General features: G+C 36.0%; 5 protein-coding genes and 1 long non-coding RNA gene across 6 annotated transcripts; 3 read left to right on the plus strand and 3 right to left on the minus strand.

Moving 5' to 3' along the window:
- Positions 1–16388: 16388 nt before the first annotated feature.
- LOC145306801 (uncharacterized) lies at positions 16389–21977 on the minus strand. The gene is made up of 3 exons (XM_080149097.1): positions 21920–21977; positions 21491–21558; positions 16389–20830 (listed from the first exon to the last, which is right to left on the minus strand). Exons 2-3 carry the CDS (start codon positions 21496–21498, stop codon positions 18937–18939), a joined length of 1902 nt encoding a protein of 633 aa, XP_080005223.1. The 5' UTR covers positions 21499–21558; positions 21920–21977; the 3' UTR covers positions 16389–18936.
- Positions 21978–27566: 5589 nt separating this feature from the next.
- LOC145307245 (uncharacterized) lies at positions 27567–29554 on the minus strand. The gene is made up of 2 exons (XM_080149618.1): positions 28467–29554; positions 27567–27790 (listed from the first exon to the last, which is right to left on the minus strand). Exons 1-2 carry the CDS (start codon positions 29220–29222, stop codon positions 27704–27706), a joined length of 843 nt encoding a protein of 280 aa, XP_080005744.1. The 5' UTR covers positions 29223–29554; the 3' UTR covers positions 27567–27703.
- Positions 29555–36189: 6635 nt separating this feature from the next.
- On the minus strand, positions 36190–64348 carry LOC145307099 (zinc finger matrin-type protein 3-like). The gene is made up of 11 exons (XM_080149434.1): positions 64275–64348; positions 62116–62202; positions 61053–61156; positions 60460–60505; positions 54772–54860; positions 54203–54286; positions 53243–53301; positions 52366–52438; positions 50276–50366; positions 38565–38650; positions 36190–36715 (listed from the first exon to the last, which is right to left on the minus strand). The coding sequence occupies exons 1-11, from the start codon at positions 64282–64284 to the stop codon at positions 36686–36688; spliced, it is 759 nt and encodes a 252-aa protein (XP_080005560.1). The 5' UTR covers positions 64285–64348; the 3' UTR covers positions 36190–36685.
- Positions 64349–65481: 1133 nt separating this feature from the next.
- LOC145306876 (uncharacterized) lies at positions 65482–91818 on the plus strand. The gene is made up of 8 exons (XM_080149219.1): positions 65482–65492; positions 67959–68072; positions 68423–68565; positions 89226–89396; positions 89989–90039; positions 90270–90412; positions 90999–91157; positions 91534–91818. Exons 1-8 carry the CDS (start codon positions 65482–65484, stop codon positions 91816–91818), a joined length of 1077 nt encoding a protein of 358 aa, XP_080005345.1.
- On the plus strand, positions 73858–75454 carry LOC145307678 (uncharacterized). The gene is made up of 3 exons (XR_013875564.1): positions 73858–74078; positions 74293–74409; positions 74705–75454. It is a non-coding gene; the product is annotated as an uncharacterized LOC145307678 (long non-coding RNA).
- Positions 91819–92320: 502 nt separating the features above from the next.
- On the plus strand, positions 92321–101817 carry LOC145306877 (uncharacterized). The gene is made up of 12 exons (XM_080149220.1): positions 92321–92464; positions 95705–95777; positions 96583–96621; positions 96991–97047; positions 97427–98196; positions 98587–98784; positions 99101–99225; positions 99441–99510; positions 99722–99791; positions 99908–100052; positions 100241–100355; positions 100491–101817. The coding sequence occupies exons 1-12, from the start codon at positions 92321–92323 to the stop codon at positions 101034–101036; spliced, it is 2352 nt and encodes a 783-aa protein (XP_080005346.1). The 3' UTR covers positions 101037–101817.
- Positions 101818–144179: the final 42362 nt, after the last annotated feature.

A 144179-nucleotide genomic window follows, 5' to 3' on the forward strand; every position in this document is an offset into this window, starting at 1 on the left:
ATAGCCCTTTTTATCAGAGAAAATTGTATTTTAAATTTAAAATATGTTTTTATAAGCTTCGCAGATATAAAAACAAAAATCATTATTTTTGAAGATAGTGACGTCATGTAAGGTTTCGTGATTTTTCAAAAAAATATTAAATATATGTATTTATTTCTGTTTAGCTACTAAACGGTTAAATTTACATAAAAAATTAACCCATTTTTGAATTAGTCAACCCTAAAAACCCCCATTTCGATATATAATACTTATTACTTCACACATAGATTTACGGAAATATTAGAAGTTGCTCATAAACTGACTATTAAGAATAAGGTAGGTTAAGATACAACAATTAGTATATAATACATAAGGGATTCAGCACTAATAAAATGTTTTTTTAAGCTGGTTAATATAACAATAAACCCCCAACCACCCCCTCTTTCCCTCCCCTCCTAATGTAGGAATGACCTGACCAATAAATTAAATAAATATTAGCAACCTTAATTGACAAAAAACTTTCCCTTCTGATAAAATCCACGTAATCTATATCCATTAATTGTTTTCAGCGAAGATACTCTATAATTTACTTTGTATGTCTGTCAGTCAGTCTGCCAAAAACTTTAAGTGCTATTATCGTATTTTAATTCAGAGTTTACCAAATAATATCTATCCACAGAAAGGTAATTTTGTTTTTCAAATTATTGTTCATTGTCAAATCCCTTAAGAAGATAGCTGGTATAATGGAACTTGTTCCTTATTTTAATGGTTGTTATGATTTTTTTAATGGTTTTTATGATTATTAATTCATTACAGGTACCGAAAGTTTTATAACCTCGTTGGTTCTGAAACTATGGGTAACTCGTAATTTATCAAATTTTGATTAGTTTGTTTATAATCATTGGAATGTATAACTTTTTATTGTCCATTGTCATATCCCTTAAGATCCCTTTTATTGTAGCTTAAAATATTTTTTCTCTTTAATAATTATGACAGGGATGGAGGGGACATTGGAATATTATTTATACTGGTCCCCAATATTTCATAAAATAATATCATTTGTTGGCTTTACAAATCTACAATGTTTAACTTTTCCACCAATGATTTTAACTTACATTGGGCAATTTAAATTTATTAATCATCCATTGTCTTATCCCTTAACATCCCTTATGTTAAACTCTTGGTAAACTAATTATTTTAATAACCTATGTCTCTCAGGGATAAAAGGAGATTAAGACTATGGATGATAAATTGATATACATTATACATTCCCAATGATGATAAACGAAATTATTGGCTAAAAAGTTTGAACACTACTATTTTGGAAACAATGAATCAAAATTTAATAAAAATACTCAAAATAATTCTTAAGCTGAATCTATCATGATACACAATTGCATCCATGAAAATAAGTGGAATAGAATATTTATCAGTTCCCACTTCCCTAAAAATCATAGTAAGGGGGGATGGAGGTTTGTTAAAACTTGATGCAATACAAAAATAAAACGAAAAAACATGACTTTATAATTATAATTAAATAAAATACAGCCATCTTTAAAAAAACGAAAATATTATGATATTTGATAAAAAAAATGTGTTGTATCTTTTTAGATATCCTTTCCGAATAGTTTATTTTTAGGTTATCGTTTTTGTGGTTAAATTTACGTGCATTTTGATAGGTTTACCATTATTGTGGCTTAAAAAATAAGAAAGTTAGGATTTTGAGCTTCTACACCAAAACAGCGAATTTTGGATTAGCTGCATGAAAATTGTTATTTGAGTTAAAATGATTTTTTAAGTTTCAGGGCCTTTGAAATACACATTTACAGCTTGGCCAACTTGAAAAAATGTGAAAATCAAAAAAAAGGGTGAAATCAACCCGCCTTATTGGTCGTACCATAAACTCACTAGAATGGGCTATAGACAGGATTCCTATCTATACCAGCCAGAATTCACGACACTTGAACCTTGTGGCGGCGGATGAGCACTCCAAAGCCATAAATAGAAAATTATTCTGGAATGAGATGAATAACCTCAATAGGTTAAGTGCTACCATGTTTCTATCAAAGCTTGTTTGCGAAATGTTGCCTAGTCTGGTGCTTGTAGCAAAGATTGAGTTCCAAGATGGAGATGAAAGAAAAAGCTGCCAGACTCTGGGAGAACTGTTGCCTATAATCAAGCACATGGGGGAGCTGGACAACTTGCACTAGCTGTCCAAAGTTTCTGTAATACCTGCGGATGGACGTATGAGCTTACAGTCTGTGCTGCGACAAGTGGACAATAGTATTGATGCTCGTTTGGAGACACAGGTTGTATCAGCTATTCGGCTTCTGGCGCATTGGCGTGACGTTGTTAATAAGATATCCTTTATCTTAAAACAGATGCCGTCTACAACTTTATCCGAGTTACAGAAGGAGTGGATTGAGGGTAAGACTGAGCAGGATTTGACCACTAAAGCTTTTATTGACGCTATTCATGTGAATGAATATGCATACCTGTTGGTATATATACCGCGGATTTTCAACGTAAATTCAGTGAGCTTGATTACCAGTGGTGAGATGCCAGCTGAGATACGCTATGTTCGAATGAATGCACAAAGAGAAATAATTGAGAAGCTTGTAAGTTCGACATATGCAGGTGGTTTAGTCAACAGTGGAGTTGATGGGAGTCTGTTTGCATGGGAGATGCAAATGAGATGCAAACGTTTGCGTCCCACTCTTGCTAAACAGACGTTGCTTTGTGAGCCAGATACTACCCTAGAGGACGTGAAAAAGGAGCTTAGTTTGGAGTTAGATGGAAAGTTCTATACAAGTTTGTTGTTTACAAATCTCGAATGGAAGTTTAATCCTGAACACAGAGTGAATGATTTGTTCGATGGCGATTTTAAGTTGATCTCTCGGTTTGGGTTTCCTGTTTGTGCTCAGCAAGAACGTCCTCTGGATCAGAATATTCCTGTTTGCTTAGATCTTGAGTTATCAGGCTAACAATGGAGAGTTGATGAACATGCGATGGAAGAAATGAGGATGGAAGAAACGCCTGGGATATTAATGATGATTAGTAAATTCGAGGAGGAGGTGAGTCATAAGAATCAGAAGATTTTGGATAGCTTGGATGAGGCTGACAACACTTCGACCTCGATATCGATAGCGATAAATAATGGCTTTGAGAGATGTCTACATATGCTTGGAGATCCGATGGCAAAGCTACCTCAAGATGGCCTTTGTGATGAGACGGCTCGACTTGGAATCGATAATGAGGCTAATGTTCCTATGGATACTAATGAAGATTCTGGCAAGAAGGGAAGTAAAGCTGGAAAAAGAAAATAATTATTATAGTTTTTTTTTTATGTGTGTTAATTCATAGTTTTATTTATGTGTATTATGTGTAAATTTTTAAGTTAATTTGTAGAGGCATTAGTAGTCTCTGCTGACTCTATGTTGGTTAGAGATTTACATTTTTATTTATCAATGTATGAAAAAATAAAAAAAATATAAAAAAAAACATAAAGAATGAAAAGAAGAAAAAAAACATAAAGAGTTAAAAAATAAAAAAAATCAATATGACATATAGGTGTCAAACAGATCTGAACAATATATATATAAAAAAAATTATTATGACAGGTGTCATACAGATCGATCATTATTTAGTTGATAAGCATTCAATGCTACATATAAAATATTTTGTGAAATAAAATGTAATAACATATTTGTTTATATTCAATATGTAATGTTACAATTTCAAAATTTATGTTTTATTATTAAGTCGGGGAAAAATGTAATATAAAGTACATTTCTCTCTGCCTTGAGAGAACTATATGTACTTGATAAATATAGCTTTAGTCTTGTGTTGTCTTTCTCGAAGCAAGGTTATTTGCTCTGCGATCTGACACATACCTAAAGTGATTAAAGTGTTGTAATAAATATTATACCTATTTTATATAATTATATGTAATTGGCTTAATACACATTATTAGTAGATTTAACTGTTTGTTCTATTATACTACACGTCACTAGGATGGACCAGTCTTATGTCTGCAACACGTCAAGGACATACAGATACATTGAGGATACTTTTAGACATGGAGCTAATGTCAACTATAAAGATGATAAGTTTGGTTAGTTACATAATATTATTATACTATATTTACATCTATAATGTAAATATATCAATAAATGTCCTTTTTTTAATATCTAGATATCTATCTATCTATTCAAATCATCTTTATATAATTATCTATACATTTATCTCATTGTCTTTCTTTTGATTAATATATCTAACTAACTATTTTTCCATCTAACTAACTCTCTATCTGTCTCTGTCTGTCATTACATTATGACTACATAACTATATTGGTGGTATAATACAAAATATTTTGACAGGGTAATTATTTGTATATCAAATAATGATAAATATCATAGGTTGGACAGCTCTAGATTGGGCTCTATTAAAAAAAGTTGAAGAAGAACTAACAAAAGAAAAGAAAAAATTAGCAGAAATACTTAAAGAACATGGTAAGCTAATTCAATAATTTTACATTTTAAAAAATTTCTATCCTAACCTTTTATTTCTCTTTATATGTTATACTTTATAGTTTGTGGGGGTTGTATCTTTCTTTATTGAAAAATTTGTGGATACCTAATAAAGACAAACAATTAGTAATAAACACTCTTGAGTAATAAATTTCACTTTGAATGTTGTTAAAGATTATTTTTGTCATCCACTTTTTTTTTACTTTTACATACCATTATATTTTAAACGATTCAAAATGAAAAGACACATATTCTTTTAACTATTATTTTTTAACATCTTAATGGGAACTGTTAGAACTATTTAATAGAAAAACAATTATATTCCATAAATAAAATCAGAAAAAAGTTGTGTTTATATGTTTAGTATTATATAAAGTAGTAAGGTTTTTTGTTTTGTCCTTTCAGATGGGGTGCTGCCACTTTTAGCACTAGCAAAAATACAGCCACTGTGTTTTTGACAAAAAGTGGGTGTGTTTTTGTCAATTTCGATTTTAGCTGTATTTTTGGCAATATTTTTTTATTAACTGTCAAAATTACACCTTCACTGCTGTCATAAACACAGTTTTACTGCCATTTTCACACCCATGAAATTCAATGAGGCTGTCAAATTCACAGTTTTGATGACAAAAATACACCTATTTTCATATTACTATTAAGTAATTTAACCAAACTGTTATAACTTAAAACTATTAATGTTAATAGTCAAATTAATCTACACAACAATTATTCTAAACTCAGCAAAAGGAGGTAACAGACGAATATTGGATTATAGAGTAGTTTCACTAATTTATTCATTAACATATTTATTAAAAAGGGGTAGTGAACGGCATATATTTTCCTATTCAATAGTTCAACTATATTATAATTTGTTTTTTATTGTAATATAAAATTATATATTTTATGATATACTTGTAACTTATGCTTTGTATCATTTTTCTGAAATGCACTATGCCTTTATTTTTTTTGTCATCATGTAAATTAATCTACACAACAATAATTCTAAACTTATCAAAAGAAGGTAACAGACGAATATTGGATATTATAGAGTAGTTAAACTAATTTTTAAAAAAAATTGTTGTTAATCAACATATTTATAAAAAAATTCCTGGGCGCACCTTATTATAAATTTTTTTAGTAAGCTATTGTTCAAATCCAATAATTAAAGCATTAGGATTAACTTGTAGAGTTGCTAAGATTTTTAAAATAATTAAATTATTAAAATACTTGTAGAGTTGCTACGATTTTTAAAATAATTAAAGATTTAATATATATTTTGAGAGTTGCTACGATTTTCAATTAAATTAATAAATTAGATAAAATGCATTTAATTATGTACAATATGGGTATAAGTGAAGTGAATAAAAAATTTAAAAGATGTATTTTTGTCAATATGTAGTTATATAATTGACAAATTATAAATTTAACTAGCGGCTGCGTCCCTAGTATCTAGGGATATTCGAAGGGCAGAAAAATAACTTAAAACCATACACAACTTTCTTTATAAGAATAAAACAGCCTAAAACCTTCCCGGAACCTATAAGAAGCTTTCTTCTAAAGATGAACCATATTGTTTCAGCAGTTAGCAAGATCTTTTGCTACAGACAAAAAAGCTTACTACTTTATAAAAAGGGATAGATGTATTTTTGTCAATACGTAGGTGTATATTTGACAAATTGTAAATTTAACTAGCGGCTTCGCCCCTAGCCTTTATGAATATAGTTTTGGAAAATCGACCCTCCTTAATAGAAATATTCAAAAAATTATTCTTTGTTTAATTACTCTGTGGTAAAATTAAACCCAGATTGTGCGCTTTATGCACAAAAATTTTAATTTGTACAAATTAAACCCAGGTTGTTTGCTGTATATGTGGTATGCGGCAGCTCTGGACCATGCAGAAACCAAGACATTATAGTGATGCTACGCACCTAGCTAAATCCTGTTATTCTACAATTGTAAAGCCACCTGAAAATATGTCAGATAACGGTACTGATTTCATCTCTCAGTTGTCCTGCAAATGGAGGGAGGGGTGTTACCCCTCCCTCTCCCATCTTAAGCACCGGAACCTTCCCCTTCAACCACCAAGTTATCAGCACCACCTCAACCCTGAGGATAAAGGATCTAAACCTGCCCTCACCTGATATAATCACCCCCACACAGACTGTTGTTGTCACAAGTAATCATCAAACCTTCCCTCTTTAGTACCCAGACCTACCACTCAACCCCTCTATGCTTATCTACCTATTGTGCTGCTCCATGGGCTATCCTGCCTGCCCCAGACAGGGATAGCCATCTACCTAACCATTGCAATTATCTATGTTTTACTGTATGATTTATCTTTAACTATCTTTATTCCTAATCCATATGTATTTATATTATGGTTAACTGTATTCTTAATTCCCCCCACCCTTTCCAGGGATGGGGGACCATGATTGCCCAAACTGACTATTGTATATGTATTACAATGCTTTTATGTTATGATTATTTATTCCTATCCATGTAGTTAATGTTTGTTGTATATAGCTTTAGTATCCTTTAAACCTTCAATAAAGTGACAACTGAAATAGATGTTGATTATTATCTAGTGAATGCTAGAGAAGCGTAGCTTCTCTATAGTAAGGTGTCCACGTCTGTCACACTGCCGTAATCTAATTGAACTCCGGTGTCTGCCATTTATCCTCGGCGGATACCACAACTTTTGGTGACAGCTGTGTGAGATTACGGCGAACCACAAGTGTAAAGCAGACGCGCAGCTGAGGCTAAGGTACTCCCAGCAGTGAAACTGGCAAAACTGACACAAGCAACCTGAATTACCCACCCTGGACAGCAAGTCTAACTCTGCATCCGGCAGTTGTGGAAGTGAAACTTGACGAAGAATCGCGAGAAGCGCCGACATCTAACGGAGAATTGAGCGCTCAAAAGGCTGAAACAGGCCTGCGGACCGGCTGAAACAAGCCAAATAAGTGTAAACGGCTGAAAATAGGCCAATTTTACTGCAAGAGATAGCAGGATCCGAACCAGTGGCGCTAGCAGGACGGGACATTCCCTGCCGCCATCAGCTGGATTTGGATAAGCGGCGCTAGCAGGACGGGACATTCCCTGCCGCCGATAGGCTGAAACACGCCACATAGCTGCAAGCGGCGCTAGCAGGACGGGACATTCCCTGCTGCCGATAGGCTGAAACACGCCACATAGCTGCGAGCTGCGAGCCAACATACGAGTGTAGTGCACCAGAACAGAGAAAAACTACGTCAACTCCAAGTATCCTGAGAGGCTACAATGCAGCCACCCATCTAGAAAAACAGATATTATGTCACATTGCAGGGATTACCACCCTGGTGTGATGGCTAAACAATAGATTTATGAGCAAAGCTTGGCAAACAAATTGTTGTGTTGTGTTAAAACTAAAAATAGAACAGGCTTGGATTTATTGTGTATTGTGATAACAGCTAAAAATAGAACAGGGTTAGTAAACAAATCTGTTATGTAATTGTGATAAGGACAAAAATAGAAGCTAGATGTAATATAATAAAGACCCTGATATACAATCAAATCACCTCAAGCCTACAGTACAACAACAATACACCCCTTGTTCCAGAGGAAAGGGAGGAGCCCCTCTCCATTGAAGGGAAATACAATCAGGGTGATATAATAGATAAGCCTAGGATTAAGAAGAAAAGGCACTATTACACCAGCACACAGTTACCCTCAAACCTATAACACTCCCCCCTCCCTCACAGGGGGAACGGACGGAGTTACCCCCGTCCCCTCACGCGCTTCCCCCTTCCTACCCACAATAGACTAAGTCCGTCCGTAGTGTGGGGCTAGCGACCGGGAACACAGAGCGCCATTCACGGGTAGCGCCACAGAGTGCGGAAATATCATAAATTCAACGGACAAAGCGGACCAACGAGAGAGCAAGTTGAGGGATAAGTGCGCGTTTTATCTGTGTGCGCGGATTGACGGCGCGTAAGCGCGCTGCATGGAAAGGAGATTTCACGCACACACACACACACACACACACAGGAGAGGGGCCACTCTATAGCATACAACAGAGATATTTTTTTAGGAGAAAAACTTGCAAGCTCCTCCCTCCCTGTCTACAGTGTGATAAGGAAAACTAAACCAGTTCCTTAAACCCGCTCAGACCCTCAACATCTTCCTAGCCCTGTCAACCCTACTTCAAAGCTGAGTGGTTAGTGAAACAAATATATGTATATATAAATACCCAAGTGATAAATAATGTTTTTTTTTTTGTATCATGGGTGCAAGTAAGTGAATACTAACCTCACCAAACAACACTGGAAACTGATATGGTAACTGAACGAAAGTACGCCCACCCTGTGGACATAGCCTGACTTGCTGCCCCACACTGGGCAGTGGTGGTGTGTACCTGGACCATCGACCCTTATAGTTGTGAACTATATACAGAGGAAGCGTGATTTTTTTTGGAGCAAGAAGGGAAAGCTAGCTAGCTCTGGGGATATTCTTATACACGTATATATATATATGGGAGTGTAGCCATATATATATATATATATAGTTAGCCTACCTATCCATATATCTACCAGCGGATACGCTCCTAGAGACATCTGTGGATACCTAACATATTCCTTTTACCTTTAAGCTAAGATCCGCTGGTTATCACAGAAATCAAGAGCTATACTGGAAAGGAGAACAACTCAGGCTCAACAGTTAAACAAGACGCTGGCACCAACAGACCAACCCCCCGCTACTTATCATGGGGACGCGCCAGCCACAGAAACTCTTGAGCCAGGAGGACCGAGCCTACGGCTACGTGGACTACCACCCTAATTACACAGCTATAGTATTTATACTAGGGGTGAGCCGGCTCGAACCTCCTTGCGGCGCGGCTACTCTACTCTGCTCCTACATCTACAAGATAAGAACTTGGCAGCCCCTAGCCCGACGTGCGGAAATAGAAGACATTCATGATTGGGCATTAACTGTGTGCCTAGGCCTGCTGCTGACACTGTGGTGGACAGAAGTCTTCATTTGGACCAGAACCACCAACATCTGTACCCCACCACTCTCTGCTTCTTCATACACGATACTGCTTCTATTATTACTTTGGCCTACTGTGTTGAGTACAGTGAACATCAAACACATGCCAGGTCACAGACCCCTGGTCCCTAAGATGCCCTTGTCTGGAAGGGTGACTGAATGTCCGCTGCACAGCTCCTGTTCAGTTGGTGCTCAACGTACGAGAAATAGCAATACTGGACTGGGGATTGCTGAACCTGTAGGTGTCCTCCTGGGGGTGTTGAACGATGCAACTGAGCCTAATGAGAAGGTGACAAGCTTCAGAGACTTAGTGGCCAGCCCCAAGATGGACACTACTACCAGAACTGAGACTCCAAAGGGGCCCAGCCCTAGGGCCAGTACCACCTGTTTCTGGGGTGGAAAGGTCCTCCCTGGCACTGGCCTCACCAATCTGGAGGATGGGGAGCTGTCCCAGGGGAATAGGCCCTTCACCCAGATGCCCGACGCGTACCTGGGGGTGGGGGAGCCGCCACCCAAGCCTCCCTGGGAGCCCCCAGGCATGGAACGACTGGGGACCGGCCTAAGGATGGGGACTGGTGACCTGCTGCAGTGGAAGACTTTACCCAGCACGGAGGGAGCAGGATTGACCAGCAGCAGTGAGGCTGTTCCCCCACACTCCAAGACCAGATGCCGCTACTCTGTTGAACCACTGCACATGTCCCAGCAAAGTTCCCCCATGCTGCTGAAGATGGAGGCCCACCAGGATGCAGGGCTCCAACTAGGGAAGTCAATAAGAAGGCCACCCCCTGCCAAAACCAGAACCACCGCAGGGGCTCCCCACCAGCAGCTGACGGAGCCTGGCAGGGACGCAATACCAGCTGGCAACTCTGGCCCAACTCAGGTGGCTACCAACAGTCTGCTGACAGTCCGGAATACAGTTCAGGCTACCATCAGTATGGCATCTTCTGGGCCTTGCTGGTCCACCTGTGGGTACCTGTCCACACACTGGCCACAGGTACCCCCCAGAGATCATAGCCCCCTTTCCGACTGGCACCATCAACGGCCTTTGCTACCAACTACCTGGCATACCCAGAGGCAGGATCCCTCATGTGGAGAAGCACCTGCAGAAGCTAAGGCCGAGGCTGGCCTCGCCACCCAGGGGAGGAGAGCCCCTGTTGGATGGAAGGAACCTGTGTGTATGGGGAGGAGGCTGAATGTAACCAAGGAGCCACCACAAGCAGCCCAGCACCGCCTGACCCCTAGTAGGGGAGACCCTGTTTGTCAGCTGGTGCCCCAACTGGAGGAGGAGAGACCTGGCAGGTTGATACACCCTGGGGAAGCCGGCCTGATGGGACCCAGCAGGACGAAGGGGCGCTGCCGCTTCAATGGCCACACAGCCGCCAAGTGTAGAACCAGTTGGGACCAGGCAATGAAGAAACACCAGGCCGCCCAACAACCTGCATGCAACCAGTCTGCCACCCAGGTCCACCTGGAGGGAGATGCCCAGCCGTCACCCCAACTAGCTGCCGCCGCTGGGGCCGCGGCTACCCAGGAGTCTGTGTCTCAGATTGGGACCATAGTGGCCAGGATCAACGTGCTGGGAGGAGCGGCTGAACCCAACCGGGTTGGCCTGGACCTCAGCCTCAATCACAGGGGACCGGTGTCCGTAACCCCTGTCACCCCCAGCAAGAGCCGAGGGGCGCTACCCAGCGCCACCGGGACGGTGTACGGGGAGGCCCTGGCGGCCGCCGAGTGGGAGAGGCAAGAGGCGCTAGCCAGCGAGTCTGAGTCGATGTATGGGACGCCAACCGGCGTCGCCACCTGGAAGGAACGAGAGGTGCTTCCCTGCACCACCAAGCTGATGTCTGGGGCGACAACCGTCGCCGCCACCTGTGAAGACTGGGGGGTGCTATCCAGCGCCCCACGCTGTTGCCTGGGGCGACAACCGTCGCCGCCACCGAGAGACCTGGACCCCTGTGAAGACTGGGGGGTGCTATCCAGCGCCCCCACACTGGTGCCTGGGGCGACAACCGTCGCCGCCTCCGAGATACCTGGACCCCGGAATGAGCCCGCAGCCCCAGAGGAAGGGGTGACACCCGTCACCCCCAGCCAGCCAGAGCCCCCAGCCAGCAGGGAGAGTCCAGCTGTCCCTCACCCTCAACTGCATCCAGCTGTCTACCTCCCTCAACCAAGCTAGGGTAATTGTATTGCACTGGTGTACCAGGAAGTTTAAGCTGGGCCAAACTTGCCTGCGCCCCCTGCATCTGCCCCAGGAGCCAGGATATCAGCCATTACCAGCCAAACTGAAGAAGCTTTGACCGCTGCCTGGGGAGTAACACAACTAGATGCGCCAAGTGCCGAGCCTAACCATAGAAGTAGAGGATCCCCAACAATTATGTCTACCCAAGATGGAGACAATGTGCCTGGACCCCTTCAGGCTAGGGGAGGAAATCCGGAGCCTTGTGCCTCCAGTCTACCAGCAGCAGTGGCCGTGGATGGGCCTGTCTCCCAGCCAACTAGAGCGGAGCCACCCTTGCAGATCCAAGACAGCCTCCGGCATAAGGGATGGACTGTTACCGTCCCCTACCCCGCAGGTCTGACTGCCATGCACCCCCCTGCCAATGTCCAGGATGAGCCTGAGGAAGGCAACGCTCCTACAGTATGGCAACCACCACCTGCCCGCGTTGACAGAGACCCTGGAAGCCGAATGAACCTGACCAGCCCCGAGGGCGAAGAGACTGCGCCTGCATCCAGTAGCCAGCCTGCCAGCAGCAAGGTGACCAACACGATGGAGACCACCAGCCCAGTGGAGAAACCTGAAGGGGTGTATACCAGGCGGCTGTTGGTCCAAGCCCCCTCATGTGCTGTGCCACCCCTGGAGGTTGCCAGGGTGGCCTCAGAGGTACACATCCAACGGCCAGAACATCCAACAGGACCAGCTACTCCAGCAGATATAGTAGATTCCGTTCGACCTGGGGAGGGCTGGAGTCCACCACCAGTCAGCAGCTGGTATCCTGGCGGACCCATTCCACAAGGACAACACACTGAAGGCCGCAACCACTGTCGGAAGTCTGGCGGTGCAGACAACCCCCTCCAGCCTTCCGAGGGGAGAGTTGTGGTATGCGGCAGCTCTGGACCATGCAGAAACCAAGACATTATAGTGATGCTACGCACCTAGCTAAATCCTGTTATTCTACAATTGTAAAGCCACCTGAAAATATGTCAGATAACGGTACTGATTTCATCTCTCAGTTGTCCTGCAAATGGAGGGAGGGGTGTTACCCCTCCCTCTCCCATCTTAAGCACCGGAACCTTCCCCTTCAACCACCAAGTTATCAGCACCACCTCAACCCTGAGGATAAAGGATCTAAACCTGCCCTCACCTGATATAATCACCCCCACACAGACTGTTGTTGTCACAAGTAATCATCAAACCTTCCCTCTTTAGTACCCAGACCTACCACTCAACCCCTCTATGCTTATCTACCTATTGTGCTGCTCCATGGGCTATCCTGCCTGCCCCAGACAGGGATAGCCATCTACCTAACCATTGCAATTATCTATGTTTTACTGTATGATTTATCTTTAACTATCTTTATTCCTAATCCATATGTATTTATATTATGGTTAACTGTATTCTTAATTCCCCCCACCCTTTCCAGGGATGGGGGACCATGATTGCCCAAACTGACTATTGTATATGTATTACAATGCTTTTATGTTATGATTATTTATTCCTATCCATGTAGTTAATGTTTGTTGTATATAGCTTTAGTATCCTTTAAACCTTCAATAAAGTGACAACTGAAATAGATGTTGATTATTATCTAGTGAATGCTAGAGAAGCGTAGCTTCTCTATAGTAAGGTGTCCACGTCTGTCACACTGCCGTAATCTAATTGAACTCCGGTGTCTGCCATTTATCCTCGGCGGATACCACATATACACAAAAATTTCAATTCGTAAAAATTAGACCTAGGTTGTTCGCATACACAAAAATTAAAATTAAAAAAAAATATTTTGATTTTTTTTTTTGGGGGGGGGTATTCATGGGGGCTTCGCCCCATGTTGCAGTGGGGTTCCCCCACCCCAATTACTGGTTTTTGTTTTAAAAAAATTTTAAAAAAAAATTTTGGAAGTGGAGAATTTTTTTATTTTTGGGGGGGTTGGGGTGTCCCACCCCCCAAGAAAATAGCTTAAAACCACCAGAGGACCAGTAGGTATATTCCTAGAAGGGTAGAGCCCAATTTGATCAGCAGTTACTGAGATTTTACAAAAAATGTAAAAAAAAAATTTTTTGGGGGTTGGATTTTTTTTTTTTTTTTGGGGGGGGGGGGGGTTGGGGGTGTCCCACCCCCCTTAAAATAGCCTAAAACCACCACAGGACCAGTAGGTATATTCCCTGAAGAGAAGAATCCGATCGGTTCAGTGGTTACCGAGATCTTAAGGGACAGACAGACAGACGGACAGACATCAAGCTACTTTGTATTATAGATAGATGTATTTTTGTCAATATGTAGGTGAATAATTGACAGCAAAACTGTGAATATGACAGTGCAATAACTGTATTTTTGTCATACTCACTAAAAGTGCGGGTGTGAATTTGACAGTAAAACTGTGTTTCTGACAGCAAATCACTGTGTTTATGACAGTACTATCACTGTATTTTTGCTAGTGTTAAATGTGCCATGTACCCTTTCAGATCTTGATAGCTACTGTTTAAGTAAATATCTAAAATGTTAAGTTGGTTTAGGGCTATTTCATGTTATTTTTTAGGACTTTGGACGTTTTTGATAATTTTTCAGCCTCCTACCCTCCATTCTTTAAAAACAATCCCTGTAGATGAAAGGGGCTGCTCCTAACTGAAGATTAGATAAAAAATCATTCATTTTATAGGGTAAAACTAATATAATTTTTCAGGAGCTAAGAAAGGAAGTTGGATTAGTGATTAATTTCAAGGTAAAACACATAATTAATCCAGTGTGAAAAGTTTAAAATTTGAAGTTTGCTATGTACATTTATACATAATATATTTGTATTAGCATGATAAATGTTATTCTAGAAGAAATAATTTTGTTTATTTGTCTAAATATTTTTTTAAAATTATAAAAAATCATCTATCTATATAAATAAAAGGATTTTACTTAGTCAATTTTAAAAAAACTTTAGCTCAAAAAATCTCTGTTGTTAATGTAAGTAAATTTTGAATTTTTATTTATTCTTATGTGGAAATATATAAAACAAGGACATATACTACTTTAGGTGTATACCATAGTATATTTATAATATTTTGTACTACTGTTACACTTTAATTAATTGTTTTTATTTATTCTAAAATCTGTGACCTAGGTCCTGAGTATGATGAGTATGATTGGTATTCTATTTATGATTGGTGAGTACAAATTTTCTTTTATTATATTTAAAATTTATAATCTACTCTCATGTATCCCATTGAAACCGATTAATATCTTGTGGATTCGAAAAATTATGTCTAGCATCATAATATATCCAGTTTTCTACAATCATAAGATTAAAAACCAGTTTTTTTTAGCTATGCCTTCAGTATTTCAGGGCGAAAAATAATTTTATAATTGTATACTTTATATCTGCAGAAAGTTGTCTATGATACAATGCAAGAAATAATAAGGTGCACTAACCTAGCATGAAGCTGAAGGATATCTTAACCCTTTATTAAAATATATAATCTATCCTACAATATTGATTTAAAATAATCAATAAAATACTTTTTGTTATTTTGTATTTTTTGCAATAAACATAAACATATTTATTTGGGCATAAAAATTAAACATAGTCATAAAATCAAAAAAAAATATAAAACACAATTCAAATTACTAAAACAATAAACAACCTAAATCCTTATCAGTTCTGCCCGGGTAACCATGAATAGATCACTAAGGATCTGTCTACTTTGCCCAAAATATATTAAACAAAGGTATCCTGGATCCCTTTAAACTTATAAAACCTAGGTAGTATCGCCAAAATAAAAATAACATAAAAAATTTACAAAATTTACAGAGCTGGAGCTTTAGATTATTAGATAAAAATAGCTATTGCAAGGCATTAATTAGTTTAGACTTGGTAGATTTAGCAAAAAGGTTTCTATCTTCAATAGATTTAAGCTCATCACTTAGATTATTCCAAAGGATGCCAAAGTTGAAAATTGGATGTTTTTTAAGATATTCATATCTATGAGGCCTTATATGAATATCATTACCATTTCTAAGATTGTAGTTACCATTTAGGTGATTATTTCTAATACAGGTGGGATAAAAAGAAGGAGAAAGAGTTTCATTTAAATAGTCATGCATAGTCATAAGATATGAATATTCTATTTGTTGCATTGTTGGAAGGATATTATGTTCCTTAAATAGAGGTGTAGTGCTTTCATTATATTTTACTTTTGAGACTAATCTTATAGCTTTCTTCAGCATTTTAATATTAGGATCAAGTGTAGTTTTAGTACACATAGACAGAATATTTGAACAATATTTGATATGAGATTGGAAATTAGCATTATATACCAGTTTTAATATTGGTGTAGGAAATAGATTATCATAGAAATACAAATCTTTAAATCTCAGATACATATATTTTCATAGGCTACTTATTTTATTCAAACTACTTAAACTTCCCTTAAAATTCCCTGAAAACCCTGACAAAACTTTTTGGATCTACTGCAGTTCACGGTAAAATATTGCTGGTAACGAATATTGCCAAAAATCTATGAATTTTAAAGGCTGCTAGCGGCCAAACGGCTGAACATACAGATCATGCCCGCACATTGTTTTAAGCGGTATATGAGGCCTACAAATAATCTGGAATAGCTGACGTATAGTAATAGCAAGAACAAACAGCTAAATATTCTTATAAAGTGTATTAATTCAATACAAGGTTAACATACAATAATAACATTAATATTAAGACAACTGTTCACTTTATGTTCGTATCCTGTTGCAGAGCAATGACTTGCTCCGAAACCGTGGATACCAGAACTAAAAGCTAAACTATAAAATACATGTATTGCTCTTAAACTCAGGAAGAAAGGGACTATACATCACATTTCTCCCTGGCTTAAACATGAACCTCGGGTTCAAACTGTAATATTTCAGATTAAATATAACAATAGATTTTTACATGTTAATTATCATAGATATTATAAGTAGCGTTGAACGCTTATAAAATAGATAATAGTGGATCTGGTATGACACCTGTCATATTTTTTTTATATATTTTTTTTATTTTTAGTCCAGATCTTTAAACACTTTTTTTTTCATTTATTTTGGTTCCTTAGAACTCTTTTGTGTTTTTTTATATTTTCCTTTTTTCTTTATGTGTTTTTTTTCTTTTTTTAATATTTTTTTTAAGAAAAAACATTGATTAACATATAATCATTTAAGAATGCATTGATTTACACCTAATGCATTAATTACATAGTTATCATAAATACATGATATAAAAATAACATTGGTTAACATATAACCATCAGATTTAAGCATGGTATTATAGAGCATTAATATGAAACATGAATTTTAAACTTTTGAGACTACTACTGCCTCAACAAATATTAAAAACATAAAATAAAATAAAATATGAATTAATACACATAACTATAATTATTACTTTCTTTTCCCAGATGTTCTCTTCTTGCCAGGTTCTTCAATATCCATGGGCATAATAGCTTCCTCATCATTCACTCCAAGTTTTGCGGTCTCATCACACAAGCCGTCTTGAGACATCCTTGCCTCAGTATCACCAAGCATATGAAGACATCTTTCAAATCCGCTATTAACCGCAACCGAAATCGAGGTTGCAACGTTATCAACCTCCTCCTGATTATCCAAAATCTTTTGATGCTTACGACTAACCTCTTCTCCAAATTTATCAAGCATCATCAATATTCCAGGCGTGTGTTCCAACCTCATTTCCTCCCTCACTTGTTCATCAACACGCCATTGCTGATTTGACAATTCAAGGTCCAGACAAACAGGAATGTTCGGATTTAAGGGCTGATCCATCTGAACACAAACAGGATCCCCAAACCGAGTAACCAATTTGAAATCACCCTCGAACCACTCATTTACTTTGTGTTCAGGATTAAACTTCCACTCAATATTGGTTGTCAGCAAACTTGTATAAACGTTTCCATCCAACTCCACTTTGATTTCCTTCACTACATTCTCCAAAGTGGTATTTGGATCACATAACAATATCTGCTTGGCTAGAGTCGGACGAAGACGCTTGCAGCGCATCTGCATTTGCCAGGTCAAAATTCTTGCGTCTACTTTCTCATTCATCAGACTACCTGCATATGTGGCACTCACCAGGTTATCAATTATGTCTCTTTGACCATCCAATCTAACATAACGTATCTCAGCAGGCATCTCTCCACTGGTGATTAGACTCACCGAATTCACGTTTATAATACGTGGAATGTAGACTGATAAGTTCATGTATTCATTCACCTGAATGGAGTCAATAAACACTTTAGCACTCAAATCCTGTTCAGACTTTCCATCAAGCCAATCTTTCTGTAACTCTAACAGAGATGTGGATGGCATTTGCTTCAGAATAAAGCTTACTTTATTCACGACATCTTTCCAATGTGCCAGGAGCCGGACAGCTGACACAACCTGCGTCTTCAACCTCGGATCAACGCTATTACCCACCACCGTCCTCAACACCGTCTGAAGGCTCATTTTACCATCTGCAGGTATGACGTCAATTTTTGAAAGTTGAAGCCAATCCTCAAGTTCCCCCATATGTTTGATTATGGGTAACAATTCGCCCAACGTTTGACAGCTTTTTCTCTCATCTCCATCCAGGTATTCAATCTTAGCAAGCAATACCAAACTTGGTAAATTTTCGCAAACAAGCTTAGAGAGAAATATGGTCGCACTCAACTTATTCAAACTAGTTGTCTCGTTCCATGCCAACTTTTTATTTATAGCTTTAGAATGCTCACCAGCCGCCATCAGGTTGAGGTATCTCGAATTCTGGCTGGTAAAGACAGGAATCCTGTCCACAGGCCAGTCTATGGAGTGGATGCATCTTCCCATCTCCAACTGCACTGATAACATGTTTATCAAATTCAACTTAAACCTTGGTTCATTATCAATAAGACGAGCTAAATCTGCCAGTGGCATGTCCTCACTGCTCAAAAATATGTTCCTTGTCGCCCTGCCCACACTCAACGTGGGCAGCTCAACGCGCGACATTACCAACACCAGCCGGGATGCAGAATTGCTGATCAATGCAGATACTGGTAGACCAGGTTTGACTTGATTTCCTTCATTGGCAGATTGTTTGTGGCGACCATCTTCTTCATTGCTCAATAACTTTTGATTCATTGTTGCCGCCGTAACCAAACTGCAAAAATACAATATAATTAGATTTCAGCATAAAAAAATTTAAGATCTAGCATTAAATTCTTCCTCAGTAAATCTTTTTTTATGACACCATGAACAACAACAATACAACAATACCAACATAGGAATTATACCTAACAACAACATTAACACAATCAAAACAAACTTGGCAAACAATGGTAATATATCTTTGAACAAATGTTCTAGACCAAACCAAGGACCTGTAACCTGTTCGAAAAATGACAACTTATGATCAACAAAATCCAATTTAGAAGCTTGTCCATTAAAATCCTCAAAATCCTCTAATCCCTGATATTTAATAGTCTTATTAAAATCAGCAATAAACACCTTTTCATCGTTCAGAAAAATCTTTTGTCCCACGTGTTCTGATTTTTCATTGGCAATATGCAGAAGTTCGAGTCCCTGCCCCTGATTCCCAAGGAACAAATTAGCTGTCAACTTCAAAAATACCGGACTTTGCGAACAATTTAACAATTTTATATCCTCTACTGCTACAATCATTCTACTATATTCTTGTATTCCAACTGTTTCACCTTTATAATCTACCATTAAGTGTCCTACTGCACATCCATAATCCACACCTAACTTTACTGGAATTTCAACCGCTGTACACTTTTCATACTTAGCAATTTCTCCCAGGTATATAATTCTGAACCCATGATGCATCTGTACATTTGACCTAACTTCTGTTTGAGCACATCTAGAAATACTAAAAAGTTCCATCATCCTCTCGTTTCTTTCTCTACTAGCCAAAAACATAGCATTCAAATCAAATCTAGCCTCCTGTTTTAACAAATCCCCAAAATAACTTCTAACAGCCGCCTTCGGTTCCTCTAAAAACTTGATACCCTCTAATTCTGTCACAAAAATGTTGAAATCCAGATGTTGCAAAGTAAGTTTCTCTGTTCCCATAATTTTAACCAAAATATTCCTTTCCAAGTTAGAAACAAAAAGTTGTTCATTCCAAGTAGTTAAATTGAATGTGTCTTGAAAAACTACCTTAAAATTACTGGCCGGTTTTCGTACTACATACGGAAAATATGGAGAAGTTGATGTTGCCCACAAATGATTATCTTCAAAATTCGCCACAATCGTCTTTTTATCATAATCCATAACAACATTTCCCTTGATCAAAACGGGTGTATTTTTTACTAAAATATGCAAAGTCCCAACAGCAAAACCTAAATTGAACCACATATTGTGCGCGTATATTCCCAGTGTCTTGCATTGAATATTTTCACCACCAACATCCCAGAAAGGTGACAATGTTCCATTAACTGTGAAACTGTGAACAGTTGGCAAATCTATATTTACTTTAAAACTAATTCCATCATGCTGATACTTGCCAGAATGAAAAACCCTTCTACATTCGTCCATACTCAACTCTACCTGTTTTTCATGTGGCACGTCTAGTACGTGCACATGACTCGCGGTACCGCAAAACCAGCGCTCCAATTTTAGTCTAACCTCACAACTAATGGCTTCTGACAATATAAAATCGGTTTCTGCTAACCCCAACAATTCCACAGATCTGACCGGTTCCATCCTATCATGCAAACAGGCAGCTGATCTAAGTTCAACATTACTTATTTGAGAACAATCATAAGCTGCTAACCGTGGATCCTGTGACGTATACATACCACCAACAACAATCAAACAATAAACCTGCATCACAACAACAAATATCAAAATATCCAAGTACCTGACTCCTCTTTCATCCTTGGATTTCTTCACAGGTACTGGTCCAACACGTCCACTCTTTGAACTACAAGCGTCCGGTGACCTCTTGCGCATACCACGATCTCCACGATCTCCACGATCTCCACGATCTCCACGATCTCCACGATGTCTATCACCACCGCCGCTTCCTCTCTTGTCATCACGCTCTCTACGGTTCTCGTGGTAATCTCTTCTCCTGCAAATATTATACAAATTATTACAAATATTATTTTTTAATCAATTTTGCTAGGTTCCTAGTTACTACATCAGCTACTGAATAACGTTCTAATCTGTCCTTTTCTCTGTTTTGTCTATCCTCTTCTAATTTTTGTAATTGCATTTCATTTGTAGAACCTTTAGGACGACCCTTAACAGGAATAGTCTCAGACATTTTTTGCAATTTTGCATTATCTAACGATCTATCTAATTCATCCTCCTCAACATCTCTACCTCGTTTAACACTTCCCCTTCGTTGTTCCAAGTTTACAATTTTACTTTGCAATTTTGGGAAAGTGTCCTCTAAAATACTCATCCGAGACTCTAACTCTCTAGCAGATTCCATGTTAACATCCTCTACACCCAAACTGTTATCTACTAAGCTATTATCAGAGGCATAATCCCCATGAAAAACACTATCCTTGCTAATAGTAGAATATGTAGAGTCTAACTTAGTTTTGTCAGTCATATCATTTGAATCTACACTATCAGAAATATGAGTACTTTCCAAAGTATCACTAAGATCCTCAACTAAATCATCTAAATTTTCATTATTCTGAGATACATTCTGAGATACATTTGACCTTTGCTGTGACAACCCAACACCCAAAAAAGATTTCTCCAAAAATTCTGGTGTTACCTGTCCATCCTTCCGCCTTCCAACCACCTCTGGACTAGCGCCACAACTATTCTCCTCTTCAGAAACGCCTGAACAAGTTAAATTTCTCAAAGTATTGGGAAAGTCATAGTTTACTTTCAAGGTATTATCCACAGAGAAACATTCATCTGTAATCACTAAGTCAATCCTTTCATCTGGAGTCAAGTCTAAAGTACTCTCAATAACATATATTTTATCTCTTGGCACAATTCTCACCCCTTTATCTTTCAATCTACACTTTTCAAGGGGCTGAACCTCGAATAAACTATCAGAAATTGCCTTTGTCACTAAACACGGACCCACCCATAACGAGCAGAGTTTACGAGCTACACCAATCGTTGTGACGTCATAAAAAATGTAACAATAGGAATTTATAGCTACCGGCCTACCTATCCTTTCTGTATTTTCTACCTGCAAATACTTCTCAGTTCTTTCTTGTCCAGTCCTCCAATTCTTGTCAAGGCACTCCAATAACTCTGAAAAATTCATATGTTTAATTTTCGAGCGTGTTAACGGGTCAAATGAATCAAGTGGAAGCTTAGGGTTTCTTAGGAACATCTTAAAATATGGGGAACATCCTAACCTCCGATTGAAAGAAGTGTTCATACAAAATTGTGTAGCTTTAAGTTTATAAGCCCAATCTCCATCTTGAAAACGTAAATCAGTCTTAAGAAACGAATACACCGATTGGTTGTATCTTTCACTGTAATTCGAATTTGCTGATCTTGGAGGGATAAAAATTTGTTCAATTCCCAACCTTAAACAAACTTCCTTAAAAACTTTTGATTTGAAGCTTTGTGCATTGTCAGTCCTAATTCGCTCGCAGAGTCCCCAAACAGAAAATAAATTAAATTTCAAACATTCAATAATTGTTTCAGCTTTAACATCCTCAATAGCAAACAACCACACATATCTAGTACAACTGTCAACTACTATTAAAATGTGCTTACAAATGACTCCATTATATTCACACTCATTCAAAGGACCTAAAGCATCTATGGCCAACTCTGCCATAGCTTCCCCAGCCAAAGGAGAAAATTCTATATTATGATTATGTTTAGGTTTTTTACGTCTATTCAAACAAATGACACAATTTGCAACTGCCGCCGCTACATATTTAGATACATAGGGAAAAATGAAGTGACGATTAATCCTGCTCAAAGTTTCCAAATAACCCCTATGCCCCGCTGTAACATCTGCATGAGCTAACAAAAAAACTTTATTGTACATTCCAATAGGTACCACTACCCGTTCAATAAATTGAAATTCTTTCTGAAGCCGCATAGGTGAAGTCAGGATAATTAAACCATCCTTATAACTCAGATGTTCAAAAAATCTTAATATTTGTTTACCACGATAAGGCATTTGAGACAATTCTCTGGACGTAGGTTTGACATTATTTACAATAAATTTCCTCACCTCAACTAAAACAGGATCCTTCTCCAGGCTACGACTAAATTCTCTCGCCTTCAATCTGGATGATATTTGACTGGCCGTCTCTGCTCCAATTCCTGCAATAAGACATAATTTAGGATCTTCCAATTGATATACAGTATCCAATATTAACTCTCCTTGTTCGTCTGTCGATAATTTAGATATCCTATCTTTACTATCCTTTAATGCAGTACGTGACAATATATCAACATTAGTATGCATCTTGCCCTGCCTATGTACAACCTCATAACTGAAGGTGGATAAAAAATTTATCCACCTTATGGTGAGACCAACAAAATATCCGTTCTGCCTCCAAGTAGATAGATGTTTCAGTGCAGCTGAATCAGTTCTCACGATAAACTTCTTGTGTCTCAAATAACATTCAAATCTTTCAACAGCATTTACTAATGCACATAATTCTCCTTTATGTGCTGCATAATTGGCTTCATGAGTTGAACAAACACGTGACCAACACGATATCATCTTTTCTTGTCCATTTTGTTTTTGACTTAACACCGCTGACATAGCTGTAGATGACCAATCTGTATCCAACACAAATGGTTCAGCCTCCATTCTCCAATCCGGAAACGATTTACTTATTTCTTCACAGAACAATTCTCTAGTCTTTGTAAAAGCTTCCATACTTTTTTCATCCCATTCTATTTTACTACTGTTTCTAAATTTGTTCAATGGTGCTGTAATATCAGAAAAATTCTTGAAATATGAACCATAATAATTTATGAAACCAGTAAATCTTTGAATATCTTTACCTGTTTCAGGTACTGGCCAATTCTTAATCTTTTCAATATATGCTTGGTCCATAAATATACCTTCTTTATTTATAATATGACCCAGAAATTTCACTTCCTCTGCAAACAATGTACATTTTCCAAGATTAATCTTGAGGCCTGCTTCACAGAATGTTCGTAGTAGAATATTCAAATGTTCCAGATGTTCCTCCTCAGTCATACTATATACAAGAACATCGTCCAGGTAAACTAGGCAAAATGCCCTCAATTCGGGACTCAAATCCATTACTCTATCCATCAACTTACAAATGCACTTGGAGCATTGGTCAATCCAAACGGAAGCCTCTTGAAGCAATATTGCCGTCCATTAGAACAAAATGCTGTATATTTCCTGACAGATTCCTTCAAATGCATTGAATTATATGCTGAAGTTAGGTCAATAGACGTAAAAATCTTCTTTCCTCCAAGTTTGTCAAACAGCTCACCAATGTTAGGCAAAGGGTAACAGATCTTCTCAGTTATCTCATTTAATGAGCGGTAGTCCAGGACAAAACGGACTTTCACCTCGTTAGTATTTCCAACTTTCTTCTTAACAGCAAAAATTCCAGAATTAAATGGTGAATTACATTCTTCTATCACATCTGTTTCTAACCATAAATCAATCTGTTCTTTTAGTTTTTCTGCATGATGAGGATTGAGTCTAATCATCCTATTCTTGAAAGGTTGAGCTCCAGGAATCAACTGAATATCATACTCCTCCAAAGTACAAGATCCAATATCTGTAGGATCAATCGATAATGCCTTGAAATTCTTTAAAAACAACCCAACTATCCTTCCTTTCAAAGAAACATTATCCTTTAAAAACGGAACTTTATCCAACTTCAATTTATCTTTAATAAAACGAATCTTCTTTAATGTTGTTGACACATCTTCTTTAACCCTGTTCTCTTGCAGCATCGCTATCTTCTCCGCCACAAACAAATTTCCAACCAAAGTACCAGCAGGAACAGATTTCTTAACAGCTTCAAAATTCGTGATTTTAGTCATAATTTTACCGTTCTTTCCCACCTCAGTAATTCCTTCGTTTATCAACAAGTTATTTCGGCTACAGTAACCTTGTCTTGGAGCTATATAACATAACTGTCCTTCAGGCATATTTCCTTTAGTTGAAACTTCTACCACCACTGTACTCAATGCAGGAATTTCTATTCGATTTTTCAATGAACAAATCCATTTTTGGTCTTGTAACTCAGCTACATTAATCTCAGGTTTCGTAGTTCTTGCTTTCTCCATTTTCTCCAAAATTGTATGAACCAAATTCTTCACTACAATTTTCCGTTTAGCTACTAACTTCACACTGATTCCATGCATCTCAATCCTGTTGCCGTCTTTGGCAAATATCGTCTTCACGTTATTTTTATTCAACCAATAACTGCCTAGGTTCATAGGTACAGTCATGCCAGAGATAACAAAACAATCTTCTTGAAAACTGTGACCTCCAATCTGAAATTCAACATTCCGAACAACACCATCAATCTTGATGTTGGAACCCTGCACGCCTGTGGCCTTCGAATCCGTTTCTTCAATCACACAATCAAGCTTTCTAGCCAACACTTGAGATATCAGGCAACCTCTTGCATTGCCGCTATCAATTAACGTCAGGATTTCCATGCCACCGATCTTTGTTGGAACATAGACTTCAGCCGCTCCAGCCGCCATCTCAGAATCTTCATGAAACTTAGAAAACAGCTATCTAACTCACACCAACAGTTATGAGGTTGTAACTATCCAAAGGTCTATCAAATAACTATCTATCTGTCTACAACAAATAACAAAAAAACTGAATAAAACAATTCACTCACCTACAATATTTCATTCACCCACAGAAATGTCCAAAAATATCTCCTAATCCACAATCAACAACATAAATTCTCCGGCCAACAGAAACTCAACAAACTGTTAATCCACAATCAGTAAACTTCTCTCCGACCAATCTAAAATATTACAAAATTTTAGATGCCAATTGATGAAAAATCACTGTACATAAGAATTAATATTGATCGACTAATCTAAAATATTACAAAATTTTAGATGCCAATTGATGAAAAATCACTGTACATAAGAATTAATATCGATATTAATATATATAACAAATTTACAAGACTGTTTTTCGAACAGCAATATATATAATGGTAATCAAATGGTAACAACATGAAATCATAACAACTCACCATCAAATAATAATGATGTCAGTATCTCCCAACCACCAAAAAACACTCTTCTCAGCCAATCTAAAATAAATACAATAATTTTAGATTCCATAAATAAATGTTTCACTGAACCAATAACTTGTAACACAATAAAAGAAGTTGTATTAAGAAATATGACATAATCAAACATTATCAATTACCAAGCAGATTAATCTTTCCAAATACCATAAGTTCAATCTTTTTTTAAATTCAATAAAATATTACCTAACAAAACTATTATTGTCAGATTAAACTGAGATGTATAAAAGGTTTAAAAGTCGAAATTCAACTAACTATATATCTCAATACCTGAGAGCACTTTCTTGCGCAGCTTTGCTTCTCTGCGCAGCCCAACTTTTTGCGCATGGCGCGCTCCACGCCCGATAATCATTTCAGCTACCTCTATACACCGCCCCATATTGCGCATACCAGCTCTGAGAGACAGTGCAAATTTCCTTGCAAATATGGTCACTCCCCCTCTCTCCCAAACAAAAGAGACAGCTCCCCCATATCTGCGCATACCAACTCTGAGAGGTAGTGCAATATTCGTTGCAAATATGTTCACTCCCCCTTTCTCTCCCAACAAAAGAGACAGCTCCACCATATTTGTGCATACAGCTCCGAGAGACAGCCCCTCCCTTCCTTCATAGAAAGAGACTTCTCCACGATTATATCTAATGCATTATAACAATTTTGCTTCATGAAATTCTAAACTTCATTAAAAATTTTGCTGAATCAACATCACTAAATCGCAATATAATTGTTTTAAAATCGAATACTTTAAATCACAATAACTGACTCATCTTTAAAAACAATTTTCCACATTTCATCAAAATTTAATACTTTTCAAATATCTAATTTCATATTTTTATCAAATTTAATTCAATTTAAAATTCAATTTAATATTTTTCAATAGCCATTTTACAAAATTGTATTCCTAATTCGTTTTTCATTTTCACTTTTTTATTATTCTTATCTCTGTTAGACTTCACAACAGTCTGAAACAAAAATGAATTTTCTTAATTTCAACAAAACATAATCAAAACTAAATTAATTATTTCGATTTCCATTATAACATAATCTCATAATTTCATATAGGCTTATAAACAATATGTTATTTTTTCATAATTCAAAATAAACCATCAAAATAAATTATCACAAAATTAGAGTTGCGTCGTTCACTCTTTATCATTAATTTTGTTTTGTTGTTGTTTATTTACAATGCGCATAAATCAAAACAATGCCGCGTAACAATTAGAAAATGGAATAAGGTTTTATGATTATAATACATTCAAAACATTAAAACCATAAAATGTCATCTATAATAGCATTATTCCATGCCTCGACTTCCGCTACAAGATCGTCTTCATAATCGCTTGCCCCTAAACCATCGACATGTGCCACTTCCTTCGTGTCTTCCCCTTCTTTCACCTCTCCTTCAATTTCACCAACCAATTTCTTTTTATCCATACTATTTTCATTCTTTTTAAAACTCTTTTGCCCCGTCTTATAAGGAACAAAAGGCTTGTTTCCCCACCGCAAAAAGTATTTTCCTTTAGGATTAGGCAACTTTTTATCTCTAATATCAAAACAATCCCTCATCATGTGACCCTTTTTGTTGCAATAATAACAAATAAATCCACCTTGAATTGCGCCAATTAAAGGAATAAGTTCAGCTGGTCCACCAAATTCATCGGCTAAATCAATTTCACATTGATTTATTTCAAATGACAAATTATCTTCATCACTAACCTGATCAATAGTTACAGGATTTGACTTGGAACCAACGCCACCAACCATCGTCTTAGCCAAAGCCATCTGGTTTGTTGTACATCCTCTAGCCATTGACCCTGAAATTTGATTAAATTGTAGCCCTTTAACAATCAATTGTGCTTTAACTATTAACTCTGTCCGAAACTTCGTTATCATTCGCACTTGTCCGTCACGTTCCAAATCCAATGCAAATTGACGCATCTGATTAGCCAAAAGTGGAGATAAAACCACATTACACACTTGAGAATAGAAATCCATAAACATATCATCTGTTGGTTTTGGATACGCACGTTTCCAGAAGGATAGTATCTTATCAAAAAATGCATCAATCTTATCATTCTCATGTTGCTTAACACTCAAATACGCATCTTTACACACATTTTTCATGTCGGGTGGTAAAAATGTCTCCCGCATCTTACACAAATACCCCTTTAATGTTAATTGTCTATTCTCCATATCAGCAGGTTTTAGTGTATAACCACAAGCGGTTCTTACACCCACACATTTATCAAACAAAATTTCCTTACACACTTGATGATTAGTCATATGATAACGTCTAGTAGTCATCCAAAATCTCTCCAAATAATCATCAAAGAAAATCACATCATCGTCAACTGCAAATTCAGGCGCATTTTTTCTGAACTGATCATCAAGTTTAGCACACGTTTCATTGTACCTATGCACATTCTCCTCCCCCTGCGAAACATACAGAGATCTATCTGGTACATAAACAAGAGATTTACACCAACTAACCTGCGAATCACTCAGTCCGGCTTCAAAAAAATTGAGCGTATTAAAATCCTCCGCATCAACCTCAGAAAGGGCTGGCCACCACATGAGAACTCCATTATAGATATTATCCACAGCATCAACTCTAGACAATTCCCAAAGTTTTATGATCTTATCTTCATTTCCCTGCATACCACCAAAAATAGGCCGAGAACCACCAGCAAACAACTTAGGCTTCTCTTCTGATCCTCCAAATCCTCCAGATCCACCAGCCGTCCTCTGCCACGGCATAGAGTTATTTAAACCATTCTGCTGGTTATTCGACCCATTCTGCTGGGTATACTGCTGATTATTCGACCCAATCTGCTGGGTATTCGAACCATTCTGCTGGTCATTCAAACTATTCTGCTGGGCAATCTTTTCAAGAATACGCTGCTGACCAGTCATAAACTCATTCACAACGGTCACATTCTCAGTCTTGATATCATTATCAACACTAGGCTCCACCACCTTATTAAGACGATCTTCCAAATCGTCCATCCGAGTAGCCAGTCCAGTAACCGCAGCAACATTAGTATCAACATTATCCGTCAACTCTTGAATTTTCGTCTCTAGCGGCGCTATACGCCCACCTAGCTCCGCTGCCACATTATCAATACGTCCACCCAGCTCTGTCGTCACATTATCAATTCTAGTCCCAAGAGCATGGATCTCATTAATCAAATGCAAATCCTTCTCATCCTGAGACAACTTCCTCCACTCTTCAATGGTCAATCCCATCGTTCCAACACAAAAAATACCTGAACAAACTAAAAAGAAAAGAAATAATACAATTAAAAGAAAATCTGAGCTATAGATTCGTACTACACTACTGCGCCAAAATGACGTATAGTAATAGCAAGAACAAACAGCTAAATATTCTTATAAAGTGTATTAATTCAATACAAGGTTAACATACAATAATAACATTAATATTAAGACAACTGTTCACTTTATGTTCGTATCCTGTTGCAGAGCAATGACTTGCTCCGAAACCGTGGATACCAGAACTAAAAGCTAAACTATAAAATACATGTATTGCTCTTAAACTCAGGAAGAAAGGGACTATACATCACATAGCCAAGATCCAATGATGCACAGGGAAAGCTTCACTGCAGAAAAAACGCATAAAATAGGCCTTTTTTGCGCATTTCTCTGCACTGCGAGATAATTATGCATTGTTGCATTGTTAATTTATGGCTATTCCAGATTATTTGTAGGCCTTTTTATGCCGCTTAAAACAATGTGCGGGCATGATCTGTACGTTCAGCCGTTTGGCAGCTAGCAGCCTTTAAAATTCATAGATTTTTGGCAATATTTGTTACCAGCAATATTTTACCGTGAACTGCAGTAGATCCAACTTTTTATATCAATATTTCATAAGTTTATGTAGACTAAATGGCTTACATTTTAAAATTGACTTAATAATGACATTTTGGCTTTCACCAATTATCAGTCTATTTCTTCTCTTTTATTGATCTTTAATCTTTGACAATAATTATAACATCTATCTGTTAATATATATCTTATATATATTACCTAATATGAATTCTAATATTATTTTGGTTATAACCATTATTTTCAGACTAGAACGGCTTTGGTGAACAGATCAGAGTGATTACCCACAATGCTTTATTATTATACTTTGTTTTATCGTAAAAACTGATTAATATGTAAATCATGATTTTTAAAATAAGAATATTTAGATTTTAAATTTTGTTTACTTCGTATCATCTTATTTGTTTTCCAGCTACTTTTAATTTAATTTGTCTGTGACATGTATGGAATGGTTATTGTATTTGCCTTTTAAGTTATGAAACAAAGCTAAAATATTTTTAAAAGCGAAGCTTTTCTATAATTAGGGTCGGTCCGTACAAAACTGATAGTCTTTTTTGTTAATTTAGGCATGTTACACTTGTCCTATCAATTTCAAACTTCGCATGATGATTCCTGTAGTAGTTAAGTACGATTCAGAAAGCATAGTATCTATATAATCGTTACCAGAATGTCTGTATTTTTAACTTTTTTAACAGCAATTTTTTATATGATAATCATCTGATATTTGGAGAACTGATTCAAAAAGATGTCAGTATGTCCTTAAACAGAATTCTGCATATAAGAAGTTTTGCAACAAATTTACGTATAATTTTGTCAAAACTTATATATTTATATTTTGTATATTCAGTTCTGACACTATAAGAGTTAATGTTCGTCTGTCCTACCGTTTCAGAGCTTCGCGTTTATGGATGTTGTCATCCTTGTTATACCAATCAATTACCTCACACAGACAAGACTGCTGTCCATAACACTTAATAACGTAAGGTCCAACAACCCAGGATAACTACAAGAAAACCAAATACACAACAGACAACCAACCCTTTGATTGCACGGCCTTTGTCTGGAAGTCCTAACTGTGCATGGTAATGAGTTGCGCCTTTTTTGTGCTAAGGCATCCTCCCCCACTCTAACTATTATTTCTCGCAACTGACATAACAGCAGTAGAAACCATTTCTTAAGTCTTAAGTTATGACGCGGTGTTAAGTCTACCACCTCCCCGACGACGAGCGGATGTGCTACGCTGTTGAGCCATGATTAATTGTTCTGATATGAAAAGTAGTAAAGTTTTACTTTTTTACTGAAGCTTAATTGATTTCAATGGGGGGGGGGGGGGTTAATGCCACCATCTCGTAATAAATGCGCAAATAGCACTTAGAATCCGAATTTCGTTATGAAACTTGGCATGAGTAATCCTTGGTAGGTATATTTTTCCAAAATCTAACGAAAAGATGGAAAAGTAAGTGTTAATTACGTAGGGATTAACTTTTTGAAACATATTTTTCTTTAACTCATGTGAAATGATACCAAAAATATTTTTTTAGATTTCTACTACCAGCAACTACTGGCTAGAACCGGTTGAAAACGTCTGTGAGCGGCAAAGAGTATTATGTGAAGATAAGGCTTGTTACGGATTTGCCCTGAAAATAGCCATAAAATGGCTTTACGGCTGAGCTGTTACTTTTCCAACTTTTTGTTAGATTTTGGGAAAATATACCTACCAAGGATTACTCGTGCCAAGTTTCTTAACGAAATTCGGATTCCAAGTGCAATTTGCGCATTTATTACGAGATGGTTGCATTACCCCCCCCCCCCCCCCTCTACTGAACTGCTTGAAATCTTCTTGCATGAAAAGTATTTCAAATTGAAGTACGGACATTGAAATACTTTATTAATTGACAGTCAGACAGACAAACAGACAGACAGACAGACAGACAAAGTAAATTAAGTTACATAAGCTTTATAAAACACGTTTTGCGTATTAAATAACTAAAAACACAAATAAACAAGAATTTAATATTTTTATTTTTAACTTATAACACAAAACATATGAAAACAAGGATGACAACATCCATAAGTAGCGAAGCACATAAGCAATATGGAATGGACATACAGACAAAGTGAGTTATAGAGATGTTTAGTTCATATAACAAGAAAGAGAATATGCAAAAACATGAAATCTTAAAAAATAAAGTTTTTTGAAGCATTTTTGTCAGACATACAATCAAAACAATGGGCCCTTACGTGGGAACGCCTCTTAAGGGGCGTTCACATTAGTTTTTATTGGATAGAAATAGGGAAAAAACTACTGTGAAAATTCGAAAAAAGGCTCCTTAAGAGGCGTTGCCACGAAAGCTACTATGCCCAAATAATATATAGATTAGATGCATGCACAATAATATATAAGAATCTTCAGTAAAAAATTCAGCTCTCTATCTTTAATAAGCAACGGAGAAAATCATATTTTAACCATAGCGTTCCAGACGGACAGACATACAAAGTGAATTATAAAGTAGCGTCGCTAAACAAAACTAAAATATTGATTTTTCAGGGAATCTTTATTTTCTACCATGTATTTTTCTTACTTACTTGATTACTTGTATGTGTTTTCTTCGGTAAGCTCGTAAAGCCATGATGAAGAATTCAGTCTCTGCTGGTTAATTTTTTCTCGCTCATCCACTGAACTAGTCTTTTTTTAAATTTTGTCACTTGTCTGATACTTTTTATGTCACTTGGTAATGAGTTCCAAATATCTGCCGTTCTCACTGTGAAAAAGTTTTTTCTAGTTTCTAGGTTAGATCTCTCTTTTATTATGTTTAAAGAGTCTGTTTGTGATCTTGTGACTGTTCTTTCTGGGTTTATTTCAGGGTGCCTATAATTACACTTGACATGTCCAATATTTGTGATTAACTTGTGCATCTGAATAAGATCGAACATAAGTCTCCTTTTTTCTAGACTCCAAAGACCAAGCTCTTTCAGTTTTTCAACATAATCTTTACCTTGAAGTCCAGAAATCATTTTGACAGCTTTAACTTGTACTTCTTCTAAAACAGATATATCATTGACCTGCCAGGGGGACCAGGCTACACTTGAGAATTCCATGTGTGGGCGGACATATTGTTTATACAACCTCAAGAACACTACTTTATCTCTGTAATGAAAACATCGAGAAATTTGGCCTAATACAACTCTTGCTCTGTTTGCAGCTTCTTGACAATGCTTTGATGGTTTTAGATCAGATGATATTTTAACGCCAATGTCTCTCTCATATTCATCTTCTTCCAATTCTTCTCCATTTATAAAATATTTAGTTTTGGGGTTGTTTCTTCCAAAATGCATAACTTTACATTTTTTAATGTTAAAAGCCATAGACCACTTTTCACTCCATTCATAAAGTTTATTTAATCCATCTTGAAGTTCCTGGGTATTTTTTTTATTTTTGATACATTTACCAGCCTTTGTGTCATCAGCGAATTTTTTGATCAAATCAATAATCAGTTTAACACAATCATCCAGGTCATTTATAAAAATGACAAATAACAATGGTCCCAGTACTGATCCTTGTGGTACACCTGAGCCTACCTCTGTTTCTTTTGAATTAGAGCCATTAACACAGACCCATTGTGATCGATTTGTTAACCAGTCTGTTATCCAGCTTAACAGCTTACCACGTATGCCATGAGCTTTGAGTTTCAGTGCCAACTTGGAGTGGGAAATTTTGTCAAAAGCTTTGCTGAAGTCCAGATAAATGACATCTACTGGGTACCCACAGGTCTCCTTAGAAAAACCTTAGATTAAAAAAAATCTCGAAAGAAACCGACAACAGGGCCTTCAAATAGGGTACAGTGGTGGTCAGAATCCGTTGGAGATTAAATCTTAGCTGCTCCTTCTTGCCAGATATTGCAATTTGAAGTTTTGTGGTAAAAATGCATAAAATTCCAAGAATTCCAAGGAAATATGCATAAGAAAACACCTTAATTCATCAAATAAAATGGGTGAGTTTAACATTTGAGGAGTTTATATGTCTCTGCATATGTAAACTACACAGTCCCTTCCCCATTTAGAAAATTTTGTTTCTTTAAAGAAATTATTTAATTAATGAAAAAGGTACATTGTTCTGTTTACAACTTTAAGCTAGAGGCTGTTACCCTGGAACCAGTAAAGAAAACCTCAGTTTTAGTTTACATATTGCTGAAGTTAATATTTAAAATACTCTCAACCCCCCCCCCCCCCTTCAACCCCCTCTTGCAACCCATAAATTTTAGGGGGGAGGGCAAAGTAATAGTATTATGTTTTACTCAAAACTACTTGAAGTATTGAAAGAAAACATTATATGTAAGATTCTTAGGCCCAAAGTTTCTGGAAATATAAGCTTTAGTACTTAAACTTTAGTAGCCATCAAAATCTCTTGCAAATATTGCTGCAACCAACCCACTCCTTCCTTCTTAGACCACAAATTATTAGGAGGGGGGCAGTGGATATGGAAAATATTCTTGTGTTACTTTAAAATCACTGAATTATGTTAAGCAAACTTTGGATTTAGGCTTTTTTGGGATATTAGTTACTTTTACAAATATTGCTGTATTTCCCCCCCCCCTCTATCTGTTGGAAGTAGTGGCTAGTGGCATAGGTAAATAATATTGTATATTATTAGAAACCTCTGGAGATATTCAGGGTATATTTGATTTTATAAAGGTCAGCAATATTTGTTCAATTATGAAGTAATTATGGACCTACTAAAGTTTAAATCCAAAAGCACTCTATATCTTGAGTAATCTACAAGTAAATCACAAGGGTATTGCTATACTCCCTTCTATTACTTATTTGGAGGGAGGGGAAGGGGGGAGATTGTAATGCAATAGGGAGGGAAAGGGGGCTTGGAAGGAGAATTCAGCAAAATTTGTTAAAATTACTTTTGACGTAACAAAGCATATTTGCTTTGCTGCTACAATTCTAGTGGTTTCTTAGTAACACACCATAGTAGTAACCTTTCAACTGCAACCCAACCATTCTCTCTTTACAAAATGTTATGTTTTTGATTTATGAGGGGAGGGGAAGAGGTCAGCAATATATGTAAAAGTGCTTTGGGTCCCACAATAATACAAATCCAAAAGCTTTATATGTATCACTAATATTTTCTTAAAACACATTGGAATGATCTTCTGTCACCCCCCCCCCCCTAATTATGTCAGGACGAGGGGGAGGGTGAGAGAAGGTGGTCAACATAATTTCTACAAAATTTTGGCATAAAAACCTTACATAAAAATTTTTCCCACTATACTTCAATTAGTTTTTGAGAAACACATAATAGTATTACTATGCTCCCCCCCCCCCCTCCACCCTAAATTTGGTAGTTTATGAGAGTATGGGGGGGGGGGAGGGGAAGCAGAATTACTAAAAGTAACTTGGGCCATATGTAAACTTAAACTTAAGTTTTTTCCAGGGTAACAGCCTTTAGGATAAAGTTGTAAATTGGGCAAACCTCTTTAAGCTTATAGTACCTTATTTATTACTCTTATTGAAGTTAAAAACATCATTTATAGTAGTAAAAATTGTTCTAAATAGGGATGAAGTGTGTAGCTTACAAATGAAGATATATCTAAACTCCTCAAATGTTAAACTTGCCTTTTTTATTTGATGAATTAAGGTGTTCACTTATGCATATATCCTTGGAATTCTTGTAATTATAGGCATTTTTACCACAAAACTTCAAATTGCAATATCTGGCAAGAAGGAGCAGCTAAGATTTAATCTCCAACGGATTCTGACCACCGCTGTACCCTATTTGAAGGCCCTGTTGTCCGTTTCTTTCGAGATTTTTTTTAATCTAAGGTTTTGCTAAGGAGACCTGTGTCCCCTTGATCTATACATTTTGTGATAAAATCCATGAATTCAAGCAGATTAGTTTGACAGGACCTGTTCTTTGTAAATCCATGTTGAGAAGTGTTGATAAGTTTGTTTCTTATAAGATGTTCAGTTATTTTATCTCTGATGATACTTTCCAGCAGTTTACAGGCCACACTTGTTAACGAAACTGGTCTATAGTTTGAAGCCTTGCCTTTTGATCCTTTTTTGAAAATAGCTTTCCGCGGATAAAAAATGTAAAATTATAAGATTAAAACCAGATTGCTAGTTTCGAGATGCCAAAGGCACGGTCTAACAAAACTGTTTTTAATCTTATAATTGTACATTTTTATATTCGTAGAAAGCTGGATGTAATTCGATACGATACATGATTTTTCAGTATGGCTTAGAACTGGTTCTGATCCAGCGGATATTAGACATACTAATAATCCATACTAATAATAAACACTAATAATCCAGGACAAACAAAGTGAATTATTGAGTAGCTTCACTAAAAATAGTACTAAAATATCTAAATGATCTTTATTTTCTACCAAGTAGTTTTCAAAACTAATATTCAAGTATGGCTTTGAAACCGAACAATATCCGCTAGATTAGAACCGGTTCTAAGCCATACTGGAATAGTTATTTCTTTCATCCTATTATAAACGGCTTTCCTTCGGCACCTCGGGGCTAAAAAAAATAGTTTTAATCTTATGATTTTACATTTTTATATTCGTAGAAAGCTGGATATACTACGATGCTAGACATAGTTTTTTCGTATGGATGAGAATCAGTTCCTATCCACCGGATTCGAATGAATACGAGAAAATCATATAGAGCATCGTATTACAGACAATATTCCATGAACATTAAACTAAAAATCATAAAATTAAACCAGTTTTGTTAAACCGAAGTTTCGGCCCCTTTTAAAACTAGTTTCAAACTTACAATCTTTATTTTGATATCTGTGGAAAGCTGTCTATAATACGATGTAATAAATAACTATTCTGGGATTGTTTTCTTCAACGTCTGGTCTTCTGTAGCAACTCTTTCTAAATAAAATAACAAGAATGATCTAAAGGAATGAGACAATGGCCGATAAATTGATGTATATCTCCAATGATGACACACAAAGTTACACCCTGTGTAACTTAATTTGAAACGTTTGAACACTAAACTTAATGAACTAACCAATCAAAACTCACTAAAGTCCCCAAAGTTGTTAAAGCGACGAATAAAAAATGTGGTTCATGTGAACTAAACAAAGTTGCGGGTTTTGTCATATTTTAGCCCCGTTTTAGCTTTCCTCAAAAGCAAAATAATTAAATAAATAGTTGTATACTCTCACAGTTATGGAATCTCGACCACAAAGATTTTTTTATCCAATCTTGACAAGTGAGGTATTTTTGGAAAGAGGAATATACATAGAAAACGCCTATGTAAATTAGAAAATCTGCAGAAATCATATTTGCAAGTTATTTGCAAAAATCTGCAATGTTAATTTGCAAAATTAATTAAATGCCTTAAATGACTTATTTAGAAAAAAATCTTTTATGAAATGTGTTTATCTATAAGTTTAGAACATACTTAAGGCAAAAAATTTTCTTTAGTGTTACTTTTTTCACCTTATATATGAAAAAAGCAGTTTCTCACATTTTATGATAAAAAAAGGTATAGGAACAAAAAATATGTTTTTTTCTTGATGTAAACACAATAATTGGCATAAAATTTATCATCCTAAATGTAAAAATCAGATATAGAATCCTTTTTAGAGTCAATATAGTGCAAAAAGTAACCAAGACATTTTTGCAAAGTATGAAAATCTAAAGAAAATAGTTATTTTTGCTTTTGATATACATATCAGATAAATGTATATAAAATTAGTGATCAAAAACTATAAAACATGTTATAAGTTTTTTCAACACTGTCATTGATTAAATTGCACTGTTAGGTTTAAGAATTACCGAAGTAGTGCATAAAAACTCTTTTTATGTAGAAATTAAACAAAATAAATGCCAAAAAAACAACTACAAAATGGTCTACTGCATTATAAAAAACGCCCAATTGTTGATTTGAATTTATTTTGTTTAATAACTTAATAAAAAGAGTTTTTATGTGCAACTTTGGTAATGAGTAAACCTAAAAGTGCATTTTAATCAATGATAGGGTTGAAAAAAGTTATAACATGTTTTATAGTTTTTGATCACTAATTTTATATACATTTATCTGATATGTATATCAAAATCAAAAAGAACTATTTTCTTTAGATTTTCATACTTTGCAAAAATGTCTTGGTTACTTTTTGCACTATATTTGCTCTAAAAAGGAGTCTATATCTGATTTTTACATTTAGGATGATAGATTTTATGCCAATTATTGTGTTTACATCAAGAAAAAACATATTTTTTGTTCCTATACCTTTTTTTATCATTAATTGTGAGAAACTGCTTTTTTCATATATAAGGTGAAAAAAGTAACACTAAAGAAAATTGTTTTGCCTTAAGTATGTTCTAAACTTATAGATAAACACATTTCATAAAAGATTTTTTTCTAAATAAGTCATTTAAGGCATTAAATTAATTTTGCAAATTAACATTGCAGATTTTTGCAAATAACTTGCAAATATGATTTCTGTGGATTTTCTAATTTACATAGGCGTTTTCTATGTATATTCCTCTTTCCAAAAATACCTCACTTGTCAAGATTGGATAAAAAAATCTTTGTGGTCGAGATTCCATAACTGTGCTCTGTTTAAATTCTACAGGGCATTTTCATAATAATGATTGATTGAACGAAGACGATAGGTCTAAAAAATGTCGAAAAAACGCGGCATTCTTGATTCAAAAACCCATCTCTGTCAGTTAGTCATAGGGAAATATTAACTGAAGATTAATTACTTACATGCTTGTGAGATTTACTGTTGAAATGCTGGACAAATTGTATTTCACTTGGGGCTGACACATTGCACGCCCCGCAGTAATAGCTTCCTATAATTAAAGACGACATTACAAAAATGGATGACATCATTCCATAATTAAAGCCGACTTAGGTTGTCTCTGGACAGGTAAAAATGAAAAAAAAATATTGGGGGGGGGGGGGGGGAGGGGGGCTAAACTTAAAAAACAAAATATGCATCTTTTTGAATGGTATTTACAAATTATAGAAACTGAACCTGGAGGCAATATCCAAATTTTTTTTTAGAATAGGAAAACTACATCCAAAAAGGAAACTTTTTTTTATAAAATAATCTATCTTCTCACTCCAAAGACAAAGCCTATAATCACTGTTTACACAAAAGTGTAAGAACTCCCCCCTCCCCCCCCCCCTTAACTCTCACGCCACATTTCAATTTATGCTCAAGCCTCGTTACAATTCATTCTCACTTTGCGTTACAATTAATGCTCCTATCAGGTAAAATTCATTAAACGGCTGCATTACAATTTATGCTCATGACGCATTACAATTCATTCTCATACCACATTACAATTTATGCTCATAGCACACTAGAATTTATGCTTATGACACATTACAATTCATGCTCATACCGCAATACAATCTATACTCAAGCCGCATTACAATTCATTCTCACGATGCATTACAATTCATGCGCATACCGCATTACAATTTATGCTCATGCAACATTACAATTCATTCTCACTTTGCATTACAATTTGTAGTGGGTCTTACTTGAGATACTTGTAAAATACGCAGAATGACATTTTCGTGATCCTAAACGAGTGGACAGATTTTTATGAAATTAGTACCATTTTGAAGCGTTTATTTTTCCCTATTGATTTTACTTTTATTTGAATTTTTAAGCCCACAAATGACGGATTTCGAGTTTTAATTATGAAACATTTGTACTTATTATATTCTGTTAAAATCTTATGATATCTCATATGAGGCCATATTTTTCCAAGAAATTGATATACATATAATGCTGCGCATTTATATGTATATCTGACCTTTTATAATCTACGCGTGTAGGTTTTAGGCGATATTTAACTTATGTACTTTTGTAGAGAAAGGCTCCCAGTTATCCAGGGATTTGGCATCCTCAATGCATCACGGAGATTTCCCCGGCACAACTGAACGTGACTAAACGGGAAACTCAACATACACTCCGGCCTGCTGATATATCCTGTGCAGACCTACGTGTATCCCTAGCCATCCCTGTATGATCAGAAACGCCCCCTCAATACTTCAATACTCTCTGTAATTTTCCTATATGTATATTGATATAATATGTATTCATTAATTTTGTGTAAACTATACTTGTCTATTGAAAATACATTAGTTCCGCACAAACAGTTGTTAGTAGAGTATCAACTCCAATTTGTGGGCAGCTATTCCTAGCTGCAATCAATTATCCAGAAACATACAAAATCCCCTGTGGGTACTTGCGTGTAGTTTTGTTCTTTAACTTAGCGGAGACGTACAAACGAAGGGAACGAGTTGCTTCGCTCTTGAATCGCTTCAGCCACAACGTTACCAATTCAACGTGAAGTGCCGCCACACCGCTCGAGGCGGACTTTATTAGTTTTTAAAAAGCTAGTACCAACGTCCGATCCGTTACAGTCAAACTGGTGGCAGCGGTGGGATAAACCGCAGTGCTCAACAGGAGATTTACGTGGAAGTTACCCCGAGGAACTACGGTAATTTCGGACAATCGTGTGCAACCAGACAGTTTTTATGAGAACTGAGATCAGAAAGGACGAAGACCCCTGTGTTTGGAGACCAGTGTGGGACCATTCTGACGTCTGGAACGACGACTTGGTAAAATTTTCTTTAAATTTTGAAGAACTTTCGTTAAGTTTCAACGATGGCGCAAGCTGCCCAGGCTGCCGACCTAGAACAGTTGAATTTACAGCGTGCCATTCAAGAGGCACAAGCAGAAGGAGCACCGAATGAGAACGCTCAGCTCATTGCGCTAGGCAACACCTGGTTGGAGAACCAGCGCCGGAAGCTTAACAAGCAGAATTTTCCCCGGTTTTGCAACCGTGCCGGAGAAGATTGGGATGGCCACAAGACAAAGATGGCCAATGCGTTTAGAATTGCCCGTCATCACCCATCGGATCAAGAGGGCAGGAAAGGCCAATACATCATGAGTCTCGACGGAGAAGCGTTCCAGATGGCCCGAGAAGTCGCCGACAACCAAGACGCGCTCACCCTTGAGCAGGTAATGGATAGGCTGGATGCTATATTCCTAGCACCGTCAGATTCGGACATCAACAAGGACGCATATAAGCAGTTGTCGCAAGGCAAGAACGAGATTCCGCAGACTTACCTTGCTAAGAAAGAGCAGATGTGGTTAAAGGCCTACTCCCCAGACAACAGTGATCCAGGTCAATTCCGGAAAGAGGTAACCCTTGGTTTACGCCATCGAGAGGTACGAAAAAGAGTTTTCTGTCAGCTACCTAGTATTACCAGCATGGGTGTCCTACGGAATGTCATTATGAACGAGATTGCCACGCAGCGCCAACTTATTCACCATGGAGATGCTGAGGATACCTCCATGGATGGCCTCGCCACGTCCAACCGTGTCATCTATCGCAACGACGGCACCGAGGATATGGAGGTCAACGCTGTCGGAGATGGAACCAGTAGCGTCAAGTGCTACAATTGTAACCAGACTGGCCATTATTCGCGTAATTGCCCCAAGAAGAAGCAGCAAGCGAGTAAAGGTACGGGCGGTGCCACCAAAGACAAACCGAAAGGCAACTGTCGGAGGTGTGGCACGCCTGGCCATTAGCAGAAGACGTGTACTATTCCTGAGGACCGGCTGGCGAACGTGCGCAAGAGAAACCAGGAGAAGAACGCTAACAGCGGTGGACGCGGCCGACAGCAGCAAGATCGTGGCCGTCATGCCGTGCGAGAGATGCGTACCAACGAACCTGGAGACACTGACAGCGGCGTAGGAGATGATGATCAGGCGCAGTTCTACGGAGATGTCAACTGCCTGGAAGCAGTTGGCCACAGAAGCAAGACTTCAAAAAATGTGAGAGAGGGCTCCCGTCGGTAGGTCGGAGTCCCTCAGCAGCTGTAGACCCTACCACCCTCAACCAGATGCAAGGACGACGAGGCGCCCGGGCCATGGTCAAGATCAGCCTGCGTGCAAATGGACCGACTGTGCGGACCTATGGTCTCATTGATACCGGTAATAAATTGCACGAAGGAGTCGCCGTAAATGAGGAGTTAGCCAGGAAACTACAGTTGCCGATTGTTCCTTGCGATTTAACAGTGGGAACAGCGGCGAATGGCGGAGATATGGACGTCATCGGCCATGTTTACAACATCAGCGTCATCTTGGGAGATGACTGTCCTAGCTACATTCGAGAGGCATTGGTTATACCTGAGCTTCGCACCCCCATCAATCTTGGGTGCAAGTGGGTCGAGGAGATTCGTGGAGTTCTAGATTATTCATCACCGGTGCAGGCGGCGTTGGTCGTGAAGCAAACGAGAGTTCCGCTTGTGCAGTCCATCGACTACGAGGCTCCAAGTGCCTCAGAAGACGAAGAGCGGTCTGGAAAACCGCCGGGGGAGCACTCGCCCCCCAACCCTCAGATAAGTGTTTCATTACGAGCCTTCGAGGAATTGAATGCAGAAATAAGTAGCTATAGTAGTGCCTTAAATGTTTGTAAACCCACTTTTAAAGAATTATGTAAAGCAGAAGATAATTTTGCGAATGGTAATGTGCACCATTCACGTGAATTTTTAGCACTTAAACCGGATTCCGTCGAATCATATGTTGCGCAACTTTCTTTTAAGCACAAAGCAAAAGCAGATTTTGAGCGCAAAAACGTTTGGACACGTAATGTCAAGGGACCGCTTCGTAATTCCCAAGGGCCGGCCGTTCGTTTGAAAACCGTCGCAGTAGGTAAGCGGCCGCGTCCTGTCCGTTTGTCCGTCCAAGCGACTAGGATTCTCGCGCCAGAGTCAGTGTCTGTCGAGAATTTTCTTCCTAGCCGAGAACTCCGGCCGCAAGCGACTGTCATGGTAGAAGAGACCGTTTTAGATGATAGTCCAGTGCGTGTGTTGGAAGGAGTATACAGAGCCCAGCAAAATGGGATTGTCCGCATCCCTGTCGTCAATTTACAGGAGCAGCCGTGTATCGCATCGGCTGGGTGTGTGTTCACCGCCGAGATTTGTGAGGACAGCAGCATGGTGATCAACACCGAGAGCTTGGTGTTGAGAGAGCCCCACGAAGTTATTCAGGCAATGTCCGAGAGCAAGGCGAGCGACCCCAACAAGCCCATGACGAAGGAGCAGATGGAGAACCCCACGTTCAAAGAAGTATGGGAGGACCTGGAGATGGAGGACAACGAGCTACTGAACGAGCACCCCGACGTCAAGAAGCAAGTCAAGGAGCTTATTTATGAGTACAGAGACATATTCAGTCGAGAGGCCCCTGGGCACACAGACCTGGTAACAATGAAGTTGAAGCTCAAGCCAGGGACGGAGCCCATCAGGCAGAGATACAGGGAGTTGAACCCTAAGATGTTGAAGGACCTGGAGGCGCAGATGGCCGACTGGCTCAACCAAGGAGTGATCGAGCCGAGTTCATCGCCATGGGCGAGCCCCCTTGTTCCTGTGCGCAAGAAGGATGGAAAGATCAGATGGGCAGTGGACTTCCGCAGGTTAAACAGTTGTCTAGAGCAAGACAGCTACCCGCTGCCGAGGATACAGACTCTATTGGACCGCGCAGGAGGACATCGTGTATATTCTACGTTAGATGCCACAGCCGCCTACTTCAACATCTCCATCGATCCAGCATCCAGGGAGCTGACGGCTTTTGCCACGCCAACGGGTTTGTGGCAATTCCTCCGCATGCCCTTCGGCATCAGCACAGCACCAGCGGTGTACAGCAGATTCATCAGTACCGCAATGAACCCGCTGGGGAGCGAGGTAGCGCAATGCTACCTCGATGATGTAATATCTTATAACCTGAGAGTTGCGGATCATGTACCACAGATGCGACAGGTTTTTGAGGCCCACCGCAAGGCTGGAATCAAGCTGAAGGCAAAGAAGAGCAAGCTGTTCCAGAAGAAGATACAGTACCTTGGCCACATGCTGAGTCATGAAGGTATTGGTATGGTGCCTGAGTATGTGGAGCGTATCAAGAACTGGCCGCCGCCAACGACTGTCGCCGAATTGAATAGTGTTCTTGGTTTTTACGGGTACTACAGGACTTTCATACCTGAGTACGCCGACTTGACATGTGAGATGAATGCACAGAAGAAAGCCACGAAGCTAGAGTGGACCCCAGGGATGGATGAGCAGTTCCAGCAGTTGAAGGACAAGTTTCAGAATGCACCCATCCGCGCTGTGCCTGATTTTGAAGCGGATACCCCGTTCCAACTGACCACCGACTACTCCGGAAGAGCAATCAGTGCGATCCTGAGTCAGGTTCAGAATGGCGCCGAGAGATTGATCGCCGCCATGGGACGTAAGACGACTGGCGCGGAGCAGAGATATCCCTCATGGAAAGGAGAAGCCTCCGCAGTTATTTATGGCATCAGAAAGTTTCGGACGATCCTGAGCTTCAAGCCGTTCCAAATTAATACGGATAACAGCGCCCTCAAGCAGTTGAAGTCACTGAAGAAGAATACTGGCATGATGGCCAGGTGGACAGAGGAGCTGGCTGGTTACGAATTCCGTGTGGTTCATCGGCCGGGGAGACTCAACACCAACGCCGACGCGTTAAGCCGGCGCACCGATGCTGATATGCCAGACCCGACAGCCGAGGAAGAGGCTGAGCAAGAGGAGTATGTCGGAGCTGTAGACGATGAGCCTGCCAACGAACTTCCTGACCATAGAGAACGGTACAGAGACCGAGTGTACAAGCATCAGTTAGACGACCCTATTTTGGAGAAGGTTCGTAGATGGATTGGCGTCGACCGGCGTGCACCAGACAAGGCAACTCTGCGTGGAGAGAGTAGGGACGTGCACCGGCTGGCCGAGATTTTTGACACTCTGAGAATCGCAGAAGATGGAGTTATTGAGCAGGAGATACAGACCTTCACCGGGAAGCGACGCAGGATAATGGTCCCGTTGTCCCTGAGAGAAGAGGTGTTCACTCACTGCCACAGAACTACCACTGGAGCGCATTTTGGCATGCACTCCACCATATCAAAGTTTTTGAGGAATTTCTATTATGTGGGACATCAAGCAGACATCCGCCTGAGGATCGCCGTCTGTCATGACTGCGTCCAGAAGAACATCAAGGCCAACATCAAGATAGGAGCGCATGTACCCATCCAAAACGGGTACCCCCTCCAGACAATCTACATGGATGTGGTAGGCAAGTTCGACACAACCCCCGAAGGATACAATTTTATCCTGACGCTACAGGACGGATGGTCGCGCTTTGTTCAAGCGTACCCCTTGAAACAGAAGACCGCTGACGAAGTCGCCACGACGATAATGGACAAGTTCATTTGTACCTTTGGATGCCCGCAGGCATTCCACAGCGACCAGGGAAAAGAGTTCTGCAACACCATCATGAAGAAACTCTTGCAGAAGCTCGGTGTTAAACACGAGCTAGGCCCCGTGGCGAACCCCCAGAGCAACCTCATAGAAAGGTGGCACCGGACCATGGAAGAGACGCTGAGAACCGTGATCCAAGGACGGGAGACTCTATGGCCAGAGTATCTACCTGGAGTTGTCCTGGCTTACAACACAAGGATCCACAGCAGCACCGGCGTGACCCCCTTTCTCGCCTTCCAGGGTAGAGAGGCTACTCTACCCGCGGATTTGATTTTGCGGTTACCAAACCCTGACGATGACAAGGATATTCCCACAGCCGTGAGAAATTTATTGGACAGATACACGACCATGTATGAAGCCATGGCGAAGAGTCAAGCAAGCACCATTCGAAGAAATGCTTTGCAGTATCACAGCAATCGCGAATTTAGAGTAGGCGATAAAGTTTTTTATTTGGCACCCAACCATGGTAAAGCAAAGAAGAAGATGACCAAACATTGGAGTGGACCATACTTAATTACCGAGAAGTGTGCCGACGTTTTATACAAGATTCAAACAATACCAGCGGGAGAAAAGGAGGACTTGGTTGTACATGTTGGTCGGTTAAAACCATATTACCCCCCAGCAATGACAGACGGAGACCCAACTTCTCCCCCAGAACCATTTGAAGAAGACGGAGATGAGGCAGGGGAGCAAATTCCCTTGAATCCAGAAAAGCAGGCGAAGCCGCCTAATCCAAGAGTTGATTTCTCAAATGGGGATGACAGCGATGAAGAGGGAGGACCCCCCACTAGACCGGGAGGAGCACCACCACCACCGCCCAACATTGACCCCCTCAACCTTCCCCTTCCGGACACACCACCGCCCAGATCACCAATGAGGCAGCGCACACCGCGCCGAGAGCAGAGTGAGAAGAGAGGGAGAGAGAGAGATCAATCTTGCGAACCGTCCGGTTCGGGCACTCAACGGAGAGATGCCAAGCGAACCCCCGATAGAGAGAGAAGCCCGAGAAGAAGCTTGCCCCCGCAGACACCGCGCCGAGATAGAGAGCGCGAGCGAGCTACATACACATACCCTCCTGCACCCCGGGTAGAGAAGCGCGCTCTGAGCGACAATGAGGAGCCGTCCACGGACTCACCCGAAAAAGGGGAGAGGGTTAAGTCCGGAGGAAAGAAACAGAGGAGTGGGACACTTTGGCAACAGCAAGTGGAAGAGAGCAAAGAGGTGCTAGACAGCTCGGACGAGGATATGGACCCGCCTGCAGTGGCTACACTTGCGCGGACACTCAGAATCCCCGTCAAACGCGGAGCAAAGCTGCCATACAAGGGTACGAAAGAAAGTGCGGGCCTTGACATATACTGCCCCGCCCACACAATCCTTCCCCCTGGACAACAGACTTGCGTCCCTCTCAAGCTACACACCCGTGTACCCCCCGGATATTTTCTTAAGTTATTCGGCCGTTCAAGCATAGAACGGGAAGGAGTAATTTTACTGGCAGGATTAGTGGACAGCGACTACACCGGCGAGATACAAGCAGTCTTCTGGAACTTGAGTACCGAAGCAGTGGAGTTCAACAAGAATCAACGAGTGTGTCAAGCGGTGATCCTAGAGACTCGCGAGGTGGAATTTTATCATGTCGATAATCTTCCTACCACTGATCGCGGTGCTAACGGCTTCGGTAGCACCAACCAGTGAGGCGTACTCACTAGACATAGTAGATTGCACAAACCCTTCCACCATCAAGAAGTTCAACAAGGAAACAATATGCAGAGCAGAGGAACCTACACAAGAAGTTCCAGTGAAGGAGCGCTACACAATTCTACAGAGGCCAACCCTGACAAAGGTATACGGATACTCCTGCGAAGTGAGGGTATCCCTATACCATTTCAAGTGTGGAGTTTGGGGCCATCTCAAGTTACAACAGGTACCCCAAACCATGAGGCACGAGGAGATTACTGCAGAAAATTGCCGCCGCATGTCACTGGTTCAGGAATATCAAATTTCTGGCTACGGTGACCCGATCAAAGTGAAACTTAACCGCCCGACCTACGTTTCGGCAACTCTAGCCGGATCCCTGAAGATGGAAGATGACAAGATCACCTGCATTGGGCAGACCATCCGCATGGGCGACACCATCCACTACAATACCCTGAAGTTAGCTGAGTACCAGATTCTACTTAAAGAAGAAACCTTCCTGGTTAGCAACAACAAGGTAGAGAGCGAGACTGACCATCTATCTCTACCATGTCCATACCATAAAGGGGAGTGCATCACTGGCGCCGCGACATTCGTCTGGAATATCAACGACAGCTCTTGCACTCTACAGATGGTCAACACCATCAACCCCCTCACCACCATGGACACCTACTTAGTGGACCACCAACAGCAAGTTTTACTCAACACTACAGGTGCAATGAAGCTAATGCATTGCCCCTTTAATGTCCTCACCACGGACCACGACGGCATCTACCTGGGTAAGACCAGCGACCTCAGCAGACTCGCCACCATCGACCCCGGACAGATAGATGTGAACCTCCAAGCTGCCGTACATTTAAATTATTTAGCCTACAGTATGCGCCAGACCTTCAGCCAACTAGATGTAACACTAAGGAAGACCATATGCGAGACCCATTACCATGGAAAGTCAGACCAACCAGTGCTGCTACATGAGCAGACTTATGGACTCTTGAAGGGAGACCTGTTGATGACCTTCCAGTGCACCAAGAGGACTCAGAAGATCAAGGACGACGTCAACTGCTATCAAGATATACCTTTAGATCCTGATGGCTATGCAGATGCTGCAACTAAACATTATAAGTTGCATTCTACAAGGGTAACGTGTTCCGCGACTTTCCCCTTAACTGTCAAGTCTAAAGAAGGCTGGATTCAGCTGACTCCCGCCATCATCAAGACTCAGGCCCCCATGGAGATGACCATCGACACCCCGCTAGTTAACTGGACGGATTTCAGCCATGGAGGAATCTACACGGAAAGAGAGCGAGCTGAATGGTTACACACCCTCACCTTCCCCTCCTACACCGAGGCAAGCCTGAAGGAGATCACCTACGGACTCTGCATTGGAGACGGAAATTGTAACCAACTTTCTACCAACAACCTACCCCTGTACACCCTTGATAATCTAGTGCCGGACATGGAACGCGAAATTGATTTATGGAGCAGCGTCAAGAGCTGGCTCCATGAATATGGCGATCTAATGGCATTCGCATGCCTGGTCATCCTGGGGCTAAAATTTATTACTGATCTGATATGCATCATCCTCACATTTCTACGTGTAGGACCTGGAGCCGCCATCGCCTTAGTTGCCCACCTTTATCTTTATAACAAGCATTCCTACCAGAAGCTTATGCGAAAGAAGAAGGCCGATACCAGAACTGAGAGGCGAGAACCTACGACGACAGCAGAGACAACGTCGCTATTACCAACGACATCAACCCCGAAGATCCAGATGACAGAGATACAGCCCATCATTTTAGATCCTGCATCCTTGCCATCATACAACACTGCAACTAAAACATCTAGGCTATCAACCTTAATACCATGACAGAATACTAGGTAATATTGGCCGACCAGTCTATTGTCTTTGCCAATTTGAGCGTTATGTTATCTGGCACGTCTGTCTAGCCAGATAAAAAGGGGAGAAAATGTAGTGGGTCTTACTTGAGATACTTGTAAAATACGCAGAATGACATTTTCGTGATCCTAAACGAGTGGACAGATTTTTATGAAATTAGTACCATTTTGAAGCGTTTATTTTTCCCTATTGATTTTACTTTTATTTGAATTTTTAAGCCCACAAATGACGGATTTCGAGTTTTAATTATGAAACATTTGTACTTATTATATTCTGTTAAAATCTTATGATATCTCATATGAGGCCATATTTTTCCAAGAAATTGATATACATATAATGCTGCGCATTTATATGTATATCTGACCTTTTATAATCTACGCGTGTAGGTTTTAGGCGATATTTAACTTATGTACTTTTGTAGAGAAAGGCTCCCAGTTATCCAGGGATTTGGCATCCTCAATGCATCACGGAGATTTCCCCGGCACAACTGAACGTGACTAAACGGGAAACTCAACATACACTCCGGCCTGCTGATATATCCTGTGCAGACCTACGTGTATCCCTAGCCATCCCTGTATGATCAGAAACGCCCCCTCAATACTTCAATACTCTCTGTAATTTTCCTATATGTATATTGATATAATATGTATTCATTAATTTTGTGTAAACTATACTTGTCTATTGAAAATACATTAGTTCCGCACAAACAGTTGTTAGTAGAGTATCAACTCCAATTTGTGGGCAGCTATTCCTAGCTGCAATCAATTATCCAGAAACATACAAAATCCCCTGTGGGTACTTGCGTGTAGTTTTGTTCTTTAACTTAGCGGAGACGTACAAACGAAGGGAACGAGTTGCTTCGCTCTTGAATCGCTTCAGCCACAACGTTACCAATTCAACGTGAAGTGCCGCCACACCGCTCGAGGCGGACTTTATTAGTTTTTAAAAAGCTAGTACCAACGTCCGATCCGTTACACAATTAATGCTCCTGTCGGGTAAAAATTCATTAAATTGCCGCTTTACAATTTATGCTCATGCCGCATTACAATCTATTCTCATACCACATTACAATTTATGCTCATAGCGCACTACAATATATACTTAAGCCGCATTACAATTCATTCTCACACTGCATTACAATTCATGCGCATACCGCATTACAATTTATGCTCATGCAACATTACAATTCATTCTCACTTTGCATTACAATTAATGCTCCTGTCGGGTAAAAATTCATTAAATTGCCGCTTTACAATTTATGCTCATGCCGCATTACAATTTATGCTTATGCAACATTACAATTCATTCTCATACCACATTACAATTTATGCTCATACAACATTACATTTCATTCTCATACCACATTACAATTTATCCTCATAGCACACTAGAATTTATGCTCATGACACACCACAATTCATGCTCATACCGCATTACAATCTATGCTCATAGCGCACTACAATATATACTCAAGCCACTTTACAATTCATTCTCACGCTGCATTACAATTCATGCCCAAAGCCCCTATGATACTTACCGCTGGGGGTTCTGTATGCAGCAAATTTGGGGTTAGCGACGGCTCCTTTCACATTACCCTTTCCCCCAACCATCTTCTTCATTATCGACTCCTAAAAAACAGTGATCTAAAAAGATAAGACAATGGCCGATAAATTGATGTACATCCCCAACGATGACACACAAATTTATCCCTTCTGTAGATTAAAATTAGTGGTTGAAACGTTTGAACACTTAAAAAACCAACCAATCATAATTCGGTAAAAGTCCCCAAATTTGTTAAGCCAATGAATAAGAAAATGTCATTATAAAACTTTGGGGTCTAGTGTAATAAACAGTCCATTATCCCCTCTGTCTCTGCCTAAACTATGGATCTAATAAACAAGGATGACATTACACATAAAAGTGAAAAAAATCAGACAAAGGAACATTAACCAATAATATTAAAAAAATGTTGATGAACATATAAGAAAAGGATTCTGTTTAAGGACATACTTCAATTTTAATCCTTGACTATAGAGATGCTTCACTTCGAATACTGTACCTTGTTGTCCTAGGAAATTTTTTTTAAATCACATAATTTTTTTGTCAGAAAAGTTAAAAATATTCAGCGCATTTTAAAGGGAAGTACAGAAAAGAGTTTCCACACTTTCTAAATTATACCTTATTGATAAAGGAATCATCATCCAAAGTTTTAATTCAATAGGACAATTCTAACATACCTAATAATTAATGAAAAGAGCTAACCCTTACATAGAGGCTCTAATCATATTAAAGCTTCATTTTCAAAAAGGATTTGCTGTTATTTGGTTCCCATTCCTACATTTAGAGTTGCGGACGGACTTTAATATCCATGTTCAATTGCATAAAAAACGATATTTGTTTAACGAAGGATCTTGCTAACCACTCGACGATATGGTAGCTTCTCATAGGTCCTGGTAAAGCTTATAACTATTTTGGGGCAGGGTAACACCACCATCCCAAGAGAAATAACCCCTACAAAATAATGACCCCCCTAGAAAAATGTAAAAAAAAAATCTTTTTCTTTTAAAAGACTTCCCTCCTAACTTGAGGGCCATAAATTAAGCGTGGCCGCTGCTAGTATTCATTAATTCAGCTTTTGAAATATTTCCTTAAACATTATAGGTACTTTAAACGAGTTATTTAATAAAAACAAAATTTAGCATAAATGAATTTTAAATCCCAAGGTATTAAATGATGAGCTATCGCTCGATTAATGCTAAATATTGTTTTATTTAATAACATTCTATTGCAACATAAAAGTGATAATGGCAATTAATTTCTTGAATAATATGATAAAAAGTGTTTTCATTTGTTTCTATCTATTTAAATTGTTAAACATTAAATTGAAAAAAAATCTTCCACATAAAATAGAAAAAATCTTTTATTTTTTAACCAACATTATTTCGAAATTTTTATTCATTAGGTAAATTTTATTAAAATTTTCAGAAAAATATCTTCTAATAGATACTTAATAACATAATCCATATGTAAAATTTTAATATCAAAACAAATTGAATATTAAATATCTCTTTTTCACAAGCTAAATATTTAAAATCGGTTAATTAATACTAAAACATATTTTTTCTTACGTTTCTTCCTACGCTCAAATATTTTTCCCATGGTTAAAAAAACCATTAATCATCCATTGTCTTATCCCTTAAGATCCTTTTGAAAGCAAAGCTTTTCTATAATTATAGTCTGTACGTAACAATCATGATTCCTGTTACAATTTAATTAGGTACAATTTTGAAAGTGTAGGAATTAATTATCCTATTAATCTGATTTTTGGAACAATGATTCCTAGGACAACAAGGTACAGTAATTGGGAATAGTCCCTTTTGTGGCAACACCTCTTAAGAGGAGATAGGTCGAATTTTCACAGTAGCTTTTATAAGCTATTTTAGGTTAGGTTAGGTGAATGCCCCGCAGGGTTAGAGCCCCCGCAGGGGCTAAAAATAGTAGATAAGCTATTGTGAAAATACGACAAATTGCCCCTTAAGAGGCGTTGCCACGAAAGAGACTATACTCCAAACATTTAAGTAATGCATCTCTATATGTCAGACAGTGAGACAAAGTAAGTTAAGATACCTTAAACTGCATCCGCTTATTAATGGTGGCAAGGTCTTGGGTCGGGACATTCCCCATTCCCGCTCCCACCTTCTTCCTACCAATCATAAATATTCATTATATTTTGCACAGTAAGATCTCAAAAACGGCTGGTAAAATCGATCCAAATGTATTAGGTTAATATTTGTTGGTTTTAGGCTGCTTGCTTGGTGATTGGCAGTTGTTTTATTGTATTTGTCTGTCAATCTGTAAAATCTATCTGTCTATGTGTCTGTATCTGTCAAATCTGTTTGTCTCTGTCTTTTATGTCTGTCTATATTTGCCTCTGTAAAATCTGTCTGTTTCTGTAATTTCTGTCCGTTTGAGTTTTTGTCTGTCTGTCTGTTTATGTCATATCTATCTGTCTGTCTATCTAAGACATATCTATCTTTCTCTGTCATATCTGTCTATCTCTGTTATATCTCTATAATGTCCGTATGTCTGTTATATCTGTCTTTCTATGTCATATCTATCTGTTTATATGTTTTCTTTTATCATATCTGTCTACATAATATCTGTTTGTCTATCTGTGTGTCTATCTGTCTGTCCAGTCCAACTGTCTGTCTGTCTTTCTATCTCTGTCAAATCTGTTACTCTATATGTCCATTTATCTGTCTGTCTGTCTATCTCTATATTAACTGTCTTTCTGTCTATTTCTATATCATTGTCTGTCTGTCTATTTCTATATTATCTGTCTGTCTGTCTATCTCTATATTACCTGTATGTCTGTCAATATCTATATTGTCTGTCTGTCTGTCTGTGTATGTCTTTCTATCTCTATATTATCTACCATTCTGTCTATCTCTATATTATCTGTCTGTCTGTCTATCTGTCATATTCTAAATTTAACTATGAATATTTCCTGTGATTTTTCCCATTAATATGTTGTTCAAACTGCTGGCTATTTGGAGCAGAAACCTAAAAATAATAAGAGGGTAATTATTTTAGCGTAATTCTGTCAAATTAGGTGTTGGGTTGTAGTCAAATGCCTTTATTTAGTCAAACTGTTCTTAATTATGGACTATTTAATATACAAGCGGATTCGCCCCTAGCTGCTTCGCCCAATGAGGAAAGGGGAAGTCAATCCTCCTATATAGAATTTGTTTTGTTTTTTTAAATAGGCACTTCTACAGGCTGCCTACTGCTACAGCCTATCTAAATAAAGTGGGAGATTTTTTGTATTTTGGGGGTTTGGAGTGTCCCACCCCCCAAGAAAATAGCCTAAAACCACCACAGGACCAGTAGGTATATTCCCAAGAATCCGATCGGTTTAGATCTTAAGGGACAGACAGAAACGTTCTACTTTGTATTATAGATTAACATACATTTGAGCACAAAAATTGCCTTCTTTATAATTTACAAAAAGAATACTAAAATCATCTCAAAATATACTTCTATAATTAAAATAGCATAAACTCACATAAACTAGGTCTTTTTCCCTTGGGAGGGTGGTGGAACCCTCCTCCCCCATAATAGTTACAAATTCTTTCCAGGACCTATGAGAAGCTACACTGTAAAGGAGAACCATACCGACATACATCCTTTTATATAAGGATACATGCTAGATGAATATTATGGTGTACTCCAAGGATCACTCTTTGTTACCAGAAATAGAGGGGACAATGAGCTCTTTAATACACTAGTCCCAAAACGTATTTGTATTCGTTGACTTCATAACTTTGGGGACTCAAGTGAATTTTGATTGGTTGGTTAATTAAGTTGAGTTTTCAAACAATAATTTAATCCACAGAAGGGGTAATTTTGTGTATCATCATTTTATTTGCCATTGTCTTATCCCTTTAGATCTCTGCTTTGTTACCTTACAAACAGAACAGAAAAGCTGCTGCGCGTCTGAAATTGTACTCGGAGAATCCTCAAGAATTTTCTCCCATCTCTTAGTTTCCTGAATGAAATTAGTTTTCATGAAATCAAATAAAAGGCAATGAACCAGTTTTTTAGCCCGTGCATTTAGGGAAAAACTGGTTTTAAACTTATAATTGTATATTTTGTATCCGCGGAAAGCAGTTTAAAAATACGATGCGAGAAATAACTATTCCAGAATGGCGTTGAAACCGATTAATAACCGTTGGATTAAAAATGTTTCTAGGCATGCTGAAAAATCATGTATAGCGTCCTAATACAGACAATTTTTCACGGATATTTAAACAAAAATCATAAAATTAGAGGTACCAGTTTTAATCTTATAATTTTTCATTCTTATATCTGCGGAAAGCTGTCTATAATACGATGCGAAAAATAACTATTACAATAGGCCAAGGTAATTTTTCAAACTTTCCGAAATTCATTCAGATAGACATACTACTACTTATGACAAAAAAAAGGTTGGACACATCCTAGAAAAGCCTAGCTTCGATAAAAAAAAGCCACCTTGTTAAATTTGGACGATTTTTCTGGCGCTGTCGCCGACATTTTTCTTTTGTGATTTTTCCCCATCTCATGACTGTGCAACATTGACTCTAAAATATATGTGGATATTATGACAGGAGAAAAATTGTCGTAAATTTAGTTTGTTAAGTTGCTAACATAAAACTCGTTTATTCATTAGTTAGTTCGTTCATCCAGTAGGATGGATGGATGGATTGATAAATGGATGGATGGATGGATAATTGGATGGATGGATGGATAGATAAATTGATGGAGGAATAAATTGATTGATAGAAAGTTGGATATGTTTAATTATAAAATTGAGGAGAGGTAGACAAAAAAGATAAGTTAGAAAAGGTTGTAATGTATTATTATAATGAGTCAGATATATAGTAGGATAGATATATAGATAGATAGAACATCTCTCTTTCTCTTTGGAGATTAGAAGATTTTGTTTTTTTAAATTGGAAGATTTTTTTTTATTATTTTCAAAATTAATGTTGAAAAATTTCCTTTATCAAATAAATATGACAACATCTATAAGTAGCAAAGCTATGAAATGGTAGGACAAACGAACGTTAACACTAAGGGAATAGTAGCTTTCGCAAAATTTTGTAAAGTTGTGTGAAAGATTCCAGTCAAAGGCGCTAATTAGGTCAAGCTGTTTTTAAATATGCGATTAATTATACTATGCATTTGGTCAACATTATGAACAGTTAGACTTAATGAGCGTATTTTACTGGAAGCTTGCTCACAATTTTACAGAATATTGTGAAAGCTACTTTTCGCATAATCAAACAAGGATGACAACATCTATAAGTAGAGAAGCTCTGAAATGTTAGGAAAAAAGAACGTTAACACTTATAGGGTTTTAGAACTGAGCTGGATCTTTAAATCATTTTAGTGGTGAGCCAGATCAGGGTGCGCCGAATTTCAGCCAATCACAGCGCGGCATTTCATAAAATGCTGTGCTCTCTTTGGTGGAAAGTTAGCTCACCCCGATCTGGCTCACCACTAAAATGATTTAAAGATCCAGCTCTGTTGTTGTTTTTGTAGCCATGATTCTCTGAAGTTAGAACTCAGATGCACACAGAGACTGGAAGTGAGAATCCTTTGGCCAATCTTAGATTGGTAAGCTTTTAGAACTGAACGACCAGAATATAAATTAAGTCGAAAAAGGGAGGAGTAGGTTGCGCTAAAAATCCGTAAATTGTGAGTTTTAAGGCTTAAAAATAGTAGTAGAACGATAATTTTAACTTAATATGTAAATTCATATTGAAAAAAAACTATAGACAATTTTTTTTTAAATCTAAAAGTTAAAATACAGTTTTTAACTTAAAACTCACAACCTTTACGGACTTTTAGCGCAACCTATTCCTTTGTTGGAAAACTGTTTAAATACAGGATACTAAAACTTGATTATAAGGATGCTTCGCTTATAGCATTCTACTTCATTGTAATAGGAATCAGTATTTCAATAATCAGATGAATATGAAAATTATATCACATTAAAGCAAGGATGACAACATCCATAAGTAGCGAAGCTTAAAAATTATGGAATGGACATACAGACAAAGTGAGTTACGAAGCATATGCTCAGTTCTGATAACAATGATAAAAAAGAAATAATATGTAAAAAAAACAAGGATGACAACAGCCTTAAGTAGCGGATGCTATGTTGGTCATGTCTACGCCGTGCATCCACCTCTACTACAGCAGCAACACCATCAGCAGCAGCAGCAGAGCCAAGAACCAACGCACACAATCTCCCACCCTTCAAGAGAGATCATCAACATCAAAACCGGTTTTTCACTAAATCCGACAATGAGGCACATTCCTCAGCTAAACAGAGTTTTTAATTTGGTTGACAAAGAATAGGACAACACCAGCATGTCTTATTCGGCTCCTACTAATCAGAGCTGGCATTGAACAAAACCCAGGTCCTACTTGGTTCTGCTCACTATGCAACAAACAACTTTCACCAGTTTCTGTCGAATGTTCCATCTGCTTAAAATGGCTCCATGTCAAATGCTCCGGCCTTAAATCATCAAATGAACGGAGAAAATACAAGACCTGGACTGGACCATGCTGCACAGGATTCACCCATACCAAATCCTCACCCCCTCCCCCTAAATTTTCACCCCCAAAATTTTCACCCCCTAAAAAATCTCAAAAACCCCCAAGTAGGCGGAATCCCCTCCGCCCCCCTTCTTCCCCCCCCAACCCCCGCCCCAACATACTCCCCAACAGAGGATACAACACTCAAGTATTGCAATGGAATATAAATGGCATCCAGAATAAACTCGATGAACTTCTTCACCATATGGAGAATAACAAGATCCTCATCGCTGCAATACAAGAAACGAAGCTTACACGTCTTTCAAAAGAGAGGAAAACACCCAACTACACATTTGTTAGACAAGATCGTGGTAGAGACAAAGGAGGAGGGCTAGCTTTCTTAATTCACAAAGAAGTTAGTTTTAACCTTGAGAAAACACCTGCGAGACTTGCCCAAGACCCATACTTGGAATCTATGACCATCTCCATACCAAGCAAGGACTCACCACTCTACATTAGAAATGTGTACATTCCTCCACAAAGTAGCTGCGCAAGCGGCTACGCCCCCCCTCTCAACGACCTTTTCACAGGCCTTGGTGACTCCTACTATATTCTTGGAGATATGAATGCCCACAACATTCTTTGGCATTCTGACGCCACCAATGACACTAGAGGGGAAGAACTGGCTGACGCTGTATCCAATCAAGACACTGCCATCATAAATCTTGATATGCCCACCAGAGTCACCAGTACAGCATCAACTGCTCCTGATGTAAGCATAGCTTCTTCTAATCTTATTCCTGTTACAAATTGGAAAGTCGAGAACAAGATGAGCTCCGACCACCAGCCCATCACTATAAGTCTGACAGCTGAACTTACTAAATCTAACTCCAAACATCAAACCTTCATAAATTTCTCCAAAGCTGACTGGCCTAAATTCACCTCCTTCACCGAAAGCATTTTCTCTAAAGCAAGACCAGTCAGAGATGTCCACAAAGCTGAAAAATTTTTCCGCAAAACCCTTCAAAAAGCTTCCAAAAAATACATTCCTGCAGGCAGAATCCCTCAGACATTTAATGCCCTACCTACAGAAGCTGCTAGACTTATAAACCAGCGTGATGAAATCAAGAAAGCTAATCCAGCTGACAACAGATTGTCTGATTTAAACAAACAAATCAACAAGACAATAAACGAACACCGTAAAAAGAAATGGATTGAACACCTTTCCACCTGTCAGCCCGGGTCCAAGAAACTCTGGACGACCATCAAGAGTCTTGGCAACCAGCCTCAACAACCCAGCAACCAAGGTATTAGCTTTAACGATAAAACCTATTCCCACGCTAAGAAGATTGCTGACCAATTTAACAGGCAATATACACCAGAATCCAAGAAGAAACCTAACCAAGCTCTGCGACGAACTTTAAGATCCCTGAAAAAGAAATCTAAACATCAACAGATTATCTTCACTCCAGAGCAGACGTTAGCAGCAATCAAGAAGGCCAAGAATTCTAAAGCTCTTGGCCCGGATGATCTTTCACCTGTCACCTTAAAACATCTTGGACCGAATGCCATCAATTTTCTTACCGAGATTTTTAACAAATGCATGAAAGATTCAATCATCCCAAGCATCTGGAAAACGGCCAAGATCATTCCTCTACTGAAACCTGGCAAACAATCCAACCTCGGACCGAGCTACAGACCAGTATCGCTACTGTCTCCAGCCATCAAGATCCTTGAAGCTCTGCTCCTCCCATATGTCACGGAGGCCGTCCAACTTGCCGACCACCAACATGGTTTCAGGAAAGGAAGATCCACATGTACTGCTCTATATTCCATCATAGACCACATACATAAAGGATTAAACAGGAAGAAACCATCACATAGAACCGTGTCAGTTGCCATAGACCTGTCCAGGGCATTTGACACAGTTGACCACCAGCTCCTTCTTGATGATATAAACCAGCTCCATCTCAACGACTACATCAAGAGGTTCCTATGTGCATATCTCAGAGGCAGGCAGACCTATGTTGTGTTTAGAAACTCTAGATGCAAATATAGGAAGGTAAAACAGGGTGTCCCGCAAGGTGGCGTCCTGTCTCCAGTCCTGTTTAATCTCTACATGGCCTCCATGCCGCAACCTCCAGGGGACATAAAACTTGTCTCCTACGCAGATGACAGCAACATACTCAATTCTGGCCCGGTAATTGAACCAATTGTCAAAGAGCTCAACTCTTATCTTAATGTCCTGGACACCTGGTTCAAGAGCCGAAACTTGTTTATCTCTCCATCCAAGTCCTCAGCCACAGTTTTTACAACCTTCTCCAATGAAGTAAGTATGGAACTAGGAGTTGAAATTGCTGGAGAGAAAGTTCCAACAGTGAAGAAACCAAAAATCCTTGGGATCACTTTCGATGGCCTCCTCTCCTTCAGAGAACACACCAAGAACCTTAAATCCAACATACAGTCACGAAACAACATCCTCAAAGCCCTGACTGGTACATCTTGGGGGAAGGAGAAGGAAGTCATTGTCAACACCTACAAGGCAACAGGACAATCCCTGCTCAACTACTGTTGCCCAATCTGGACACCTGCCCTTAGTAAAACCTCCTGGGAAGACCTCCAGACAGCCCAGAATACTGCTCTCAGAGTAGCCACAGGCTGTCACATGATGTCAGACACTGACCACCTTCACTCAGAAACTAAGGTAATGCAGGTGCGCCAACATTGTGAAATGTTGAGCAAACAGTTTCTACTTGCAACGCAGAAATCGGGACACCCGAACAAGGTGGACCTAAATTCTCCCCCACCACCTAGGCAGATGAAACAAACCTTAAAGTCAAAATTTGGCAAGGAAGTCAAGAATATTTCTAGACCTAACCTGCCAGAGGCTGACTACAAGTCCAGGCTGAAAGTCATTCACACTAAATCCGTGAAGGACCTAATCAGCAGCACCACCAACAAGGTCTTAAATGCCCGCCCACCAGAGATCAGTAAAACTGAACGCGACCTCCCCAGAGCCACCAGATCAACTCTGGCACAACTGAGATCTGGATACAGTACTTATCTTAATAGTTACAAGGCCCGCATAGATAAGACTGGTTCCACAGTGGATAAATGCCCTAACTGTGACAGTTCCCACACAACATCACATTTATTCAACTGTCGACAAAACCCAACCAGCCTCACAGCCAAGGATTTGTGGAAAAACCCGGTGAAAACTGCCAGATTTCTGAATCTGGCAACAGATGTTGATGATCACGGATAGAAGGGTCAGGGCTAAAAGAAGAAGCCTTAAGTAGCGAAGCTTAAAAATTATGGATGGACATATGGAAGAAATTATCTATAGAGCAGTGTGCTACAAATTAAATATTAAAATAAAATAAATCACGAAACCTTTTTGATTTATAATGTGAAAATCTATGAATCGATCTAGCACCACAACAAATAAGTAAATCTTAATGAAACTTGGTGAAAATATAGAGAATGGGAACTTATTGAATCCCTGAAAATGTCAGGTGTCTATCTTCAAAGGGAGCCTAGAAAATCATGTTTCCCCCAAAACATTTCAGACGGACAGACGGACATTTCAAATAATAAAGGACCTTCGATACTATTCCCTTAATATCTACCTACCTGAGGTGAATTCTAATTTACAAGTTTCACATTTCCATTCTTCCATCTGACAAATTTGGGGAGACAATCAGACAATGGGCTCTTTATTAGTCCCCAAAGTTTTATAATCGTTTTCTTATTCGTTGACTTAACAACATTAGGGACTTTAATTTTGATTGGATGGCTCATTTAGTTGAGTGTCTAGGTAAACTTTAAACGTATAATTGTAATCTACAGAAAAAGTAATTTTGTGTATCATCATTCAGGATGCCCTCTAGGGGCATTTGAGAAGAGGAAGTTAAAATTTATAATTTCATGATTTTTTTTGGAAGGGGTATTTTCTTATAGGGCCGATTTCTCTTAAGAGGTTGGTGGTACCCTCCCCCATATAGTTATAAACCTTCCCAGGACCCATGAGAAGCTAACCTGTAAAGGAGAACTATATCGGCTTGAAACGGCCCATAAATAATTCTTTTTAGTGCAAAGTACCCAAAGTTTTTGAACAAAAAAAAGATTTTAAAAAATCACAGGAAAGGCCTCAGACGTGCGGACGTCAGAGCCATAGAGCAGCTTTACTGCTATAGTTAGGTTATCATCTATTGTCTACTCCCTTCCTTGATAAATTTGCCCGAGGGGTCCATCTTGACTGGAATCTCATGGGGCTTCACACCTCCGCGCCTCATGAAAAATGCTCTCACATGTTTGTCATGAATTTTACCTGAAAATAAGGATAGAAGTACTAAAAAGTGTCCTAAAAAATGGTCCGTGCGACGTCATAAAAATGAGGGATGAGAGAAGAAGTGTGAAAGGAAACCCCTTAAAAAGAGATGGATCTATTGACGTCACAGGGCTAATTTTTTCGGACACTTTGTAGAGCTTCACAAGGATGACAACATCCATAAAAGTCTAGCTTTGAAACGGTAGGACAAACGAACATTAAACTTGTAGTGTGTCAGAACTGAATAAGCAGATTATAAATGGATAAGTATAAGCATTCATCCGTTAATTTGTTTTCCAAAATTATGTAAATACAGGATACAGTAAAAGCTAAGGACATACTTTAATTTTTAGGACTTGATAAAAAAGATGCCTTGCTTATAATATTGTACTTTGTTGTCCTAGGAAACATTATTCCAAAAATCAGTTGAAAAAGTTGTTAAAAAGTTAAAAATCGGCATGTTCTAAATTGATGTGCAGTCTTTCTGGTAACGACTTAAGAGAATAGAGGTACTTTGCTTCCTATTTACCTGTTATAGAATTCATAATGCAAAATTTGAAATAGATAGGACAATTCTAACAGGTCTATATAAATGAAAAGGCAATCAAGGATGACAACATCCATAAGTTGCAAAGCTCAAAAACATAAAATAGTTAGATAGTCCTTAATCGCTGAACCAATGTGACAGTGAAGTTTTCAAGGGAAGGTTTTTGACTATTTTGCTGGAGGTCATCTCTACCCTGTCAAGAGATATCACCCCAAGAAAAAAAACCCTTCCTCCCTTAAAAAAGTTAAAATAATCTGACATAGCATTATTGACAAGCAGACGAACAAACTTAGTTATAGAGGTAATAACCTAAATTACTAAAACCCACCCCCCCACCTTCCTAGTTTTCAAGTTTTGGATTGGAAGGGGGTTCTGGTTCTGGTGCTCGACAATGCACTTTGAGTGAAATGACCTGTATAGTGCATCTTGGCTTGGAGTGGGGAGGAGAGTGATATTTCACAAAGATCACAGCTCAGAGGCCTACACTTGGTCATCATTTCTAAAATAAAATACAATGACCTAAAATGCAACCTTGGGACACTCCACTAACTATATATAATATTACCTAAAATGCAACATTGGGACACTCCACTAACTATATACAATAGGACCTAATATGCAACCTTGAGGCACTCCACTAACTATATATATAAGGACCTAATATGCAACATTGAGACACTCCACTAACTATATATAATAGGACCTAATATGCAACATTGAGACACTCCACTAACTATATATAATAGGACCTAATATGCAACCTTGAGGCACTCCACTAACTATATATAATAGGACCTAATATGCAACATTGAGGCACTCCACTAACTATATATAATAGGACCTAATATGCAACCTTGAAGCACTCCACTAACTATATATAATAGGACCTAATATGCAATCTTGAGGTACTCCACTAACTATATATAATAGGACCTAATATGCAACCTTGAGGCACTCCACTAACTATATATAATAGGACCTAATATGCAACATTGAGGCACTCCACTAACTATATTTAAAAGGACCTCATATGCAACATTGAGGCACTCCTGAAACTATATATAATAAGGCGTAATATACAACCTTGAGGCACTCCACTAACTCTATATAACAGGACCTAATATGCAACCTTGGGGCACTCCACTAACTATATATAATAGGACCTAATATGCAACCTTGAGGCACTCTACTAACTATATATAATAGGACCTAATATGCAACCTTGAGGCACTCCACTAACTATATATAATAGAACCTAATATGCAACTTTGAGGCACTCCACTAACTATATATAATAGGACCTAATATGCAACCTTGAGGCACTCCACAAACTATATATGATAGGACCTAATATGCAACTTTAGGGCATTCCACTAACTATATACAATAGGATCTAATATGCAACCTTGAGGCACTCCACTAACTATATATAAAAGGACCTAATATGCAACATTGAGGCACTCCACTAACTATATATAATAGGACCTAATATGCAACTTTGAGGCACTCCACTAACTATATATAATAGGACCTAATATGCATGCAACATTAAGGCACTCAACTACCTATATATAAAGTGTGTTACCTTTTTTTATGTCTTATTATTATTATAAATTTTCTTTATTTGAAATACATTAATTTCTGCCCAATATTATGTTTTAGTATATTTCAATGCATAAATCCCTTCAAGAATAGCCAATTTAACAGAATCAAACTTTAAAAATGACAGAAGAGTAAAAATAAGTATTTTTTCTGTTGATTTTATGGTATCTGTGCATATAAAGGGTAACACCCAAATTTGCTGTTTTTTAGTATTCTCATAAATTTTTCGAAATATAAAGATATCTTAAAACTGATTGATTGGGCTAGTAAAGGAACCATTTGAGTATCTTTGGTCGAAAAAGGTCTGATTTGTGAGCATTTTTTACCAAGTTGTGGTCAAATAATAATAAAACATAAAAAAAGGTAACACACTTTAATAGGCACTCCACAAACTATACAATAGGACCTAATATGCAACCTTGAGGCACTCCACTAACTATATATATAAGGACCTAATATGCAACCTTGAGGCACTCCACTAACTATATATAATAGGACCTAATATGCAACATTGAGGCACTCCACTAACTATATTTAAAAGGACCTCATATGCAACATTGAGGCACTCCTGAAACTATATATAATAGGGCGTAATATACAACCTTGAGGAACTCCACTAACTATATATAATAGGACCTAATATGCAACCTTGATGCACTCCACTAACTATATATAATAGGACCTAATATGCAACCTTGAGGCACTCCACTAACTATCTCTAAAGTATCTATGGACAGAGAAAGGACATTCTCTTATAAAACCTTAAAACATAGGACCTAATATGCAACCTTGGGACACTCCCCAATTTATCTCTAAAGCTTCTATGGACAGAACTTAATTTTCATTTCTATACATTCTTGTACATTAATAATGTCTATCTACCCATCAAAGATCTGTCTGTCAAATGATAATTGAGTGTCTATCTATGTATCTGTCCATCTGTCTATCTGTCAGTATGTCTATGCTAACCTGGAGGCATATCTGAGTCCCAAAGTTGTGTCCATGCCACGTGGTGATAAGAACTATTCGTGGGAAATAATTTAAAAGTGTGGAAAATTTTTTTTTTATTGTGGGAAAGTTTGTAAGCTAAAGGAAATAAATAGTGATATAATTAGGATAAATTGGTAAACAGGTTAGAAGCATGGGGAAAAAGTGGGGAAATAGTTAGGGTATGATGGGTAAAAAGTTAGTAAGCATATGAAAGTTTGTAAACTACCTATAGAAAAAAAGTGGGGAAATAATTAGGGTATATTGGAAAAATTTAGACATGTGGAAAAAAAACTTAGTTGAGTGGGAATTTGTAAGTGTGGGAATAATGGGAAAATAAATATGCTATGTTGTAAAATAAGTAAGTAAGCTTGGAAATAAATTGGTAAGTGTGAGTAAATAAGTAACAGTAAGAGAAAAACTGAAGAAATGTTAGGGAATGTTGAGAAAAAGTTAGTAGCGTGGCCGGGGAAAAAATGGTAAGTGTGTGTAGATGAGTAATGAAAAATGAAAAACTGTTAGGGAATAGTTATAAGTGTGGAGAAAAAGTTTGAAGCGTGGGCAAAAAATGGTAGGCGTGAGAAAAATCTGTGAAACTTTTTATAAGGGGGGGGGGTTTTAATGCAACCATCTCGTAATCAGTGAGCAAATGGCACTTAGAATTCGAATTTTGATCTGAAATTTTGCATGAGTAATCCTTGATAGGCCTATTTTCCCTAAATCGAACAAAAAGTTAAAAAAATAACGGCTGGCGGCTGGCAGCTCAGCCGTTTAGCCGTTTTTTGCCTATTTTTAGGGCAAATTCATCATTAATTACGTAGGAATCAACTATTTAAAACATATTTCTGGTTTAATTCATGTTAAATGATAACAATAACCATTTTTAAAAATATTTAGTACCAGCTGCTAAACGGCTAGAACCGGCTGAAAACGGCTGGGAGCCGCCAAGAGTATAAAGGGTAGATAGGGCTTGTGACATGTCTAGGGGTAGGTTTCTATGGGTGCTGAGCTCAAAAATGTAACTAAAAATAGTGACAGCCAATCCATATGGCAGCTGGGTAACAGCTGCAGCTCAGCTGCGAGCGGCCAAGAGTAGAATGAGTAGATAGGGCTTGTGACGTGTCTAGGGGTAGGTTTTTACAGGTGTTGAGCTCAAAAATGCTAACAAAAATAGTGGAGGCCTATCCACATGGCAGCTGGGTAATGGATGCAGCTCAGACGAGATAGGCCAAGAGTAGAATGAGTACATGAGGCATGTGACGTGTCCAGGATTAGGTTTTTATGGATGCTGAACTCAAAAATGCTTCTAAAAATAGTTTCGGCCAATCCCTATGGCAGTTGTAATAAGTAATAGCTGCTGCTCATTTGCGAGCAGCTAAGAGTAGAATGATTAGATAGGGCTTGTGACATGTCTAGAGGTAGGTTTTTATGGGTGCTGAGCTCAAAAATGGTACCAAAAATAGTGGCAGCCCATCCATATGGCAGCTGGGTAACGGCCGAAGCTCAGCTGGTAGAGGCCAAGAGTAGAATGAGTACATAGGGCATGTGACATGTCTAGGGGTAGGTTTTCATGGGTGCTGAGCTCAAAAATGCTAACAAAAATAGTGGCGACCCATCCATATGACAGCTGAGTAACAGCTGCAGCTCAGCTGCGAGTGGCCAAGAGTAAAATGAGTAGATAAGGCTTATGATGTGTCTAGGGGTAGGTATTCATGGGTGCTGAGCTCAAAAATGGTACCAAAAATAGTGGCACCCTATGTACTCATTTTACTCTTGGCCGCTCCCATCTGAGCTGCAGCTGTTGCTCAGATGCCATATAGATTGGCCGCCACTACAGGGGCGTCCAAGCTTTTTATTATGGGGGGGGTAAAATTTTTTAAAGGGGGGGTAAAATGGTGCGCGAAGCGAGCTGCAAATTTTTTTTACCCCCCCCAAACTTTTTACCCGGGGGATAAAATTTGCTTGGGGGGGTGTAATTACCCCCCCTGAAATCTGTTAGCAGAGATAAAATTTGTTTACCCCCCCCTAAAATTTACCCCCGGGGTAAAATTTTTGGGGGGGTAATTTAAATTTTATAAAAAATTTAGTATTAAAAATGCGCGCGAAGCGCACAAAAATTTGTTTGTTAGAGATTTTCTATTTTGGTTGGGGGTGCCTATGGCAAATTTATGGTAAATTTTAAATGGGGGGGGGGGGGTAAAATGAAAAAAATTTTAAGGAGTGCCTACGGCACCCCCAAATTCGTTTGGGGGGGGGTAATCGCCCCATTACCCTCCCCCCCCTTGGACGTCTATGCGCCATTATTTTTGGTACCATTTTTGAGCTCAGCACCTATTAAAACCTACCCCTAGACACGTCATAAGCCCTATCTACTCATTCTACTCTTGGCCTCTCACAGCTGAGCTGCGGCCGTTACCCAGATGCCATATGGATGGACTGGCACTATTTTTGGTAGCATTTTTGAGCTCAGCACCCATAAAAACCTACCCCTAGACACGTCATAAGCCCCATCTACTCATTCTACTCTTGACCGCTCGCAACTGAGCAGCAGCTGTTACCCAGCTGCCATATGTATTGGCCGCCACTATTTTTGGTACCATTTTTTAGCTCAGCACCCATAAAAACCTACCCCTAGACACGTCACAAGCCCTATCTACTCATTCTACTCTTGGCTGCTCGCAGCTGAGCAGCAGCTATTACTCAACTGCCACATGGATTGGCCATCATTATTTTTGGTAGTATTTTTGAGCTCAGCACCCATAAAAACCTAACCCTGGACATGTCACATGCCCTATGTACTCATTCTACTCTTGGTCTCTCCCAGCTGAGCTGCCGCCGTTACCCAGCTGCCATATGGATGGGCCGCCACTATTTTTGGTAGCATTTTTGAGCTCAGCACCCATAAAAACCTACCCCTAGACACGTCACAAGCCCTATCTACTCATTCTACTCGTGGCCGCTCGCAGCTGAGCTGCAGCTGTTACCCAGCTGCCATATGGATTGGCTTTCAATATTTTTAATAGTATTTTTGAGCTCAGCACCCATAAAAACCTACCCCTAGACATGTCACAAGCCCTATCTACTCTTCATACTCTTGGCCGCTCCCAGCCGTTTTCAGCCGGTTCTAGCCGTTTAGCAGCTGGTACTAGAAATTTAAAAAATGGTTATTGCTATCATTTAATATGAATTAAACCTAAATTATGTTTTAAAAAGTTGATTCCTACGTAAATAATGATGAATTTGCCCTTAAAAATAGGCCAAAAACGGCTAAACGGCTGAGCTGCAGCCGCCAGCCGTTACTTTTCCAACTTTTTGTTCGATTTAGGGAAAATAGGCCTATCAAGGATTACCCATGCAAAATTTCAGCTCGAAATTCGAATTCTAAGTACCATTTGCTCACTGATTACGAGATGGTTGCATTAAAAACCCCCCCCTTATATTTAACATAAATAAATCTAGTATATTCACTAAAAAAATATCCAGGTGTCATGTGTGACATCATAAAAATCCATCTCTTTTAGGGGTGTCCTTTCCCACTTCTCCTCATCCCTACTTTATAGACGTATTTTATCTAGAACTAGGAGACAAACTATTGAGAAAATACGACGAAACGCTCCTTAAGAGGCATTGCCACGAAAGGAACTATACCAAAATAATTTTGTGCAGGTCCCGGTCACGCTCAAGGTCACGGTCTCGCTCCAGGTCCCGCTCCAGGTCTCGGTCCCGCTCCAGATCTGAATCCGATGATGACGAGGATATGGACGATGATGATGACATGAGCAGGAAAGATTCATTTGATATTTTTCAGGGATCTAAAGGGATAAGACAATAGCCAATAAATTGATGTACATTTCTCCAAAATTCTGTTGATTAAAATAAGTGGTTGAAGCTCAATAAGGTAAAGGGAGGTAGGGATTTTGGGCGTTTATTTCACTTGTCCCCAATAATCAAGTTTTCTTTTTTTTAGGCTTAATAACTTTGGGGGACTTTTTATTGATTGGTTCATTAAGTTGAGTGGTAAAACCAGTAATTTTAATCTACAGAAGATGTAATTGGAGAGAGATATATTTCAACTTAAAGACCATTGTCTTATCCCTTTAGTTCCCTAATAATTAAACAAATCTATGCAACAGATCTGAGATATCTGACAGCGAGGTATCGCATGCTCTCAGAAGACAAGATACATCTGCTAATGGTGTTGTTGATATGCATGGTCCCAGCACCAGCAAGCAAGCCAAGCAATACAGATCTAGTGATGAAGACGACAATGAAGGTATAATTTTCCCACGCTCCAATGAATTTTCCCATGCACCAATAATTTTTCCCACACTCCCTGACATTTTCCTACGCTTCAATAAATTTTCTCGTATTCATTCGAAATTAATCAATATCTTGTGGATTCTAACAGGTTTTCATCCATACGGAAAACCTGTGTTTAGCATCTTATTATATCCAGTTTTCTATGAATATAAAAATTAGGGTTGGGCCGGATACTTTTTTGGCCGGATACCGGATATCCAGCTGATTTCAAATGCCGGATATCCTGTAACTGGCCGGATATCCGGCCAACGCCGGATATCCGGTTATCCGGCCAAATTACCGGATATCTGGCCAAATTACCAGATATTGAAATAGTAAAAAAAAATTTTTTCAGAAATCTTATATAAATTTACATAAAGTTAAACTTATTCAGAAAAAATGTTCTTCTAGCTTCAATAATAAGAAAATTATAGGGTGAGGCGGGGCATTACCGGTAATTTTTTGGTTTTTTGAAAAAAAATGGGGTAAATATTAATATTTTTAAATGGGACCAAAACCATTAGAAAGCTTACGGAAAGGACTATCAGGTCCTAATAGGACGTTATCCTAGGACTTTTAGAAGTTTGTCATAATTGGACTCAAAGAAATTACCGATAAATGCCCCACGGTGGGGCATTGTGGGTAACGTCTTTTCAACCTAAAAAAATCGATGAAAAACGGCTAAACGGCCAGTCAAACATAAATAATGATAATTAGTATAGGTTATAGGGATTATCCTGGGTCACCTCCGGGTTCCAGGGACAAATGTAATCCTTTATCACTATTTCACAGGACTACAATCTCTCACCAATGTCTCCTTTCCAGATAAGTGACGCATTAATCTCTGTTCGGCAAATATATCCAACCTTAGAATGGTGATATTATATTACACCGATCCTAAACCCAGATACGCTTAAGAGATAGCCTTTTGTTTATAAGCCCTATTCCGAAAATGGTACTAAGACATTACTGATAACTTTATACTGTTATTTAGTCTAAGAATTTTTTATTCCTAGGTAACTAACTTTGCCAACACTTTTGGACTGGAAGTATCTACTGTGGTTACTAGAGTCATGCGAACATGACTACAATATTCCGTTCTACTGCCTGTATCCCCGTGAGGCGTGAAGTTCTTTGTTAGGTACCTTTGTCAGGTAAGAAAATCACTAGGCTAGCTCCGAACCGATCTTCCAGAGTATTAGCAAAGTAAAACTACCTTTAAGACGTGAACTTATTCAGAGTTCTAATCCGAAAATGTTAAATTGTCCGAATAGATAACGATCTCCAACTTTCCTGGACTTCAGAAGCTTGGGGAGGATCCGGTTGTTAGTATCGGCCGTCAGATAGCGAGCTATCATCAACCGTTGGTAGCCGAGCCACCACCGTATCTTCCCTTTGTTATTCCTATTTAGCCCCGTAGTGACTTGCAATTTAATGGTACCGTGAACCACGCTATAGGAGTTCTCTTCAGAACAAAAACTTGGAGATAACTATCCGTCCGGATGCCTAAGCTTTTAGGCCCTAAGAAGGCCTTACCCTTAAATTTATCTCAATTGACCAACATTAAATGATATTCTACAATTTATTTAACAAAGTATTATGAATTTTATCTAACAAAACTTTTTATTTTTTAGGTGTGTTTTAAATGAAAAATCCTAAGTTTGAGTCGCCAGGACCCTCAAGAAAATTCCAAAGCAAGAGAAGGGAGTCTTCCCTTAAATTTTAGAATTTTAAAAAGAGTCAGTGTGATATAGTAATTCCGTAAAACGACTGACTGTTTCTCTCTTCCAGGTTTACTTTTATAGGCCTGAAGCCTAAGGAGAAAAGAGAGACAAAAAGGATGATTTTGATTTTTATGTTGATTTTTATGTTTTATCAGGAATTGGCGACCTAATTTTTAAGATTTTGCATTAAATGGTGTGTGTATATCTCAACTAAATCACAATATTCATTTCATAAATTAGCAAGATCACATCTTATTTTATTTTACATCAAGAATACATTAAACTATTGGTTTCAAATTAGTTTTCTAGTAATGATTTTATAAAATCCTCTTTAATTTTTATAAATTTTCATCCTTTTAGTTTTTAGTTATTAATAGTTTTTTATCACGAAACCTCTAATTTTATGATTCTTGTATTGTTTTACTAATGTTAATTTTTATTGACAAAATTTGCTAATAATTTTTTAGCTGTATTATGACCATTCTATTAAAAGGGTTATTGTCTAACATTTCATTATAGGGTCTTCGTTTTTTAAATCTTATTTCCCCATTTTAATAAATAGGTCTTTATACATGCTTTTTTACTTAAAAATTATATTAAATTGTTTTAGATTTGTCTAATTTTGATAATATTTTTATAGTCTTTTATTTTCATTAGAAAAAAATACATAATTTAAAGTATGGGTTGGATTTTTCCCTAGTAAAGCTACTCTACAAGTTATTCATAGAATCGGTTCAAGGGAAAAAGACGATCCATGTACCCCCCTCAAAAGAAAAGCTCGATTATAACACGTTCAAGAGGCTAAAAATGACTCGTGTTTCATACAGCCTTGTTTTTGAGGTGTTTTAAATCATAGAATATTATTTGTTTACTATTTTAATAATTTTTTTGTGTTTTTTGGCACAGACGAATTTTTTTTATATAATATTATGGCTTTAAGACATGATTTTAAGTTATTTTTCAATTAATATCTTTATGTACTACATTAAAAGTTGAAGGCTCTTAAAAACTTATACCAAAACATTAATGTCGTCTTACCTACATTGGTGAGCGCACTAATTTATGGATGCCGCGCTAAAATTTGAGTAGTTCTTATTTACGGCATGGCGACACTGTATAGGTTTTAGACTACAAGCTAAAAACATTTTTTAAACATAAAATAAGGAAATATACGAGTTAAAAGTTGCTTTTTTATGCTCACTTTAAAGTGAGAAATAGTAATAAGAAAAGCTAGATCATTTGTTGCTATAATTTGTCATTTTCCCTAAAAATTGGTGATAAATTTTAATAAGAGCCTTCGTGATATGATAAATATGAAAATCTTAGTTTAATATAAACATTGTGAATATTTTAGATTTATCTTGCTTTATGTCGGGTGTTGCCATGGTGAAAATGTGCTTAGTTTTGAAATGATAAAGAATTGACTAAAGAAGAAATAAGCACACTATTACTGGTAAACTAAATTTTGTTTATGTTTTTTAAAGCTATAATTTAATGTCTTTTCATGCGTCGACTATTTAGCAAGTTAAACCAAGAGGTTTTCATAGACAATGGACATTCGGCTTCGAAACCGATTAATATCCGCTGTATTTGAACCAGCTCTCACCCATTCTAAAAGTCATGAAATGCATCGTATTACAGACAACTTCCCACGAATATTAAAAAAATTAATACCTTCAGCCCCTAGAGTTCAACAAAACTGGTTTTATACTTATATATTTTCATTTTAATGTAAGAGAAAACCTTTCTATAACACGATGCGATAAATTATTCTTACATCATTATATTATTTGTCTATATATTTTTTATCTCTTAGATATTAATCCACTCCTATCGGGAAGAGTTAAAAAATAGAAAGACATCCCATTAATTAATTATCTTTTATACAAATTTGGTCATTTTATTACTATTTTATTCGAAAGTTCGTTTTTTAAGGTCATTAATCTTATGCTACGTTTTTATTATATAATATTTAGTCCTTCCTTTATCTCTCACTAAACAGATGTTTTTTAGACTAAATTTTATATGTATTTTTAAAGAAACATTATTTTTAAAATGTTGTTTTCCATAAAATTGCAATCATATTCCTGCATTATGACCTGAACATAATTATTTATCAATGATTGAATTTTATGTGTTTTAAAAATTGGATTTATTCTTTTTTGATTAGATCTAAAAATTGAATTTCTTATTTTTTCAGGCCCTTTTGCAGTAGTTTGGCTGTTTTTTGTTCTTGATTGTAGTCGTAGTTTGGGCTCTCAATTTTTGGTAAGTATCAAATTTGTGACTTTTTTATTTTTGACCTTTAAAACACTAGTTTTACTATATTGAACTAATGTCAAGTGGACAAATATGATAGCCTCGTCATATTCATCTCCTTTCTACTAGTTGTACATTATATAACATTATGTGTGTTGAAAAAAAAAATATAAGGTCCACATCAACTTCTTGGGAAATTGTTTTAAAGAGCAGCTGGGTTGTTTCAGTTTATTTGTTATGGGCCAAATATTTTTCCAACAATTACTTTTGTTATTTTATTTTATCTAGTTATAGAGTAGTTTTATTTAAACTGTTATAGTTCTTTTTACGCGTTAGCAAAAGCTACATATTTTATTGATTTTATCCTATTTTATAAAGTAGTAAGCCTTTTTTGTCTGTAGCGAAAGATCTCGCTAACCGCTGAACCGATATGGTTCACCTTTACAATGAAGCTTCTTATATGTCTATGGAAGATTGTAAACTATTATGGGTGAAAAGACCTCACACATTAATTGCCCCTAGAGGCTTCTAAGGGCGTAACCGCTAGTAGGTATATGAAGTATTTTACATTTATCTCATAGTTGGTTCTAATTTTGTAAAAATTACTTAGATCCTTTCAGATATAAATAATAAACTCTTAAAAAGTCCTTTTATAAAAAAAAATAGCTAAAAACCCGACTATACAGTCAAAAAGACCCTAAAGTTAGTTGCTATTGCATAAATTTCAAGCAATATCATATTCCCAGTTTTGTTCTCACTTATTAGTTTCAATCTCTCGATGTCATGAGTCATCAGAAAGTTCCCAAAATAGGCATTAAATATTGAGAGATTGTCATAGAGTCTTAATTCTTTTATTATTAATACAAGTATAAGTTTCCCTGGTAGCCATACTGTTTTATATTTAGGAGGAATCCAGTCAAATCACCCCACGAAGACTGAGAGAAGGCTTCCCTAACAAGACTAAAGTTTAATGATTTAAAATATGTCAAGGTAAAGTCACGCAACCTATTTCTTCACCACAGAGCAAAAATTAAGTGTCGGAAATAATGTTAATTACTTACAAAACTTAAATTTATACTAAAATGTAATTGTTTAATGCAAAAGCCATTTTTATTTTCAAATTCATTTTTAGCAAAGAATATTTAATTTTGTAGAAAATAAAAATGAGAAAAATATTATCCAATCTATATATGTGATTAACCTATGACGCGCAAAAGGTTCAAATCTCTATATTCGTTGTATCAGTCTAACGTCGCCCGTCGGCCATCTTAAAGCAAGGGAAAACAGTCTACATAAAAACTTAAAGAAAATTGTTATTTTTTAGTACAGAATACGCATTTAAATCAATTCAAAGCATTTATAAAAACAATTTGAACTTTTTTATTTCCAATTTTAGTAGTTTTCAACAACTTATTTTGTTTCTTTTAAGAAAAGATTGGTTAAATTAACTATCGTGAAAAGGTTTTCAAAATGTAATATTAAACTGTCTTTGCGGAGATACAAGGTAAAACAAATATTAAAATAGTCAGTTCATTTACCCAGCGAAGCCGTACATGCAAAGATTTCATTTAAACCAGAATTGAAGATATGATTCCATTGAATTCACTGTTCCTATTTAATTGTAAAGAACCAATAAATGGGTACCGTAACAGCCTCCAAGTTAACTTTAAAAGCATTGTAGTCCATTAAAAGTTTGGGCTTAATTTGATATTATCAAGGCCTGGAATTAGCTGAAACTAAGAAGAGTGGATCTGCCCTCCCCATCTCTAGTGGAGAACTTTGTTGGTGCCCCTCGTGATGGATCAGAAGGAAAGCCTGAGCACGAAGAACCATAGGTAAAATGTTGTTGATTGGTTAGCTACCTAATGAAATTTGGAATCAAAGTTATAGTGTAGATTGCGGCCTATCCAAATATCACCTAATTATGTAAGTAAGTTTTTCATTCTTTGACTAATGAACCGTTGGATTGTTTTAATGAAATGTACTATTCTGAAAAGCCCTAAATCGAAAAAAGACTTTAAAAAGAAATTAACAAAGCAATGCAAACTTTAGTATTTTATTTATGTATTATACTTTATTGTTTTATTTGTAGTTCATTTATAACAACCTAATTTTGTTATTTTATTTTAGGTTGTTTAGAACCGCTGTATTCCACCTGAATAAACGAGTATTGAAAGCTTCCCTGACTGCTCCACTGTCAGCTGTTCATTCTGGGACACCTGCCGCACTGCTACATCTCCAACTAGTGGGTTGTGGTACACATACAAAGTAAGTATATCATTGCATGTAATGGGTAAATTATGAATGGGAAATATATATTATTTGAGTGTTTTTCACCTAAATTTTTCAGCTCTCTGTTGAGTTTCCTATCCCTATTTCTCTGATAGTTGAAAAAAAGAAAGTTTTTTAATATTCTTTACAGGGGAGAAAAAGGTTGATTGAAGATATCGAAACTTTTAAATGCCGTCTTCTTTTTTGAATATTTTTGTTAGGAAGAGATAAAAATGGACCATTTCAAAATATTTGAAGTCTTTAGTAGTTTAGTCTTTAACAGTCATTCGTTGATTTTTTGTCTCAAGTATGAGACTGATATGGTTCTCCATTTTCGGATCCTAGGAAATTGATGATTACTAGCTGTTTTTTCTGGTGTTATCCTATAATAAAAGAGTTAGAAACCTGAAATAAAATTATTAATTATTATTATTGTTTCAATCAAAGTAGTAGAGTGTGTATCTATCATAGCTTCACTTTTTTTTTAAAAACATGGATATCTTGATTTAATTTAGGAGGTGGTGTGGTAGTGTTGTGGTCCAAAAAGCTGTTTTTTCTTCCAATTTTTAAAGATTATTGAGCAAAGAAAAAAAACGCTTTTTCAGATTTATGCACCGCACACCGATGACAACGTGATTAGACACCTTGCCAAATTTTTTACTTTATTCCTGGAATAAGAGCAACATTCTCTTCCACTTTTAAATTATAGCTTTTTTAATAATATAAGTAATAAATATATTGAGTATTAGACCGATACTTAAAAGATTGATTATTCTAAAGTTGTATAGCTATTTTAATATCTTTTAATTGTTCTTATTTTTCAGTTGATTTGCCGTTTTCTTAATGGGGAGGTTTTTAATGCAACCATCTTGCAATCAGTGAGCAAAATTTACTCAAGATAGCGGTTATGAGGTAATGATATTATCATTTAGTCTTATTTTAGATAGGTGTTAATTTAAAATATTTTTATTTGTTCGTAGTTTATGATATTATATAAGTTTTGATAAAAAAAAATGGTTTATATATTTATAATGGATTTTATGATGAGAAAAAAGGTATTCTGAACAAGAGTAGAACCAGAGGATAGTGCTAATAATTAGATCCTAAGATTTTTAGATGTAATTTCTAAGTTTGAATGTCTTTTGGCTTATTTTCTGTGTGCTTTTCTTTTTTAAATAATCTTATTTACAGCTTATATTTTGTAGAATATTTTTTAGCTTGATTTAATATTTATTTTTTCTGTTTTTTCAGTCATATCTACTCGGCTCCCAGTTTTAATACAACAACTGTGGTTCCAACATTGCATTGCTGATCAAGTAACTGGTGAAAGACCGCCCTATATTTGATTGCAGACGGAGTAGCCTGTACACTGATTTTCTAGGTAAGTGTTCCTTTTGCTTCTATTTTGGTCCTTTAGGGCCTATGGTGCTCCCATCCCTTTTTATAGGATTGTGAAGCTAAAAAAAGACCCCTTAATTATTTTTTGGGGGATAAGATACATGCATGCTTATTCTTATTTTAGGTGAAGCAAAAAGATTAGGCTTTGATTAATGTAAACAGAATATGTGACTGATATATTTATAATTAGATAGTTATTTGCTTAGCAAAATAACTTCTCCCCCTTTGCAAAAAAAATTTCGCTCAATTGGAGGGGTTTTAAAATAAGTTAGAGATAAATTTGAGAGTGATTTTTGTTAGCTGCTTTATTTTTCAGTTCATTTTGTTGGGAGTTGGGAGAGTGGTTTATATTTTAAAAACTTAAATTTATTTTGTTAATATCATTCTGTATAAAACATATAAGGCATTATTTTCTGTCTTTCTATAGAGTAATTGACATAAGAGACATTGGCCTTTTGGCTTATAGATTTTAGACAAGAGTGAAAGAAAGTGATAAAGAGAGGGGTCGAGAGAAAGAGAGAAAGAATTAATATCGCTTTTTTGTTTTATACTGATAGCTTTGGTGTTTTGTTTTTATTAAGGAGTGTCGTGTAAGGTGAAAAATCAAGGTGTGTGTAAAAAAAAATATTGATAAGTAAAGTTTTAGTTTATTTATGTTGATTTTATTTTTATGTTGTGTGAAATGTGCATGTGCCATCCAGCTTGTTTGATATTTTCTTAATTTAGAGTTTTTTTGTAAGTTTGTTTTAATAGTGTTGTTTTATTTCAGCTGTTAGCTTTTTAGCTATCCAGGCTAGTGTATGTGTGTAACCGATTTGGTTAGAAGAAAAATAGGCAGCTGATTTCTGCTTTCTCATTTAATTTTTTCTCAGCTAAGTGGGCAGGTGTGTGCTTGTCGCTGTTTAGTCTGGTAGAGTGTACTCTACAGCTAAATAGGCTGTGTGTGTGTGTGCCTAGGCGGCATTAGTTTTGTGTGTCGCTTAGGGGCTTGGTAAAGTGTACTCTACAACTAGCTAGGCTGTGTGTGTGTGTGTGCCTAGGTGGCACTGGTTGTGCGTGTAGTTTAGTGGCCTAGCAAAGTGTACTCTACAGCTAACTAGGCTGTGTGTGTGTGTGCCTATTGTTAGATGTTGAATAATGTATTTTAGAGCTATATAGCCTGCGTGTGTGTTCCGCCTAAGTGGCTTGGGAAACAGCTGAGTTGTGGTGTGTAAAATTGCTGCTTTAAAACATATATGTGTAGTTTCCCATTTGTTTTTAAATGACCTTATATTTTTTTTTGTTCATTTTAAAAGTTTAAAATTTTATGGCTTAGCAATTGTAACTTTTTATGTATAAATTTACAAGAAAGAAGATTTATAAGTGAAGTAAATATTTTAAATGTAGCAAAACAAGGATGACAACATCTATAAATAGCGAAACACAAAAAGGTCATTGATGGTAATATTTACAAGTAGGTTTGTAGTGTATTTATTAATTGATTTATTGGGTAAAATAAACACTAAAACTTGTTTTTATTTATATAATGTTGTCGGTCAAAGTAACTTACATAAAGGATGCTCATAACTATGGGAAGAATTATTTTGATCATGATATCTTAAAGAGTTTTAAGACTGGTCCAAAAATACCAAAAATATGGGGGAAAACGTAAAAAATATAGAAATAGCCAAAAACCTGCAAAAAGGAAGTCTGATCGTCATGTCTGTTTTCTTTAAACAACAGGAAATTTTATTTTGCAACTAAAAAAAAATCTGGAAATCGTACCATAAACACTGAGGATATGTAAAGAAATGAAAAAATTACAAAAATAGCTTAAAACCTATTCTATTACGCAAAAATTTTGATTGTTTTTATGCGCACGAAAACGAATTTTTCCAATAATTGTCTATTATTTTGCCAAAAATTGACAGAAAAATTATTCGGCGTTTTTATCTTCCTATTTTAAAGAGAATAAGAAAAAAAAAATTTATTTTTAAGGCAGATCGATTTAAAAACTGCTTTCAAGAAATGTTAGAAGGTAATTTAAGATTTAGTTGTCCTAAATCTTAGAAATTGTTATTACTTTATCTTAGGCTTGCGTGTGTGTGTTTAAATATTGCAAGTTGTACTTTCAAAATACGCATTATTTAAATTAAAAACTAAAATAATTTTGATGAGGTCTGTTTTCTATCTTGACATGTGTCAACTTTTTTCAACACTATATTTATGCATTTACACAAAAATTTTAGTTATATCATTTCGGAGCAAAGCATTTCCTTAATTTACTATCTATCAGTTTAATAATATTAGAACCCTCAGAAAAGTTTTTATCATATAAAGTTTTTCAAATTTTACTATAAAAATTCAATTTACTTTCCATAAACAACTAATTTCAAAAATTAAACTGCATTTTGAAATATTCTTTGTTTAGGCCAAAAATATACAAAAAAAAACTCGCCATTTTATCTACACATCCTAAGAAATACATGTTTCAAAGCATAAAGGCCCTATTCTTTACACAATGATACAACTACTGGCTGCGCCCCTATAAGAATATTCTTAGGGAAAAGCTTAAACTCATATTTAGGTTCTTAGAACCTTTTACAATGCCATAGATGCTTAGTGCTGTAAAAAGTATGAACAATATTTTAATTAGCTTATAGAAGAACGAAAGGTTGTTAATAGTTAATCATTTTAGCTTGCCACAATGCTATCTCTTATTTTAGCATCGACTACAGCTATAATTTTTATCTCTAACACTACCCAACTATTGTAAAAATTTGGACAAGATTTGCTATAAGACTACTGATATCAATGTGTGAAAAATTAGGAAAAAGTATAAAATTAAGATATTTTTTACAAATCTGAATACAATGTAGACAAGGAGTTTGATACTTTTGCTTGTGATATTTTTCTACCGGGCGCGCGTGACCCCCGTTGTCAAAATCCTTAGCTCAAAAATGTAATGATTTACATTAAAATTATGTATTTTGATGGTGTTGTAGAGTTAGCAACAGTAAGGTGTTTACTGTTTAAGACCAGTGAGTTTCTTCAGGTTAATGCTGTAACAGGTTATGAGGTCCGTAGCTTCTTATTAGGTATTTCTGGTATTATGGCTGTTGGTGAATATTCCAGTCCAAGTCAGGTGGAATCTTGCTAGGATACTGTGGATACACATCTGATAAACGTCTGATGACTTGTGTTGTATGATGCAAGGCTGGTTTCTTGACGTATTTGACTGTAGATCTACTGATTTTCAAGATCAAGAGCAATGGTTGGCTGATTGTTTTTATCAGAATCAGCTACTTTGTTAGGAGCTAGTAGATGATGAGTCTGGAACTCAAACTTGGGCATATTTATCCGCTTAGGTATTGACAAGGCTACGACATTTGGTTTTGTGAAAAAAATCAGCAAGAAATCGGTTGCAAAAATATAAAAACTTGTATTCAAATTGGTCTTAAATATCTTTGCAAAAAGGAATTAATAATAGAAAAACTTTTGTAGATTTTATTTGTTTTAACTTTTATTGGGTTTTAAATCTTAAATGTCATATTTTAATTTCGTATTATTGACAAAACTACCCCTCTATCTACAAAAGATGAAAATCAGAGATAGTGTAGCATGCTAATGTCCTTTTTATCAAAGCAAGGGTGATGTTAAAAATTGGTTTACATTGTAGGAAAAAATAAATGTTAATCAGTTTACTTTTTGTTTGACAATAGAAACCCGCTTTGCATATTTAAATTTGACTCTTTTTTTTTTTTTTTGGACTGTTTTAAGAGAAATATTTCGCCTTTATAATTTAACAATTTTATCTATATATGGGAGAAAAATGGGCCAATTGAAGTTACTTGGATATTTTGTTGAAACCCTGTTTGATTTTGTTATTGTACTGGAAATTGAATATTGTTTATGAATTTCTAAGTTACTTACATTTGTAAAAAAAGACATTTTAGTTTCAAATCCTTTACATCTAGAAAAGGTTATCATATTTTGGGGTTATTAAAATTTAAGCAGAAAATTTCGGTTTTTAGTGAAACAAGAATTCTTTTTCCCTATCTTTGAAATTATAATTGAGATGATATTAAGTTTGATAATCCGATGAGAAAAACTTTGTTTTAAGGCTATAAAAGTCCTTTATTTTGCCACACATAACAAAAAGCCCTTTATTTAATTATTTTCAATTACATGCTACAAAAAAATTAACATTTTATAGGTTCAGGGATAGCAGGATATGTAAAAATTGCTTTGAATCTAATTATTTCCCGATGGATTTTAACCGGTTCTTAGCCATGTTAAAGCTAGTATATAGCATCGAATTGTACATAATTTTCAACCAATACTTAATTAAAAATTAATTTAGCAATTTTTCATTTTAATGTCAGCGGGAAACTGTCTATAATACGATGCGACGAATAATATTTTTTCCTAGATTACTATATGAGGTTTGAGGATACTTGGAGATTATTTATTTTGTATTTTTTAGGAAAAAGTATAGGCAGAAAATATTTAAAAATTGCAAGATTATCAATTTAGAGATAGGATAGAGATAACTTTTTAGGGGTTAATTAGCGCTCGCCTAAACTACAAAATTCCCGCTGGGGACATCCAATAAAAGAACTGAAACCTAAAATCATAGTAAAGCCAAAAAAAAGATAAAATCTTTAAGTCTAAAGTGAAACTTAAATCAAATTTATACCAGATAGAGAGCCTAGTCAGTTCAGTCTTATAATGTTGTATAATTTGTAGTTGAAAATTCAAGATAATCAATTTAATGTATTTAAAAGTTTGTAAAAAGTTTAATTAAATGTATGTTTTGGAGCGATTTTTAACACACATGTCTAAAAATCAACACATGTGTTCAGAACTAGGTCATAAACCTCAGAATTTATAAATTCATTTTCATAAGAATTATTAGCTAAAATTAGGCTTATTTTCAGGGATCTTAAGGGATAAGACAATGGACGATATTTTGTTGGAAGTTTAAGGCACATTAACTCATAATTAATGAAAATTGGATTTAATTATACAAGGATCTAAAGGGATAAGACAATGGATGATAAATTTGTTGGACTATTTTGCTACATAAACACATAATTTATGGAAATTGGATTTAGTTAGACTTTTCTTATGGAAATTTTTATTTCTTTTGGGATTAAGTTCATGCTTATTTAATAAGGTCTTGTAATTTTGGATGACACATTTCTGTTAGTAAGTTTTTTGCCAATTATTATTTCAAAAGTACGGTGTCATTCTCATTTATTATTGTGTGGTGTTTTCTGATTATTACAAAAAAATTTAATAGCTTATTTATTTATTTGTTACTAATTCTTGTATTTTATTTTTAGGTATCATGCCTGTTCAATATCCTGTGGTTGGAGGATCGAGTTTTTGTTGAAGAAACAGTAGAACTGAAATTGGTTATTTGTGAAATTCCTCCCTTGGGACCTCCGCAGATTTTACCGGTTTTTGTCTGCAGATTTGTATCTTTTACCCTGCTGACTGAAAGAAATGTATCTCCGAAGTTAAGGAACCTGTTTTGACTTGGAGATGGGGAGTGGTGCTCGAGCTTAGCCAGCCACATATTTCCAAAAAGAGTGAAGGGCTTGAGGATACTAATGGAGGTATAGGCAGGTAGGAATTTATTGTTTTTTAAGCAAGAAAAATTTATCTCTAGGTTATATGTTTTCTGCAGTTTTGTGGGGGGTTATTTTATAATTTTGATTGTATGTTGCAGCTTGTTACATAACTAGATATGTCTGTACTTGATAAATACTAGAGAGCATATCTGCTCTAAAACTAGAATTGTCGTCTGTAATTATTTTTTAATTTTCTGCTGAATTTGTTCATTTTATTAAGCACACATAATTGCCCTACTTTATAATTATAATGATGTCTATTCTTGTTCAAACTTTTTATTATTTTTTCTTGCCTTTTATAAATAAAGCATTAAAGTAATGTATATAGAGCAATAAATAGTATATGTAACAACCACCCCTTCTCAAAGACCTTTTACACGACTTTTGGTTGGGTCTTTGAAATAAGCTGAATCATTCAAAAATGTAAATACAGCCGGGTGCTGGCAAAAGAACCAAGAGCAAATTGCAAACTAATGTTAACTCAAGGACGCCCAAGCTTTTTGCTTAGCATGGGGGTAAAATGAGGATTTCTATATGTTCAAGGTGAGTAATGTAAGGTATTTAAAAAAAAACTTGAGGGGTGTAAGGGACAAATACACCATTACCCCTTTACTTGGACATCTATGTTTCAGCTATAATGATTTCTGCATTTTGCCTAGTTAATTTCGTTTTTGCATAGTTTAAATACTGTTCATTTGTTAAAAATTATTTTGAAAATTATCTATTGATTTCTTGAAACTGACAATAACCCAATAATTGAAATAAGGACATAGTTAATTTGCCGATAACAACGTAAATACTGGCAAAAACCAAATTTGGTAACATCTGCAACATATTAGTTCTACATTTGTCGCTAGATGTCACTAAAAACTTGATAATTTTGATTTGCTACAAAGTATTCATATCATTTGGAAAAAATGTCTTATTAATCACAAATAACTAGGTTTAAAAATGTAGTATTGTAAATCGGAAAAGATGATTATGAGTATAATGGCAGTTCTAGATACTTCACATAAGTTTAGACAGAAATGATAATTTTTTACTAAAATTGTCCCTTTCTTTTTCAAAAAGCAGTAAAAAGCATTAGACAGCTATACTTAGAAAGCAAAATTTAATGAGATTATTTTTCGTCTGCAACGCTCTAGGTCTTTGCAATTGGAAATAAAATAATATGCTCTTTATACATTTATACTATAAATTTATTAATGAAACTCTGTGTCTCATTGTATAGTTCTAAGAATGGGATTTGGAGATTCTTAAAACATTTGGTTAATGACTATTTTATACCTTATCTTTTTAGCTAGATAAACCCTAATATAATTTAAGACATTAATTATTTTATTTAGGGTTTTTATTAGACTGTTGCTTACTTTAGAGTAAATTGATTTAATTGGCTTAAACTCCGGCTTTGTTTCAAGCTTATTCATATCAATCCTGTTAGTTCTTCGTTCAGCCAGTGCAATGAGTAATAGTCTCCCATTTGACATACTAATGTAAGCAATGATAAAAAATAATACGCCAAATAGCGCAAGAGTACTACCAATTACCATACTTGTTAATAGAATTAACATGATTGTCATGAATTTATTTTGAGAAGGAAAGTCTTCAAGATATTGGAGCCATGATAAAGCCTTTGTGTTTCTGGCCCCATTTTTCATGCACAATGCACTTTTAAAATCTGATTTTTCTTTAATTCTATTGTTTTCAGATATGTCAGTGTTGTAAGAGGACTGTACTGTTTTGCAGTAGTCAATTTTCTGCTCATCTAAATCCTCAGGGTAATTTTCTTTGCTTTTTATTTTACTGATGTTTATCTGTTCGTCTATTTCCTCTTTTTGCCCCAAACTATTTTCTAAATCGACTTTGTCTATTTGTACCTCTGGGCATAGCAATTGTTGAGACAAATTAACAGAAATTTTATTGCTAGATAATTTTTCAATTTTTTGACTCATTTTTTGATCCGTCGCGTAATTAGGGGATTTATCCAATTTTGTGTTAGACACATTTTCTTTTATATTGGTAATTATTGGCGGATTAATTTTATCTATTGGATTATTAACAACAGAGTTTTCTATTATTTTTAAATCATTGTCTATAGACGAACAGTTTAATGTTGAAGTATTAGATGTTTGACTTTCCATTAATATATTTTCTATTAGCTTATTAGTATTATTACTATTTACACTATTTTGGGTATTATTATTGACACTATTTTGGGTAGTCGAACATTCTAGTACTTCAACATTCTTAATTTTTATATTTTCATTTTGATAATCAATATCCGAATTTTTCAGGTTTATCTGAATGGACAAAGAAATGTTGATTTTGGGACCAGATTGATTCTGAGGTGATTTTTTCCCTAGAATAGGGGTGCCGGGTATGTCCCAAGAATCCGTAACTTGTGGTATTTTTATCTGTAATTGTATGTTTTTGCTTTCTTGAGAAATACTCGGCTGCCCTACTAGTTTTTTTCCATTGTTGGCGGGAATTTGCACGCCGACAATGGATGGTATAATCTTGATACACCATAATTTAAGCAGCGTGGGCATTGGTCTTTGGAGGGATTGACATTAGGGAAAGTGAAACACTCCCCACTACCATGGGTGTCAGAATTACACAATAAACAAACTATATTGTTAGCTTTTTCTTTATTCTTTTTATACCACCATTCCATATTTGCTTTTTTAACTGCTTCATCTGGATGTTTTAAACAGTATCTAGAATAGTGAGGCTTTTGGCAATGCTCACAAGTTTTTTCCTTTTCTACTTGGTTTACATTTGCATTTTTTTGTCTGTCTAATTTTCTTTTTCTCTCAATGGCTGAGTTATAAAAGCTTCTGTTATTGCTAAACCAGCTTAAGATTGTCTCTTTAGTAATGTAAGGAACATTGGTGGATGTCAAAAATGCAGATTGCAATAATGGTGGTACCAAATAGGTACATATTTTCTCCCTAAGTTTAGCCATTTGATTTTCATGACTATTGCCTGTTTTTTGCAACATGGCTGCCAAATATACTATTATTTTATTTGGTTTGTCTTCATCTTCAGCAGTGAATCTATAAGTGTAGAATTGTTTCTCATATTGATGTGGGTTGAGTAATTCTGCACCTATGGTAGTTAGGATCGATTTTACAAAATCCTGAGCACTAAGGGTATTAGGATCTATTTCTAGAATATCTAGTTTATTCCTTGATTCTTCATTAAAATAGTGAATGAGAATATTGTTGTAGGAACTATGAGTAAAAGGGATCTCATATTCCTCCAAATATTTAAAAGTGCTAAAAAAAGTGTAATTGTTAGTTTTTTCTCCATATTGGGGTGGGATTTTACCCAATATTTTGACTTGTCTGTGAATACGTTCGTGTTGACAACTGCCCCACACTAAATTATTTGGTATGAGATTAATTATTTTTGCTGTATTTAGGTCAGTGATGGATGTGTTTTCATGAAGGAGAAGTTTAAGTTGCCACATTTGAGATTCAGATAAGATATTTCCAAGTAAGTTATTTTCTTGTCTTGTCTCTCTATTTCTGTTATCTCTATTGGTAGATGGAGTCCTTCTATCTAACTCCGTATCTGAAGAGCTAGAACTAGAGCTAGGACCACTACTGTTACCACGTCTATTCATTCTCCTTGGCATAGAGAAATTCTGTCTGTCTTTATGCCTGTCTTCTTTGTCACTATTGTCTCTTTTATTTTGTCTTTCTTTACTTGACTTAGTTTTGTCTTTATCGTGTTTATAACGATTTTCATGTCTATCATGATGTTGTTCATGGCGTCTTTGGTCCTCATTGCCATGTGGGTTAAGTGGATCATACATTCTGTCAGGCCTTTTTTTAGAATGTTTTTTACTTTTTTGTCTGTCAAAATCCTCACTATATTAGCTAGATTCTGACTCATAACCCGAAAAATCTGAAGTTGGTTTAACTATTTTTTTATTTTGGGGTTTATTTCCATTATTTTCTTGTTTTATTACTTGAATATTTGGCTCATGTTCATGTATGGGAGGAGTGTCCTGTAAATGTATTTGAGGCCTATTTAATATGCGATTTTGTCGCCTATTGCCTAAGACAAGCATTGCTGTTGCTGAGTGAATCTCAGGCCTAACATGAGCACTAGGTATTTCCTCCAGTCTTAGATAATGATTTACTGCATTATTTAATCCAGGTTCATATTCTGGATTATAAGGTGGAGGATTTAATATTTCATCTTCTAATTGATCAATAATAATATCATCCATTTTAGGTTATTGCTGTACTACACATGGAATGAGGCCTAAATCAAAGATAAATGGAGCACCATTGTGCGTGGCCTATGCATTGCTGTACTACACATGGAATGAGGCCTAAATCAAAGGTAAATGGAGCACCATTGTGCGTGGCCTATGCTCTGCTGCACTACACATGGAATGAGGCCTAAATCAAAGATAAATGGAGCACCATTGTGCGTGGCCTATGCTCTGCTGCACTACACATGGAATGATTGTTTGTCAATGAAGAGCTGTGCTTTTATGGATGCTTTACTGGTAAGACTTATTTAGTGGCCTTGCCCTCTCCCTCCTAAAAGGAAAAAGTTAAATCTTACCTGGGTTTATCCGGTAACGGAACCAATTTTATGGGTCACCTCCGGGTTCCAGGGACAAATGTAATCCTTTATCACTATTTCACAGGACTACAATCTCTCACCAATGTCTCCTTTCCAGATCAGTGACGCATTAATCTCTGTTCGGCAAATATATCCAACCTTAGAATGGTGATATTATATTACACCGATCCTAAACCCAGATACGCTTAAGAGATAGCCTTTTGTTTATAAGCCCTATTCCGAAAATGGTACTAAGACATTACTGATAACTTTATACTGTTATTTAGTCTAAGAATTTTTTATTCCTAGGTAACTAACTTTGCCAACACTTTTGGACTGGAAGTATCTACTGTGGTTACTAGAGTCATGCGAACATGACTACAATATTCCGTTCTACTGCCTGTATCCCCGTGAGGCGTGAAGTTCTTTGTTAGGTACCTTTGTCAGGTAAGAAAATCACTAGGCTAGCTCCGAACCGATCTTCCAGAGTATTAGCAAAGTAAAACTACCTTTAAGACGTGAACTTATTCAGAGTTCTAATCCGAAAATGTTAAATTGTCCGAATAGATAACGATCTCCAACTTTCCTGGACTTCAGAAGCTTGGGGAGGATCCGGTTGTTAGTATCGGCCGTCAGATAGCGAGCTATCATCAACCGTTGGTAGCCGAGCCACCACCGTATCTTCCCTTTGTTATTCCTATTTAGCCCCGTAGTGACTTGCAATTTAATGGTACCGTGAACCACGCTATAGGAGTTCTCTTCAGAACAAAAACTTGGAGATAACTATCCGTCCGGATGCCTAAGCTTTTAGGCCCTAAGAAGGCCTTACCCTTAAATTTATCTCAATTGACCAACATTAAATGATATTCTACAATTTATTTAACAAAGTATTATGAATTTTATCTAACAAAACTTTTTATTTTTTAGGTGTGTTTTAAATGAAAAATCCTAAGTTTGAGTCGCCAGGACCCTCAAGAAAATTCCAAAGCAAGAGAAGGGAGTCTTCCCTTAAATTTTAGAATTTTAAAAAGAGTCAGTGTGATATAGTAATTCCGTAAAACGACTGACTGTTTCTCTCTTCCAGGTTTACTTTTATAGGCCTGAAGCCTAAGGAGAAAAGAGAGACAAAAAGGATGATTTTGATTTTTATGTTGATTTTTATGTTTTATCAGGAATTGGCGACCTAATTTTTAAGATTTTGCATTTAATGGTGTGTGTATATCTCAACTAAATCACAATATTCATTTCATAAATTAGCAAGATCACATCTTATTTTATTTTACATCAAGAATACATTAAACTATTGGTTTCAAATTAGTTTTCTAGTAATGATTTTATAAAATCCTCTTTAATTTTTATAAATTTTCATCCTTTTAGTTTTTAGTTATTAATAGTTTTTTATCACGAAACCTCTAATTTTATGATTCTTGTATTGTTTTACTAATGTTAATTTTTATTGACAAAATTTGCTAATAATTTTTTAGCTGTATTATGACCATTCTATTAAAAGGGTTATTGTCTAACATTTCAGTATAGGGTCTTCGTTTTTTAAATCTTATTTCCCCATTTTAATAAATAGGTCTTTATACATGCTTTTTTACTTAAAAATTATATTAAATTGTTTTAGATTTGTCTAATTTTGATAATATTTTTATAGTCTTTTATTTTCATTAGAAAAAAATACATAATTTAAAGTATGGGTTGGATTTTTCCCTAGTAAAGCTACTCTACAAGTTATTCATAGAATCGGTTCAAGGGAAAAAGACGATCCAATCCACAAAAATTTTCATAAAGGTCGGACTATTCCTTCTATGTCAAAAATCATTTTTTTTAAAAGACGAGAAATTTCGATTTTTTTTTTCCACAAAAATTTTCTTAAAAAATAAAATTTAAATTTTTTATATAAAAAAACCTGTTCTTTTCACTTTTTGGCCTAATTCTTAAAAAGCCCACATTGAATTTTAGATTTTAAAAAAGAAAACTTGAAAATTGATCTTAAAAATCGAATTTGAATTTTTTTTTCGACGTTACCGAAAAATACCCCGCGCGAACTTTGGTCATTTTTGAAAAAAATATTAACTCTACATTTAAGCTCTCAACGGATTTGGAAAGAGCGGGCAATTCTTAGTTCAAAAGGTTTTTACGGATCAGTTCTAGGTCTTACCAATTTTTGTGTAGGTCGATCTTTATACACCTAGGTGAAAAAAATTTTGAAGACAAAAAATTTTCGTCCGACTTTGAGACCCAAAAAGTACCCTTAATTCATCTCACAAAAATTTCATTTTATACTTTTTTGTAGGCAATTTAATTAGGAACAAATTTGCTTTTATGTTTTTTTCTGTCAGTCGATTAGAACATGGAGAAAAATGTCATTTTCTTAAGGTGTGTAAAAAATTACCGGTAATGCCCCTTACCGGTTAATGCCCCGCTTGACCCTAGCCATTTAAGATTTTAAAAAGCGGAGATTTTTGTTGTAAAGTATAAAAAATTATAGAGCCGGATATCCGGCCGGATAGTTTCAATATCCGGTATCCGGCCGGATATTGAAAATGGCCGGATATCCGGCCACACCAGATATCCGGCCCAACCCTAATAAAAATGTACAATCATAAGATTGAATTAGTTTTTTAGCCTTGAGGCCAAAAAAAACTAATTTTAATCTCATAATTGTACTTTTTATATCCGGAAAGATGTAGGAAGGGCTTGATCATGTCACTTTCTTGACAAATATCGGCTTAAAATAATGAAAAATGTCTCTAATTTTGAAATGTTGAATTCAGGATCCTGTGATGAATTTGAAGAGGGTGATGATGATAAGGAGGAGGAATCTGATGATTCTGACATTGAGACACTCGACATTGATGATGATGACGCCCCGTCATCAGCTCCTGGTAACTCCCAACTGCGGGGCCTACCACCTGGCATCACTGTCACTACTGTGGTTGAGTCAGGTATACAATTCTATCAAATTGTACTAATGTTGCAGGGAGGGAGGAGATATTGGGCAGTTTATTACACTAGTCTCCAAAGTTTTATAATAACGTTTCCTTATTCGTTGACTTAACAACTTTTGGGACTTTAATAAATTTTTTTATTGGTTGGTTCTTTAAGTTCAGTGTCTAAACATTTCAACCATTATTTGTAATCTACAGAAGAGGATTTTTTTTATCATCATTGGTGATTTACATCAATCTAATCGTCCACATGTAATCATCAAGACAACCGAAGGGCATCATATGCTTGTAATAGAATGCAATACTCTAATTCCCTCTGTTTATTAATAATATCCAACAGACATCAAAGACATTAGTTGAGTGTCCAAACGTTTCCACCACGAATTTTCATCTACAGAAGGGGTTATTTTTTGTATCATTGTTTTGGATATACATAAATTTAATGATCTTTGTCTTATCCCATTGGATACCTAACATATACTTATCCATTTTTTCTGGCCACTGGACATCTGCTTTATTACTCACACTACACTCTACAACTCACTTTGTGCTATGCTACACTATGGATAATGTCATCCTTGTTTTGTAGGCTCAGGACTGGGAGTCAAGAATGTTGAAGAAAATATCAACAAACCACAAGGTAATATTTCACAGAGAAAGAGAGAGAGGGGACAATGGGCTGTTTATTACACTTGTCCCCATAGTTTTATCATCACATTTTCTTATTCGTTACAGCTGATCTTAACATAGATTGAAAAGAATCAATTTTACGTGCCTCTAGGGGCGTAGCTGCTAGTGGTGGTATAAAAGCAATAGAAATGTTAAACCCATGAAAATTTGTATTTTTTTCTTTAAATATTTCTTTTTTAGAATCAAAATCAGAAGAGAAAGCGCTGGCAAGTGGTACAGGACCAAGGCCAACCTCTGCAGGAGGCCAGCGTCCAGCTTCTGGAGGTCTGACACCTGAGGAAACTGAGGCCATGATGATACAGCTCGACGATGTAGATGAACAGGTAGGAGAAGATAGAATTTTTAAAAAGAGTTAGAAGTCAACTTATTAAACAAAACATGCATTTTCTTCAAACATGTAAATAACATTCAAAAAGATGCATATTTTGTGTAATAAGTTGACCTCTAACTATTAAAAAAAATTAATCTGTCCAGAGACTACATGGAGGCCTGCAGCTCCTGAACCTGGAGGCCTATCCAAAAAATCTCAAAACTTGGGAAAATTTATCATATAAGAATGATTTGATTCCTAATAACCTATCCTCTCAGTCCAAAGATAAAGCCTATATATTCACGGTTTAAGCAAATGTGTCAAAAATCCCCCCTTTCTCATCATTTGCATGTCCCAATAGACCAAAGCAATGCCTCTTAATAAAATCATTATAAAACATTATTTTTAAAAAAAGACCTTTTTTCAACCCTGTTTCCAAACAAGGGGGTCATTTATTTCGTATTTTTTCGTAAAGTTGTAAAGTTTAGCAAATGCTCTTATTATGTCGAACTGTTCTTAATTATGACTAATGTATATGAAGTGGTCATAATTAAGAACAGTTTGACAGTACAGGAAATAGATTACCCCCTTTGTTGCAGGAGGACAACAGACCAGTGAAATCACCAGAACAGCCAGCAGTGACAGCAGCAGCAGTAGCCCTGACTTCCCCGGGGGTTATGGAGACCTCTGTTGATGCATCCCACGAGGACAACAACCCTGAGACAGATGTTGTTACAGATCATCAGATACCAACAGAGGTAGGCTTTATGCTAGAGCAGTGAGGCCAGGGAGGGGACATGTGCTTGTAGATTATATTGGTACCCAATGTTATATTATTCGTTTGTATTACAATTATGAGTACTCTAGTTAATAAACTTTTCAACCATTAATTTAAATCTACAGAAGGGGTAATTTTGATTAGGGATATACACCATATATAGGTTTTATATGGCAGTTACTTTGAGGTACATTGTGGAGCTGTGAAGAGACCTCTTTTTCTTTTATTTTATTTTAGCCAAATTAAGAACAGTTTGACTTAACAAGAGCACTTGACTAAACGGTTAGTGTTACACCCAACCCAAGAAAATGACTCTGTTTTAGTATAAATTTGAGACCATCTCATTTTCTTTTCAGGATGATGAACCATTACAGCCGCTGCCAGATGTGCCTCGCCCAGACACTACCCCTGCCCCCCAAGACAACGCACCTGCCGACAGCGTTCAGCCGCCAAATTTGCCACAAATGGACGGAGCAGCCGACTGCTACACAGTCCATACCAAGTCGGGGGCAGCTATTAGCAGCCCGCTGTGTAGCAGCCGCAGCCGCTATCTTGTCAAATCATCAGTATTAACTGTTCAACAAAATCACAGGAACGGAATAAAGATAAAAATATTTTTAAAAATCTTCCAATATTTATAGTAGGGATGGCAATCCGTATCCGGAATCCGGATCCGGAATCCGCCCAATTTTTGGCCAATTTTGGAATACGAATCCGGATCCGGAATCCGTTTTTAATAGCGGATTCCGGATTCTTATTTGGTAGGCTAAAATTAGCGTCTTGAGTTTTTTCTTTCAACTCCTCCTCTTTGAAGGCAAAGATTTTCATCATTATATATAATATCTTTTAAAATCTGGTTCGATTCTCGGAAGTAAATTATAGAGAACACCAAGAACATTGATTTTTGGGACATATGTAGCACTTAATTTTTTTAATTTAAAAAAATCCTTTAAAATATTGCTAGAATTCGGAATCCGAATCCGGAATCCGCCAAAAATAAGAATCCGGAATCCGCAGGAATCCGCCACTTTTTTGACGGATTCTTTAAGAATCCGGAATCCGAATCCGGCCCAAAAATTCGATGGATTGTCATCACTAATTTATAGAAAAAAAACCTCGAAATTTGAATAGACAAGTATCTGTATGTCTGAATGTCTTTCTGTATCTGTCTGTAAGTCAAAGAATGATACATCAAACTCTTTATTCCCAAATAGAAAGTCAAGTTCACTGTTGTCTGCACCTTCGCCCCCAGCTTCCAGTATCTGTGTTCTAGCAGATATTAATAAGGTAACATTTTAATTAATAGTTATTTATCCCATCTTAAAATAAACATGTTTCTGAATCTGCGGACATAAATCTGTAAAGGTTCCTATGTTTGCCGTGTCTACGCCGCGGAACCACCTTCTACAGCAGCAGCAACACCACCAGCAGCAGCAGAAGAAGCCAAGAGCAAACACTTACAATCTCCCACCTACCTTACCAACATCGTCAACCACCATCATGCTTCCATTTGGTTTTTTTTAACATCACAGACAAAGAGGAACATCCCTCAGCTAAACAGAGTTTTTAATATGCTTGACAAAGAATAAGACAACACCAGCCTGTCTTATTCGGCTTCTTCTGATAAGAGCTGGCATTGAACAAAATCCAGGCCCTAAAATCTGGCACTGCATTATTTGTTCAAAAGTTCTTTCACCAACATCTGTTCAATGTACCAATTGTCTGCAGTGGCTCCACGTCAAATGTTCCAACTTAAAATCATCCAAAGAACGGAAAAAGCTTAAAACCTGGACTGGACCATGCTGCAAACAATCAACACCAACACTTTCAACAACTCCAAAAACTTAACTCAAAAAATCAAACTTTCATTAATTTTTCAAAAGCTAACTGGCCTAATTTTGAAAAATATGTTGAAGACAAAATTAAAAAGTCAAGAAAAATTAAAAGTGTCCTCAAAGCTGAAATTTTCTTTCGTCACACCCTCCAAAAAGCTGCCAAAAAGTTCATCCCAGCTGGCAGAATCCCAAAAGTCTTCAATGCCCTCCCCACCGAAGCTGCTAACCTAATGGATGAAAGAGATAACATCAAGAAAGATAATCCGGCTGATCCCAGAATCCCTGATCTTAATTACAACATCACCAAAAAGATTAAAGAGCATCGCCGCAAGAAATGGATTGAACACATTGCCAGCTGCCAAGCAGGCTCCCAAAAGCTCTGGAAAACCATCAAGAGCCTGAATAATAACCCTGCCCAACCTGACAATCAAGGTATTAGTTTTGATAACAAAGTCACCACAGATGCTAAGACAATTGCCAACAACTTTAACAAGCAATACACCCCACACTCTGACAAAAAACCAGCAAAGATTCTGCGAAGCACACTTCGTAAATTGAAGTGTAAATCAAAGGATCCACCTGTAGTTTTCACCCCCGCGCAGACACTGGCAGCCATCAAAAAGTCCAAGAACTCAAAAGCCTTGGACCCTGATGGCCTGTCGCCGATTATGCTGAAACATATTGGTCCAAATGCCATCGAATTCTTGACCAACATTTTCAACAAGTGCTTGGAATTATCGATCATTCCGAACATCTGGAAGACCGGTAAAATTATCCCTCTACTTAAGCCAGGTAAACCTGCTGACAAAGGAACCAGTTACCGCCCTGTATCCCTCCTGTCTCCGGCCATCAAGATTCTGGAAGCCCTTTTACTTCCAGCTGTGACAGAGGCCATCCAGCTAGCAGACCACCAGCATGGCTTTCGTAAGGGAAGATCGACAGGTACAGCCCTCCAACGCATTCTTGACCACATCAACAATGGATTAAACAGGAATAAACCAGTCCACAGAACAGTCAGTGTAGCAATTGACCTGTCACGTGCCTTTGATACTGTGGACCACACCATCCTTCTACAAGACATTAAGCAGCTTAATCTTAATGAACATATTAAGAGATTCCTGTGCGCATACTTGCGTGGAAGACAGACCTATGTAGTATTTAGAAACTCCACCTCTAAATACAGAAAGGTTAAACAAGGAGTCCCCCAAGGGGGTGTCCTGTCCCCAATACTCTTTAACCTCTACATGTCCTCCATGCCTGCTCCCCCAGGTAACATCAGACTGGAAACCTATGCCGACGATTCAAATATCTTAAATTCGGGACCTAAGATAGAACCTGTTGTTGAAGAAATCAATGAATATCTGGAAACACTAAACATTTGGTTTAAGAACAGAAACCTGGAAATTTCGCCATCTAAATCATCTGCTACCCTCTTCACTACCTCTTCTAATGAATGTAAAACAGAGTTAGCTGTTAAAATTGATGGTGGAATTGTTCCTACTGTCCAGAAACCTAAGATTCTTGGCATAACATTTGACAACCTTCTTTCTTTCAAACAACACGCTACAGACCTCAAAACAAAAGTCCAGTCCAAAACCAACATCTTAAAAGCTCTCACTGGATCCGATTGGGGCAAAGAAAAAGAAGTAGTTGTCAATACATATAAAGCCATTGGTCAGTCACAACTAAATTACTGCTGCCACATATGGACACCTTCACTGAGTGAAACGTCCTTGAAAGGTCTTCAGACAGCGCAAAACGGCGCTCTCAGAGCGGCCACAGGATGCCACAAAATGTCTGACATTGATCATCTACACACCGAGACCAAAATCATGAAGGTAAAACCACACTGTGAAATGCTCAGTAAACAGTTTCTGCTCGCCACTCAGAAGGCCCAACATCCCAACAAAACTGACCTGTCAAAGCCACCCCCCCCTCGACAGATGAAACAGACCCTGTCCTCCAGATTTGGAGCTGTTATCAGGCAAATGTCCAGACCTGATCTCCCTGAGGACGAGTACAAACAGAAACTAAAACAAATTCACACTCAATCTGTCTCTCAAGCTATAAGTGACATGTTACCCAATAAAGTTCTAAATGCTGTTCCTCCCCCTATAAATGCCGCCGAGAAACAGCTTCCTAGACAAACCAGAGCAACCTTGGCCCAGCTCCGCTCTGGATATAGCAATTACCTGCATAGTTTCAAGTCCCGCCTGAATCCAACAATACAAGACACCTGCCCCCTCTGTTTGAACGCCGGACACACAACACAACACCTCTTTGAATGTCCCAACAATAGGACAGATCTTACAGTACGAGACCTGTGGACCAGACCAATGGAAGCAGCCAGATTTTTGAACCTGGCAACCCTAGACCATGACGATAATGGATGAGTAGAGAAGTGGGCTAAATGAATGAATGAATAAATCTGTAAAATTATAAGATTAAAACCATTTTTTTAGACCCAAGGTTTTATTCTTATGATTTTACATTTTTATATTCATAGAAAACTGGATAAAACACGATGCTAGACAAAATTTTCATTATGGGTGAGAACCGGTTCTAATCCACCAGATATTTGCTGGATTTTAAAACAGTTTATGAGCCATACTTAAAAATGATATGTCTAACAAAGAATTTTCTACAAGTAATAAAACCAGTGTTATTGTTAATATATTGCTTATTACTTTAGGTGAGAGTCCTCCAGGTTGATGGAACTCTAGAGGAAGATGAAAACGACCAGGAGCAGAAGAAAGAGGATTCAAGTAAGTCTATCCATGGATCTAAAGGGATAAGACAATGGCCGATAAATTGATGTAAATCCACAATGATGATACATGAAATTGACCCTTCTGTATATTAAAATAGTGGTTGAAACGTTTGGGCACTCAGCTAAATGAACCAAACAATAAGAATTCAATATTAGTACCTACCCAAGGTTGTTAAGCCAACGAATAAGAAAACGTTATCTTTTGGTTCTAGTAAAATAAACAGCTCAATGTCCCCTCCCTCCCTGAAGTCTGTCTGGTGTACCTTTTATGTCCCTTTTGGGGGGGAGAGTCGACCCATCCACTTTATATTTTATTTGTTAGAATAAGTAAAAAAATTGGGAAGTACATTTCTCTTGGTATGGTGGAGGTATCCTCCCTTCAAAGTAGTTATAAACCTCCTCTGAACCTAAAAGAAACTTGACTATAAAGCAGATCCATATTGGTCCAGCAGATCTTTGCTACACAAAAACTCGCAGAGGCTTCTTGGAGCACTCAAGGGTGGGGAAGGGGAAGTCCTTTAAATTTCATTAAATTTATTAAAATTTGGGGATGGGAACTACAAATGTGCATGTCTGTAGCATAAGATCTTGCTAACCTCTTGACCGATATGATTCTCAATAAAGGTCCAGGTATGGTTTAATCTATTCTGCGGGTTTGTTACCTCTTTTAGAAACTAAAAAAGTGTTGGGTCGACTGTATCCACCGCTCTTTCCCTTTCATTAAGTACCCCTAGAGGTTTCTAGGGGCGTAGCCACTTGTATATCATATTTTATAATTATATTTTTTATCTAAATTTAAGGCGGTGATAAAGTTGTTGAGTCTATTTCCCAAAATCAAGGTAAACACTAGTTTTTTAAATATCCAAACTTTTCTATAATTAGGGTCTGTACTTACTTAATTTTGGTATGTTAGATTTGTCCTTTTGATTTCAAACTTGGCAAGCTGATTCCTGAAGTAGTTAGAATGCAATGTAGCAACTCTATACTTTTTGTGATTTTTCGAATACTAATTCCTATAACAACTATGTACAATGTTTTGCATAAAGCATCTCTATAATCAAATCCTAAAAATGTAAGTATGTCCTTAAATAGTATCCTGAATTTAGGTTGTGTCAAATTTGCTTATTATTACTCTACAAGTGTTAATATTCATTTGTCAGAGCTTCGCCTTATGGATGTTATCCCCTTACAAATTCCTATTGTTTCAGAATCTGAACCTAAAGAAGTATTGGAGGCTAAGTCTGTTCTAGAAGTTAGCACAGAAGGTCAGCATTATATTATCAAACTAGCAGCTTAACTCCTTGTCGCCTCTCATTTTGTGGTGTGTGTGGGGGGGGGGGAGGGGGGGTATTCAACCTTTTTTATTTTCTCTTTTAGTTTAAAAACAGAAAGTAAAAATTATTTTTTTTTTGAGGTTCATTTTTTTCTAGGGTGAATTCTCTTGGGAGGCTATTAATTAGTTGATAAAATTAAGAAAAACTTTATTGGCAAGATCTTAATCTACAGACTTACAGACAGAGACATGCTTATATAATAGATTATACATAATAGGATGATTATGACAGTTAACAGTTAGATATAGAACTTTCCTATCTGTGGTGCACCGCAAGAATCTGTACTGGGTACTGATTTTCCCTATCGTAGGTGATTATGACAGCCAAGATGATACTCTTCCAATGGAGGATTTAGAAACGTCCAAGGATCTGCAGGACAATGCTGGGTCCAAGGATCAGCAAGACAATCCTGACTCCAAGGATCCACAAGCCACTGAGCATGACAAGACCACAGATAAGCCTTGTGACACTCCAAAGGAAGATGGCATCATGACCACAGGAGAGCATAATATTGCAGATAAGTCAGATGAAGACATAATTATGGACAACTCTAATGCAGGCGGGGAATCAGCTCTGGATCATGACGCTGCTGACAGCTCCAAGGAAATCTCTGGGACTTTACAATCTGCTAAAGGCAACAATGATGACATGCTTGATGATGATGGAGAGATTATAATGGATGGTTCTGCCAACATTGCTCCTGGAAACAATGACACATCAGCTAAAATGAGTGATGATGTCACTGAGGAATTGCAAGAAGAAGAAGAAGATTATGACATGGAGGAGGAGGAGGAGGAGGACTATAACTCTGAAGATGAACAAGAGGGTGACTATGACTCCGCAGTTGATTATGGGTTCGAAGCCCAACCGCCGGCCAAACGACCCAAACTAATATCCACAGAAGAGGTATGTCTGGACAGCGAGGGGGAGGAGGAGGATATTGTGCCCACAAGTGCCCAGCCCCCGCCACAGCAGCAGTCTGTTATCAAATCAACCGCCACTGCCGCCGCTGCTGCTGCAACCGCCGCTGTTGAAACCTCTCACAAGAAAAAGATGTTGGAACAATATTATAGTTCACAGGTAAATATTAAAATAAAAATAATGGATGGACAAACAGACAAACAATGTCTTATAGTGGAGCAAATGTTCAATAATCATGAAAATTTATTTAAAAAAAAGATATACAAGTCTTTAGTAGCATGACTGACAGACTGACAGACCAAGTAAGTTCATGCTAATTAGTAAGGGGGGGGGGGGGGGTCTCTGAAACAAAAATAACAACACTCAACAGTCTGAAATAGCAGCTGTGAAATTAACACTTTTCAATAAATAGTCCTTCCCTGGATCTGTGAGAAGTTTTACTATAAAGGAGAACCATATCGGTCCAGTGGCTAGCAATATATTGCTATACAGACAGACAGACACAGATAGAAATCTTGTTACTGATCATATCCATGAAATTATGTTAAGGTGAAGCCTGTGTTAGGACAACAACAATATGGCCAACAACAACGTTTGTATGGTGGGTATCCTCCATCAGCTGCCGCCACAGCAGCTGACCAGCTGTACGGACTTGAGCAAAAGCAGCAGCAGCAGCAACAACAACTGTTGGGTCTGATGGGAGCTGCGGCCGCCCGGGATCCCTACACAGCCGCCGCAGTTTATCAGGTGTGTTATACAAGGGTAATATACCTCATAGTCACTTGTTGAGCATTAAATACCCCTCCATTATTTTTAAGATTAAATAAAAATGTTGGGGTGCTGGTTTATCTTTGGTTTGTTGGGTTAGATCGGGTTGTATTAAACACTAGGTTAGAATACACACAAAAGGGTTCAAACCTGTGGGAGGCCATTCTCATGTGATCAATGTAGAAAGGTATTCTCTAATAATATTACTTTGACAGGACACATGAGGGTTCATACAGGTACAAACGCACAGACAGACAGACATGTTACTTTTTCTTATATCTATGTATATGTTCAGATGTATGGGCTAGCTGCACAGCCGCCGCCGCCTCTCACCAGCCCCGCCAAGCCGTCGGCAGCCCTGGTGTTTAATGGGAAAAACTTCTCAGTGCGCAGTTTTGATATGTTGCCAAAACATTTCAGGTTGGTAGCATCTTTAATCCCAGGGATGGAGGGTTCATGGGACTGTTAAATTACACTGGTACCCAAAGTTTTTTTAACCATGTTATTACTTTTAAGAACTTTTCATACATATTGATGGGCCAGACAAATAAGTATAATCTATGTATGTTAATCCATCATCCATTGTTCTTATCCCTTAAGATACCTGGATATTTTATTATTCTTATTTATTGTAGAAAATTTGCTGGTCTTGACAAAACCAACTCAACTGCTGTGAATGAATCCTTGAAAAGCCAGGTTTATCAGGTACTAGCGGTTGCGCCCATAGAAGCATCAATGGGGGGCACTTGAGGGGGGGGGGTAAGCTGACCCTTCAATTTAAATTTTAGTTTTAGGAAGAATGATTTTGTATTTAAATAGACACAACTCATTACTATGCATAGTTAGCTAGGGCTGTTTGGTTTGGTTGTCTGGTGGTTTTTTGTTCCAATGTCATTGTGTTTTTTTTTTTTATTAGGGCCTGGATGTTAGAGGTCAGTTAGGACTGGACAGTTTTACAGGCAACCATCAACATGGATATAATCAAGGTACGTGTGCTTAAACAAAATAATGTATAATAAACCTTACTTGGAACTACAAGAAGTTTCATTGTTAAAGAGGACCATATCGGTCCAGTGGTTTAACTAGCATTGTTTTGTTTTAGGATTATATGGTGTGGCTGCAACCACTGTTGATGAAGAAATTACCCTAGCCCCAGATGATGATGATGATGATATTGTAGTATCTCCAGTAACAGTAGTTACCACAGGACCCAGCACAGAACCTTGTGGTGCACCACCACAGCTAGGAAAGTTGGATTCTAAATCATCAACACAATTTCGTTTCTCTCTCCCTCTCTCTATCTCTTACTCTCTCTACTATATCTCTCTCTATGTCTTACTCTCACTACTATATATCTCTCTCTATCTCTTTTTTTCTAGTGTGCAACCCAGTAATACCTATATTATTGTCTTATCTAACTTTCAACTACAGCAGAACACAAACCCGATGCTCTCATGGACGCCATGTCCTTGACTATATTTGATCAAACAGACATCACCACCCAGCAGCCGCCGCAGTTGGACACTGTGGCTGCTGCTGCGCATTTTCAGGTAAACTTTTCATTTTATTTTACATTTTCAACATTAACATCCTGTGACTTTTATATGGAGAGATTAAAAACTTTTTTTTCTCAGGAATTTGTTGTTGACTTTTATATGGAGAGATTAAAAACTTTTTTTTCTCAGGAATTTGTTGTTGAGACTGCTGGAAGCAGTCAAGACCATGATGATACTATGGAATCATCAGCTGCTGCTACTCTAGTACTTTCAGCTGCTGCTACCCATGAACTGGCTACAGCTACAGCCGGTGTTGATGGCACTGATAATACACAGCACAACAACAATGATGACGTAGAAACAGCTACAGATGCTGATATTGTTTCTGCTGCCAGTGTTATTATTACACAAGCAGCAGCTACCCAGCTACCAGCGGAGACAGCTGCAAATGAAGATGCCGCCACCTTAGAAGATGTTGATGATGCTAAGCAGCAGCCAGTAGTAGTAGCTGTAGCTGCTATTGATGATGATCTAACTGCTGAACTAAAAGATGATAAAACAGCCACTGTACAAGTTAATAATAAAGCAGCTGCAGCCGAGACAGACAGCCAAACAGCTGGCAGCAGCAGCAGCAGTGAGGATATTACTAGTGAAATTAAACATGGTGAACAAAGTGGTGAAACCACCGCCACAGACACAGACACAACAACCCCAATACAAATGAATTCCCAGTGAATAAAAGTTTTTCTGTTTCTGCTCACAAAGTTAAAGGGTTACAACCAGAAGAAACTAATCCTATTATGAAATATTAAGATCATAGATAAAGGAAAATACAATGTAACCCCCCAATCTCACATATGGCTGAGGGGGGCTAGGGAGGGGGGGGTCGTTAATCCTAGTTTTTTTTACCATAATTGTATATTTATGTAATAATACTTATCATGTCTTATTCATATTTATAAACTAGAAAATAATGGAATTGGTCAACTAAAGATATTTTAGAATCGGGGGGAGGGAGGGAGGGGACATTGAACTGTCTTATCCCATAAAATCCTTGCTTCAATATTTATGAAAGATTTCTTTTCTTGGCCTATTCTTGTAGCTCTGATATAATTGAGTACATCCATTCAATGTTGTACAGTACAGTGTAGTTCATTAGCAGTTTGTAAACAATATGTAAAGTAAAGAAACCAGTTTTTCTGCATATTTCAATATTCAAACAACCATGTGAAATAAAGTTAGAATTAGATTATTTCTAAGAATAATTTAATGGAAAAGGTCATACATACCTATAAAAAAAAACTAAATTGATTTTTATGTTCTTTTTTTAATGTATTTTGTAATGATATCTATAGAAGAAATTACCGAAAATAACATTATAAAATGGATAAGCTAAGTAAAACTGTATAATATGTAACTATTCTCTTTTTATAATGAAATTTTCTGAAAACCTTTTTGGAACAGCGCTAGCTTTATAAATATTTTGTGCATTTAACAATAAATCATTTGAAAAATATGTGGAATAGTTTTTCTTCTGGACCAAAGCTTCTCTATAACTTGTGCTGTCCGTCGGTCTGTCAGTTTCTGTAATGTTATGGGGGGAAATTGTCAGGGATAAATATTTCCTGATAATGTCTCACCTCAATAATCAGATAATTCATCCGACTGTCTTAAAGCCCTTGTAAGGTAGCTTCACAACTATCTACTCATTGTGTTCTTAAATAGATACAAAAGTGTAGGAAAAAGATGTGAAGAAAAAAAACTGTTCCAATCCTGAGCTTTAAGATTCTGTCATTTTGTGTTATCTGAAAGTATAAGACTTTCAGTAATTGGGAAAAATTTTAGGGGGGGTATGCTCAGGAATGAAACAATTTATTTAGGCTTGCTTTGCTTCTCATGGGTTTGCCTCTGGTCATTTAAAACAATAAGATTTATAATGTATATATAGTACAGAAATCTGGTTTATTTGTTTTATAAATTAGAGGACTGAAATTTTTAAAATATTTTGTAAATATTCATTGAGGGCGTGGACATTTCACTAGTCCCCAAAGTTTAATGTTTTCTCATTTGTTGGCTTAGCAACTTTTTTATTGAATTTTGTCTGTCTGGTTCATTAACCCCTAACTGTCTGGAGGAGGAGGGTGTTGAAATCCTCCCCCCCCCCTCTCCGGTTTTTTCTGTGTGTTAAAGATAAAGAGCCCAAACTGCGTGACTTTATAAGTATGGGTATGACACATAACTGAGAGTTGGGATTTTTTTTAACTTCTGCATCCTGGCGGGCACAGGATGCCAGCAAACCTGGCAGGGTCATCCAGGCAAAGAGCAAAAATATTTTTTGACTTAAAGCATTTTATCTTACCAAAATATTAAAATATCCTCTAGTACATCCTCATGTGAAATACAGGTTCCAGGTATGATCCTGCAGGTCTTGATCTTCCAGGTCTCCAGAAATCTTTAAAAGGCTCCTGTGACTCCAACTTTTTTGTTATCCATCCTAAGCCGGTTCAGTAAATGTGCGGCCAGAGGCTGTCGGCCGTTTGGCGAAAATCGTCAAAAATTGCCGTTTTGGCAGTTGATTGGCGGGATGGTGTGGCCAAACCGTGCAGCCGAACAGCTTGGGACACATATCCCTGGATTCTCTGGGCCATTGCCCTTCATTGTTATTTTGCACAATATTTTCCCCCAATTACCCTGGCCGTGACGAACGGCCAAAGTTGCTTTGGTAAGAAGCCGACAAAAATACGATTATTTTTACATGCCCTGGCGTATTGGCCCCTAAGGGCCTCAAAGAGGGGCTAGGAGAAATATAAAGGTTTCTATAGAACCACAATGGCCGGCTCTAACCACCGTCTAAAGTCGTCGCCGACGATTGTCGGCCTCCTTCCGGTCTTAAAATGGCGGCAAAGTTTGAACAACGAAAAAAAGACAATTCTTTTAGAGTCAGATGTTGTGCAAATAATAAAAAAAATCGACGATTTTGCCGGTTTATAATTTGGCTGGTGTGGCCAGACCGTTTGTCTGACAGGCTTGGAACACATATCCCTGGATACCCTGGGTCATTGTGCATCAATACTATTACGCAGAATTTTTTTCCCATCACTTCCCTGGCCGTGACGAACGTCTAAAGACGCCTGGGTAAAAAGCCGACAAAAATACGATCGCTTTTTATATGCCCTGGCGTATTGGCCCCTGAGGGCCTCCCAGAGGGGCTAGGAGAAATCTAAAGGTATCTACAGAACCACAATTGCCGGCTCTAACTACCATCTAAAGTCGTCGCCGACGATTGCCGGCCTCCTTCCGGCCTTAAATTGGTGGCAAAGTTAGAACAACGAAAAAAATACCAATTTTTGACGTGTTTTTCGATCGTAGAGCCCTGTGTGTTTGTGGCTCAGCCACATGTATTACCACTTTTTTGTAGCCCATCCACAGGCGGTTCAGCGTGTGTGCGGCTGGCGGCGATCCGACCGGCCGATTGGCCGACAGCGGCCGTCAAAGGTCGAGAAAAACGTAAAAAATCGACAATTTTGCCGGTTTATAATTCGGCAATTGTGGCCAGACCGTTTGTCTTACAGGCTTGGGACACATATCCCTGGATTCCCTGGGCCATTGTGCATCAATACTATTTTGCAGAATTTTTTTCCCATCACTACCCTGGCCGTGACGAACGGCCAAAGTCGCCTGGGTAAAAGTCGACGAAAAAACGCAAAAAAGTGACTATGTTTCAACGGCCGATTGCGGCCGAACCGGCCGGCCGATCGGCCTGACCGGCGCGTCCCTGACACCAGCTGGCCATGCTTGTTCAGGTTGTGGAAAAAAATTAGACCCCCCTTATTGTAATTTTTTCAAAGTGAGTTGGAGTCCAAGAATATTTTCCATTTTTTTCATCATTTCATCATTTACGTAAATCTTAAGCGACACAGAGAGAGAGAGGGAGAGAGAGAGACAGAGAGAATCAGTTCAGTATGAAAGAAACAGCCTTTGGGAGAGGTTGTACATCAGCCATGTGTTATTTTTAAAAGCGAAGCTTTTCTATAATTAGGGTCGGTCAGTCCGTACGTCCGTCCGTCACAGATAGCTTTTTTCGTTAATTTAGACATGTTAAAATTGTCCTATTGATTTCAAATTTTGCATGGTTATTCCTTTAGTAGTTAGGAGCTTTTTTCGTTAATTTAGGCATATTAGAATTGTCCTATCGATTTCAAATTTTGCATGGTGATTCCCGTAATAGTTAGGTACGAGTTAGAAAGCGTAGCAACTCTATAATCATTAACAGAATGTCCGTACGTCCATTTTAAACATGTTGTTTTTTTTACCATTTTTAACAACAAATTTGTATGTGACCTAATTATCCGATTGGTCTGATTTTTGGTATACTGATTCCTGGGACAACAAAGTACAATATCATAAGCGAAGCAACTCTATAATCAAGTCCTAAAAATGTAAGTATGTCCATAATCATTATCCTGTATCAAGCAGTTTTTCAACAAATTTACTTACAATTTTGCTTTGACTCTTATACATTCGCATTCTGATTATTCAGTTTTGACATTATACTGGTGGTAATGCCCGTTTGTCCTACCATTTCAGAGCTTCGCTTTTATGGATGATGTCATCCTTGTTTATGTGATATCTTATGTATTATTGAATATGAGAATTTTTTTAAAGTGATAATGAAATAAGAGTACATGAATGAATATTATAACATATAGTATATCCATAAAATAAGGTAACAAGATTTGTGTTTGTCTGTCTGGTTGTGTGTCCATTTTTTGTGTGTACCAAAGTATCTTGCTAACTGCTGAAACAATCAGGTTCTCCTTAACAGGGAAGGTTTGTAACTATTTTAGGGGAAGGTTCCACCACCCTCCCAAATCACCCCTACCAATAAATTTCCCCACCCCCAATTTTTTTTTTAATCTTAAATAAGATAGGCAGGTGGGGGAATACCCCCCCCCCCCCCAACAAAAAATTTAAAATTTTTTCAGATAATTATATAATTATTATAACCAAATCTTACCAAACCAAACCCAACTGATCATACAGGTAGGATCATTTATCTTTTGGTACATTTAGGGTTCTTAGAGTTCTTTTTGCAAGTTCAACCATAAATAACTTTTTTTTTGTACATATTATCACGCACATTTTGTTTTTTGTGAAAATTTTTCTGGGAAGCCTCCTTCATTGTGTAACGTTGAATTTAAAGTCGCAATTTATTTTTTTACACATCATTATGTGGATAAAAAAAGCCTCTTACAGTAGTTATATAAAAAAAAGTATATATAACTTTCTCTTCTGTATTCATTTGCAAACATTTTGTCTTATGTGTAAATTTTTCAGGGAAGCTTTATTATGCTCTTTAATTGTAAATTGTGAATTTTACTCCCGGACCTCTAGCGGCTGTTTTTACTCTGTCCACAATGTTACCCTGCTGTATGGCAGTAGATATACGCTGCCTGAATATGTCAATTATATGTATTTTCGTTTGGATGAGAACCTATTATAATCCATCGAATATTAATTGGTTTCGAATGAATACAAGAAAAAAAACAGTTTATTCCTGATTTGATGTCTCTCCCAAAAATATAAAAAGGGAAGGAATCTAATAATATCACATTTAACCTAACCAAATTTTGTAGATAATAAGATTAGTATTAGTAAAACATTGGGGTATAGTCATTTTCGTGGCAACGCCACACAATACCACAATATTGTACCACTAAACATGTGAATACAAATCTCTGTTGTTGTTGGGTTTAGGAGCGAAGCTTCTCTACAATTAAAACCAAAGATCGTCCGTCCGTCGTGTCTGCAGCTTACGTCTATCACACTAGATTTACATGGCCAATAGGCAAAATATCTAAAACCATTATCAAAAAATCTTTATATTTAGTTGAATAATCTTTAATTTCTGTTCTTGTTATAACTTATGGATGTTGTGTTTCTTGTTAAAAGCAAAGCTTTTCCACAATTAGGGTTGGTCCGTCCATAACTGATAGCTTTTTTCGTTAACTTAGGCATGTTAGAATTGTCCTATCAATTTCAAACTTTGCATGCTGATTCCTGTGATTCCAACTCTATACTCATTACCAGAATGCAAGAACGTCCATTTTAAACATGTTGATTTTTAACTTTTTTAACAACAAGTTTTTATATGATATAATTACCCGATTTATCTGATTTTTGAAATACTGATTCCTGGGAAAACAAAGTACAATGTTATTTATAAGCGAATCATCTCTATAATCAAGACCTAAAATTCTAAGTATGTTCTTAAACAGTATTCTGTATTTGAGAAGTTTTGCAACAAAGAGGACTATCCACGAACCAGAGCAAGTGATTCTAAGCATCTTCCAGCATTGACCCATAGTATTTTTTTAGTGAATATACTAGGTTTATGTTTAATATTTGCTTTAACGACTAAAAAGTTAGGTTTCACAATGGTTTTATATGAAAATAACTTTAAAATGTAAATCAATTTTTAAAGCAATATCATCAAATGCTTTGTTGAGTTCAACGAAGAAAAAAAAAATAACACTGCAGAAAAGCATCAAATGTTGTAAATTGCAAAAGTACATTAATTAAACTGTTTACAAGTTACCAACCCTTTTTAATCACAATAATATACTTTTGTGTCTAAGCTTTTAAACAACAGTTTGAACTCATCAAAACCTCCGATGATATTGCACCAAACAATGCTTAACATTTCAAAGTTTTTTTCATATAAAACCATGGTGAAACCTAACTTTTTTGTAGATAAAGCAAATATTAAACATAAACTTAGTATATTTACTAAAAAAATACTATGGGTCAATGCTGGAAGATGCTTAGAATCACTTGCTCTTGTTCGTGGATAGTCCTCTTTACTTATAATTTTGTCAAAACTTATTCATATTTTGTTTGTACATTTTATCACGCACATTTTGTCTTTTATGAAAATTTTTCAGGGAAGCCTCCTTCATTGTGTAACGTCGATTTTAAAGTCTCAATTTGTTTTTTTACATATCATTATGTGGATAAAAAAAGCCTCTTACAGTAGTTATATCAAAAAATTGTTGTTCTATTAATTGCATTAAGAAACGAAGAAAATAAGCCATTAATCATTAAATTCTGATAACTATAAGTGGGGTAAAATTGCTTTCAAAAAAGTTCTCATAAAAAACACACTGTATTATGTCTAGCATCATATTATATCCAGTTTTTTGTCTGTCTGTTTGTTTGTCTGCTTGTCTGTCTGTATTACTGTTTGTCTATCTGTCTGTCTGTTTTTCTGGTTTCTGTCTTAAGGTGCGATGTTACGAACGGGAATATACCCCGGTGTTTTTATTGCAGGCTTCTCTTAATTTAACCTTATATGTCTACACAACAGAATTTTGGAAGTTTGAATTTAAATTAAAAAATTTGTATCAAATACATATTTGTTTAAATCCAACAAGCGATAATTTGGTTATCCTTATACTAAAGTAATTATGTTTGTGTGTCTGTGTGTACCGAAGGATCTCGCTAACCGCTGAACCGATCGGGTTCTTCTGAACAGGGTAGATTCTCATGGTTCCCTGGAAGGTTTATAACTATTTTGGGGGAGGGTACCACCACCCTCCCAAGAGAAATGACAAAAAAATCAATTTTTTTTAAATACGGGAGACTTCAACGTAAAATAAAGAGGTATCGTACTAAAGAATTGTCGAAGAGACTTTAACAAACAAAAACATTTATAGTGCCACTAGAGGCCTCTAGGGGCGTAGCCGCTAGTATAAAGACAAAGTAACATGTGTTAATTAATTAATCAATGTGTTGAATTCCCTTTTTATTGCCATGCATGGATAATACTTCTTATATAGCTAGTTTAGATTTGTTGGATTGAAATTAATTAAATTTTCTTAACTTTAGTAATAATTTAGTAGTAATTTATAATTTAGAATCTAGGATCAATTTTGACTATTATCTTTGACTGCTAGTTTGTATCGATAAATAAATACGGAGATTTGTAATATAATGCGGTGTTTGAGCTACTTTATACTGGGTGACCATGTGTCCACGTAGGAGCGATATTAAACGCAACAATGACAATAATAATCCTATTATATAAAGTAGTTAGCGTTTTTTGTCTGTCCCGAAGGATCTCGCTTAACCCCCCTCTCCCCCCAAAAATAATTTTTATAACTCTTTGGAAACTCAAATTTAAAATAGGATGAGGTCGACTTTTCCTTCTCCTACTAGTGCAGTGCCCCTAGAACTTCTAGGGGCGTAGCCGCTAGTGTTAATAATAATAATAATTTTAAGTAGTGATAATAATGATAGATAATAGATATTTTATTGTATTGTTAAAGAATGTAAGTCCGTGTCCCAGTATTCCCTATTCTCCCTTTTTCTAGGCAAAAAGAAGTTTTTAAAGAAATTTATTAAGAATCGTAACATTCGTGGGGTTTTAAAGCTAAGTAAACATGTGGTTTTCAATTTGTCAATATCATATAGGCTGGAGGGGAGTAGGGGGAATGTAACATTGGCAATGAAAAAAGAGAAAAGTAAGGGGGGGGGGGGTGGGGTGGTCAGTAAAAGAGGCTGTTGAGAGACGTGTTGAAAGAGAAGTGTTGATGAGAGTTAAGTTGAGTTAACCCTTAATGGTCGGGGGGGGGGGGGGGCGATGAACGCCCCCCATCCGGTTTTTTCTATCTCATTTTCTGTGTGTGAAAGATAAAGAGCCCAAACTGCGTGACTTTTTAAGTATGGGTATAACACATAACTGAGAGTTGGAATTTTTTGAATATCTCCATCCTGGCGGGCACAGGATGCCAGCAAACCTGGCAGTGGGATCCAGGTAAAGAGCAAAACAAAATTGACTTAATCAAAGCACTTTATCTTACTAAAATACTAAATTATCCTCTAGTAGTACATCCTTATATGAAATACAGGTGTTCAAGTCAATTTCAGGTTCCAGGTATGATCCTGCAGTTCCTGATTCTCAAGGTCTCCAGAAATCTTTAAAAGGCTCCTGTGACCGCAATTTTTGACTTAGAGACTTTAAATTTTAAACTTAAGCTTTTCTTACATGTCTACATAATGTATTAAAATTTCATGAAGATCCGCCGCCGTTTTCCCGCCGACTGCGGCGGCTGGCAGCTGCAAAGTACAGCTGCGGCCGGTGAAATTTATGTTTTGATATTTCATATATTAAATTTACATAAAGATAAACATTTTCTGTGAAAAAATTGTTCTTCTAGCTTCAAAAATAAGAAAATTAGTAGTTTGAAATTTTTTTAGTGAAAAAGGACTTAAAAACAAAGGTTGTTAAATTAAAGGGTGAAGGAAGCGAAAATTGTTTTTAACTCACTTGAGGTCGGTAATTCATTATCAAACAGGGGACATGCACAAAAAATTTTAGCTCTCTAGCTCTAATACAAACTTGAATGCCCCCCCCCCCCCCCCCAAACCGATTAATTTGCGGCGGTTGAATTTGTTCCACTGGCAAGATTTTTTGGTCTTTTGATAACTCGTTTTACCCCATCCCTTATCCTCTACCCCACTTTTGCTTTCATTACAAAATTCTTCCATCCTAACTTAACAACGCTGCTCAATAATGTAGCTCACCAAATTTACACATAAGGTGACGTTAACATGGGAAATACATATAATTAATTATGAAAATAATATATCCAAGTGCGTCTGTCGATAAAAAGAGAAAGACGCAATAAATCATTTAGCTCTTTATTTTTAATTTTTTAAGTTTAAAAATAATGTACTCGGCTATTCCTTGGCCGATTTAGGCTTTTAATCATATCCTGGCCGAGACAAATTTAGACCATTGACTAATCAAAAATCGGTTCAGTTAGAGGGATACCCAACGTCTCAATTTATTGCTACCAAAAGTCTTATAACTACGTTGCAATTATATAAAAACCCGTAAATTGAGTTTAATCAAAGGAGTATACTACACATTTAAATCACGCCCCCATCCCGTGATACAGCGTGGCATTAATTTGTCATCGACCTTTGCGGCAAGGGGCCCGACTGTTCGGGGTTAAGGGTGGCCTATGGGTGCGTTATAAGATGTCCCTTTCCTCCCAAGACTATATCAAGACATGCGCCGTTGTGTTATGGTTCAAGAGAGATGGAATCTTTAATAGCGCGAATGGAAAGAAAGAGGGGGGAGGGGGGGAAGGGGGTAGGATAGGTGTTATTTGGCGTTTTTTTTTTTGGAGGGGTTACCTCATAGTGTAAGAAAAAGAGAAAGAAAAAGTGTCCCCCTAGCTAGGGGATTGTTATGTGTTTACATTGCGTAAAAAGATTTATTATCCTAGGGAAAAACAGTGTGGGGAGAATGGAGAAAGGGGTTGGAATAATGGTTGAGACTAGAAAAATTCCAAATTGTGCTGTAAGTTTAATAACCGGTTTATGATAATAATAATAAAAGGAAAATCTCATTATTCGCTCTTTTCTTAGGTGCAACTACAAATACTAGCAAATTTAAAAGACTAAAAATGATAAAAAGATTTTATCCACCATTAGAATGAAATTAGTATAATATTTGAATTGTAAACCTAGATATAAAATTTATAGGAGAATTCTAACATGCTTAAATTAATAAAGGGATGGTCTGAAGCCATACTGGAATAGATATTTATCACATCGTATTATAGACAGCTTTCCACGGTTATTTAGAATGAAAAAATATGCAAATAAAACCAGTTTTGTGGGCCCTGTGGTGCCTAAGACCTGTGCTAAAAAATTAAAACTAATTTAATGATTTTTAGTTAATTAATTGTGGAAATTTTACTGTAATCTGAAGCTAAACATGATTTTTCAGTATTGCTTAGAGCTGGTTCTAATCCAGCGGATATAAAATGGTTTGAAAGCTATACTGGAAAAGATATTTATAGCATCGTATTATAGACAGCTTTCAGCAGTCATTTAGAATGAAAAAATATACAAATAAAACCAGTTTTGTGGGCCCTGAGGTGCCTAAGACCCGTGCTAAAAAATTAACACTAATTTTATGATTTTTAGTTTATTAATTGTGGAAATTTTACTGTAATACGAAGCTAAACATGATTTTTCAGTATTGCTTAGAGTTGGTTCAAATCCAGCGGATATAAATCGGTTTGAAAGCCATACTGGAAAAGATATTTATCGCATCGTATTAAAGACAGCTTTCCGCAGTTATTTGAAATAAAAAAATATACAAATAAAACCAGTTTTGTGGGCCCTGAGGTGCCTAAGACCCGTGCTAAAAAATTTAACTCTAATTATATGATTTTAAGTTTATTAATTGTGGAAATTTTACTGTAATACGAAGCTAAACATGATTTTTCAGTATTGCTTAGAGACAGTTCTAATCCAGTGGATATAAATCGGTTGTGAAGCCATACTGGAATAGATATTTATAGTTTTATAGTTTATAGGACAATTCTAATATGCTTAAATTAATGAAGAACTATCCATTACGGACGGACTAGCCCTACCTATAGAAAAGCTTTGGTTTTAAAAGTAGAGATGGAAAATGATTTCAACAAGATGAATGATGACTTTATTGAAATTAAAAAAAAATTTTAAGATAAATTATACCAAAACTGGCATTAATATTTTAGATTTTTATTTTAATTATCGCGGAAAATTGTCTGTAATACGATGCTATACATAAATTTTTAGTATGGCTTAGAACCGGTTATTTAGAAAATTGTCAGTAATACGATACTTAACATGATTTTTCAGTATCGCCTAAAACCGTTTCTAATCCTGCGGATATTAATCGGTTTGGAAGCCATCATACTGGAATAGTCATATATCAAAACGTATAATATACAGCTTTCCATGGTTATTTAAAATGAAATACTATACAATTAAAACCAGATTTGTGGGCCCTGAGGGACCTAAGGCCCGAGCTAAAAAAATGAACATTAATTTTATGATCTAAATTATTGGGATATTCGAGAATTAGAAGACTATTTAAGGTCAACAACATCTCCATTTTACTGTTGAAATTTCACCTTTTTTCTTTTAACCCTTACAAAATGGGGGGGGGGGTGGTCATATTGACCCCCCCCCCCTCTAGTTTTTTCAATGTCATTTTTTTTGTAGGTAAGATGGAGAGCTGTGACTTCATGACTTTTTAAGTTTAGTAATTATGCTTTGGCAAGAGTTGATTTTATTAGGATATCTGGTCTGTGTCGGTCGTGGTGTCCTGTCAAAGTTGGTTGGGTAGCACCAAAATTTAAAAAAAATTCTAAATAAATCTTAATTTCTACATTATGACTTTTGTGTATAAAGTAGGAACCTAACATTTTTTTTGGTGAATACTGAGATATCAATGACCTTATGAGAAGAGTGGTGTTATGACGGTTTGACCGCACCCTGACCGACTTTATGACCGATTTTTGTCCGGCTTTTACTACAGACATATATCATGAATATCGTGGCTTCTATTACAGCTAGAGACCTATAAATTTTTTTGGTAAATTCTTGAGCAACAAGAAACAGATATAAATATTAATTGGCGCCGCCAACCGCCGTTTTACCGCCGTAACCGCCGAAAATGACGGTTTCCGTTATTTGCCGTTTTTCGGCGATGATCAGAAAAAGTATTTTTTTTGTTATGAAAAATAAAAGTTCGTCCTAAAATTTGGTCATCCTAGCTGCAAAATTGGCCGCTCTACAGCTGTTTTAAAATTTAGCGGCTGGCCGCTAAAAAGCGGCTAAGTAGCAGCCTGACCGCTATGACTAGAAAAAGTAATTTTCTCTAAAAATACACATGAACCACCAGAAAAAATTTTTACGTCTTTATCTGTAACAGAAGCCGAGATAGAGGGGGGGTCAATATGACCCCCCCCCACCAATCTATTAAGGTGGGAATTGGGGCCCGATCTGTAAGGGTTAAAAAATAATTAGTATCCCAAATGATAAAAAACCACAAATGAAAATAAAAAAACATTTCTTAAATAAATTATTTCATACTGTTCACGTCAGCTAAGGGGTTAATACGAGCCCACTTATTGAAACCATTTTTAAGATTTTTCATAAAAGCAAAAGTGTTCCCCATTTTCAGGCCATAAAGTGGGAGAGGAAAATGGCCACAAACCAGTTTCAGCATTTCCAGCACAATTTAGAATTATTCTCAACTCAACCCACTATACATAGAGAGAGAGAGACAGAGAGAGAGAGAGAAGCAATAAAGAAAGTATTAATAAGGGGGGGGGGTACATAAGAGAAAGGGGTTTTATAATGATAGAGTTTAACTTAAAGTCAAGAAAATAAAACATTATGATAACCCGTTTTACCCCATCCCTTATCCTCTACCCCACTTTTGCTTTCATTACAAAATTCTTCCATCCTAACTTAACAACGCTATTCAATAATGTAGCTCACCAAATTTACACATAAGGTGACGTTAACATGGGAAATACATATAATTAATTATGAAAATAATATATCCAAGTGCGTCTGTCGATAAAAAGAGAAAGACGCAATAAATCATTTAGCTCTTTACTTTTAATTTTTTAAGTTTAAAAATATTGTACTCGGCTATTCCTTGGCCGATTTAGGCTTTTAATCATATCCTGGCCGAGACAAATTTAGACCGTTGACTAATCAAAAATCGGTTCAGTTAGAGGGATACCCAACGTCTCAATTTATTGCTACCAAAAGTCTTATAACTACGTTGCAATTATATAAAAACCCGTAAATTGAGTTTAATCAAAGGAGTATACTACACATTTCAATCACGCCCCCATCCCATGATACAGCGTGGCATTAATTAGTCATCGACCTTTTATAATATCTAGTTGGATGGGGGACGATATAGAATAAAAAATGAATATGATGAATGAACTTGAGAAAAAATGTGTATATTTCACCATAGACCCATATGCCTTGGTAACACTAAGCTGTCAAATAAAAGATGCATTAAAATGGGGGGGGGGGAGTGGGGGGGGAAGGGGCAATACATGTAAAGTATATACTAGGTTTATGTATTATTTGCATATGTTTGATATCCTAATGTAATTTTCTGACATCCTGTTAATTGCTATGGTGTTTTCATCTTAAAGATTGAGTTTAATTTTGCTTTTTAAGGAAGCGTCTCAGTCTCTACACCTTTACATAGTTTTATCCAGTAAAAAATACTTTTCAGATAATTTTGAAAAGAAAAAAATTCTTCTTTTTTTGTCTTATCTCCTTTCTTGAAATTATACATTGTAAAATTCTCTATATTTATCACTTTTTACAAAGTTTGTTTTATGAGTTGTTAAATAAAATTTTGTCTAAATATTTCAGTACTATATTAATCATTTATGCAACTTTACAAAATTACTTTTGTAAATATGATAAAGGGAATGATTAACAATATGTATAATTTTCACAGGGGAGATACATACATGGAGATTTAGAACTTGATGGCTTGATTTAAAACTTGATTTAAATACACATTTTCAAAATATATTTCAGTGCTTGATTTTACAATTTATGAGAGGTTACCCCCGCCCCCCCCCCAAAATCAATTTTAAATTTATAATTTTACCCCCTCCAAATAAAAAAGCTTGGATGTCCTTTGCATGTCTGAATTAATTAATTGTTTGAATTATAAAGATGCACCAGGATATCAAAACTGGAAAGAAACAAAAAAATGTCCCCACCCCCATTCTGCCCTCCTAATCTTATAGGGTTAATGGGTCAGAAATATGAAAAAGAGGGGGATAAAATATTATTTTTAAGAGGATGGGTATAATTCAGGGATCTAAAGGGATAAGACAATGATAAATTATTGTTCATCCCCAATAATAATACACAAAATTATCTCCTCTGTAGATTACAATTATTGATTGCAATGTTTGGACACTCAACTTAATGAATCAACAAAATTAAAATTCACTAAAGTTCCCAAAGTTGTTAAGCAAATGAATAAAAAAACCTTATTATAAATCTGAATGTATGTTTGTGTTCTGATATCATTTTTATAATGCAAATATAAATGTTAGTTTAAAAAAAATTACTTTTTAAGTAATTAAATTTTGTTGAATCTAGCAAAATCTAGGAAAGTTGGTGGAAAACTTTATGTGAAGTTTTTACCCCCCCCCCCCCTCCCTCACACAACATCCTTGTTTTGTAATAATGTCCCCCCCCCTCACCACTCCCTCACATTAATTTGATTATTTAAGATTATGTACCTACTGCTGTATATCAGGCGCCTGATATACATAAGTAGCATAATGGGTTTAGAACAACTGTACAACGTATTATAGTATATAGTAAATATCTAAAAGAAAAAACGCCATTAATTTTTGCGTCATAGTTGTATATAATTAAACGCCATTAATTCCCAGATTTTTTTGGCATATTTTTAAAATCAAATAGTATAAAAGTGAAAGTACGATACACACACGCACACATTCTTAAAACTATTTTCAATGACATTAACATTGGTATTGCGTTGTTGTTATTATGATATATGTGTGTGTTTGTTGTTTTTGTGTATGTGTGTATTTTCAAGAAATGCTAAAAAATAAATAATTAAAGTAAAAATCTTAACTAAAATGATAGGAAATTAAAAACTTATTGCTGCCAATTTTCAACATTACAAATAGAAAGAAGCTTCCCTGAGGAGCAAAACTAAATACGGCAATCCAGTTCAAATATATCTTATAACAGGATATAGAAATATACATGAACAAGTCAAACATAACAAATCCCCTTTTTATGTCTCTCTCTTTCTCTCTCTCAAGAGGGCTTATAATTTTTGGCATAGCAACTAATTTGGTTTAAATTCCTGTGACCCCTAAAAATTTAAACACATATGATTATACACAGACACACACACACACACGCACACATACATACACACACACACACAGACACACACACCAAGTACTCTGAAGATTTTCAACAGAGAATCCCCCCTTCCCCCCAACCTTTGATTAATGTTATAGGCATCTGGGCAAGTAGCTGCCAGTGTATACATATAAAGATAGGTAGATAGAAATTTAAATATATATATATAGGCAGACCCGTTAGTGTTTTTAGCTTTGACTATGATGTTTGTGTGTGTATGTGTGTTTATGTGTGTATATTTACATGTGTTTTTTTTAGGGGTCAAAATAGTTGCTATGCTAAATATCATAATATATATAGATAGAAAATATATATATAAGATAGAGAGAGAGGGTATTATCCTCTTAGAAATTTTTTTCAATATTGAAAATTTGAGTAACCCCCCCCCCCCCCCCGACAGCGAACTATGAACTCTGAAGAGGATAACGCCAGGGAGAGGGAGAAAGAGATTTAATAAAAAGGGATTTGTTAAGTTTGATGCTTTCATAGAGTTCTGATATCTTGATATAAGAAATATTTGAAATGGATTGACTTATTGAATTTTACTTCTTAGAGAAGCTTTCTATGCTTTCGAAGTGTAGCAATAATATGATAAAATAGATTTTCTCAATAAATATGATTAATATAAAACAAGGATGACAACATCCATAAAAGCGAAGCTCTGAAATGGAAGGACAAACGAACATTAAAACTTGTAGATTGTCAGAACTGAATTAGCAGAATCAGTACAAACAATATTTTAAGAAAATTTGTTGCAAAACTGCATAGATAGATGATAAATAGGACATACTTACATTTTTGGGACTTGTTTATAGAGATGCTTCCCTTATAACATTGTACCTTGTTGTAATAGGAATCAGTTTTCAAAAAATCAGAAGAATCGGGTAATTTTAACATACAAAAATTTGTTGTCAAAAAAGTTAAAAATCGATATGTTTAAAATGGACGTACGGACATTCTTGTATTGTTTATAGAGTTGCTACGCTTTCTTAATTGTACCTAACTACTATAGGAATCATCATGCAAAGTTTGGAATCGATAGGACTATTCTAACCTGTTTAAATTAACGAAAAGAGCTAACTCTCTGTGACGGACCGACGTACGGGCGGACGGACGGACGGACGGACCGACCCTAATTATAGAAAAGCTTCGCTTTTAAAAATAGTTTTATAGTTATAATGAGCAAAATGTTTTTTTTTCTAAAATTAACAGTTGAAGAATTTTTGATGAATTTTAAGTTGATAACAGGCAGGGAGGGAGGGTACATTTGGCTGTTTTTAACACTAATCCCCAAAGTTTTATAATATCATTTTCTTTTTTGTTGGCTTAACATGTTTGGGTTCTTTCAAGAATTTTGATTGGTTGGTTCATTGAGTTTAGTGTCTCTAAACGTTTCATCCACCAATTGTTATCTACAGAAAGGGGTAATTTTGTACATCAATTTAACGGCCATTGTCCTATCCCTTAAGATCCCTGAATTGTTAAGCACAACACTCTTTAAGTCAGTGTAAAAAGAAGGAGAAGGGGTTTTTATAAAGAGAAAAACAACAATTCTCTAAAATAGCCAATTATTTAACATAAGGTTTCTAAAACAAATTTAGAGATATAAGCCTTAAACAAAAATTATTATTATATTATAATGCTATAAAAACTTTAAAAGTTGTTTTTATGACTGCCCAAAGACTTATCTGAAGCAATATAGTTTAAATAAACAATTGCATGTTGGTAGAACTACACATTAAATGGAAATATTATTTATTTAGCTATCTCATTCAAGTATACTGCATTATTAAAACACTCTTTGGAAATTGTTGTATTATTTTGCAGAGATATAGGGTTGACAATTGCAGGGAAGGAGGGGACAGTGGGATGTTTAGTATAATAGTTCCCAAAGTCTTATAATAACGTTTTCTTATTCATTGGCTTAACAATTCATTGCGGACGTTAATGAATTTTGATTGGTTGGTTCATTTAGTTGAGTGTCCAAATGTTTCAACCACAAATTGTAATCTACAAAAGGGGGGAAACTTGTGTATCATAAATGGGGATGTACATCAAAATATCAGCTATTGTCTTATCCATTTTGACCCCTTGGACAATTGGCACTAGTCCCCAAAGTATGACAATAACGTTTTCTTACTCGTTGGCTAAACAACTTTGGGGACTCTACTGAATTTTGATTGGTTGGTTTATTAAGCTTGATGTTCAAATATTTTAACCACTAATTTTAATCTACAGGAGGGGTAATTTTATGTATAATCTTTGTGAATTTACTTACATTGATTTATCAGCTATTGTCTTATCCCTTTAGATCCCTGGTTATTTTGTGTCTGTGTGTTTGTCTGTATGTGTACAGAAGAAAATATGGGATAAAAAGATTGGTGTAGTTCTGGCTAAAAAGTTTAGCTAAATCTTCATCTCATATACATGAAATAACCACACATGAACTAACAAATTAAGGAGTTTTAAAAATTATCCAATCATTTAAGAAATACTTTAATAACACACGTGGGCTATTTACTTTTTAATAATAATTTTGAACCCCTGTAAAGAAGATTCCCCCCCCCCCCGCTGTGTTAGTGTGGGTGTGTGTTTGTTTGTTTATGTGTATGGGTAATCTACTTTGAAAGCTTGAAAAATTTACAGAAGAAAATATGCAATAAAAGGTAACATATTGGGACAAACAAAAATTTGCCTAAAACTCTTGTAAACTTCTGATCTCCTGATGCATAAATCTACAAATTTCTTGAATTTGTATATTTGGTATTCTTTATCAGATAAGCTGTCAACTTGTCATATTGTAGTCCTCAGCCTGTATAAGGCCAAGACATTTAGCCTTTCAATCATTTATCCTTTCAATATTATAAATGTTCCGTATCTCGTATATAAATTTTCAAAAAAAAGTTTACTATTTATAATGCGTAATATTTGAGATTCAATTTACACACAAATATCCCACATACACACAAATGTATCCCACATACACACACACACACAAGGCCCCATATACACACCCTAACCCCTCATACACACTCATAAACAACCCCACATACACACACACAAAGCCCCCTCCCCATACACACACACAAATCTCCACATACACACACACAACCTGCACACACACACACACAAACAACCCCTCATAAACACAAATCCCCCCAACACACATACACACACTCACTAAGCCCCACATACACACACACACACACACACACACACACAAACAACCCCACACACACAAACACTCACATGTAAATCTCAAATTTATCGCACACATACAAACAAATTATTAACCCCTTACAGTCGGGCCCCTTGCGTTCAACGCCCCCCCTCCCCTATTATCTCAGTTCTTATTAGAGCTAGAGGGCTAAAATATTTTGTGCAAGTCCCCTATTTGATAATGAATTTCCGACCTTAAGTGAAACGAAGTCAATTTTCGCTTTCTTCACCCTTTTATTTAACAACCTTTGTTTTTAGGTCCTTTTTCACTTAAAAATTTCAAACGGCTCTAATTTTCTTATTTTTGAAGCTAGAAGAACAATTTTTTCACAGAAAATGTTTATCTTTATGTAAATTTTATATTAGAAATATCAAAACATAAATTTCAGCGGCCGCAGCTGTACTTGGCAGCTGCCAGCCGCCGCAGTCGGCGATCGGCGGGAAAACGGCGGCGGATCTGTATGAAATTTTAACACGTTATGTAGACATGTAAGAAAAGATTAAGTTTAAAATTTGAAGTCTTTAAGTCAAAAATTGCGGTCACAGGAGCCTTTTTAAGATTTCTGGAGACCTGGAGGATCGACTTGAACACCTGTATTTCATATAAGGATTTACTACAAGAGGATAATCTAGTATTTTAGTAAGATAAAATGCTTTGTTTAAGTCAAAAATATTTTTGCTCTTTATCTGGATGACCCTGCCAGGTTTGCTGGCGGCATCCTGTGCCCGCCAGGATGGAGATATTCAAAAAATTCCAACTCTCAGTTATGTGTTATACCCATACTTAAAAAGTCACGCAGTTTGGGCTCTTTATCTTTCACACACAGAAAATGAGATAGAAAAAACAGCATGGGGGAGCATTCAACGCCCCCCCCCCCCCAACCGTTAAGGGTTAAACACCAACCCAAATTTAAGGACCCCCATCCTCTAAAATGACCATACTTTGCGTAAATATTTTTTGGGCCCTGGAATATCTTTTCATTGATAAAAGAATAATTTTAGAAATAGTTTTTTGAACATGTTCATTTCAAAAAAATATTTGATAAAAATTTTTAAAAATGCATTTAAATAAGAATATTAAGTGATAACTTTTATGATAAATCCATGGCCCCCAGGTATATGTGTGTCTCGGGGGGGGGGGGGGGGGACCTTAGGTATCCTTGGCTTTGCTTTCCTCATTAAATTAATACTTTCACTTTTGCGTCGATGTTTCTGTGAATATAATTATTACAGTATCTACTTATCTTGTTATCAAAATTTTAAAATTTATGATTCTCCTTTACAGTGAAGCTTCTTATAGGTCTAGGAAAGGTTTATAACTGTTTTTGTTTTCTTTTTAAAACTTAAATTTGAAAATTAAGAATAGTCGAAATTTTTCCTAATTTTAGTGCCCTTAGAGGCTTCTAAGGGGCGTAGCTGCTACTGTTGTTATATTTCATTAACATAACTGGTAATGATTTGTGTCTTGTCCTTGTTAATGCTGCAATGTCAACAACTAACTTTAATCTAAAGTAGGGGTAATTTTGTGTGTTGTCATTGGGGATGTAGATGGTCTTAGGTATCTTAGGTTTAAAGGTATACAAAACGCCATTAAACGTTTAAATTTACATACGTTCACGGGGGGGGGGGGGGGGGGGGTAAGGTTTCAAACTGTTTCAGGACCCTGCATTTTTGACACATTTTCATTTCTCACACTATATTAGCTACTTTTATTATGATTATTGTCATCCTTGTTTTTCTTTCAGAATCAAAGTAATAATTGTGGCTATTAAGGGCTGGACTCAAGCTCTAGCTGATAACCTTGGCGGCACTGAAGCAGGTACACCTGTCTGTCTGTCTATCTATCTGTCTATCTATGGGGGGCTGGACTCAAGCTATAGCTAATAACCTTGGCGGCACTGAAGTAGGTACACCTGTCTGTCTGTCTATCTATCTGTCTATCTATGGGGGGCTGGACTCAAGCTATAGCTAATAACCTTGGCGGCACTGAAGTAGGTACAGCTGTCTGTCTGTCTGTCTATCTGTGAAATACTCTGAATAAAACTAGAGACTCTTGTTCGTGGATAGTCCTCTTATACACATGTATCTAATTATCTATCTGTCCATCTATCTATCTATCTATCTATCTAACTAACTTTCTATCTATCTATCTATCTATCTATCTAATTCAGGTTTATAGCTGTGTATCCTATACTTCTACTCTACAGAAAACTATTATCAAATCAGGTCAGTATCCCCAATTATGATTGACAAAATTACCTTTTCTTTAGATTAATATTATGCTAAATAATTTTATAACAGTACCCAAAGTTTTTAAGCCCAACTAATAAGATCCCAAGGAAACTATTGTCTAATGAGGTTAGTTTCCCCAATTATATTAAACAAAATTACCTCGTTTGTAGATTAATATTATTAGTTGAAAAGTTGGGACTTTTATTGAATTTTGATTGGTAGATTCATTAATTTTAGTGTTCAAACTTTTTTACCACTAATTTAATCTACAGAGGAAGTAATTTTGTGTATCATTATTGGGGATGTGAATTATTTTATCGGCCATTGTCTTATCCCTTTAGATCCCTGTCTACCAATACTTAACTTTTAAAACTTATAATTTTTCATTAAGATATCTACGGAAAAGTGTCAATAATACGATGCGAGTTAATTTGTTTATGCCTAGTTTGTTAAGCTTCGCTTTTATTAGGGAGGGAGGGGACAATGGGCCATTTATAACACTGGTCCCCAAAGTTTTATAATAACGTTTTCTCATTAGTTGGCCTACCAACTTTTGGAACTTTTACAAAACTTTGATTTGTTGGTTCAGTGTCCAAACATTTCAACTACTACTTTTGATTGACAGAAGGGGTAAATTTGTGTATCATCATTGGGGATGTACATAAACTTTTCGGTCATTGTCTTATCCCTTTTAAGCTTCGCATTTATGGATGTTGCCATCCTAAGATATTAATCGGTTTCGAAGCCATACTAGAAAAATTTTCTTACTATTCTGTTCCTTGTGTGTTTAGGTCATGTGATCGGTTCCCAGTTTTACCTGGAGGACTCTCCAGACCAGCCAGAATTTTAATAGGTACCCAAACTTTTTACTTGGACAACAGCCGTGTACTTTGGGTACATTATGTTTGCCAGCTACAAGGTTCACTTTATTAGAGTGAAAATAAATTAAAATTAAAATTTGAATTTACGATAGTGGCAGTGTTCTGGAGCCGGAGCCGGATCCGGGAGCAGCAACATTTTTGGTGGAGCCGGAGCCGTATTTTTCGTTAAAAAAGCCCGGAATAACAAAACTTGTATATATGTATTTTATGTTTTTATTTTATATTTGTGGGAAAATTGTCTGTAATACGACGCTATACATGATTTTTCAGTATAGCTAATCCAGCCAATAAATAATCGGTTTCCAAGTAATACTGGAAATAGAATTTAATATTAATTGCTACAATTAAACAACAACACCCATTTACTATCCAGGGAAGCTTTTTTTTGTATTTTTGTATTAATATCAAATACTCCAGAAATTCCCATTTTTAAAAGCGAAGCTTTTCTATAATTAGGGTCGGTCCGTACGTCTATCCGAGATAGTTAGCATTTATTCGTTAATTTAAGCATGTTAAAATTGTCCTATCGATTTCAAACTTTGCATGGTGATTCCTGTAGTAGTTAGGTACGACTTAGAAAGCGTAGCAACTCATAATCGTTACCACAATGTCCGTACGTCCATTTTAACAAGGATGACAACATCCATAAAAGCGAAGCACTGAAACGGTAGGACAAACGGACATTAACACTTGTACAGTGTCAGAACTGAATAATCATAATATAAATGTATAGGAGTCAAAGAAAAATTGTAAGTAAATTTGTTGAAAAACTGCTTGATTCAGGATAATGTTTATGGACATACGAACATTTTTAGAACTTGATTATAGAGTTGCTTCGCTGATTACATTATACTTTGTTGTCTCAGGAATCAATATACCAAAAATCAGATCAATCGGATGATTAGATCACATAAAAATTTGTTGTTAAAAAAGTAAAAAAATCAACCGTTTAAAATGGACGTACGGACATTTTGGTGATGATTATAGAGTTGCTACGCTTTCTAAGTCGTACCTAACTACTAAAGGAATCACCATGCAAAATTTGAAATCGATAGGACAATTCTAACATGCCTAAATTTACGAAAAAAGCTATCCGTTACGGACGTACGGACGGACGGACGTACGTACGGACGGACCGACCCTAATTATAGAAAAACTTCTCTTTTAAAAATGTTGATTTTTGTACTTTTTTAATAACAATTTTTTATGTGATGAAATCATCCGATCGATCTAATTTTTTGATTACTGATTCCTATTACAATTAGGTACAATATTATGAGCGAAGCTTCTCTATAATCAAGTATTAAAATGTCAGTATGTCCTTAAACAGAATTCTGTATTTAAGAAGTTTACGTATAATTTTGTCAAACATTTTATTTTCGTTATTTTGTATATTCAGTTCTGACACTCAACAAAAGTTAATGTTCGTCTGTCATATCGTTTCAGAGCTTCGCTTTATGGATGTTGTCATCCTTGTTACTTAACAAATAGACACACATCCTTCTACCTTTATATAGCTTTAATCAAATAAAAGCAAAATATTTTATATTATTTATTTTATTTTATCAAATTCAATAATGAAAAAAAAATTGATATATCAATTTTAAGGTAGGAGCCGGAGCCGCATCAAAATTATACGACTCCGGCACCCTGGATTGTGTACAAATTAATGCTACGTCTCGCGGTCGTAGCGGTCATGCGTCATATAGGAAGGGTGACGCAAATTTCAGTTCTCCGTCTTCGCTGTTTGATTTACTATTTTTCTTCGTAAGGTAAAAGCGATGCTTGCAAGATTATTTAATTCACTATAATATAAAGATAATTTTTATTCGATGCTGTGAGTATTGGTTTAAAAAATAGGACGTAACAAAAAAAATTAGCCAATGAGAGGCCGTTATTGACCAATGGCGGCATGCGTAGTGGACTCTCATTGGCTAATTTTTTTTGTTACGTCATATTTTTTAAACCAATACTCACAGCATCTTTTTATTCAAATTGCGAAATCTGGGATCTGAAATTGCGTCACCTGAATGTGGGGAAGAGAATAAGGGATGGGTAGAACCGGTTAGCATAATGTTTTATTTTCTCGAATTTAATTTAAACTCTATCGTTTTCTTTAGGGTATGAAAGAAGGGGAGGGGATTATGGAAAAATACAAGAAAAGGAAAGATTTTTAAAGTGCGCGGATTTTCTAAAAGTTTTGAACCGAGAATTGCAGAGTGAACAGGGAAACATAATATTTATACATTTAATGCAGGGATCTAAAGGGATAAGACAATGGCTAAATTATTAATGTACATCTCCAATGATGATAAACAAAACTATCCCTTTTGCAGATTAGCATTATTGGTTAAAACTTTAAGACACTTAACTTAATGAACCAACCAAAATTCAATAAAAGTTCCAAAGTTGTCAAGCCAATGAATAGGTAATAAAACTTTATTATATAAATTTGTGTTATAAACAGCCCATTTGTCCCCTTCCTCCCTGCATTTCATGCTTTGACTTAATTAACGTCCATAATATTTTACAATAATGGACTATTCCATTCTGGATTAAAAATTACCACCTTCCCCTGCCCCTGAGAATGGAACATTCTATCTACCTTCCTCTAGATTTGAACTAACCCATTTTATTTGCCGCTCCTTATGTATATACATAAGTGTGTGTGTATGTGTTTTTGCGTGTGACGGAGCCTTTTGAGAGAGGGGTATTTTTTTCGTTAACATTTTTCACATATTTGTAGATAATTATTTCTCTTGGCAACAGTCTTACCTGGAAAATAATGATAAATAAATGATTTTACAATAAATTATTTTCAGAATACGTGTTTTACAACTTTTTACTATAATAAATAACTAGCGGCTTCGCCCCACGCCTCTAGGGGCTTCGCCCTATGAAGTAATGGGAAGTCAACCCTCCTATATAGAAATATTTTAAAAAAATTATTCTTTGTTTAATTACTCTGTGGTAAAATTAAACCCAGGTTGTGCGCTTTATGCACAAAAATTTCAATTCGTAAAAATTAAACCTAGGTTGTTCGCATACACAAAAACTAAAATTTGTAAAAAAAAAAATTTTTTTTGGGGGGGGGGCGGGGGGGGGGGGGGTTCATGGGGACTTCACCCCATGCTGCAGTGGGGTTCCCCCACCCCAATTACTGGTTTTTGTTTACAAAAGTAAAAAAAAAATTTGGAAGTTGGGATTTTTTTTCATTTTTGGGGGGATGGGGTGTCCCACCCTACGAGAAAATAGCATAGAACGACCAGAGGACCAGTAGGTTTATTCCCAGAAGGGTAGAGCCCAATTTGTTCAGCAGTTACGGAGATTTTAAAAAAATGTAAATAAAATTTTTTGGTTTTTTTTTAGCTTTTGGGGGGGTTTGGGGTGTCCCACCCCCCAAGAAAATAGCTTAAAACCACCACAGGACCAATAGGTATATACCCTGAAGAGTAGAATCCGATTGGTTCAGTGGTTACCGAGATCTTAAGGGACGGACAGACAGACGGACAGACAGACAGACGGACAGACATCAAGCTACTTTGTATTATAGATATGGTTTTTTTTGTATCTATACTATAACAATGTTTGGGTATAGTCCCTTTCGTTGCAACGCTCCTTAAGGGGTGATTCTTCGTATATTTCACAGTAGCTTTTGTCCTTTTTTTAGCCCCTGCGGAATAACACCCACCCCCCCAACCGTTAAGGGTTAATAGGTACCTAAACCTTCGCTTGGACAGCAGCTGTGTACTTTTGGTATATTTATTGAATGTTGGTTGGATGGTTTGAAATAGAAAAGTCCAAGCAATTCAACACATAATTTTAAGCTACAGAAGGGGTAATTTTGTTTATCATTGGGTATCTACCTTATTTATTTTTAGTAGAGAAGCTACTCTATGAGTCAACTTGTCTGTCCGTCCATAATGGTTGGCTATTTTAGTTTATTTAAACATGCAAGAATTGTCTTATTGATTTCAAACTGTGCATGATGATTCCTATAACAGATAGGTACTATTTAGAAATCATAGAAACTTTATAATTTTTACCAGAAAGTCTGTACATTCATTTTAAATATCGAGATTTTTTTACATTGTTGATAGCTTTTTGAATGATAAATTCCTTTGTTGAGTCACTTGGTTCTTTAAAGACAAATTTCCACGGATATTAAAATGAATAAAGTTAAACATTGACTAGGCCTAGACTATCTGTACCACTTTTGACGTCATATTCTCCATCTCTTTTATAATGGTTTTCTTTCACACTCCTCCTCTCATTTTATGACGTCACAGGAATTAAAAGTGGTACAGATTGGGCTTCTAAAAAAAAATATTTTTTAGCTTCAAAAATAAGAAAATGACAGCCGTTTGTAATTTTTAAGTAAAAAGGACCTAAAAAAAGATTTTTGAATAAAAGGGTGAAGGAAGCGAAAATTGAATTTGACTCACATATAGTCGGAAATACATTATCAAACAGTTGACATACACAAATTTTTTTAGCCCTCTAACTCTAATGGGAACTGAGATAATAGCGGGGGCGTTGAACGCCCACTCCCCTCCCCCCAACCAATAAAGGTGCGGCCTAGGGCCCAACTGTTAAGGGTTAAAGTCTTTTGCATAAATTATTTTAGCCAGCTACTAGGTTCACCTTATTAGAATTGAAAGAAATCACAACTAAACAGAAAACGCCATTAATAAAATTTAATTAAAATTCTCCGCTTAAATTCATTGGTTTAGATGGTACCTTAGGGTTAAATACAAAACGCCATTAATCATAGATAGATAGATAGATAGAAGCTTGTTTTTTTCCAGCTTATACCAATAACGAAATTAATTCGGAAGAAAACCACGAAACCTCTACGTGTTTTTCAGCTGTCGTTGGGGGGCAACACATCGTAAAATTGACGACCTCTCCATTTGCCCCCCAAATATTATTTTAGATTTGTTTTGCTTGTTGGTTATACCTTATTCCTGGTTTTTTTCTTATGTCCTGAAATTTATAGATAGATTGATAGATAGAAAGATAGATAGATTTAGTCTAAAGGGATAAGACAAGGCCTTGGCTGGTACAAAACTTGTATTAATCATATGACTTTTAATTTAATATTCGTTGACAATTGTCTGTAATACAAGTCTATAAATAAGTTTTTAGTATGACTGAGAACCAGTTCTATCTAATCCAGCTGATATTAATCGGTTTCGAAGCCATACTGGAAATATTATTTTTACAGATACGGCAGAAAGCTGGCGATTGCGCCGCCCCTGGTTGGAAGGATCCTAGGCCACGGCATTTCCCTGCTGAACCTTTACTTGTGGTATTTACCAGCTGAGATTACGCTCTTCAGCATGCTGTATTCCTTGTTTGGCGGTTTCTCCACTTTTTTTTTGGAGGTAATGAATTTTGTTTAATGGATATATTATTACTTGGATGTTGCACCAGATTTTTCTGTACTCTGATAAAATGAAACTTGTAACTTATTTACCCCATCCCCTAACCTTCTACTGGATGAATAAATAAGGAAAATTGTAGCAACCTAAATTAATTTTCCCCTAGTAATATATCCACTTATTCTATATCCATTGTATGAGATAAACTAGAATGATAAACAAAGATTTACAAAGTTTCGAAAATGCAAGCTAAAAAGGCTTTATTAAAAATTCCAAAGTTTTTAAACCAACGCATTGATAAATTGACTGTATAAAACTTTGGGTACTAGTATAATTAATAGACGTCACTCCCTTCCCAAATATTTAAAAACCTTTTTATAAATTCAGCGTATCATTTCTGATCCTTTAATACCAGGAAGGGAGGTGTCATTGGCCTGTTTATTACACTAGTCCCCAAAATTTTACAAAAACATTTTAAAATTCGTTGGCTCAACAACTTTGGGTACAAATTAAATTTTAATTTATTGGTTCCTTAAGTTGAGTTCCGAAACGTTTCAACAACAAATTTTAATCTACAGAAGGAGTAATTATGTGTATGATCATTGGGGATGTACATTAATTTATCGGCCATTGTCTTATCCCTTTAGATCCCTGTCTACCAATACTAAACTTTCAAAACTTATAATTTTTCTCCGGACCAGCCAGAATTTTAATAGGTACCCAAACTTTTTACTTGGACAACAGCCGTGTACTTTAAGTACATTATGTTTGCCAGCTACAAGGTTCACTTTATTAGAGTGAAAATAAATTAAAAATAAATAGAAAACGCCATTTAAATTTACGAACACAGTAATAGTGTCTGACTGATTATGACGTAACAAAAAAAAAATAGCCAATGAGAGGTCGTTATTGACCAATAGTAAAATTTATAGTGGCCTCTCATTGGCTAATTTTTTTTGTTACGTCATAATCAGTCAGACACTATTACTGTGTTCAAATTTACGATCCTTTTAGATCCTGTCCTGCAATACTCGTATAGATAAAATAAGTACTTTTCCTACGGAATAACAATCTGATTTTTTCTCGTATTCATTTGAATCCAGTGGATAGGAACTGGTTCTCATCCATACGAAAAAACTATGTCTAGCATCGTATTATATCCCAGGGAGTAAGGGAGGGGAAAATGGATCGAATACTCTATTTTTAAGAGTCTCAGACTTTGGGTACTGGCTTAATGGGAATGTGCACGAATACAGCAGATTCTGACTGACTTTGGGTACTAGCGCATCAATGCCCCGCGAACAAGCTGCGTTAGTTTTGAATATAGCAGACAGAAAAATTTGTTATTGATGGCTGGTTTTAACAAATATTTTTTTCCAAGAAAATGTCATTTCATTTCTAGAAACTCTACTGTGATATTTATGTATTAAACAATCTAAGGACTGCTTGAATTTAGGTAGCAGTTAAAAATATATGAGAAGGGTTGACGTAGTTCTAAACAAGATTTTTCTAGTGATTAATTACAGAATGTTTACAACATTGTGATGTATTGGTAATTTAATTTTCAAGTAAATGATTTTTTTCTTAGGACTAATTTTGTTCTAAATTAGATTACCAAGATTCTTTTACAATTTTGGTCAAATTTTCTTGATAAATCTGGTTTTCATTGCTTTTCAGCAAACCCTCTTAAATTGAATTAATTGCCCATTGTCCCCTCCCTTACTCCCTGATTATATCCAGCTTTCTACGAATATAAAAATGTACAATTATAAGTTTAAAACTAGTTTTTTTGGCACCGAGGTGCCGAAGGCTATACATTCTATATCCGCGGAAAGCCGTTTATAATACGATGCAAGAAATAACTATTATCATATACTTTTGTATAAAAGTAACAGGATGTTTGTATGCAAGAGATCTCTCTAGCCACTGGACTGATATGGTTCGCATATATCCCTTTAGATCCCTGTCCTGCAATACTCGTAAATTAGTATCAAATTAGATTGCTAACATGGACATGATTTATTGGTCAGCACATCCATCCAGTAGGAGTGGAGGGGATGAGGTAAAGGGGATGGATGGTTAGGGGGATATCTTTATTTTAGCCAGCCATGAGTTTCACTTTATTAGAGGGCATGAAATTCTATTGTGATACTGATATCCAAGTAATAATAGTGGAAATCACGAACGAAGATAAGTGTCCCTAATGATATTTTCTTATGTAAGGCTTATGACAGCTTTTAGTTAAGTTTCTTAGGTATTGTATTTCTAAATATAGTAAAGTTAAGTAAGGCTTAGGAAAGCTTTAAGGTACCTTATGAAGATTACTAGGGGTTCCTATTTTGATTTTAGTTACATTAAGTTATGTCAAGAAAAAGCAGGTTTGAGACACGAGTACCTTTTTAGTTATTTCTTAAAACAGCCAATTGTTTTTCTAACTTAAAAAGTTTAGGTTTTTTAAAGTTTTCGATCACAGTTACTCGTAAATTCCGCCACATACATCCTATTTGTGTTATACATAATAGCAATGAACAATCTAAGGCCTCTTCAAAGATATTTTTTGATTTCTAGTAGCGAAGCTACTCTATAATTCACAATGTCCGTCCGTCTGGCCGTCCGTAATTAATGAATTGGGGGAAACGTGATTTTCTCAGCTCCTATAAAAGATAGAAAGCTGAAATTTTTGACAAAATTCCCATCATTAAGGAGCACAATTAACTATAATACATCAATGGCGGTCGGACTGTTTTTTAGCAGGTTTTAGGCTATTTTTTATATTTTCCAAATTTTTCCCATATCTTTGGTGTTTATGGTCCGATTTTAAAATTTTTTCAGTTAAAGATATCAAAATTAAATTTCCCTTCATTTGAAGAAAACAACAATGACGGTCAGACTGCCTTTTTGCAGGTTTTGGCTATTTTTATATTTTTCACATTTTTCCCCATATCTTTGGTGTTTATGGTCCGATTTCCGAAATTTTTTCAGTTAAAGATATCAGAATTAAATTTTCTGTCGTTTGAAGAAAACAACAATGACAGTCAGACTGCCTTTTTGCAGGTTTTTGGCTATTTTTATATTTTTAACATTTTTACCCATATCTTTGGTCTTTATGGACCAATTTTCAAAAAAATTTCAGTTAAAGATATCAAAATTAAATTTCTGGCGTTTTAAGAAAAGAAACAATGGCGGCCAAACTGCCTTTTAGCAGGTTTTTGGCTATTCTTATATGTTTGACATATTTCCCCATATCATTGGTATTTTTGGTCCAATTTTAAAACTTTTTTGCATTAACAGTTTCAAAATATTTTTTCCCATTGTTATGTGCATCTAGTATGTAATTTACTTTAACCGTCTTCATCATACAAAATAAAAAAAGGTTTTGTGTTTATTTTCTCCAATACATTTATTTTTGATTTTAATAAATACACTTTAAATCTACTTCTATGTATTCCCATCCACAATTTTTTGTGCTTCGCTACTTATTGACGTTGTCATCCTTGTTATAATTATAAAGAATGGTCACTTAAAAATATTTAGTTTGGGGTGATTTTTTTAATAGAAAGTATTGTAAATTAACCTCCCCCAATATATATAAAAAAAAACACAAATCATATTCAAATATTGGAAATGGGTAGGTGTGCTAAACATTTGCAAATCATTTTTCGTTAAAATGAATGAACAACAAAATAAATGTAATCATTTAATTCTACATTTATCATAATTCAAAATCTATTACAATGAGTATACTTTTAGTTATCTATAATGTTTCTTTAATTTTTTTTCTATTTTAGTAGACGAAAAAAACTTTGCTCTAATTAAGACTTATCTTTCATAATTTTTAGTAGCGAAGCTACTCTATAATTCACTTTGTCCGTCATTCCGTCAGTCCGTCCGTAACGCTATGGGGGAAACGTGATTTTCTCGGCTCCTATTAAAGATAGACAGCTGAAATTTTTAGTGAAAACTCCTATGACATATGCTCATCTAATCTATATATTGTTTTGTCCGTCTGTCTGTTTATTGGGGTGCTAGTTCGATTCCTAGATTTTTATGTTTTTGTAATTTTCTCGATTCCTCTTCAAGATAAACGGCTGGAATTTTCAGAGATTAAATAAATTTACATATTACATATTTCCATTAGGTTTTGGGGTGCTAGATCGATTCCTAGATTTTTAAGTTTTAATGATTTTTTCGATCCCTATACAAGATAGACAGTTGAAATTTTCAGGGATTGAATAAGTTTACACCCTACATATTTTCATTAAATTTTATTAAGATACCCTTAATGGTTGGGGTGCTAGATCGATTCCTAGTTTTTCAAGTTTTTGTGATTTTCTCAACTCCTGTTCAAGATAAACGGTTGGATTTTTTAGTGATTAATAAAGTCAACATTCTACATATTTTGACCAAGTTTAATAAAGACTTACTATTAGTTGGGGTGCTAAATCAAATAATAGATTTTAACAACTTTCTTATTAGCTTAATGCTTGAAAAGACCATTATACAATATATATTTTCAAAGGTTTCGTGATTTTTATTATTAAAGGTTTTTATGACATATTCTATAGATAATTTTTTCCAGATGTCTATATATAGTTTTTGAGCTTCGCTACTTTTGGATGTTGTCATCCTTGTTTAATTTTATTTCTCGTATTCATTCGAATCCGGTGGATAGGAACCGGTTATCATCCATACGAAAAAACTATGTCTAGCATCGTATTATATCCAGCTTTCTTATATTATAGAAAGCTAGATATAATACGATGCTAGACATAGTTTTTTCGTATGGATGAGAACCGGTTCCTATCCACCGGATTCGAATGAATTCGAGAAAATAACTTAGGTGTACCTAACATTTTAAAGGTATCTTATCTAGGTAAGTCAGGTAGAAAGCAAGTACAAATTCTCATTCAATCCAGGGATCACTGGGCTTTCTAAAATATTACATTTGTCCCCAAAGTTTTATTTAAAAATTTTGCCTAGGCATCTCAAATTCAATTTGGGCGGGGTATCAATTTATCTACTATTGTCTTATCCCTTTAGATCCCTGATTTCATCTACATTTAACTGATATATATATTTATTGATGTTCCTTCATATGCGCTAAAATTTAGAAATAAAGCTAACTGTTCTTTTAGCTTAAAATTTTATTAGTTTTTATTCAAGTTTCACACACACAGACATTCATCCTGTCTTTGTTATACATAATAGCTGCAACCCCTCTAAGCTTTAAAGATGTTACATTTATAAAGAAAGGTTAAAAAACGTTTTGTCGAGAGTGATTTCTGAGCTTTGAAAAGGCACAATGTGAAATATAGGTAAAACAAATGGCGTTATCCTGTTACAAAATTTTTTATCAATTTGAAAATTTGAGTACCCTCCCTCCCTCCCTTCCTTCCTGTCCAACTTAATAATAGTTTACTTAAATTATTATTTTGTTGTTGGGGGGGGGGGGGGTGTACTCAAATTTTCGAAATCGCTAAAAATAATACTAAGAGGAAAATACCAAACAAATGACATATTAGAAATAAGCAAGAGTTGAACCTATGATCTTTTTTTTGTTAAAATGAATTAACATATACAGGGTGAGTCAGAAAAAACTGAGTTTTTACGATTTTCTGATACACCAATAGGAATATGGAAAAAACAATTATAGGTTCTTGTTCTCTATAAAAATATACATTAAACTTAGAAAAGGTGTTTTTGAATATCTCTGAAAACAACGTCGCTTTTTAGAGCATAAAGATTCCAAAAAGTGTGTGTGATGACTTTTTCGGCCATTATTTTGTTTTTTTTTAGGAAGATTTATTTATAATAAAAAATGTCTACCATTTTAAAAAGATAAACAAACACATTTTTTGATTATTAAAATTTTTATTCAACAGATTGTAAATATTTAACATCTTCAAAATACAATTGATTTAACCCATTAGTGACGAACCGGCTTTTAACGCCCGGTTCCAGAAAATGCCGAAAAAAACCGGTTCTCAGTTTTAGGATTGCATCATTCTCAGTATGAATCCCCCCTCTACTACCCTGGTTTTCATTTCCCCCTAGAGCAGGCAGTTTTGCTTACTTCCGTTTGCCGGTATAGCTTAACAAAATTTGAAAACCAAGAAAAACGAGGTGATTTTAAAATACCCCTCCTAACTTTTTTGTTTATGAAGTAAAGTTAGTGATTTTTTTCGTGAAATTTAATGTTCATTGGCAACTACATTCATTTGTGAATTCGTTTTATTCAAATTATTATTTTTTATATGATTTTTTTACCGTTTTTTTTACGTTCTATATAGCTCCGGCTCGGCGTGAGTAAAAATACCCGCTAGTTTTATTGCCCGGCTCGGCGCGAGTAAAGATACCCGTCCACATATAATATCAAAAGTTTTAAAAATTCCTCGAAATGGGCTTTTTTAACCGAAAAGGGTGGTACCTATAGCCAAAATCTTAAATGTGATATAAATTGTTTTGTATGTTAGTTGTAGCTCTATCAATTACATGAGGTTATGTAGTTTTCAATTACGGATCGTATCGTTGTTTTAAAAAGTGTTCATCTCACTTTGGGCGTTCAAAAATTACATTTTAAATTTTTTGGGCCAAATAACCGGGTATTTAGGACAAAACCGGGCTTGAATGCCGGGGGAAAGCACCAAAAAACGCCAAAAGCGGTTACCTATGCCGAACGGTTTCTTTACTCGCGCCGAACCGGGTTTTATTGCAACTTTCCTGTGCACACCACTAGAGCAAAACAAAAAAATTGGAATTCCGTTTTTACCATAACAAAGCTTCCCTAAAATTTTCAGCTCGATCGGTCCATAAAAGTGGCGCTCGGCACTAATGGGTTAAATTAAATTATTACATTATAAATCAAACGGTTTGTTGTAATCTATTGTTAAGATTTAATACCCCATGACCGGAAAACCAGCTCATGGCCGGAAATATTTCATCTTGTTACCTAAATACCTCCCCCCTCCCCAGGAATTTCCTTTATATTTTGATTTAATCTCCAAAATCTCCGCCCCTTTTGAGAAATTATACATGTGTGTTATAATCCATTATAATAACTTCATTTAAATAGGGTAGGGTTTTTAAAAGCCATTTTTATTTTAAAAATTCAAACCTTGATAACTTTTTTATCTTAAGAAATTTTTTTGTCAAATAAAAAGGTTTTTTCTTTTCTTTTTACTATAAGCTACGTTATTATAGAAGATTCTTTTAAACTACAGGGCGTTTAAAAAAAACTGCATTTTCCAAATTTGGGAAACAACCATTAGGAGTACAAAAAAAAATAATTATTTGTCAATATTCTCTATAAAAATATGCATCGAAATTGTTACAGGTGTTTTTTAATATCTCTGAAAATAACGGCACATTTTAAAGCATAAATATTTCAAAAGATGCGTATGATGCTTTTTTCTGGTAGAATTTTGTGCCTTAAGGTTGGTTTTCAAAAATTTATTCACTTGAAAACAACATCTTAATAAGGCTAATACAATTTTCTACCAATTACACTAAAAATTTCATTTAAAATTCCCTCACTGAAAACAAATATTCAGTTTTTCCTTTTGTATACTTAAGAAACATGACCTTAAAAATTGCTCATGTTCGTAAATCCCCACCCCTCATTTATTTCTATAATCCTTTAATTTGATTGACAGGTTAAGATATAAACTCATAATTTATCCATAATTTGTAATTAAATGCATTAATAAAAAAAATTCAAACTTCAATAACTTTTTTGTCTTTAGAGATTTTTTTGTCAAATAGAAAGGAGTTTTTTTCTTTTTACTATAACCTACGTTATTAAATAAGATTCTTTTACTGCAAATGCATCACAATCAAGAAATGTGAAAAAATGACAAATTGCAGTTTCTTAAAAATGCTTTTGTGAGGAGCTAAAAAGCATTTCACCTTTAAAAATCATTAAGGTACTTTTCTTATAACTTTTTCTAAATTAATATTGAAATTCTACGATTTTTTATACATAATACAGGGTCATTCAAGAGAAATGATTTTTTTAAAAACTTAATTATGCATAGAAAATAAAACAATTATGTAAAATCCTTTATATATTTAGGATTTTACATAATTGTTTTATTTTCTATGCATAATTAAGTTTTTAAAAAAATCATTTCTCTTAAATGACCCTGTAGAAGAGTTATTTTAATTTTTCTTGCACAACATTTTTCACATAAAGCATTTTGGGAAACTATGTACCTATCATAAAGGCCGTATTTTTAGAGATAATGAAAAACACTTGTTATAAATTTGATGTACTTTTTTACAGAGAATAAGGAAATATTATCGTTTTTTTTCTGTATTTCTTCTGGTTGTGTCAGAAAAACGGAAAACGCAGTTTTTTCTGAAACACCGTGTACATGCATCACTATCAAGAAATATGAAAAAATGACAAAATGCAGCATTCTATTACTTTTGTGAGAAGCCAAAAAGCATTTCACCTTTAAAACTCATTAAAGTACTTTTCTTAGACCTTTTTCTAAATAAATATTGAAATTTTAAGATTTTTTTATACAAAATAGATGAGTTATTTTAATTTTTCTTGATCAACATTTTTCACACAAGGCATTTTTTGACACCATACACCTATAACAGGGGCCGCATTTTTAGAGATAATGAAAAACACCTTTTACAAGTTTGATGTGCTTTTGTACATTGTCTTATCCCCTTTGATCAAAGGATAAAATAAATTAATAATATAAGTTGTGGAGATATTTATATTGATTCTTATGGATTTTGTCATCCTTGTTATTAATGTTGCTCAGTCTAGTTTTTTCAAGCTGGGTATTTCTCCCCTCCCCAGTTAAAAATGTTTGCACGCCCTTGAACAAGAATGAAAAACATGCATATTTATAAAGTAAAAACGCATTGAATATTAAGATTCTTAGATAGTACCCTACTGTTGGAATTATTATGAAAAGTTTGAAATCGATACGACAATTATAACTTGTCTAAATTATTAAAAAGAGCTATATGTTTTGAACGGACAAACGTATAGAACGAACGGAATTATAGAAAAGCTTAGCCTTTAACAATTGTTGCTGATGCATAGCTATACTACTATTCAGAGATCAAAAGGGATAAGACAATGGGCAATTATTTAATGTACATCCCCAATGATGATACAAAAAATTTAATAATAAGTCCCCAAAGTTGTCAAGTCAACGAATAAGAAAAAGCTATTATAAGACTTTGGGGATTAATGTAATAAACAGCCCAATGTCCCCTCCCTCCCAAACTACTATACAGCTTTTTCCAGAGAGAGAGAGAGAGCGGACAATGTGTTTATTACACAAGTCCCCAAAGTTTTACAAAAATGTTATCTTATTCCTTGGCTTTTCAACTTTAGGGGGCTTTAGTTAATTTTGATTAGTTGTTTCATTGAGTTAAGTGTTCAAACGTTTCAACTAATGATTGTGAAATGAAGTTCTGTAGGTTAAAAAAATCCGCGAAAAATACACCAAAACCACATGAAGGAGTGGTCAGAGGTGAATTGTACATAAGAGCAAAGTTGCTTAAAATTTAAAAATAGGAAATTGTTCTTTTGAAGTTTAAAAACTGGAAAATGAAGTTTAGTAGTAATTTTTATAAAAATCCGCAAAAAATACAGCAAAACCACATGAAGGAGGGGCTAGAGGTGAATTTTTTATAAGAGCAAAGTTGGTTAAAATTTAAAAATAGGAAATTGTTCTATTGGTGTTGAAACTGTAAAATGAAATTTAGTAGTAATTAAAAAAAATCCGCAAAAATTTCCCCAAAGCTGAGTATACACAAAAAGCAAACTTTTAGTTTTTGCATAGATAGATATTTCATGTTTTACAATTTTTAAAAGCGAAGCTTTTCTATAATTAGGGTAGGTCCGTACGTCCGTCCGTCCGTCCGAGATAGATAGCTTTTATTCGTTAATTTAGGCATGTTAGAATTGTCCTATCGATTTCAAACTTTGCATGATGATTTCTGTAGTAGTTAGGTACGATTTAAAAAGCGTAGCAACTCTATAATCACTACCAGAATGTCCGTACGTCCATTTTAAACATGTTGATTTTTCTAATTTTTTAACAACAAATTTTTATGTGATATAATTATCCGTTTGATCTGATTTTTGGTAAATTGATTCCTGGGATAACAAAGAACAATATTATAAGCGAAGTAACTCTATAATCAAGTCCTAAAAATGTAAGTATGTCCATAAACATTATCTTGTATCAAGCAGTTTTTCAACAAATTTTCTTACAATTTTGCTTCGACTCTTGGCTAGAAATCAACCTTATTCGACATTCACTCAAAGCCCCAAAAATAATGGACTTAAAAGTGTATTAAACTGTATATAAGACATTTAAAAGTATGTTTTTTTAATATTTTTCTCTTGCTACAAATCAAATTTCAAATTTGAGTCACCAAAAATGCTAAACTAATTTTTGCTCTAGAAGAATCAATTTTAATCGCCTGGCATTGCTTTATAATATACAGGTAATGACTTGGTTTTTTATGGAACAGCTGACTAAAAACTCGAGGTTTTGTGATAAACCCACTTTTGTTGTTGCTCCATAAATGATATTTTTTTCCCCAATTTTTTTGGCTGTAAAGAAGCTTTATATATTCATATAACATCCACCTAAATTTGACTTTTGGTATTTTATTTATAACATCACCAGAGGGAATTGAATTTTGGAAAAAAAATATCAATTTATATTTTACACTGCTATGCATTGTTCTTGTTCTTGTTTCTAAAAAAAATTTATATTATAAAAAAGAGAATTATTTAACGCTTCTATAGGTATGTTTATCATTTTTCTAGGCTTAATATAACTATAATTACACCATTTTAAAGTTAGACATCATAACATATTAATTCAATTATTGAATCGGTCTGTATTATTAAGCTGGCAACTCTTAAAACAGCTGCATTTCATTATCCTATTATATAAAGTAGTAATCTTTGTTGTCTTTAGCTTAAGATTTCGACAATTACAGTACCTATTGAGTTCTGTGTTTTATGGATGCTTCCTATAGGACCTTGGATAGTTTTGGAATTTTGAAAATAATATCAATTTATATTTTACACTGCTATGCATTGTTCTTGTTCTTGTTTCTAAAAAATATTTTTATAATTAAAAAGAGAATTATTTAATGCTTCTATAGGTATGTTAATCATTTTTCTAGTCTAAATATAACTATAATTCCAGCATTTTTTAAACATCATTATATTCAAGTTATTGTAATTTTTAAATAAAATATCAATATCAAGAACTATTGGAACAATTTTTACCATGCAAAACAAGGTGTTATAAAGTGTAGGATCCCTCACAATATCTATCTGTCTGTCTATAATACATTACACATGTAATGCTAATAGAGAGGATGCTATAAGAGTGCTCTTTTAATGTGAACTTCTCATAATTGAATGGGCTTCCTGAAACCAGAGACCATAAAGTTGGCCTAGTAACTACAAGGGGGAGTGCAGGAGTATCCAGGGGGAGGTGCTTGTAAAAGGGTAATTTTTTTAGGGATGGGGGTAATCACCCCCCTTAATATATTATGGGGGGTATAAACCCAGCCCTTTAAATTTTTTTAATAGGAGTAAAGAAAATCCTTAAAACTTACAAATCTAGGAATCAAACTAGCACCCCAACCAATAATCGGTTCCATGCCAAATGTAGGAGTGGAAAAACATTGAAGGGACAAATGCATGAGTCCCAAACATCAGGGTGGAACAAACGCAGGAGTGGGACAAACGTTGGAGTGGACAAACGCAGGATTTTTGGGACAAACGTCGGAGTGGACAAACACAGGAGTCCCAAACTTCTTTTTCAATTTTGAATTTTTGTTCGTCCCGTTACTTTTCTTAGTTAGGTTAGGTTAGGATATAGGCTAGGGGGCTGAACGCTGCAGCCATAGTCATTATTTTGTAGACAGGGGTATAAAAAATTTCAAAATTGTAATATTATTAAAATAGTAGACACTCCTAGGTTTTATTTAAGCAATGTCCACTCCAATGTTTTCCACTCCGACGTTTGTCCACCTTGATGTTTGTCCACTCTGACGTTTGTCCCATTCTTACGTTTGTCCACTCCGATGTTTGGGACTCCTGCATTTGTCCACTCCGATTTTTGGGACTCCTATGTTTGAGGTAGAACCCCAATAAGTAAATCTCAATAAAACTTGATAAAATTATGCAAAATATCAAAGTATTCAATCCCTGAATTTCAACCATCTATCTTGAATAGGAGTAGAGAAAATCATGAAAACTTGAATTGTAGGAATCGATATAGCCCACCCCAGTTTTTTGGCAAATCCTAATGAAACTTGATGAAAATATGGAGTATTGATAGAGAGAGAGAATATTCAATCCATGAAAATTTAAGCCTTCTATCTTTTATAGAAGCCGAGAAAATCTCTTTTTCCCCTTTCTGTCTCAGAAAGACAGACATACCAATGGACAGACATACAGATGAATGGACAGACAATGGACGGACAAATATTTTGAATTATAGAGTAGCTTCACTACTAAAAAACTAAATAGGATAATTGTTGTACACAAATTGATTTCAGTATGTTTTAAATGAGCTTACATAATCAAGGACGTCCAAGCTTTTTGATTTGGGGGGGGAAGGGGGGAGGGAAATTTGGGCATCCCCATGTTTATTTTGTGGGGTAATCTTTATATGAAAAAGGCAAGGACGTCAAAGCTTTTTATATTTTTTTTTTTTTGGGGGGGGGGGAGAGGGGAAGATTAAAAATTAAAAATTTAAAAATTATGGGGTTGCCCCAAATTAATTAATAACCCTTAACCCCCTAACCCCCCCCCCCCCACCGGGACATCCCTTTACATAAAGTAATGATTATAAAGTTGCTAAGTACCTTACTGCTACAAAAATCATCTTCGAACATTTAAGATTAATTCTAAAACGCCTGAATTAACAATAAGAGCTAACCATGCACAGTGCCTTCGAAGGTGCTTTGACTTAAGTGTCAGAACCTAAATTGGGACATAGTGCATTTCATTACCCTAGGTTAGGTAACTTCATTTCACTTTTCAAAAAAATCTAAAATGCAGCGGTTTTTGAGAAAATTAGATTTAAAAATTTCTAGTTAAATTTTCACCCACTAGGAGTTACCGCATAATCATGACAAGAAAATCAAAGATTATTTATTTAATATTTTGAACAACTTTGCTTTTATAAAGTCAGTCATAAAACCTCCCTATATATGATTTATTTAAGGCTGAATTTCTGTGACCTTAGCAAAGCAATTGATAAAAATAGCCATTAATTACATCACTTCAGGAGTGGTTTTATGAAGAAATTTATTAGAGCAAACTTGTTCAAAATTAAAAATAAATAATCTTTGCTTTTCTTGTTATGATTATACGGTAACTCCTAGTGGGTGAAAATTGAACTTGAAATTTTCATATAATTTTCTCAAAAACTGTGCATTTTAGATTTTATTGAAAAGTGAAATAAAGTTACCTAACCTAGGGTAATGAAATGCACTATGTCCCAATTTAGGTTCTGACACTAAAGTCAAAGCACCTTAGAAGGCACTGTGCATGGTGTGGATATACACATCCTAATTGTAAAAATGTTTTGCTTTTTAAATTGTAAATCAATTATTCAGGAATCGTTTTACTTTGTTTGTTTACTAGCAGCTGCGCTCCAAACATCTAGGAGCTCTGTAATTAAAGGAGTAAGGAAATTAGTAAAATAGCCTTATACTTTACCGAAATCTTAAGCTACAGACAAAAAAGCTTTATATAACATGTATTAATTTGTAAAACTGCAAATGATAAAATATGACCTATTTTTTTCTCTTTAAAAATTCTCTTTAAACACCTCCCCCTTTTTATATAAAGATGCTAATTCCCCCCTAACCCCAAGAGGATATAAGCAGTAAAAACCCCGCAGGTGGCACAATTTTCTAACACTTCTTTCTTATTTAGTCTTTTAAAAGGATTCAAAATGCATTGACATACATATATTTTTTTTAACTCTTATTTTATACATCTTAATTGGAACTGATGATCTATTTTTATAGAGAAACATATGTATTCCATCAATAAAAAGTCAAAAAATTAAGTGTGTTTATACATATAATAATTACTATATATAATAGGATAATGAAATGCAGCTGTTTTAAGGGTTGCCAGCTTAATAATACAGACCGATTCAATAATTGTGTTAATATGTTAAGATGTCTAACTTTAAAATGGTGTAATTATAGTTATATTTAGCATAGAAAAATGATAAACATACCTATAGAAGCGTTAAATAATTCTCTTTTTTATAATATAAATTTTTTTTAGAAACAAGAACAAGAACAATGCATAGCAGTGTAAAATATAAATTGATATTTTTTTCCAAAATTCAATTCCCTCTGATGATGTTATAAATAAAATACCAAAAGTCAAATTTAGGTGGATGTTATATGAATATATAAAGCTTCTTTACAGCCAAAAAAATTGGGAAAAAAAATATCATTTATGGAGCAACAACAAAAGTGGGTTTATCACAAAACCTCGATTTTTTAGTCAGCTGTTCTATAAACAACCAAGTCATTACCTGTATATTATAAAGCAATGCCAGGCGATTAAAATGAGGTATTAAGCACTTTCTAACTCCAAAAATTGATTCTTCTAGAGCAAAAATTAGTTTAGCATTTTTGGTGACTCAAATTTGAAATTTGATTTGTTGCAAGAGAAAAATATCAAAAAAAACATACTTTTTTTATCTCAGAGGCAAATTAATGGTACCAATATATTCGCAAATGTCTTATATACAGTTTAATACACTTTTAAGTCCATTATTTTTGGGGCTTTGAGTGAATGTCGAATAAGGTTGATTTCTAGCCTCTTATACTTTTATATATTTAGTTCAGACACTATACAAATGTTAATGCCCGTCTGTCCTACCGTTTCAGTGCTTCGGTTTTATGGATGTTGTCATCCTTGTTTCTCTAAAACCAATAGTTTTTGAGTTATTAAATTTTGAACCGTTTTGGCCAATTCTGGCCCACTGTGCACAGGACCAAAAGGTATATACCCTGAAGAGTAGTACCCGATCAGTTCAGCGGTTACCAAGATCTTATGGGACAGACAGATGGACGGACAGACGGAGAGACATCATTCTACTTTGTATTATAGATAGCTAAAAATATTTGATTTTTCAATTTGAAAAAGTTGGAATCAATTGATGAAACATGAAAGCTGTTGTAAAAAATTATTTAAATGTTTTAGGTGTCATAAGAAAGTTGGTTGCAAGTTGTTTTTCTTCTTTTGCCAATTTTGGCCCTGAAGCCAGGTAATCTTTATAAGAGGATTTCTTTTTATATTTGCAAATTTAATTGGAAATGAAAATTAACAAGATATTCAACTTTTTCCTTTTTTTAGGATGGGGGAGTAGGGTTTGTGGTAAAAGTAAAAACAAATTCTAATTGTCTTTTGTAGATAGAGTGGTTTAGGGATAATGAATTATTTAAAAATTTAGGAGATATTTTTAAACTGTATTTCAGTAGTTTTTTATTCTGAAACATTTACAAGTGGCCACCTAGTGTAGATGCACCCTCTTCCAGTTTGAAATTATTTTATTTTCTTGTAGAACCTCACAGACACACATTTTTAAAGATTCAATAAAATTTATTTTTTAGGTTTATAAATTGGATATACTAAGAGAAACTTTGCCTGCCAAGAACATATTGTGTTAAAGCAAAGTAAATTCTTATTTAATTATAACCTGAAAGATATGCAATGTAAAACAAATTAAGTAAAGAAATTAAGTGTACAGATAAACTTTTTCTAATACATTTAATTTTATTTTGGAAACACAGTAAATTATCCTCCAACAACTATCCACTTATATATATAATCCGTATAATAAAGTAAAAGGGTCTCTGTTTTTCTGTCTGTGTATACCAAAGGATCTTGTAAACCACTAAACCAATATGGTTCTCCCTTACAGATTAGCTTCTCATAGGTCTAGGGAAGGTTAATAGTATTTGGAGGGAAGGGTACCAACAACCTCACAACAGAAATTGTCAAAAATCCTCATAGACATTTTTTGGTAAACTGCTGATCTAAACATATATTAAAAAAAAATATTTTACTTGCCCCTAGTAGCATCGGAGAGCATAGCCGCTAGTTTACTTATATGGAAATAAAAACCTGTATCATATTTAAGGCACTAAATAAGGGGGGGGGGGAAGTTTTGACACATTTGCGTAAACAGGGAGCATAGGCTTTATCTTTGGACTGAGAGGATAGGTTATTAGAGATAAAATCATCCTTATATAATGAATTTTCCCAAGTTTTAAGATTTTTTAGTTTCCGGAGCTCCAGGCCTCCA

This window comes from Acartia tonsa, chromosome 15 (assembly GCF_053477335.1).
Source record: "Acartia tonsa isolate MP-2025a chromosome 15, ASM5347733v1, whole genome shotgun sequence".
NCBI classification, from domain to species: Eukaryota; Metazoa; Arthropoda; class Copepoda; order Calanoida; family Acartiidae; genus Acartia; species Acartia tonsa.

What these genes read in the sequence shown, in the direction of transcription:
- LOC145307245 (XM_080149618.1), bottom strand. Translation starts at nt 29,222, where the DNA reads ATGGGATTGACCATTGAAGAGTGGAGGAAGTTGTCTCAGGATGAGAAG. An exon ending in CCGGACTGAGTGATTCGCAG is followed by an intron (nt 27,791 to 28,466) that starts GTTAGTTGGTGT and finishes ATCAAATTTCAG; the next exon opens with GGTCAATGGCTAGAGGATGT.
- LOC145307099 (XM_080149434.1), bottom strand. An exon ending in TTTTCTGTTCTGTTTGTAAG is followed by an intron (nt 53,302 to 54,202) that starts GTAACAAAGCAG and finishes TATTATTTTTAG; the next exon opens with GTTTCTGCTCCAAATAGCCA. An exon ending in ACAGTAAATCTCACAAGCAT is followed by an intron (nt 36,716 to 38,564) that starts GTAAGTAATTAA and finishes TATTTTATTTAG; the next exon opens with AAAGAGTTGCTACAGAAGAC.
- LOC145306876 (XM_080149219.1), top strand. An exon ending in GACGATGATGATGACATGAG is followed by an intron (nt 68,073 to 68,422) that starts CAGGAAAGATTC and finishes AAATCTATGCAA; the next exon opens with CAGATCTGAGATATCTGACA. An exon ending in TCGACGATGTAGATGAACAG is followed by an intron (nt 90,413 to 90,998) that starts GTAGGAGAAGAT and finishes CCTTTGTTGCAG; the next exon opens with GAGGACAACAGACCAGTGAA.
- LOC145306877 (XM_080149220.1), top strand. Translation starts at nt 92,321, where the DNA reads ATGTCTGAATGTCTTTCTGTATCTGTCTGTAAGTCAAAGAATGATACA. An exon ending in TCTAGAAGTTAGCACAGAAG is followed by an intron (nt 97,048 to 97,426) that starts GTCAGCATTATA and finishes TCCCTATCGTAG; the next exon opens with GTGATTATGACAGCCAAGAT. An exon ending in TGAAAAGCCAGGTTTATCAG is followed by an intron (nt 99,511 to 99,721) that starts GTACTAGCGGTT and finishes TTTTTTTATTAG; the next exon opens with GGCCTGGATGTTAGAGGTCA.